General features: G+C 40.7%; 2 protein-coding genes across 6 annotated transcripts in view; both read right to left on the bottom strand.

Moving 5' to 3' along the window:
- Positions 1 to 25,319, bottom strand: part of KIF21B (kinesin family member 21B) — a 93,972-nt gene extending 68,653 nt beyond the window's left edge. For all 5 annotated transcript variants that reach the window (XR_006103500.1, XM_042463026.1, XM_042463029.1 and 2 more), the window contains exon 1: positions 24,987 to 25,319. Coding sequence is in view for 4 of the 5 variants with exons in the window: in XM_042463026.1 (XP_042318960.1) it covers positions 24,987 to 25,030 (44 nt within the window). In the remaining variant the exon portion in view is untranslated. The remainder of the gene's footprint in view (positions 1 to 24,986) is intronic.
- A 16,820-nt stretch (positions 25,320 to 42,139) lies between these two features.
- On the bottom strand, positions 42,140 to 138,094 carry CACNA1S (calcium voltage-gated channel subunit alpha1 S). The gene is made up of 44 exons (XM_042464027.1): positions 137,765 to 138,094; positions 125,675 to 125,780; positions 115,190 to 115,329; positions 111,913 to 112,043; positions 110,002 to 110,154; positions 109,349 to 109,554; positions 108,765 to 108,868; positions 107,606 to 107,754; positions 104,992 to 105,073; positions 101,297 to 101,457; positions 98,900 to 99,125; positions 96,517 to 96,724; positions 95,111 to 95,231; positions 92,300 to 92,414; positions 91,833 to 91,926; positions 90,576 to 90,645; positions 88,738 to 88,870; positions 86,295 to 86,424; positions 84,892 to 84,951; positions 83,843 to 83,949; positions 82,904 to 82,991; positions 82,604 to 82,711; positions 80,955 to 81,007; positions 78,990 to 79,136; positions 77,379 to 77,580; positions 76,402 to 76,560; positions 74,191 to 74,301; positions 73,696 to 73,779; positions 66,353 to 66,406; positions 65,475 to 65,615; positions 65,250 to 65,315; positions 63,788 to 63,879; positions 61,625 to 61,784; positions 60,589 to 60,716; positions 59,360 to 59,456; positions 58,631 to 58,733; positions 55,697 to 55,798; positions 55,391 to 55,515; positions 53,379 to 53,507; positions 49,433 to 49,641; positions 48,027 to 48,094; positions 47,584 to 47,687; positions 45,418 to 45,552; positions 42,140 to 42,823 (listed from the first exon to the last, which is right to left on the bottom strand). The coding sequence occupies exons 1-44, from the start codon at positions 137,926 to 137,928 to the stop codon at positions 42,662 to 42,664; spliced, it is 5,487 nt and encodes a 1,828-aa protein (XP_042319961.1). The 5' UTR covers positions 137,929 to 138,094; the 3' UTR covers positions 42,140 to 42,661.
- Positions 138,095 to 144,179: the final 6,085 nt, after the last annotated feature.

Below are 144,179 nucleotides of genomic sequence, written 5' to 3'. Positions count from 1 at the left end.
GAAATGTGTGCCCCTCCAGAACTGTTGGACTACAAATCCTATGAGCCCTAGTCAGTTGTGAGGAATTATATAAATTCCAGTCCAATAACATCTGGAGTGCCACTCATTCCCAGGCCCTCCCCTTCAGGTTCCTTTCTTTCCCATCACCACCACCAACCATATGCCAGGCAAGCATATTTTCAATCTGGTTTGTTTTGTGGGTATAACCAGCAGTATAGTTGTAGTTAGTTCATCCAACTGGCCTTTTCTCTTAAGAGTTCACAATAGGGTTTTCATCAATTTGGGTGTGTTCTGATGCAACAGCTGAATTTTATTACTTGTAATATTACACAAATAAAGAACAGTTGTAAATACTTTACTAATATTTACTATTCACATAATTAATTCTGCTTCCAGAAATCACTTAAAAGGAAAGAGCAAAGATGAATAAATACCGCAGCCCCTTTCCCTGACTAGTAGAAATCTTACAAAACTCATGCACAATGGATCCAAGGAGTTCACTACACAGTTACCAGTATGTTCAAGTTTCTTGCATCGCTGGATGCATTTATAATAAATAGACAGGGATTCTTAGGTTAGGAGAATTCTGTGTTGAGTGCTCATTTTGTAAGTAGCACAACTCTGAATCTTTGATTTTTCTTTCCTGTTGCTAAAGGGGGAACAGTATAAGAGATAAGACATAACTATTTCCAATTTTAAAAGTATATGTGATGTAAGGTACCCTTAAGACACAGCCCTATACTCAGCTGCAGTGTGTGTGTGTTTTGTGTGTGTGTATATACACACACACACCTGAAAAGCCTGTTCCCATTTTCTCCAATTTTGAGCCATGTTACCTTCCATAATTAAAGGAGGGGGAGACCAAAGTGAATCCATATCTTAATGCACTCTTCCTGTGAAATATACAAAGTCCAAGTTGCAATACAGGAAGGATTTACTTCTGACACCATGTGGTGTCTGCTGTTGGAATCCAACCTTGTAAGAATCCAAACAGAGTCCAATCTTCATGTAAAAGTAGTAAGCTTATTCATCCATGATGTATTGAGCACAGCCAGTCCCAGGAAAAGTGAGATGAGGAAGAAAGAGCTACCAATTCCTCTCCAACCCTCTTAATAGTATATATATACTACAGCTGATATCACTAAGGGCTGTGTCGTAAAGGTACCTTACATCTCAAAACAATCTTATTTGCAATTGTCTCAGAACAAAAAGAAACATAGCCAAATTTTCTAAAAGTAACATACATGGCCTTTCGCTTTCTTTTCTAGGGTACATCCATCAAACCGATTGCTTGTCTAAGTGACAGTCCTACCACAAGGCACAGTTAAGCAGAACCATCAAGGAACCAGTGCTGGAGAGATGGTGGTTGTGGCAAAGTCCCGTCTCCCCCCCCCCAGGGATTTTTCCTGCGCACAACCCATCAACATGGATAAGATCAGCATGTATAAATACACAAAATACATGGCACTTTATAGCAAATATCCAATATCTGTTATTAGCTTTAGGGAAGGGTAACATCCTGAAAGCTAATATGGTGTATGTTCAGAAGTATTATATAATTTTACTGAGAATGGACACTTACGTCTCCACTTCAGCCTACAAAATGACTTCAGCTGGCTCTCCTTGTTTCTATCTGCACAAAGCATATGTAGAATCAAAGAAGTACTCAAAAAAAGTCTAATAAGAGCTCCTTTAGCCCAAAGGCAGGATTTATGCAGTCCTTCAGAAGTTGTCCAACTGCAGGTCCCAACAACTCTAAGTAATGATGAGAAACATTAGACAATGCAGCCAAACAGTAGGACTCCTATCTCTGCTTAAATCTAGGTTTCTCAACTGATATTCTGGATTTCCACGAGAGATCACTAGGGGTTCTGCAAGAGATCATGAGTTTTAAAAAAAGCACAGTGGACTCTCCCTATTGGCAGGCTGGTGATCTGTGGCTTCAACTGCTCATACACCACCACGATTCATATTATTTAATGGCAGCACATGTATGCACTGATGCATCTGCATGCACATTACTGCCACTGAAGAATATGGGACAACCATCCATGTTTTTTGCCATCCATGATGGTGGTGCAGGAATCGAACCCTTGCGGATGGGAAGGGTCCACTGTAAAGATTTTTTGAACTATAGGATAAAATAATTTTATCTTATGTAAGGGTTCCCTGAGACCTACAAATTATTGCAAGGTTTCCTCCAAGGTAAAAAGTTGATAAACACTGGTGCTAGTCTTAGATTACATATACTTAATTGCACATGTGTGTGGGTGACTGTGAAGGAAAGGTAGATAGATTTTAACAACAGGAGTTGCCCAAGTTCACAGTTAGCAATGGAAAAGACTTCCACTTCATTATGTTTTTGAGGAGAATTCACCAAAATGCCCAAAACTTCTTCGTATCTGGGATAGAAGGAACATAGGTTTAAAATACTCAAAAGCAGGAGACGGATGGGGAAAAAATCAAATGTGGGAGATTTCTCTGCCCCTACTCACAGCATTGTCTCAGGAGAGGGCATCTGGTTTAAATTTGCATGTAAGCTCCTCTTTGCACACACCATGTCCCAAGCCTGTCTTCCATTTCATGTAACAAAGCAGCATATTTTGACAGTGCCTCATACAAGATACTCCCTCAGAGCCCAGAAGGTCAGTTCAGCCAGGCATAGTTAGGCAATAAATATCCACATTCATTTGCTCTCTAGAACTCCTCATACTTCGGGTAGGAAAGCTTCTTCTTTTTTTGCAGATTATTACAAGAATATGCAATTTTAAAAAATCTTGTCTTCTCTTATTAGTTTTCATCTGTCAAAAATTCAGCTACTGTTCTTCTTGGGCAAAAACCCTGTTCCTGCAACCATTTCTATACCCTATTAAAATAATAAGAATGTTGGAACATTATTCTATTATATCCCTGTAATCTTTATTACATATATTATTAGATAATACAAAAATTATGAGTTAAAGTGCTTGTAAGTCTTAAACACTTTTGATGTGTCATTTGTTGTTGTGTGCCCCCAAGGGATTGCCATTGCCATCCTCTGAGATTGAGAGTGTGACTTGCCCAAGGTTACTCAGTGGGGAATTGTACCCTGAACCTCAGAATCATAGTTCAACACTCAAACCATTACACCATTTGGCTCTCCTAATGGGACCAAACAAAGATCACACAAAGGTTCTGGATCCAATCAATAAAATACTTTGGGCAACTCCTCAACAAATAGTTCAGATTTCTGTGTGTTTTCCTCTAAAATACTCATTTATATACTGATTTTAACCACACTTTCTATTTACACTCTAGGTTGACATTACAAACATTTTTACATGTTCATCACCTAATCAGCGAACTTTAGATTTTTTCAGGAAACTGCTAGTTCTGCTCCATTTTATACACAACTTGGTATGACTATTTCAATGGACCATAGATGTTCCCTTCAGATCATAAAATCCCAATCTGGCATAGTGGCATACTGCTTGGTCATAAAACCTCTGAACAAATCTTCCCAAGAAAACCTCATGATAGGTTTCCCTTTGGGTCACCATAATTCAGAAACAACTTGAAGGCTTAGAACAGTAACAACCATGTTTCTGGTACTGTGTGTATTATTTGGTGAAGTTTAATTGCTGAAATTGCCTTGTTAGGATATCTTCACAATATATTTCTATATTTTACAAACATTAAGCAAAGAGTGGCTTACACCAACAACAGCATCTTTGTCTAAATAAGAATATCCAAACTGCATTATCCTACTGGCAAATATGTTTTTATTTAGAAAGATCTTGGGCATTTAAGCAGGGTTTCTGCTGGAGAAGCTTCAACTGGTTGAATATTGTTGTTTATGTTTCTTGATGAATTTTTAATTTGTCTTAATCTGCTTCAGCAGTCTTTCTATTCTAACTATATTATTATTATTATTATTATTATTATTATTATTATTATTGTATTGTAAAAGCAGGATACCAATTAAACAAACATTACTAAATAACTACTGTCAGATGATCATAAATAATCCACTTGCTTTAATTTCTCCATAACAACCCACTTTATAAAAAAATAAAACCAGACGGATATGTTAAAATTTATTTTATTCCACCCTCAACTCCTACTCCCTCACAGTTTGTCATGATAATCTACAAGGTTTTCTAGTTTAATCCCTTTCAAAGTCTAATTGCTTTTCATTTGGTCAAAAAAGCTGCTCTGAAGACATGCAGGGGTAGCTGTGTTGGCCATTTAACAAATACGAACAAAAATCCATCTGTGTGATATCTTTACTGACCAACCGAAATACACAATATACTTGTTGCATGGATTTTAGCTCCATGGGCTTCTTCATCAGCTGCTCTGATGGTCTCGGCTTGCAGAATATAATGGGAGGTTTATACCCCACACACACAACAAATGGTTAAGCAGCTCTCTAACTTTGAGTTAATAGCACACTAATGGATGAACAGTACGCCAAATAGTGTGCCTCTTTGAAAGTGTGGCTGCTTCCAGAATGATCATCCAGTGGTAACAAGCTTCTAACTCAGTCATCTCAATGAGATTTGCTACCATTTCTCTGTAGCGTACTAGAATCATCAGCAAAAGCTTCGTACTGGAAGGATTCTGCAACAGAAGCCTCCATCATGCACCTAGTCAAAGTTCCACAACCTTCCTGGGATTTCATCCCACATTGGTGATACTGTTTCTTAAACCTCAAGATGACTTTGCCTAGTCCTTCAAATGTTTTGGATGTCAGAAACCCTTACCAGAAGTTGGAGCTTCTAGGAACTGAAATGCAAAGTATCTGAAGGACCAGAGATTGAAAACCATTGATACAGATGTTAAGTAGTACCTTATTACAGCTGTCCATAGAGTTACTTTTACCATCCTAAAGAGACATTCAGGAAGGAAGCAGCACCCCTGGCTTCAGTGTATCCACTACATCACCAGTAAAAACCCTTCAGCATCCTGGGAATTCAACATCCCTTATTATAAAGCAGGAGTGGGCAACTTCATTGAATCTAGAGGCCAATTTTTTCACCATGGAACCCTGCAGGAGGCGCAGAGAGTGCCCAACATGCTAAGGAGAGAGAGGAGGAATAAAAGAAATAACCAGAAGTCCACTTCTGATTTTGAATCATAGAATCATAGAAAAAGTATTATTTTTGATAATGAATGGGAAAGCATGGTTACAACCTATTTAAAAGAATAGGCCACTTCTGGAGATTTCTAAGAAAAGTAATTTGCCCTTTTTTTAACCAGAAAAAGAAAGGCCTGGGAGAGTCAGGAATTGCAAGAACCACCTGGGAGCCATAGGAATCCCCAGGGCCATGCAGTGTCCACTTACTTTAAAGAGAAAGGCACTGTTTTAGAATGCTATGACCCATACTGAGAGCCAGCATGGACTAGTGGTTTCAATGTTGGACTATGAAGTTTATTGCACGGGCCCTCAAACGGGCCCGTTGCGTTCCAAAACGAGGGCATGCACGGGTGTGCATGGAACGGGATGGGGCTAGGAACGCATCTTACTGCACAAGGGAACGCTGCTGCTGCTGCCGGGCGTTCCAATCGGGTCCTACATCCATTCCAGAGGGCATGAGCTTGTCCATGAAACCCACTGGGTGACCTTGAGCAAGTCACATGCTGTCAGTCTCATGGGAAGGCAATGGTAAACTTTCTCTGAGCAAATCTTGCCAAGAAAACCACATGGGTAGGTTCACCTTAGAGCCGCCATACATCAGAAACAACTTGAAGGTGCATATAAACCATAACCCATACAGAACAGCAATTCTTTTATATTTTGGTATATAGCAGTAGATCACCATTCTAAGATTGCATGTTATATGCAGGTAACTATACTTGAAAAGCTTCCAAATCAATACTCAAATCTTTGTGCTCTCGAAAGCACAGAGAAATGCTGTCAGATTTTTGGCTAGTTCAAAGTCTGAGATATTTTCCCAGTTAAAAACAAAACACCTTGACAAAATATTCTGCAACTCACAATCTGAAAGCTTAGCAATGTTTCCCCATTCATTTCACCACTGCTGCAACAGAGTACAGAAGATTATTTTTACATCTGGAATTTTTATTTCTTCATTTCAGAAAGAGCCTTCATTATTTTCCTCTATTTTCACACTGACTCAAAAATCACAAGTAGATTTACAGTTTAGGAGCTATACAGGCACCAATCATAACAAAATGTGATGTGTTTTAGTTTTTGTTGTTCGTTTACTATACTACTACACTGCGATGTACATACTATCCATTATTCAAAATATCCATGACTGGGTCATCAAATTCATCAAGTAAGATGTGAAAAAGGTATTGCTAAACTATTTGTTCATTTCAAAACAGCCTATCTGATTTCCTTAGATTTCACTTCAGTAAAAGAAGAAAATAGTGAGAGCTGCCCCCTTCAGGGTTACTGCAATCTGCATAAAATCTTCTGCAGAAAACAACTATCTCTTCCTTTCCTGACACAAAACATGCAGACACAACAAGCTCAGAATGACAGATTGATCAAAAATTACACAACCAACCCATCTGATGTTTCTAATTTTTAAAAGTCCCTACAAAAGTCCCTACAACAAGGCCATAGCTATGGCAGCATAGCTATGTAATCTGCACAAATATTGTTTGCACATATGCAAAAAAACTCTCAAGACCAACTAAAATATCTCACCATCTTCTAAGCAAGACATTTTTCTGTAGTTTCTTCTTCACAAGGCAAGATAAGATCTCCATACTTCTTGTTGTGTGTCTTCAAGTCATTTTCCAACTCATAGCAACTCTAATGTCACAGGGTTTTCTTGGCAAGTTTCTTCAAAGGGGGTTTGCCATTGCTGCCTACCATATGCAATTTTTTTTATTTGAAATGCAGCTGAAGGAAACTGTTACTTTTATTTCCCCTTTTCCTTCCTTTTAAAGGAGTAGCTGAGAAACAGGCTTATCTATGGGGAAAGCTGAAGCTTGTGTGTTGGGACTCTGCATGGTAAAAAAAAAGTTGTCCTTCTCTTTCTCTCTGTTGATCCAGAAAAACTGCCACATCTCCACATGGCTGAAGAACAGTTAAAAAGGGGAATATATGGTGTTGGCCATATAGCAAAGTACAATAACATCTGAAATCCACAAAACAGTGATGCCTTTATAAGACCAACTAAAATGCACAGATTACATGATGCAAGCTTTCGTAGCTCCATTGGCTTCTTCATCAGGCAAAGGTATTAAAAATCATACAGGAGAAAAATAAAAATATGATGTTAGCAATAGGCCTGCATTTTGTCAAGATGTTGTTTGTGTGCTGTTCTGTGCTGAGATGGTTTGGAGGGATACCTATGATGGCAGACTCCTCTTCTGGTCCTGGGAACAAAGCATTCCAGAGTCCAGAAGATAAAATTTTAATTCCATTAGCAATACAAAAAGGTATTTCCTCTGAGATCCAAGATGTCTCTGTTCCTTGTGAGGTCTGCCTTGTTAGGCAGAGGACACTGAATCTTTCAAGAGAAGCCTCCATGCTTTTGCATTAGGAAAATTGTAGGTGCTGTTTTGGTAAAGCATGCCAAATGTAGTCCCAATTTGTTTAAAAAAATGTTTTACCTTTGTTCAAGGTAGAAACCTCAAATAGCAAAGTCCAAATCCACTGGCTCCCTCATTAGGATTAGGCTAAAATGTGGTATGTTCACATCCAGGAAACATATCCAGAGGTAGCTCTGTTGGCCATATATAGGGTTGCCATATCCTGGGGAGCGGGACATTCCTGCTTTTGGACCGTTCTGCACGGTCCCGGCCCAGTTTTGCTTCTGTCCTGGGTGCTCCTCTGGGTTTTGTTAGTGCGCCGCCATGGTGGCGCCTTTGGCCGCTCTTACTTGTGGTGGCTCTTACTTGCCGCTGCCGCTGCCACCAATATGGCTGTTCTTCTGGCTGCTGCCACCACCAACACAACCTTTGCCGCAATCCCCCAGAGTTCTGTGCGGGTGCGCGCAGGGCTCAGTAGGAGCCTGGGGCTCCTCTGGTTGGCTAGCAGGCTGGGCTGGCCAATAGCGGAACAGCCCACCCCCTGCTTCAGGAGTCTGTGACTCCTGGCAGGGGGCGGGGCTGTTCCAGCTCTCTGACCCCATTGGCCACCCAGCTTAAAGAGGAGGAGCTCTCCTCTGTTTACTCCCCGTGGGCCGGTGAGGGACTACTGAGGCGGTCCGAGGGCAGTGGCAGGCAAATGGGGGGCGAGCAGGGGGCAAGCAGGGGCAATATTATTGTTACTAGCACCCAAAGATCTAGCTGTGTGAGTCAGTTTGCAAAGGGACCTTCCATGGTTATCAATATTATTGTTATTAACACCCAAAGACCTAGCTGTGTGAGTCAGTTTTTGTGTATTTATTTATCTCCCTTGTATTTTTATTTAGTGGATTTTTGGCCCCATCTGTGTGTATTTATTTACCCCTTTCTGTATTGTTATTAAGTGGATTTCCCCCCAGAATATGTGCATTTATTTTCCCCTTTCTGTATTTTTATTAACCGAGGGCAAATCTACTTCTTGTTAAACCACCTTGACATGTTCAATATGCATAGCCATGTTAACTCATGTTAAGTATTAAACCCAAAATGTTTGGTTATGCAATAAGCCTCTCTGTCGTGGATGCTTTGATTGAGAGTTCCTGCATGGCAGGGGGTTGGACTGGATGGACCTTGCGTCTCTTCCAACTCTACGATTCTATGAAATTTGCAAGAAACCATGTTAAATAAAGCCATGTCAAATGCCCAAATGTGCTGTTGTGTGTGTTTTGGAATGGGTGGGTGTTTGGCCCGAAAGGGAAGTACATTTCTGCCACCTGTCAGGGATGATGGGAGTTGTGGCTCTTCACCTGGCCTGGAACTCACCACCTGGTTGTGCACCACGCTGACCAGTTTTGGCCAGTTGTTGTATCTTTGCAAGAGTTGCAGAGAACAGGCTGAAGACCCCGACAAACTCTCCAAGCCTTCTCACTCTTGCTACCACAGAAGTCTTCACCCTTCTTCAACAGGGTCCTGCTGGTTCTTGTAGCTTCACCCAAGACACCAGACAACTCAGTAGTCTTATATAAAAGATCTACTTTATTCTACTATATACAGCTCCAAACAATACTCAACTCCTCACTCTCCAATCCACTCTACAACCACTACTACAACCCACTACTACCCACAAAATGCATTGGGATGTATAGTCATTATTATAGCCAAATCATGGCACCACCTACTGTGGTCTGTTTCCACCCAGTAGGCGTGTACATCATTCCCATTGGTTCTCCTTGTTCATCCCACAATTAATGATTTCATCATCTCAGCCTTGACCACTTGACAATTGTCAGGTGTGTCCAATTATTCACTTTGCAACTCTTGTCCTTGGCATTCAGGACCAGTTAATTGTATTATCATTCACACCTGTGTGGTTCTCAGTTGGCTTCTGCTGAGTCACTCTGACCCTCACATACAAGTTTTATTTCTCTACTGTATAACCCATGTGGCTTTTTCCTTAACATGTCTATGAATAATGCCAAAATGTCCTCCATTTTGATCGTGCCTAAGAAACATGCATTTATATTAACATTTTTTTTAAAAAAAAGCATCAATTTTTCACGTGTCCTCCATTTTAAAAATATGTCCTACATTTGAAAATTTTGCCCTACAGTTGTCCTACAGTTGTCCCAGTTTGGAGGTCTTGACTTATGGCAACCTTAGCCATATAGCAAAGTACAATAAAATCCAATATTCACAATACAGTGATTGATACCAGTGAAAACAGTGATAAAAGGGGAGAACGGATCACATTTTGTCCCCACTTAGTCCTAATTATTAAAAATCTTTATAGCAGTTCTGTCTGACAGATTCTTAACAAATAAAAAGATAAAAGTAAGGTTTATTGGTTAAGCACCAACCACATACTGTATTAGAATTTAGCTAGGCCAAACCCAAAGCCACTGTAGTACTAAAAAGTCAAGAATATATTCCCTGGCATGGTGCCACAATACCAGAAAGAGAAGGGCATTCAGTGAGAAGGAACTCTACCATATAAGCTAAAATTAACATTCCCTTTAATGGGGCCATATTGCTCATGAAAAGTGCTTTTAAGTTCCACACAGTTCTAGAACATTTCCTCTCTGAAGATAAAGCAAATGAGGAATAAACCAGAACTGTTAACACTCCACGCCCTTTATTTGCTTCACGTGTTTAGAGCCCTTAAGGCAAGACGTAGCACAAAGAAAGGCAAGACTGTCTAAAGCTCAACGCAGGCAAGGATTGACCTCCTAATACTCATTACGGGAGCTGAAGCTCCATTTATGCCAGATATACAAGAAGGAAAGATGAGGGAGAGTCTCCTTGAGTAGCTACATACTGTAGCGTTACAAACAGCTGAAGCAGACTTGGGGCCAGACCTATTATTAGGCAGTAACAACAAACCACAGATAGCAGATATATGTTGTAACAGCAATCCTTTAATTGTTGGAGGGCAGAATTGGAAAAGTTATAGCCTTTCCTATTCCCTATTCCCTTGTATGCTCAGGATGCTATGCCATTATCAGTATTTCAGTGGGAGTTCTGTCCACTTTTGACTATAAAAGGCAGGGGTAGGCAACCTTTTTGAGCCGGGGGCCGGGTTGCTGTCCCTCAGACAACTGGGGGGCTGAAGCCAAAAAATAAATAATTAAAAAATTAAAAAAATTTAAAAAAATAAATAAACTGAGAAAAATGTAGGACAACATTTTCAAATGGTGGACACTTTTTTAAAAAAAGTGGAGGACACACAAAAAATTTTGCTTTTGTTTTTTAAAAATGTTAATATAAATGCATGTTTCTGAGGCTTCTATAGACAATTGCCCCCCAAAGGCCCCGGTGGCAATCGGTGGCAGGACCGGGCTGGGGCCGGTCCCAAGGCCTTGCTGGGCCGCATCCGGCCCGGGGGCCGCAGGTTGCCTACCCCTGATAAAAGGGGGAAGAGGTGATGGTTTGTACTTTTGACAGCAAAATGGCTGAGGTTGTCCCTGTGGAGACTCAGCAGGACAGTAACACACATGAGAATGATTTATAGAGAAACATTCCTATCCCATCCTAAGCTTACTCTTTTGCTTGTTGCTGTGTGCCTTCAAGTCATTTCCAACTTATGGCAACCCTAAGATGAACCTATCAAGGGGTTTTCTTGGTAAGTTTCTTCAGAGGGCATTTGCCATTGCCATTCTCTGGGGCTGAGAAGTATGACTTGCCCAGGGTCACCCAGTGTGTTTACGTGGCTGGGCTGAGATTTGAACCCTGGTCTCCATTCAACCCACACTGGCTCTAAAGATTACTCTACTGCTCATGAAACAAAATTCTTATTTCAGGAAGCCTTTGGCAGAACTGGTTAATACAGCCTCAATTTTTGTGAATGATACATTTCATTGATTTTTTGACTCTAGCGATTACTGCTATTTTTGTATTTTATTGGGCTTTAACCGTATTTGGAATTGTTTTTATGTGAGTCCCTGGAAGAAGTTTATTTTCACCACTCCCATTCATTAATCACTGCTATCATGAGAAGGTACCTTCCTCCAGTAACAGCGATCTTATTACGATAGGCCCTCGGTATCTACTGGGATTTGGTTCCAGGACCCCACACAGATACTAAATTTGAGGATGCTCACGTTGCATTATATACAGTGGCACAGTAAAATAAAGTGGCAAATCAAGGTTTGCTTTTTGGAATTAATTAATTATATATATATATATATATATATATATATATATAATCTTCAAGCCATGGATGGTTGAATCTGTGCATGCAGAATAGATACTTAAGGACAACTGTATAGAAAAAATGGCTTGCATTTTGTTTCTCTAAGATGCCTTACTCAGAGCATTATTCCAAGGTACTAAGCGTATGGGAAAATGGCAAGTGTTAAACAAAATATGTGGCCAACTGTGGATGGATATGTCATTATTTTACTACATGTCCTGGAACAAATGTAATTTTTTGATATCAGTACTGTACTTTAGACTCCATTGTAAAATATGGGAAAGAACACAATTTGAAATACAACTGAACACCAAGACAAGTATTAGTCCAGCAAGTAAGTGCAAATTATTTATTTCATTTCGTTTCTAGGCTGCCTTTCTCCCAGAAAGGGACCTAAAGCAGATCACAGATAAATTGTTTTAAAGATTTTACATTATTTTTTTAAAAAAATAATAAAATCAGCTAGTAAAAAACAGTTTAAAATGACACAAAAACCTACAAAAGTTAAAAAACTAAAGGACACACCTTGTATAAGACCCTCCCTGACACAACTATATATTAAAAGCCTGCTTTAATAAAAATGTCTTTGTCTGCTGGCAAAAGAAAGCAGGGAGAGAATCAGCCTAGCCTCCTGAAACTGAATGCATATTTATGCATTGTGTATTTTATTTATATCTCACCATTAGATTGGTTCACTTAAAATAAAGAACAATTGAATTTCTCTCCAATTCTATCAGTGGAAGTACTTCCCACTGAAATCAGTAATGCTTTCTAAATTAGCTGGCGAGTAGTTTGGGCATGCGTTTTCTCCATCTGAGGAAAAGAGGGTGTGTGATGCCCCTGTAACTGTAACCAAATCCCTGTTATATATACTCGCTCCCTCTGTTATGATCTTTCTCTCAGTGGCAACCCAAATGCCAACACAATTCAGTTTGGGTTAGAAAGATATAACTGTATGAAAAATATGAAAGTCCTAGAGCAGAGCACATAAGCAGGCTGTCTTTTTTTGCTAGCTCCTACTGTACCTTCCTTACACTGACAGATTCAGTGTTGTCAGATGAGATCTTATTGACTTGACATCAGACCTTTCAAGAACCTAGCAAGAAAGGCCCCATTTCTGCCAATCATCAGCCAATAGCAGCATTTATATTTTTTCCTGAGGGATAAGTTTTAGACACTAGGATCTCACTGGCAGTGCGTTATTGTAATTTGGAGCTTGCTGTCTACAACTTTACAGCCAAGGGAATTAATAAGCCCTACAAGGGAGAGAAAGAATAGCTCATCCCAGAAAAAGATCACAGCACAACAGTCATCCACTGAGGAATACCATCCTTTGCAGATTTGGCACACACACAAGTCCATATTTATAAGTACTTTTATATTGTCAAGACACAAGCAACATGAGAGAATTTTAGCAGCACAACCATTTTTAAAAAATCTAAAAATTGTGGGGAACATTGGGGACATGCAGGAAAAGTGCTTGGAAGATACACATAGCCTGAAGGCTACATTTTGTCCATACTTGTATGCATGCATGGGGAATTTGCATGGGTTCTTCCCATGTAGTCATAGCTTCTGAATCAAATATGTCATGAAACATACCTGCATGTCTGGGTCTGTTTATGGGATTCCGGCTTTTTAAATTCTGCAGCTGCCTCATGAGAGAATGCCATGGAAAAAAGCAGCTCTCACACCATTGCTTAATGAGTAAATGGGTGCTTTCATTTCTCATGTCTTCTTCAGAGCGCTACACTGCAGTAGTGATGCAATGATGCTGTAGTACCACAGTGGTAGCTCTGACAATACAGATGCTCAGTCTCATATCACACCGGCATACATACAGAATCCTTATTCATACTGTGCAAATGTACTGGCAGAGTCCACCTATTACTTGAGGATATCATGTTCGGAGCCATAGCTGTTAACTCCTTTACAACATATCTGACTCCATTGTGGCCCCAGGCCCCAAAATGACTTTTAGCAGGTGTGTGTGGGGGGGCATTTTCACCAAGTTGGGATGCTCTCCTGAAGTCATCAGGACTCAAAACGAATTTTTGAGGGAGGAAAACCCTCAAAATCTTTTTTTTTTTTTTGCCTCAAATGACCCAGAATGCATCCTGAGGCTTCATACGCCTCAAAACATGGTAGGAATGACTCCATGACCCCGGAGGACATTTAGAGGTGGATTATTTTTATAGGAGGGGTACTCTGAGTGGTGCTGACCTCCAAATTCTCCTAGTCATCCACAGTTGCCCACCCCTACTTTGATATAACAGGCCAAAATAAAGCTGCTTCGGGTCACTTTGGAGGTATGCTGTTTAAATGACACACACATCTTAAGAGTCCAGAAGTTGCGCCAAAGCTGTGCTCCAGTCCTTAAGACTGGAACATGACTTTGGCACAGCTTCCGGTCTCTTAGGACACATGCATCATTAAAATAGCATACCTCCAAAGTGACCTGAAGCAGCTTTATTTTGGCCTGTCTGTTCAGGCCCTTACTCTCCATGCTAGCAAGGTTTGAAGGCATGTTTGAGCCTCTTGTGCAGTATAGAATACAGAGTGTGTTTGTGTGTGCCTTCAAGCCATTTCTGACTTATGACGACCCTAAGACAAACCTATCATGGTGTTTTCTTGGCAAGATTTATTCAGAGGAGGTTTGGCATTACCATCGTGAAGCTGAGAGCATGTGACTTGCCCAAGACCATAAAAAAGTAATTAATGTACACTATAAAAGCTGCATGGAGTACAGTTTAAGATGCCATTTTAAACAGGGGTGGCTGAAGCTTCACATGTGGAACGTGCCAAGCACTTCCTGCTTTCTGATCCACCTTTTACGTTCCAAGTTTCAAACAATTCCATATACAATATCCTTGACAGCAGCAGCTCCTCTCACAACACCCTGTGCAACCCCCCCCAGCCCCCCAAACCCTATTACATAGAGGATACTGGTATTTAGAAATCAGCATTTTTAACTTCCTTCTCCCCCTTCAAGTATACCCGCCAATTATATCCTGCACAGTCTTCCTTCTGCTTAGATGACATCAGAGTAAATACTGAGCGCAAGAGGGCAGGGAGCAATGGGGCAGGGAGATATTCTTGTTCTTTTATATGCATCATAACCCATCAAGTAGTCAACCTAGCTAGAAAGTTACAATTGGCAGGTCAAAACGTAAGACCCATTCCTCTGGAATAAACATGCTTTTGTCAAAAGTTTCAAGTGCTGAAACAAGATGCCATTCCATCCTCACAAAGCGGGAATGGCACTTGGCATATGCCAGAGCATGAGAGGGGGATTAACAGCAACAGAACCCCCACTCCCATCTCTTTGAGAGATCAAGAGCATGGCATGTTTCAACAAGAATGTTTATAAGACTGGCTGAGGTCTGGAGGTTGCAAGGGTTTAAATAAACTTGAAATCTACTTCCTTTCCCGGTTTCACAAGCTCCATTTCCTGACCCTTCTCAGCTCTGACAAGAGCTCACAGACACTACAGGAAACTCTCAGTAGAAGCTAATTTAAGTTTAAAATTTCCCAAAACACTCCTCTGGTTCTTTGTTGTAAGATCCCACTTAACTTTCTTTCCAATTACTATTTCCATTTGGCAGTTCTAAACTAGACCTATCCATAAGGCTCCTTTTCCAAACAAATGCAAAACTCAGTCCCTGCAAAGCAATCCTAGCATCACTTCATTTTCTTTTATTGACTGACTTGATTGACTGTTATCATAGGCTTGCATTCTCTGTGTCCCTGCAGATGCAACATATCATGGGTGTCTAGAGCATGAGCTTCCATACTTGTGGTTTCTATATGAAACACTTGGAGTTAAAACCTTGGTAGAACTAGCACGCAAGCACATGAACACACTGAAGTGGGTGTGGATCATCTCTGAAGCAAGGCGGGGAAGAGTGCTAGATCATAGCACAAGCAGGGAGGAAACCCACAAAGTACTACAGTATAATCTGTTTATCTGCTACAAAACCACCGACAGCAGCCTGAGTTCTTCTACTGAGAAATTATTTCCACCTTCAGAACTAGAGTGAGTTAACTCTATGCCAGATTCAAAACAGGCTTCATTAATTTGGATCCTAAATGAGATCCAGACATCTACAAATTTCACTGTAGTGAATCAGGAGTGACTTGGAGTGCCCATTAGGCCTTCTTCAAACTGAATGAAGTATATATGTAAACGAATTTAAGCTAATCAGCTTTCAAGACAACCAAAAGACTAAATAAGTATCATTTCTGAGTGGATATTGAAGGTCTTGTGATCCTTCCTCCTCCTCCAGACTTTTAGTGTAAATGTCAGTGGGGAAATTTAATCAAGCAAACAGTTAACACAGGCAGCCTTACTAACAAGTGTACCCTAGGGCTACTTTGCACATGTCTACAAAACAGGCACATATGGCATCAGTTGTTAAAAATGCATTTTGGGAGAAATGAGCTTTTTTTTCCTATTTAAAATGCATACAGTACAAGTGGGGGAGGGGATCCTTGGCCAAGCACTGACTACAAGTGTTTAAAAAGAAAGAAAGACATCACATATGTATTCCTCACAATTATTTGTGTTTTATACATTGTGAGAAAAGCTGCCCTTAAGATGTTGAACTAAAATTCTTTATCAAAATTCTAGTGCCTGGTCTACATGACAATTTGGATGATCGGAGCAATCTGCTTAGCAACTGACGCTGCTATACAGTCAGACGTCAGTATCCATGGATTCTTTCTCCATGGATTTGACTATCCACGGCTTTAAAATGTTTTAAATATATATACATTCCAAAAAGCAAAACCTAATTTTGCCATTTTATATAAGGCACACTTTTCTATTATGCTATTCTCTATAATGGGACTTGAGCCTCCACAGATTCTGGTATCCATGAGGGAACCCCAGTGGATACCGAGTGCCAACTATACATGCATGATAGCTTTTCAAGGATAACTGAAGGAATCGGCAGTTGTCAAGGGAGGTCCAAACATATGGTCTGCCACCCCCACGCCCAGTCTTGTGTGTGACTTGACTGAAGTTTAAAAGACAAGAACAAAACATACTACACACTCCCCATCCACTGTCAATATGTCCTTTGTATTCTCCCCTGCTCAACTCCAAATTGTACTTTTCCCTCCCACTAATTTCAGTCACATACTCTTTGCTTCCAGCTCTTCTAAGCATTTTATGACTAAGGCACTATTTCTTATCTGATCTTGGAAGCTAAGCAGGGTCAGCTCAAATTAGTAATTGGATGGGAGACTGCCCATGAATACCAGGTGCTGTAGGCTATACTGCAGTTCAGAGGAAGGAACTGGCACATCCATCTCTGAGTATTCCTTGACTAAGAATACCCTATGAAATGAATGGGGTCACCATATATTGACAGGCAACTTGAAGGCACAAACACACAGAAGTTTATCGCACGGGCCCTGAAACGGGCCTGTTGTGTTGCAAAACAGGGGCGCGCACGGAACGGGATGATCCTAGGAACGCATCTTACTGCACAAGGGAACGCCGCTGCTGCCGCTGGGCATTCCAATCGCATCCTACATCTGTTCCAGAGGGCGTGATTTCTGAGAACTATTCCAAAGCGTTCTCAGAAATTGCACCCTCTGGAACGGATGTAGGATGCGACTGGAACGCCCGGGGGCAGCAGCGGCGTTCCCTTGTGCAGTAAGATGCATTCCTAGCCCCATCCTGTTCCGTGCATGCCTGTGCGCACTCCCGTTTTGGAACGCAACGGGCCCGTTTCAGGCCCCGTGCAATAAACTTTAAACACACACATATACCCAGAGCTCAAAAACAGTTAGTTCGAAAAATTAATTTGTTATTCCTAATTTTTTTTTAGAAAAAAATTAACTACATTTTGAAAACTTGCATGATGCATTTCCTGCATTTTGGTTGGCCAATAAAGATATTGCTCTTTTCGTGGAATGTGGATTTTGCTGTATTTTGCTGCATGGCCAACACCGCTATCACTGAATGTATTTTTGAAGTGTGTTATATTAGATATTAAGTACCAATAATGTTATTGTTTTTGTAATGATTAACATTTCTTGTTAATGATAATTCATGATAATTTTTGATAATTTCTGATAATTTTCTATTATTTTAAAGTAGGTGCTTTAACCAATTAAACAATCTTTATCTTCATTTTAACATAAATAAATTAGCTTTTCTTTAAGGAGAAATGTTAATTGCTACTCAAAAATAATACAGTGGACCCTTGTTATATGCTAGGGTTTGGTTCCAAGATCCCCCGTGTATAACAAAATCCATGTATGCTCAAGTCCCATTAAATATAATGACACAGCAAAATGGTGTCCCTTATAAAACATGAGAAATCAGATATTTGAAATTTATACTTTTTTTTCAATATTTTCAAACCATGGATGCTTGAATCCGTGTATAAAAAATCCATGTCTAAGAAGGGCCAACTGTATTGTTGATACCCACTATTTCTAAACTAGAAAGGCCCTCAAGTGTAAAGTCCTATCATTAAATACCAAAATCAGAATCATCTAGGTCAGTGGTCCCCCAAATCTCTTTAAGAGCTTTTGGACTTCAGCTCCTAGAATCCCAGACTATTGGCCAACAATAGTTGGTTTTACTTATGGTACTTTTTTAAAAAAAAGAAAACAAAACAGCTGAATGTTACAAGCCACTGGTCTGTGGTGAGAAACACATTCTCCACCCATACATCTTTGTGTTGCAACACTAACAATAATATATGAAACAACATGTGATATTCCTCTTCAATCTTTTAGTGAGGTACAGTTCTGCTTTTCATTCTAAGTTACAAATAGACATATGGAAGGGTGGTTTGGGGGATAGTTTGTGATAGAACAGTAGAATGAGTCCAAAGGAATACTTTTTGGGTATTTCCTACCTACCTCTGCTTTGCACCCACAATATTAATAATGTTCAGGTGCCTCAGTTTCCCATGCAGGCATACAGGCTGCTGAGAACTTAAATGATTTCTTTGCTTTTGATTATACCTTGCCTCTGTCCCTACTGGGTACTAGCCACTGCTATACCCTATTGCACTGAACTCTATTCAAAGGAGGAAATCATCACCTCCCACTACAAAGATTAAAAAAATGAAAGAAAGAAAAAGTAGAATGATACTAAAGCCACCCTCAAAAAATATTTTATTAATTAAAGAAGAAACAAAACCACATAAAAGCCCTACTTTACTTTTAAAGTATCTCTCAGCCTTCTGCCCAGATCTCTCTGGGTGTCTAAAAGGGCAGCATTATAGACTCAAATCAAGTTTGGCTTTTAAAAAATATCATGTGAAAAAGGATTAAAGTTAAAGAGACATCTGGATAAACAGATCAGCTGGTAGGGCCAGCATTTCTGTTTCAATGCAGGCTGGCAGAGAAAGAACGCTGACCACACATTTTTTAAACAAGAAAAATGCAGTTTAAACACACCTGCATAGAGATAGTACTGTGGTTTCACCAACTATTTGTTTTAACAGCCTTGAGTTTTGCATCCATAACACATTCTGTTTATAGTAAGCATAAATTCAGTGACAGATAAAGGGAGCATAAGGATAATTACTGGAGTGGGAAAAGAATACATGAGATACAAGGCAGTAAGGATTCATGAAAGGTAAACTGTGCCAGATGATGATGGTGCAGCATCCCCTTTCCAAGCTACAAGAGAGAGGGTATTAATCAATCACATGGCATGTCACAACAAATGAATGAAGTGATGCCTTGAGCTCAAAGAAGCATGTGTGCAAGTTGTGCTGGCCTACGCCAGACTAATCTGATATCCCTTTAAGGAAGATAATTGGTTTTCTGGACAAGGGAAATACAGTAATGCATTCAATGCAGTATGGTATAGGCAATTATTAATGAAACTGGGGGAGATAAACATACAGATGAAAAAAGAACAGGCTAGCTACAAGGAAAGTGAGAAAGGGATTTGGTAAAAAGCAATTCTTCAGACTGAAGAAAACTAATGGGTGGGAAATCCTTGGGGATCAATCAAGAGGCTTGCTTTTATCCAATATTTTCCTTAGTGACCTTAAGATAAGAAGTAGAAATATGTTGATGACAAGTTAGACAATAATGCCAACACAGTGGAGAATGAACATAAAGTAGGATGCCCTTTTGACCAGGGTTAGACCAACAACATGGGAGCCTGTTAGGCAACAACTAACTGCACAACCTGGAGTCATATAGCTGGAGTTACCTACATGATGGCAGTCCTTTAAATGTTAAGGCAGTACTGTTTGGTCCCTAACTGGCCCCTTCCCCTTTCCATTTTAAATCCCAAATCTTAAGGTCAACACCACTAATTACAGCAAAAGCTTCCCCTTTGCTGTAATTAGTGAATTTTACCACCGTTATGTAGTTAGTGGTAAAATTCACTAATTACAGCCTAAGAGCAGATTAAAATAACCATGAGAAAGCAAGTAAAAATGATGTGCCTGTGCAGTATGCTGGGTACTGCAAAAATAACATCTATCTATATGATCACACAGAATATTAATAGAAGCACCTGAAAGTGGTGAGGAAGCTCTTCATTTGATGATCTATTCCAGGCATAACATCACCAAATTAACCCTGGGAAGGTAGCTTTCAAAAGCCTATGTATCAGACTTTCCTCTACATGTTGAGCCCTGTTTAATGTGCTGCGATCCTTGGGAGGCAAAGCACAACTCCCTTCTTTCTGTTCTACAATGAAGGGGCTGAGTCTCATTATCAGGACAGTCAAACCTGATTGACTGATACTGATAGAATGGAGAGGACAGGCAACTAACCATCCCAGGCAACATGACCATTTAGATAACCATCTTCTCTTTCTCATCTCCCACTTATCACTGGTGTTCAGCACCCAGTTCAAATGATTGTGTCTTCTGATTAGCAAGAGTTCCAGTGAAATTAGCTCATCACTCACTCAGAGATGTGCAACCTTGTGGTTGCCCTATAACAATATTTTTGCTCTCTGGACATGTCTCTCCAAACAAAGCAGCATAGATTCAGTCCAGGATACTACTGAAATGTTTGAATACTGTCATACATTAAGTTAAAAATCTATCCATTCATATACACTGTTAGAAGACTGAGAATCTTAGACATTCCTGTGATGAATTTCAATGGGAGAAAAGGAGGGGGAGAAAGAGGTAGAAATGGCTACGTTTTCTCTGCTGTTTTAGGAAGATGCAGGCCTGGATCACAGTCTTCTGTTGCCCTTAAAATTAACCCCTTCCCCTTCCTCTGCCCTTCCCTTTAGCTTCAAACATGGAAAGCAGTGAAAAAGGAAAAGCAGGTTCCATTGATTGATAGCATGTTAGACTACTATCATGACAGAGAAATGCTTATAAATAGTGAAGGCACACAATAACAACAACAACAACATATAAGGAGAGAAAGGTGGGGTGTCAGTTAAAGAGACAGGTACAAATCTCTCTCAATGCTTTTTGTTGGCAGGTTAAATCTCTTCTCTTTAATTAGCCAGCAGACCTTACTACAGTCCCTCTCTTTGTTGCAGTTTGCATAAAGCTTTTTAATGAACTTTTAGCACCCTTCTCCACCCAAGTAGCATCCACAGACAGTTCTAAGTACATGATGAATGAAATAACACACATTTTCTCCTCCTCCTTATTCTTTCTCTTGTCTCCCCTATGACAAATTATATACTGTGTCAAATTTCAGCCTAAATTATGAATATCAAAGCAGGCTTGCATACATTTGCTTAATTGATTGTACTTTGGGAAGAACTTACAACCTATGCAGAACCTGAAACTCAGGGAATACTGCTCTGTCCCACTTGACCAGATAATACCCTATATGAAGACTTTTAAAGAGTTTTTTTTTCTGAACCAAAACACCTTTCTACTCCCAACAATTAAAAGTTGAGTTTCTTAGGAAGTGAATTATTTGCACTAAAAATCAGATCCTGTGCTTGTGTGATGCAAATGTAGACAGCACAAACAGGTACAGTCTGTTCTCCAAAGAAGAGTACTTATCTAAAGCAATAACTCCAGGATCAAATCCAAGTCCATTCTCTAGCAGCACTTCACTTATGGTAGGGTGGGAAAACCTTTGGTTTGATTTCAAAAGCCCTCTACAAGCAAACAGGCCTCTCTCAAGGGTGAGGGGATAAGAGAGAGTAAAAGAGTGAAAACGGGTGGTCCACCTAAGGTTGGCTATAGCTGCACCAACCTCCTCTTTTGTCCCAGTAGATTTCCCCTGAAGGAATGCAGCCCTTGAATAGAAAAAAAAAATAGATTTCCTAGCCCCTAAATGAGACTGAGAATTATTTCTGGGAGTACAATTCCCAAATACCCCAAACATCATGGCAGAGTCTGAGAATGCTGGGAGCTACAGTCCAATAACCTTTGTGAGCTCTACCTATGCCTGCCCTACAGTGTGCGAAGGAAAAGGAAGGATCCCATTTCACCACTGGGACTAGTGGATTAGAAGTACATTCAGTTTTTCCACACATATCCAGACGCTTATCTGGTCAGCTATAGAACAGTCTCCTGTATTCCTCACTAGCATGCAATCTATTACAAAACACTACACACTAAGAATAAAGTGGGTTGCTCTGTAAACCAGCATTGTCTCCTCTTGTCTTCCCTTTTCCCTTTAACTTCTGTCTTTTGAGGTCTTTCAGCTGTACAACACAAAATGGTCTAAAGATGGAGAGCACACAAGCCAGGAAAGTGAGGCAGGAAAACCATCTTTTTCTCAAAGCTGCTCACACCAACTGATTAATTCATTTTGGTCAAGCCAGGCTAGGTGGGAAGCACTGGTGATGAACAAAGGTTTAGCCTTGCAAGAAAGCTTTTGTATGACTATAGCACCCTGCCACATGATGGGCAAGCAATACAAAGATGCATATCTCAGGCTGAAAGGGGGGGGGAACAACCTCCCTTCCACCATACTGGGCACAAAATGATCAGTGACAGAAAGAAAGTCATATGATGTTCAACTGTGGATTTAGCTGTGGCAGGCACTGCCCTCACCTGGCCTCAGCATGTCCACTTTTGTTCAATGTTTTGTACAGCGAATACCTCCCAGCCTTGCAAAAGCGTTGAAACCTCACCAAAATGGCAGCCCCTTCTGTGCTCAGTATACACCAGTCTAACATTTGGGGGACAAAGCCTCCCCACCTCCTCCCTCCTCAGCTCCAATTCAACAAAGACCTACTTGACCTCATAAGATGACAGGACATATCGACATTTCTGACTAATATCTTAGGAAGGCAAGGTTAAACCTCTTTGATGAAAAACACAGTCGTAGCTCATGGCTACTACTAGATGTGGTCTCCAGATTCTTATTAAAGATCATTAAAACATACAGACATACAATAGGACCTGCATCCTTGGTGGCTAGAGTCAATGCAAAAGAAAGCAACCTTGGATAGTGTCATCAATGCATGAGCATCATCCTTCCTTTCTACAAGGGTGAAAACAATTGCCTGGTTTCAGGTGAACAGAGAAAGGCAGGCTGTACCTGCAACACATTTCCACCTTGGCATTTCTTGCACACAGAAAATGGTTGGAGAGCTGCAGCATTTGGCAAAGGAAAAAGAGAAATGGGTGTGAAGCAGGCACCGCAGTAGGCAGATTTGCCCCCAAACTCCACCCAAAATGAAGGGAGGATGTTCAAAGGAGGATGCCATGCACCTGCTTATGACAGATTATAGCACAAACACAGTTATGAGGAAAATTTAAGTACCAGCCAAAGAAAACAGATTTTCTGTTGGAGAGAGATATGAGGCTAACAAGGGGAAGGAACCGGCTAGCCCCTACGGAAACCTGACAGCAACGGATTTATCAGAAATATCAATAATGGAGAGAAAGGCAGCTCCCATCCATGCAGTCACACAGCCCAGACAGAGAAGAGAGGCAGCAAAACACAGGGCATATGTGTGAAATACAGGATTTCCTTGTTTCTCTGGCTTCTGCTGGCTGGGCTGAAAAAGAGAAGGAGGGGCAGCCCTGGGTTTTTTCTTCCAAAGACAGAACAACCCCCATCCCCCTTTCTGGGTAGCTATGGCAGTGGCAGAAAATTGGCTTTTATGGGAAAGGGTTTTTCAAAAAGGTCTCCTAAGAAGAAACTGGCTTTTTTTTTTTAATCACAGAGGGATCGCTTATGAAGGAGTGGGGGAAGAAGGGAAGGGAGAGAGAAAGGCACTAGTGTGGCCAGTGATGTCCAAAATATTGATGCGGCTAATCACATGCAAGCAAAGAGAGAGACAGAGAGAGAGAGAGAAAGGAGACAGGGTCCAGCCATTGGACTCCCGTTGTGTGGACCTCTGCAGAGGAAACAAAGAGGTGTGTGGCTGCTGGCAGTGTGCCTGTGTGTGTGTGTGGGTTTGCGTGCGCATAGACACAGCCACAGAGAGGTCTGGATCTAATTACTCCCCCCCCCAGCCAGGAAGGCTTCCACACCACACACCCCAGGCCTGTGCCCCCCAAAAAGCCACAGGTGCCTCTTTCCCTGGACACCCAATCCTTTGTTCTTGTTGTTGTTCCTGTGTGCCTTCAAGTCCTTTCCGACTTATGGCCACCCCATCATGGGGGCTTCTTGCAAGGTTTCTTCGGGGGGGGGGTGCCCTTGCCTTCCCCTGAGGCTGAGAGAGTGTGACTCACCAAGGTCACCCAATGAGTTTCATGCTGAGAATTGAACCCTGGTCATAGTCCAGCACTCAAACATCGACACCACGTTGGCTCTTCTACCTGATCCTATCCCCCTGCATAAAACCCAAATAGGAGCCTATGGCAGACCCTTTGTCTCTGCTCAGGGTAACCAGGCACGTCCTCCTTTCCCAGGACACGTCCTCCATTCTCACCTTCTGTCCAGGAGGCATTCCAAAATGTCCCCCCATTTGGAGCAAGGCTAAAAAGCATGCATTGACACGGACTGCTTTCTTTTTAAAAGCCTTTCTTGGGTCATGCCCTCCATTTTCCCTCGAAGTTCTTACCCTTTGCAATGAACTGTCCTCCTTTGTGGTGAGAAGGACATCTGCCCCCCCTGACCGAGAGGAGGGCAGGAGGGTGGACGAAGCCCCCCCCCCCACACACACATACACCCCCCCGGCCACAGAGGGACCAGGCACCCCCCTTCCCCAGGACACCGCCTCCATTTCCACCTTCAGTTCAAGAGGAATGCCCCCAAGGTCCTCCATTGGGAGCAGGCTGAGAAGCATGGCTTTTACACTGCTATGCTAGACAGCTGCTCCATTTGAGGAGCCTGGGGGGGGGGGGTCCTCGCTTTGCCTTCCTGAGCCCCAGGGCCCCTCCCTGCTCACCTCACGGCCACCTTGACGCTGCAGCTGTCCCCCTGGGCAGCCATGCCCTCCTCCTCCTCCTCTCCTTCTTCTTCTTCTTCTCCTCCTTCTCCTCCCTCTCTTCCTCCTTCTTGCTCCCCGCGAAGCCTCCTCCGCCTCAACCACCATGGAGCCCGGGGGGCCAAGACCAGGCTAGCAAGAGCCCCAGGCTGGGAGCCCGCCCGACGCAGAGCAGGAGGAGGACATGGCGGGCGGGCGCCCTTCCTTCTGTTCCTCCTCCTCCGCAGCAGCACCACTCAGCCAGAGCCAGGGCTCCCCTCCTGCCTCCCCGGCAGCGCCACCGGGACTGGCGGCCAGGAGCCCTGGCTGCGCAAGGCAGCCTCTGGAGGAGGAGGAGGAGGAGCACCTAGCAGCCAGCCCAGCCCCCAGCCAGCCTTGGGCAGGTCACACTCTCTTAGCCTCACAGCATGGCCAGGGCACCAACCTCCTCTGGGGACACTTCCCCCCCCCCAAAAAAACAACAACCCTGTGATAAAACTCAAAGGTATCAACCCCTGTGATAAGGTTCAAAGATGTAGCCAAGTTAGCCACTGTGTCTACACTGCAGAAGGAGTCCTGTCACTGAGAAGGTCACATTCTCTCAGCCTCAGAGGATGACCATGCTACAAACCTCCTCAGAAGAAACTTGGCACAAAAAAAAGAACCTTGTGATAAAATTCAACGATGTAGCTGAGTTAGCCCCTGGCTCCACACTGCAGAGGGACTCCCCTCCTTGGACAGGTCACACTCTCTCAGCCTCAAAGGATAGCCATGACATAAACCTCCTCTGAAGAAACTTGCCACAAGAAAAACCTGTGATAAAATTCAAAGATATAGCCATGCTAGATCTAAAATACACTGCAGGAATAATCCAGTTTGAGACCACTTTAACTGTCCTGGCTCAGTGCTAGGGAATCCTGGGGATTATAGTTTATTGTGGCGCCAGAGCTCTCTGACAGAGAAGGCTAAATGTCTCACAAAACTACAGTTGCCAGAATAGCATTGAGACAGGACACTTAAAGCGGTCTTAAACTGAATTATTTCTGCAGTGTGTTTTGGACCTTAAAATCAGCAGGTAGAGAGATCTTGCAGCACCTTTGAGACTAACTGATGAAAGGAAGAAGTTGGTTCCTCAGATGCTGTCAATTTCTTTCTTTCAGTTAGGTCCAAAACACACTGCAGAAATAACCCAGTTTGAGACCACGCTAACTGCCCTGGTTCAATATTAGGGAATTCTGGGAACTGTAGTTTTATGAGACATTTAGCCTTCTCTATCAGAGAGCTCTGGTGCCACAATAAACTACAATTCCCAGGATTCCCTAGCATTGAGCCAAGACAGTTAAAATGACCTCAAACAGGATTATTTCTGCAGTGTGTTTTGGAAACTAAACTGCTTTCTGTTGTTCAGCCATGAAACCATGAAACAGTAATAAAGAAAACAGTTGGCCTAAGCATGTGCAGAGTGCCTCTCAGCTGGTTGAAATAACTCACCATTCATCTTGAATAAAAGACCAGGAAGAGGGTAAGGTCAGGAGGTGCCACAAATGGTATGTGTGTGCAAAAGGGATCTTGTAGCAGCTTTGAGAACTGAAAGAAAGAAGTTGGTAGCATGAGCGACTTGAGCCTAATTCCTCAGATGCACTTGGCCTGTGCAGAAATGCCCTCCGAATCTGCTTTCTATTGTTCAACCCTACACCATGTGACGTTAATAAAGAAAACAGCTTGCCCAAGCATGTGCAGAGTGCATGTCACTGGTTGCAATCAGTCACCATGCAGCTATGCCTTTGAGGAATTAGGCACAAGTCTACAAAAGCTCATGCTACTAGCTTCTTTCTTTCAGTTAGTCTCAAAGGCGCTAAGTTCCGTTTGCATACTGATTTTCCAGACTAACACAGCTACATCTTTAAATTGTATGTGTGGGACCATTAGGTGTCATACCTCCCACACAAATGAGATATATGAGCAGGATGTGGTGAGGAGTGCAAGTAGGCTGCAAGAAATACTGGATTTGGGGCCCTTTTTTGTTTGCAATGTACAATGATAATGGTGATTCTTAAACACTATTATCCTTAAGCTTTAAGCTAAGGCTGCAGTCCTACATAAACCTTATCTGGGGAATGAGCAGTGACTCACTACCATTTTCTTTTTCAGAGTCCATGTAGAACCACAGAATCATAGAGTTTGTAGAGACCACAAGGGCCTTCCAGTCCAACCCTTTGCTATGCAGGAACTCACAGTCAAATCACAATCCTAGGTATAAAAATGCACAATTAAAAATACATAAGGAGCCCCTCTCTCTCACTGACTGGCCAGAACTATTACATTTTAGTAACTAAATAGAAGTTGAGACCTAGTAGTGATTTGAGTGTTGGACTAAGACACTGAGGGATCCAGATTTCGAATGCCTGCTCAAACATGGAAACCCACTGGGTGACCTTGGGCAAATCATACTCTCTCAGCCTCAGAGGAAAGGGCAAACCCCCTCTGAACAAATTCTGCCAAGCAAATCCTGTGATAGGTTTGCCCTAGGGTTGCCATAAGTCCAGGGTGACTAAATGTCCTAACCGCATAGGACAACAAGGCACCGCAAAGTGTAGGACATTCAAGAAAAATGTAAGACATGACCAAATAAAAGCTAAAAAAACCCCTCTAATATAAATATTAAATTCATGCTTCTTAGTCATGCTCAAAATGGAGATCATTTTGGAATTTATCCTGGACAGAAGGATCAAATGTAGGACATGTCCTGGAAAAGGAGGACCTCTGGTCACCCTGGGTAAGTCAGAAATGACTTGAAGGCATACATCAAAGAGAAGTGAGTTAACTAGAGATAAATTCCCTTTTGCCCCCTACTGGACATATAGGGTTCATTTTAGGAGTGTTGTATTCAAAGCTAGGCCAAAATACCCAAAAGGCATCAGATCCCCCAGAGCTAAACAGATCAGCCCTGCTTAGTATTTGGATGGGAGGCCACCAACAAATACTAGGTGCTGTAGACTGTATTTGACTGGCAAAACTACCTCTGCATATTCTAGGAAAACTCTGTGATATTCATGGGTCACCATAAGTTGACAGGCCACTCGAAGACACAAACACACATGTGCCTTCAAAGTCAGCTGTCAATTTATCACAACCTCATGGATTTCATAGGGTTTTCTTAGGCAAGGAATAGTCAGGGGTAGCATTGCCAGTTCCTTCTCCTGAAATATAGCCTACTGCACCTAGTATTTGTTGGTGGTTTCCCAGCTAAGTATTAACCAGGATTGATCTCACTTAGCTTTCAAGACCATACAGGATCTTGTGCCTTGGTCAAATAAACCATTAAAAAAAAAACTAAAAGAGATCCTACACAGAGATTTTTAATGAAGGGGACAGCCTTTTATGAGAACATGTATCTGAGGATAGCATGGGGAGGTGTTTCCGTCAATGCATTTAGAATCACCATACAGCAATGATACATAGCGGCAAAAATGGTTAAGCTTTGGGGTAAGTAGTAACAGGATGACACAAGAGTAACAGGTACTCTGATGCTTACGGACGTTTCAGGTGCTATGTCTTCTTATGTGGAGAATCTGTTTCCATTTCTGTGACCATTGGACAGATGCTTGCCTCCTTGTGGAAATGGGAGACATGCACAGCAGCAAATTATTTGCCTACTGTCCTCCTTCAAAGAGAATGACCTGCCCATTCAGAAATTTAATCCAATTTGTTGCATCAAATTATGGTTCCTCACAGACCACAACTGAGTGTTACGTGCTCCAAGGTAACATGAGAATTACCTTGGAGTTCCAGAGTGTACCCTAGTCTGCTTAATGTGCAAGATGTATTTTGGTTAAAATAACAATGTAAAATATACATAAATTGAATTAGGAAAACATTTTGATTGTTTTCTTTTAATCTGACACAAGTAACATCTTAAATACCAAGTAAAAAAATTAACATACTGAAACTCTGTGATAATAACAACTAGTAGGCTGGAAGTACTGTACTCTGAATTCTGAACTTGTATTTTGAAGCCGAGGCAGACAATCACTGCCTCTGGGTGCTTGTTGGTATATCTGTCTCCACACTTTTCTACATATATTCACAAACTAAAGCTAATCCCACTGCCTCTTCTCTTCCATTGTTCATGTGTTTCCAAGGCCAGTTGTTTAAGGATTAGGGTCAGCCCAAGATATTTTGCCACCTGAAGGAGAGCATTAAAAGACATCCAAGCATTAAGACATCCAACCAATTTAGGGTGCATAGTACTCCCAGTCAGGCAGATTATTTTGATGTATAACATAGAAAACCACACAAACACCCCTCTTTCCCTTCATCCAGTAAAAAGTCACCAATAGCAAATTAGATAACTTTAATTTTCCTGCCTTTTCATACACTCTCCAACTTTGTATAGATGAAAACCAGGACACACATAGCTGGGCAACATCAGGGTGAATCCAAAAGCAATTCCCAGCAGTTCTAGCCAACACAGAGCCTGGTAAATAATTTTGGGAGTTGTAGTTCAATAACTTCTGGAGAGCCACACAATTCCCACCCCAGACTTGATAGTAGAGCCAGCTCTGCATTTGCTTGCATCAAGGGATGAGATAGCTATGGCATCGTCCTGCCCATTCTTTCCTGTCATCACCCTCCCACACTTAACTACAGAACGTGTGAGGAGTAGGCAGACAACAGGAATAGGAAGCAATCCAGGAGAGAAGAGCAGACTGCTACATATCTGCTACCTCAGAGAAAGAGAGGTATATGTTCTCTGGCTGAGCCCTGGCAAATCTGTTATACTATATATGTCATATATCTTCTTCATTACACTAATGAAAGAATATGATTGAAGAGTCAGATGATTAAAAGTTAAGGGTTCTCTAGGTGGAATACTTCTGTGTATGCTGTTATAAATAATTTGTTTCACAAAGCTGTACTGGCTAACATTATCTTATGGTCTTATAAGCAAGTGTTGTGCTAGGTTTGGAAATCCCAGTTTATGATGCCATTAGCCAGCTGGCCAAACTGGCGATGTTCTTTCCTGAAATGAATTATAGGTTTCCTTTCAAATTTAAATATTGAGGTTTTGTGCCAGCAAAAAGCCCTACTGAGTTGTATTAATGAGGGCCAGTGTCCTTGGGGAGTTGTGTTAATCAGGGCCAGCATCCACATTTGGGCCTACTACTGATGCTCACTCTGGACAGCCTGTTTTGCATATGGGTGAGTAATTTCTAGTTACAATGTTGTGAGATTGTAATTTTCATTATCACTCTCCATTTGCTGACTAGAGCTTATGAGAACCACAGTGTCATGATAGCCTTCTAGGAGCTGCTCCAGAAGGCTATAGGCTTCACAAGCACACTAGTCTGTAACACAGAATGCAAATTCTCCACCCTTCCCCACCTGTACTCCTGGTCAGCCCATCAAAAGACCAATTGCTAAGGCTTCTCAAAGCTGGAATAGGAACTGATAAGAGCCTAGCCTCCTTTAGAAATGGAAAGGAAGTATGTCATCCTTCAAGTCATCTCTGATTTATGGTGACCCTAAGAGGAACCTATCACAGGGTTTTCTTGGAAAAAATTCTTCAGAAGGATTTTTGCCATTGCCATCCTCTGAGACTGAAAGAGTGTGACATTGCTAAGGCCACCCAGTAGGCTTCTATGGCTGAACTGGAAGTCAAACCCTGGTCTCCAGAGTCCTAGTCCAATGCTCAAACCACTACACCACACTGGTTCTCTAGAAAGGAGGACCACACTTATTTTAACGGATCAGTAAATATTGCTAAATGTTTACTTTGGTGGGTTACAGACCGCCCATTTGGGGCAGGCTGTACCTGCCGCTTCCCCGCAGCCTGAAAAGGGGTATCCCTGGGGCTTCAAGCCCCAAGGACACCCCGCGGCGGCGGGGAGGAGGAGAAAGGGGCCGCTTGGCCCCTTTCTCCTTTGGTCTGCTGGGTGCAGCCGTGTGAAGGCTGCGCCCAGCGGACCAAACAGGAAGGAGCTCCGAGACAGAGCTCCTTCCTGCTCCGCGCTAAGGGCGCACCATGCGCCCTGGCACGGAGCGAGGACGTCACATCCGCGCTGCCCCATATAGAGGCAGCGCGGCCATGACATCCTCATGGCGGCAGCTGTGTGGAATGGCCGCCGCCATTTTGTGCACGCAGAGCACGCACTAGGGTTAGGGGGTGCAGAAGCACCACCCCTTTCTAACCCTAGTAAGTGCTCCGCGCGTACTAAAGTGCCCGTATGTAACGGGCCTTTGTTTCTTTAGCTAAACATTTTTACTTTTCTTCCTCCAGTTGTGGTGGAAATTCCTTTTTGAAATAAAAAGCCATAGAAACATGGAGTCGCTTTGGTTAAAGAAAAATAGGTTTTTTAAAATAGAGGCTTGGAGTTTAGAAAAAAAAATAGAGCAAAGGAGTAAAAAGAGCATCATGACCCGTAAGAAGCTGGTACCAACAGAATTAGACATAATATACACAATTTAAGATAAGGATACATTGTTGATGTTCAGAAGCAAGGTTAGAAGGAAAGCTACTAAATTCCTAAAGGAGGGGGTAAGGAGTGATGATGCAGTTTTAATGTATGCATCTATTTCTGTTCTGATTGTATGAATTCTGTATGTTTAAATTGTAATTAGCCAATCAGGTGTATTGAAGAAGCTTCTTTGTCTTCAATAATATAAAAAGAGCCATTTTGTCTTGTTCGGGATCTCAGCTTTTTGGAACTTGAATTCCACTGAGTTCAATGTTTTCATTTGTCGACAATTGGAAATAAACTTATGGATTTAAAATTTACTAGGTCCTCTTGTCATTGCTATGCCAGGCCTAGATCTTTAAGTTTCCTGAAATTTCTGTTACACAGTAAATAAGCTAAAGCATAATGATTCTGTCCTTCAGTTGTCACATCCTCTGATTAGTCCAGAACAAGAGTGAGGAGCATATATAACCCTTCAAATGTTGGACTGCAACTTCCATCATCCTGCAACATAATTAAAGTGAGAGATAGTGTACATTACAGTACAGCAACAACCATGAAACACATATTCCCTATTCCTGATCTTGATCCCTATCCCTATCTTATTCTCCCTCAGTTGTCACTCAATGGCAATCATTCCACCAGGCTAGCTTAACTGTTTCCACCTCAGTAAGTTGTTATATGAAGTAACTTTAAGAACTGGTGCCAGAGCTTGCTTTCACTTTCTTCCTTTCTCTCTATTCATTATGGGAATACTTTTTGCACTTTTTTCCATTCATTATGGGAATGCCTTTTCCAGTTTCTTCCCCTCTCCCTATGCATTATGGGAACACCTTTTCAATTGTAAGCCTGAAGGCAGGGACTTTCTTACTGCTGATATTCTTCCATATAGGAGCAGGTCACGGAGCCCGTTAAGAGTGTGAGAAAAATGCTTTCACCACCGAGACAGCTTGGAAGTAACTCGTTACAATTTAAAAATTACTTGTATCTAATGGCATTCTTCAAATAATGTAAGTATAGCTATATTAGATTTTGATTTGTAATTTAATGAAGGATAATTTTACACCTTTGGTGGTGTTAATTATAACTTTTGAATTACTTTTGTAGTTATGACAGTGTGGCCTCAATGACAGAGAAGGACTATCACATGGTTTAAGTGCTGGCTAATGGTGTATCTCAAGCTGCTTTTTCAACTATATGGACGGTACTATGTCTGTAATGAATTATTTTATAAAAGTAACATTCCAATCCTTAAAATACAGAAAGAAATGTGTTTCCAGGGTAAAAATAATAAGGGAAAAGATTTATGGCCTTCTAGTCAAGGAACAAATGAGATGCAGGTTTGTCTGAGCAGGCGCATTGCCCTAATTCTGTCTTTCATGATGAGTGCTGGTAGCATAGGTAAATGGGGCGAGGAGTAACTCAGCCTCCACTCCCCAATTTCTGATCTAATGTGTATAGTAATCTTTCACTTCAGGATCTGATTCTGAGCACTTTTCAGATCAAATTGTGTCACAGGCAGGCCTAATGGCATCTGTTGTTGGTTGGACTGTTGGTGTAACCAGGCTTTCTCACAGTCAATCCAGGGACATCAGACTGGCTGCAAATAGGCAAACAAATCTCTTGTTACACCATTGCCATCTATTCCTAGCAGTGCTTGTCTGATACTCTGCATATACTGTACAGTCCAAACTTGTTTAAAAATGAGTTTATAATGGGTATTCAAATAAGTATCACTTAGTCCTATCTGCTCTTAGCTATAGTGGCTACAATTATTAGACATCTTTTCCCTGGTTTTCAAAATCTCACTGTGGCACTGATTGTAATGCTGCAAGTCATTTAAGTTGCCCCCTTGAGATGAGATTCCATTCTGATAGAGACATAAAATAAGGCTTAATGCAAAGAAGATTTGCATAAATGTCAGGTTAATTGGCCTTAGCTGGTCATACCATTCTGCTCATAGAACAATCAAGAAATGATAGCAGAGGTACTTTGCCTAGGAATTTAACTCTTAATTACAGATTCAGTGCTTCAGGATTATTAACCTTAGTCAACATCCATCATAAACATTTTATTATTATAGCACATTATATGATGAGTGAATCAGTTCTTTGTGAATTACAAACTGTGTGATGGATGGTACAGTATCTGATAGATCCATCATATTTATTGCAGCGGATGAGTGTAATCTCTTTTTGGTTGTTGAACAGTGCTTTTTCTTGGGATGCTGGATTTTGAATGCTAAATAACAGCAGGCAAAAAATGTTAAAAGATGGCACAGTGAATCATTTTCATTTCTCTGGATAGTAATTTGTTGTCAACATGCATCTTCTCATCAAGGACTCTAAGTGGACTGTGTATTGGCTTGCCTTTCAGTTTCTGTCATAATGTTGGCTCTACACAGCTACACGTGAAGTCTGCTTTCTAAAGTGCTTGACCTTAAGAATCAGTTGAGAGGAAAACAACTTGGCAGCCTTTGGGGAAAGAATGACTTTGACAAGCGATAAGAGGAAATCTGATCATCATTTGCCCTGCCATAAAAAGCATGATGAATTGATTAATCAATGGACTCACTGACAGGTCAATTTTCAACCTTACCTTTACCCTCCAAATGTTAACATATATTTATTTTATAATAGTTCTTGAAAGCTTTCTTGTGCAAATGATTGGTGCATTGATTCTTATGTCTTATTTAATATCCACCTCAACTGTATAAGTTTTTGTAGCTGCTTTTCCCTATGTAACCAAAGCAGCTCCACCCATTTTGAAACGGGAGAATCAGAACCCTTGGGAGATTGCCTAAGGGAGCATCTACACTGTAGAAATAGTGGAGTTTGACACCACTTTAACTGCCATGGTTCTGTTTTACAGAATGTGGGGATTTGAGGTTTTGTAAAATTATAAAACTACAAATCCCAGGATTCCATAGGATGGAGCCACACCATTTAAAATGGTGTCAAACTCCATTATTTCTACAGTATAAATGCACCCTAGGTTTTTAGAAGTGCAAAAACTCTAAGCAGAACAATCAGAATTGAGCAAGCTCAATGAGGATGGCTTGCAGACTGAATGGAATGGAAAACTGGGCAGAAAGAAAGGAAGGGAATGCAGTGGCTAGAATCCTGCACAGTAGTACTCCAACATTTTGTTGCATTTTCCACTTATAATGTTAAACCTGTACAGGATGATTCAGTGCAAAGAAAGGAACATTTTTAAGTATGAGGAAGATGTACAATTTAAGGCAATTTAAGCAGATTTAAGGAGTAGTGATGATGTTGAGCAGTAAGATTTTGAATAGTACTGGTCTGTCAGAAAATGTGAATGAGATGCATTGCTTCGCTGTTTGCAAATGGATTATTTTCATATGAAGTCGAACACGGCCAGCATCCATAGTTTTTTGTGGATTTTTCGGGCTATGAGGCCGTGTTCTAGAAGATTGTTTTTACATTGTTCCAATGGCGGGATACAGACCGCCGCTTTGCGACGCTCCCCCACCGCCGCCATTTGCTCCGCGCGGGAGCCGCAGCAGCCAAACCGTGCGACTCCCGCGCGGAGCAAAAAAGAAGCTCCATTTCGGAGCTTCTTCTTGCGGCGCCTCTATGATGTCGCGAGGCGCCTGGCGCGGACTCGCGACGTCATAGGCGCCGCGACACGTCTGGACGCTGTGCATCCAGTACGTAAAGATGGCGGCCCCCATGTAGAAGGTGCGCCGCCATCTTGTACGTATAGGATACGTACTAGGGTTAGGGGGGTGCGGAAGCACCGCCCCTTCCTAACCCTAGTACGTATCCTATACGTACTAAATGGCGGTGTGTATCCCGCCAATATTTTCTCAAGACTTGAAATTATTCTGATTGCTTCATTATCAGGATCCTTATCAGTCTGGATTTACATCTGGTTTGGAGACAGCTTTCATTGCCTCTATAGATTACACCAGGTGCCAAATGTTTGGCACCTGATATAATCTATAGAGGCAATGAAAGCTGTCTCCAAACCAGATGTAAATCCAGACTGGTAAGGATTCTGATAATGAAGCAATCAGAATAATTTCAAGACTTTGGTATCCATGGGGGGGGGGGTTCCTGGAAACAAACCGCAGTGGATACCAAGGACCCACTTTAAGGCACTTAGAGACACTGTGTTGTAGTGGTTCTAGTCTTGTTTGGCTCAGCATTCCCAGAAAATGTTATAGAAGGATGCCCCCTTTGTTAATTGTCAAAAGGCTTCCTTCAAACTTTATCCTCCCCTAATTTTAGACACTCCATCTTCCTTTAGATGACACCAAGGAGGCTATGAAAGTCCTGAACTGGTTTCCAGGTGCAATGAAGGAGTGAATGTGGAGAAGCAAAGTTAGACCCTTGTCTAGATAAGACAGGCCATGTTGGTCAACAGCAACCTAAACAGGGATTCAGAATTCAACCTGCTTTGAATGGACAGACCTACATCATTTTACTACTGAGATAGAGCAACAAAGGATTTCTGCTCCCATTTAGGTCTAAGTGCATATTAGCCAAACCCAACTACATTATTTTGGCAATGGAAGCATCAAATCCTTGCAACACCTCTCTTTGTCTCCAGGAGTAACAAAACAATAACAAAAGTTGAAATAACCAACAATTTGTCATTCTTTCATGCCACCAGCAAACTGCTACCAGAAGAGTCTTCCTAATGGTAGAGCCCGTGTTAGGTGGTGCTACACCATTCCTGAAGGTGCATAATTTGGGGTTTGTTCTTGGATCCCGTTCTGCACACCACCACCACCACCCCCGCCTAAGGGAAAAATGCTTATGCTCGAGCCCCATAGCAAACAATGGGGCATGTGCATGTGGCATGGTGTTTTTCCCGCTGTGCAGCTTCAGCGTAGCTGAAAGCCATGTATGATGTGCCCACTTGGCATGGGCACACTATAAGAGATTTTGAAGAAGTAGAGTTGATCACCTTTTCCCCACAAAAGACTTTGTCTTTTAACTGCAGGGTAACAGGTAAAATTCTACATATAATTGTGTTTCCTCTTAAATGTCTGTGGCTGCATTTGCACTGCAGAAATAATCGTTTGATACCACTTTAACTGCCCTGGCCTGCCCTTTTGTGAGATATTAGCCTTCTCTGTCAGAGAGCCCTGGTACCACAACAATGTACAAATCCCAAAATTCCATAAAATTTAGGCATGAATTATTTCTGCACTGCAGGTGCAGCCTATGAGAGTGAAGTACAGGAGCCCTGCCAGAAGCAAATGTAGCAACCCTAAGCAATTGGTTCAAAATAGCCATATCAACTAGTTATGAGTTATGTTTATACATTTAATCCAAAACTAGAGCAGTGTATACAGCTCACATGGGATAGTTAACTGCTTTAAAGAAGTGTTTCCGCTTGTTTTGTTGTGTATTTATCCAATTTCCCTGGCATGGTAACTCTTTTCATCATGTATTAGATGAAAAGAGTTTGCTCCTTACTGCCAAAGACAGCATGAGCCAGTGACAGGAGACTGAAAGGGGAGGCAGGCATTAATTTTGTGACTGCAAGCCTTCTAGTTTGTCCCCATCTGTCCCATGATTATAATGAGGGCTGATTAATTTTTTTTGTTCAAACCTTGCTTTTTGAAAGAGCAAGCTGGAGAGTGTTTGCATATAAAAGATTCTCCTTCTGAGCAAGTACCCTCTGCTCTTTTTCCTCATTATACCTTCTGTTCCTAAATTATTCCCAGTCTGTTTGTTATATACTGTATCTCTACTATAGAAAGGAGAAAAGCCATATAAGAGAGAATACAAGGGAAAGCGGGAAGCAAAATAAAAAAGATTCTGAGATGACAATGGGCAGTAATTGTGCAGGTACAGCAGAAGACCCTGAATTTCAGGGCTTAGCTATAAAAGACAACAAGAAGAGTATCTCCTCTTACCACTTTCCTTCTGCAACCCTTTGCTTCTCTTCCTAATACTAATTTATAATTAAATGCTTTGACATGGAAACAATTCCTTGGACAGCTGGGCATGTAGCTACTCATTGCTCCTGGGCTTTCCATAGCTGAGCCTGGCTTTAATAAGAATTTGGCCTACAGAGAGATGAAGATTTCCTTTAACCACCAGAGAGAGAGAGAGAGAGAGAGAGAGAGAGAGAGAGAGAGAGAGAGCCTTCTCCTGGTGCTTTTTCACAGTGGCATGACTGTGTGCATTGCTTCCCAGCAGCCCCTCACCCATTCTCCCTTTTTCAGCTTAACAAATAGAAGCCCTGAACGCAGCCAGGCTCTGTTGATTCAGCACCTCCCAGGGGATGCATAATTCCTCAGTATTTTAATATCTATTAATGTTGAGGTGAAAGCAGTTTTAGAAGGAGCTGGCTGCTGTGATTCTTGGAAGCACATTATATTGAGAGAGGTGGTATGCTATTATAGGAGAAATATACTGGACAGAAGCTGTGGAGATTCTGTTACCTGCAAAGTAGCAGCAGGGAATATGTGTGCGTATTAGCTGCTTTTGTCACAGAATAGCTAAGAGAGGAAGAAACAGCTCAGACTACTCTTCTGCCTATAGCAAAAATTTCATTTGCTTTGCAATGAATAAGTAAAGCTTTCCATGACACTGAGAGGAGTGTTACTATCTGCTAATGTTTGTAGATCAAGATGTTGTTAAAGGCACAGAAGCAAAAGGTGACAATCATGTAACACAAAGGGCTCATTCCCACTTACAGTATAGTCCAATTCCCGATTTGGCTCCACTGCGTATCGGTAATTGATTTCAAAAGGTCTCCCGTTCCCATTATAGAACAGATCTTTTCCTTATTGGAAGCAAGATCGCTTTATTTTGACATGAATAAGTAAGAGACACTAAATCACATATCCTTCCTCAAAACTGCTATTTTCCACCTGTACTGAAGACCTGCTAGTCAAAATGGGTGGAAATCCCTTGATCCTCCAGATGTTGCTGAATTGCAATTCTTCACCAATAATTATACTGACTAAGGCTGTTGGGTGCCCAACAACATCTGGACAAATATAGGATTTCTACTCCTAAGTCAAAAGGGCAGGCTGAAGAAAACCAGAATGATGTAGTGGACAGAGCATCGGACTAGCAATAGCAATAGCACTTACATTTCTATACTGCTTTATAGTGCTGATTACTCTCTAAGCAGTTTACAATGTGTTAACCCATTGCCTGCAACAAGCTGGATACTAATTTTTTATGAGTAGTGGCACACAAAAGGATGGAAGGCTGAATCAACCTGCAGTCCTGCAAGATCAAACTCACATTTTGGCTGCAGTGCCAGCATTTAACCACTGTGTCACCAGGACTTCATAGCAGTGGCACTTACATTTCTATAGAATTGTGTATGATCATAAAACCATAGAGTTCGTAGAGACCACAAGGGCCAGCCTGCCTAACCCCCTACCATACAATGCACAATCAAAGCACCCTGACAGATCGCCATCTTTGGAAATATTTAAACAGGGGCTGGATGGCCATCCAGCCTCTGTTTAAAACCTCCAAAGGTGGAGACTCCACCACACTCCAAGGCAACGTATTCCACTGTCAAACATCTCTTACCCTCAGGAAGTTCCTCCAAAATTTTAGTTGGAACCTCTTTTACTGTAGCTTGAATCCATTGCTCCTTCTTCCATATGAAATCCTTTAAAATCGTTAAACACATATGTTGTGTCCCCTCTTAACCTTCTCTTCTAAAGGCTAAAAATATCCAGCTCCCTAAGCCACTCTTCACAGGGCATGGTTTCCAGACCTTTCATCATTTTGGTCACTCTCCTCTGGATAAGCTCCAGTTTGTCCACATCCTTGTTGAATTGTGGTGCCCAGAACTAGGTGCAATATTCCAGGTGAGGTCTGAACAAAGCAGAATAAATTGGTACTTTCTTCAATCTGGACACTCTATTCTTATTGATGCTGCCTACAATTGTGTTGGCCTTTCTAACTGCCACATCATACTGCTGACTCATGTTCAGCTTGTGGTCCACTAAGACTCCTGGGGCCTTATCACACCGTGTCACTGTAGTGTCATAGCAATACATCGGTACCACCAGCAATTACGCCTTACTGCATGTCATCCTGTTGTAACGCTCTGGAATGGAAATAATCCATTAATGACTCCCTTTTTTGCTACCAAACAATAACCTTTTGTGCTGTGCAACCCCCATTGTGTTTCCTTCCACAAAAACTCTATTAGTTGGTGAGATGTGGGCAGCATGTGAGTGTGGCCAGCTTATTCCTCTCTCAAAGATTCCCCAGGAGATCTGTGTAGAGAACCCACAGACCACTCCCAGTACTTAGGTGATGAAAACAACCTTTCTGGCATTTTAATTTTAAAACACTTGTGCCATCATAACTTCTGTTGTGCCATCATAACATCCTAATATTTTAGCATCGCAGTTTAACAGTTTCATGGAACGTTCCACCAGGACATTGCATGACTACTCTACGAGTTTGTTTTCCAAGCATGCATGCCAGGGCAGTGGCAGTGGTATGTTGGAGGATGCAAGAGGATTCCATTACACAAAAGGCAAACCACAGTAATGCATTTAACAGAGGTGCATCTACAATCAGCAACCCTACCACAAATGACTGGAGCAGAGTAACATGGTATAAAATAGCAGTGAAGTAAGGCCCCTAGATACCTTTGACATGCACTGCTGTCAAGCCAGTGTCACCCATCCTATATCTGTGCATTTCATTTTTATTGCTCAAGTGTAATCTCTTACATTTATCCCTGATGAAGTTCATTTTGTTAGTTTTGGTCCAGCTTTCTAATCTGTTAGTCAGTCACTCAGCTGTGTTGCTATGAACTGGGAATGTGGATTTGTATTCACTCTCAGCCTCAGGGGAAGGCAATTGCAAACCTCCTCTGAACAGATCTTGCCAAGAAAACCCCATGTTAGGATCACCTTAGAGTCACCATAAGTAAAAAACGACTGGAATGTACACAGCACACGCACTTGGTAGTTTCAATGAGTATGAATCGACTGCTGAAGTGTTGGCCTCTTGGGGAGATCCAAACAGAGGTCTTCCGGTACTATCCATTGATCATTATGCCTGTTCCAGATGGAAGCATGGTTTTGGTTTACATTTTTCATTGTGGCACCTACATTTCATACACCTGGGGGGAGGATGTCTGGAAGTTTCCTTGCTTGGCAGCATGAAACAGTCATCTCAGGCAGAAAATTTTAGGTATCATGAAAGGATAGCCAACTGTTATGAATGTATTATGACTACATACAGACTACCAAAAAGGTAGAGGGGAATTTCTGAGTTTTTCTATTTCAAATGCCAAAATAACTTGACTAGTTTTAGGTGTTCTGCACCTTGACTTGGATAAGTTGATGTTGCTGGCTATTCTCCCTTAGGCAGCAAAATGTTTTGAGCCGATCCTTACCTTCCACTTCTACCCCTCCTCTTTTCCAAATCTGAAAGGGTCCTTTGCTTTTTGAATGAATAGCCTTTGCCCATACTAAAAAATACTGCATTTTCCTGTCTTGAATTCCAGAGGGCAGTTCCCTGGTAGTCCTAGGTATGCCTACTCAGAAGCAAATCCTACTGAGCTTAGGGAGCTTCACTTCCAGATAAGCACAAGTAGGAGTTGCAGCCTGTGTTTTCAAATAGCATTTTATGCCTAGGTTGGTTTATTACATGTTCTGCTACTGGTGATTTTTCTGGCTAGCCCAGTCTGCAGTATCTCTCATATTCCTTGATTCGTGTTTGAACGCTGCATTTGGTGGTCCCTATGCAAACTTGTCCACAGCTGCACGGTATGTGGTAGACCCCTGTGGCCATGAGAGGGTCTGTTCTGTCTTTTGCTGAGCACAACATTTGCGTATTTTCTTGGTCAGTCTGTAGATCATTTGGAGTATGTTTAATGAGAGAATCTGTTAGATCTCTTACTCTACTCTATTAGCCTTAGCCTGAATGTCTTTCCAAAGTTTTTGAGTCTGAGTTGGGAAAACATTTTAAAGGTGTGAGATGTTACTGCATATTTTACTGGTTTTTCCAGCACAAACTATAATAAAACAATTCAGCAACACAAAAACACCTTAATCACTTTTAGTTATGTGAGTAATGTATGCATCAGTACTGATTAGTGTTTAGGTTTTATTGGTTTTGAATGTATTGCTGTATAGGTTTTATGTTTATAGAGTGCCCCCTCCAAATTTTTTGAAGAACAGATTAGATATATCATTGAATGTAATATATCATTGAATACCAAAGTCAGAATATTCTGGGCCTAGTATTTCTAATTTCTATATATGATTGTGAAAGCTAGGCAATGACAGGAAGAGGATCGACTCATTTGAAATGTGCTGCTGGAAGAGAGGTCAACAGATACAATAGACCACCAAAAAGACAAATAAATTGGTCAATCCAGAGCAAATCAAGACTGAACTCTCACTAGAAGCTAAAATAACAAAACCAAGGGTATTGTACTTTGAACATATAATGAAATGACATGACTCATTAGAGAAAATTATAATGCTTGGTAAAGTTGAAGGTGGTAGGAAAAGAGGAATATAGCTTTACAGATTCAGACTTTGCAAAACCTGAGCAGGGCTGTTGCTGACAGGGTCACTTGGAGGTCTCTCATTCATAGGGTCGCCATAAATTGAAGCTGACTTGACACCAGTTAACAAAAGCAACATGTTATATATAACAGTATGTAATGCACATTTAAATAAATAAATTATCATTCTTGGGTTTTTCAGTTTATTAAAAGTGCTAGTTTTTAACCAATATTACTTTTTGTTCAGAACAATGCTATTAAAGGGTGCTTTTCAAAATGTTTGTGAAAATGCTTGAAGCAGAGTGGGAGGAACCTAGGACAAGCTTTGACATGATGTATGGGGAATATATGATAATATGGAGAATGTAATTATCCATCTCTCTTACATGGTACAGACCTCACAAAAATGTAGAGATTGTGGTAAAAGATTTCCCATTACCATCTATGTGAAATACCCTGGTTGTCCCATTCCTAAAATCACCTCTCTGGACATTCAAGGGGGGAAAAAGTATTCCCTCCCCACATCTCTTCAGCTTGCTCATCATGCTGCAGACAGAAACCAGTCTGGGGTCAGTAGTGATGTCGTTTCATGGTAAACACCCCAAAGCAGACAAACAGGTCATACTGTATAGTAGCAGTGCTGAAGAAAAATGGTCTGTGGATAACATCTTATAGTCTGGTATTTATAATGGCCATAGTCTGGAACTTTTACAGAGACGTAGTTGAGCTTTCTCTTCTCTTCAAGAATGTGGAAGCCACCTCCTCTATCTCAGCCACCTCCACCTGGAAGGCAGCAGCCATCTCCTCTCTTGCCACTTTCAGAAAAGAATAGTCTTTTGCAAGGGAACGGAGTCCCCCAGAGGTCAGCGCCTACAGAAAAGGGAATGAAACATGAGTTGCAGGCATGTGCCAAGCCCATAGAGAAAGAAACTTTCTCATAAATTTTTCATGCAGCTAGCTGCCCAGTTGCTCTACTGGAACCCTGGAGAGCAGTTAAATATCTAGTGCTCTGTTGCTGTGTTTGGATTTTTTCACATTAAAGGGATGAGGTTTCATCTTCCAGGATACTTTGGTGTATCTTCTTTGTCAAGAATGCCAGGGACATGTTGCTTTTAGCAAAATGGGTTCTCATAGACAGTCCTTCATGTAGTGGAACAGAATAGCCACTAGCTCTTTCCTGAACAAAGACATGGCAGCAAAAAATAAATAAAAGTTCTCAGGATCTCAAAGCATGATATAAGAAAGGAGAATAAAAAAGAGTTGTAGAGAGAGAAAAAGAAATAAAAAGTTGCCCCTTCAACCCCATAACAGAAGATTGTGTACATTTTCTATAATGTAAAAAATCAACTGAAGACATATCCCTGACATCATCATAGAGGGGGAAGTGTTGCCCATTTGGGTTGGTACCATTGTTCTCGGCCCGGGTCACTGCAAGCAGCTAATCAGATTAGGTTTGGGCCTTAATCTCACAATGGCATCACCACTGCAAGATTTACAGTGAGATCTGGCCTGATTGTTGGGCCAGATCTCTTGCAGGACCTCCTGTGGGAATCTCATAGGTCTATATATAAGCTTGCAAGTATAGTGGGCAGCCATTTTTGGCCAGGCCTTCAGCATAAGTAGGTCATGCTGTGGTTGGTCTGCCTTCTTTGTTGGGGAGAGAGTGTCAAGATGGGCTGCTCTCCTCCTGTGGCAGATAGGGAAGGAAAGAGGGAACATTAGGCATGGGTTCGGTGGGGGATCCCTGGGGTGGTTAGACGGATGAGATGGAACCTGCAGTTTGGACAGATGCAGGTGGCCTCATCTCTAGTGGACTGTTTGGGCACACCCCTCAGATTCACTGATATGGCAAGTCTTGCCAGGTGCATACCAGACAACCACGACTTAAGGCCCTGCTTGAGCTTTTGCTGATCTGGAAACTATCAGGCCTGGTGCCTCCCCCCATCTTAGTTTACCTACCCATTGCCTACTAGAGGGAAAATATATATGAATATATCTGACTGGTAATTGTTGTGTTTATATTAAAATTATGGCCATCCCATTTAACTCATAACATGGTGTCCAGTCTCTATGGTCCAAAAGATACTGCAGAAGTAATCCAGTTTGAGACTGCTTTAACTGCCTGGCTCAGTGCTAGGGAGTCCTGGGAATTGTAGTTTCTTTTTGGCACCAGAGCTCTCTGACAGAGAAGGCTAAACGTCTCACAAATCTACAGTTTTCAGAATTCCCTAGCATGGAGCGGTTTCAAACTGGATTATTTCTGCACTCTGTTTTGGACCTCTGTCTCAGTGCAATAAGCAAGCTGTTTTTGCTTACCAAAGAAAATGGGAGCTTAATAGAGTGGAGAGAATAGGGGAAACCCTCCTCAGATACAGAATAACAGCATTCAAGAGCAAGGTCAGACTACAACCTTCCTCTCTCATATGACGGTTTTCTATATGGAGAGAAGGCCTTCTCCTGTTTTTCATTTGTCAGTCTCCTGCCCAAGTGGTAAAGTTCAGGAAAAACTTGATTGTGCTGCTTGTAAAAACTGGCATTTTCATGTTCAGGGAAGGAACAGCAAAGGGCTGAAGTTTCCCTTGACAACTCTCTGTAGCTCTTCCTAAGGAAACCTCTATTTGCAAGTTAAAACGTGTTATGACAGCATATTACATAGTTAAAAATTACAAGTTAAAACACGTTATGCCAGCACAAGTCAATATCCATAATTGACTTTTGTTCTCGCTCCTGCTGATGTAACATCCTTCACCTCAATTGACCTTCATCCTCTCATCCTGAACTTTTCAGGGTTGGTGAGAAACAGAGAAATTTTCAAAATTTGTAGAACTGACCCACTAATTTGAGCAGTTTGGTCAAACAAGCACCCACTCATTTTGTTTTGCTCAGTTATCTTACTTATTCTCCAGCACATTTACTTGGGAGTAATTCCCACAGCACTGCACTACAAATCTCTAGTTCTCTTCCTCCAAAATATAACATGGCATACCAGGGCTTTTTAAAGGTTGGTGCCTGCATGTAATAAAGCATCTTCGGATGTCTGCAAGAATTGTTTTGCTATCTCATTATAAAAAGAATAAATCAAAAAAATTGTGAGTGAAATTATTTTTTTGTGGGTTTTTTCGGGCTATGTGGCCATTTTCTAGCAGAGTTTCTTTCTGACATTTCACCAGCATCTGTGGCTGGCATCTTCAGAGAATGCCTTCTCTGAAGATGCCAGCCACAGATGCTGGCGAAATGTCAGAAAGAAACTCTGCTAGAAATGGCCACAGCCCGAAAAAACCCACAAAAAACTATGATGCGGCCATGAAAGCCTTCGACTTACATTGTGAGTGAGATTGTTTCAAAGTGACAATTATCATTTTGAGCCCATTGTGCAACCATTCCCTATCCCTAGTATTTGTCTTAATGCTATTCCAGATTCAATGCAGATCCAGGCAAGAAGCATATAGTACTCAAAAGGGTACCTCTTGGATGAGCTGGATAGTGGCTGGAGTAGAGTCTTCTGTATCTCTTGGTGTTCTTCCTTCAGTACCACTTGGAGACTGTGATCCTTTATCATTACCTGCCTCTTGTGACACAGTGGGATTCTTCTGGGGAAACTGCAAAGAACAAATATATCTCAGAGGGAGCTCCTAGCACTAGCTGCCCATCCCTATAGCTCTGAGTACCATAAGTACCCTAATAGATTGGTTACTTGTGAGGATCCATGAGAGAGGACGTGAGACTCAATTTTCTGTGGTAGAAAACTCAAGTATGGATATGGAGCAGCAAGATTTGAGAGACTGTTCATTACATTTGGACACTAACTTTTCAGTCTACTGAATAGGCTGGATAAATACGGTTATGCAGAGATCCAAAGTACAGTATATGCCATTACTAACAAAAGATGCTTCCACACTAGCTATCTTCTTTGGAATTGCCATCTTTTGTTCACTTACTTTTATGAACAATCCAGATGACATCACATTTTATGTTTTCTTGTTCTTTTGCCAATCCAAATTTCTGCTATTTTTCAAATTCAAAGCAATTGCAGAGTCAGCCCTTCTAATGTAAATAGGCCAAGACACATTTACTAGATCCTTGCCCTTCCTGGTTGAACAGGCTAGAGGTAGACTGGCTGGGTAGGTAAAACTTTTCTGGATTTTACTTACTATACTGGATAACTATAGGCCAGTCTCCAACATTCCATTTCTGGGCAAGGTATGGTAGCTTTTTAACTCCAGGGGTTCCTAGATGAGGCAGATAATCTAAATCCATTTCAGGCTGGTTTCATGCATGGTTATGGGATAGAGTCTGTTCTAGTCACAAGGAACTGGACAGGGTGTGTGTGTACATACTGGTTCTGATGGACCTCTCTGTGACCTTCAGTACTATTGACCATGGTATCATTCTGAATCACCTCTCTGGGATGTGAGGTACTGTTCTACAGTAGCTCCATTGTGTCCCGGAGAAGCGCTCTCAGAGGATCGGGTTGGGAGATTCCTGCTCAACTTCTTGGCCATTGGCTTGTGGAGTCCTGAAGGTTCACGTATTATCCCCTACACTATTTAATACCTACATAAAAGTGGGAGAGGTTGTCTAGAGTTTAGGGGTCAGGTGTCACCAGTATGCTGATGATACCCAGGTCTATCACTTCTTTCCACCCATTTCCAAGGAAGCTGTTCCTGTGCTAAACCAGTGTGTGGCAATTGTGATGGACTGGATGAGGGCAAACAAATTTTCCAGACAAGATAGAGGTACTCCTGGTCAGTTAAAAGATCTGGGAATAGGGATTCAGTTGGTGCTAGATGAGGTTACACTCCTGAAGGTGCAGGTTCACAGAGTTCTTAGATTTAGCTCTGGGTTTTGAAGCTTAAGTTTCAGCACTGTGCCAACTATGCTTGTTCCTGTAGAAGTCAAATCTGGCCATAGTGGTTACATCCCATTTGGATTACCATAATGACATTACTTCTGAAAAGTGAACTTCAGCTGGCCCAAAGAAATTTCAGTTAGCCCAAAGAGCTGCAACCAGGTTGTTAACTACAGGTAGCACACAACTCCCTTGTTATGACAGCTTCGCTGACTGCTGGTCCATTTCCAAGTGCAATTCAAAATGCTAATGTTGACATATAAAGCCCTACATGGCTTGAGTCCAGGTTTTGTGAAGGACTGTATCTTCCTTTTATGAACCCATTAGTCTCCTAGGATTGTCTGGAGAGGTCATTTTCTCTGTCCTACCACCTTCTCAGGCTTGTTTGGTGGGAATAAGGCAGAGGGCTATCTTGATGGCTGCTCCCAAACTTTGGAACTCCTTCCCTCAAGTGTCTTACTCTCCTTCTGTCAGCATGTTAAAATATTTTTATGCTTTCAAGTTTTTACAAACTGATTAGTTAGGCTTTTAATACTGTGTTTAGCTGCTTTTAAGGTTTTTATATAATCTTTTAATGAATTTTTAAATGTTTTAACTTTATAAATTGTTTTGTTATTTTTAAAATCGTGTATTTATACTTTTATTAATGCTTTTGTATAGTTTTTTTTTTAAAAAAATCTGTATTATTTTAACATTGTTAGCTCTTGAGACTCATTATTGGGAGAAAGATGGGATATGAATCAATACAATAAAAAATAACAATGGTCCTGAGTTCATCTACCTGCATGATGGAAAACTCTAGTTCTGAACAGCTGTGAACTCCATGTGCTGTCAGCTCACTCATTTTTCCTTGATGCTTTTCACGCTGGACATAGGATTTGTTAGCTAGAGGAGAAAAAAGAGACATGAGGAATCCTGGAGGTATTTACCGGTAAGTTTTGCAAGTATTGTAGGGCTATCACTGTAGAACCCTAGTTGAATTATAAAAAGGGAAATATGATGATTTTAGTGGACCAATGTCTCTTGCTGTATCAATATAGAAACATTTCAGTTATGCAGACCCCTTTATCAAGGCAATAGTTAATTCCTTCCCAAATATACCACCATGAATATAGACAATGAACTATAGTATTTTTCTTGTACTGGAAATCCCTTGGTTGTTGACTATATTGTGCCCTTTTCACAAAGATTAGGAGGAGAAGGTTTGGCAGGATTGGAACTCACCTAGGCCAGATGACTCACAAGATGGTGGCAGTATCTTCTCTTCTCCCATTTCATTCTCATACATCATCCTAAGGAGCAAAGCACTGATGGTAAATGTGTGTGTGCGCGCGCGCTTATGGAATCCTCATGGGTTTCATAAAGTTTTCCTAGGCAAGGAATAGTTAGAGGTGGTTTTGCCAGTTCTTTTGTCTGAAATATAGCCTACAGCATCTGGTATTTGTTGGTGGTCTCCCATCCATATACTGAGTTGCATCTGCTTCCAAGATCAGATGGGATCTGGTGCCTCTGGCATATTTAGGCAGGATTTGATGGTAAATCCTATTTGATATCCAAAACAACTATTTGTACACTTTAAGCTCAGACTATGGTTTTCAGAGAAGAATAACTCTGCCCATATTTCTTCATTTTTTCTCATGTGCTCTTATACATATGTAAATGCAGCATCAAAGAAGCATATGATGCACACTTTACTCAGGTTCACCCATGCTTGGCCTTCACATCTTTACTACATAATAACATCTTTCCTGTAGAAAATTCATGAAACCCTAAGGCTGCTAAAGTAATAGCATCCTGGGTTATTGTGGGATAATGATAAAAATTTTGGGTCATTATTTAATTATTTTTTATTTCTGTCCCACTTTTCTCCCAAATGGGACTCAAAGCTGCTTTGTTGCTGTTGCTGTTGTGTGCCTCCATGTCATTTTTTACTTATGGCACCCTAATTTCTTCAGAAGAGGTTTTACAATATAGTTTAAAACAGAACTAGTAAAACAATACAGTGTACAAAACTTATGGATGCAGTTTAGACCACGCTAATCATGTATGCAGTATAGACCATGCAACCTATCATGCTCTGGAGTGTTCTCCCTCTGCACCTGATCGTTCAGGTTGCAACAATAACTAGAAGTGGTATTTATCAGCTGCACCAGGAAACTAACTTCCAATTTCCTATTAGCCATAATTTATACTGCTGTATCTTCAAAGGTGGCCTACTGACATCTATTCCATTGGGCTTCTCTTTATAATAGTTTAGAAGTTTTAGCTGGTGCAGAATTTTACTTCTTGTCTAGGTGGACTGAGGTATTTGGAGCATGTCATACTAATGAGAGAGAGTCAGTGTAGTATAGTGGTTTGATTGTTGGACTATGCAGGGTTTGATTCCCATCTCAGCCATAAGAAGGCAGTGGCAAGCCTCCTCTGAACAAATCTTGCCAAGAAACCCCATGATAACTTCACCTTAGAAAAGAAAAGATCCAAAGAGAAGCTTTTAATTCTTAGCCTCAGGTTCAGAAACTGTGCTTGGTGCATTCTCTAGTCTAGAGTCAGTCCTCTAAAATTAATGATAACACTGAGTGTCATCCCCCCCCCCCCCCCCGCCACCTTCTATCTCTCACAATAGGTCTTACCGGGCTGTTGCATTGTTGTTGGCATTGCTGTTGCTGTTGTTCACATTGGTGCCTCCACCAGGTGGGAAATCATCAAGGAACACAGGGGAATCTAGCTCCTCACTTCCCATTTCGGTGAACTGCAGAGGTCTCTGGCTAGCCACATGGGGTGGTAGAGGGCTGCTGGGTTCCATAAACGTGTCAACTTGGCCGAACAAACCACCTGTCCTCTGAGTTCAAGAGGAGAGACAGAAGCTGTGTCACTTTGCTACTTCTTACATCTTTTACATCTCACATTGAGGGATGGAGAGAGGTCTAAACATTCAACCGTGCTTAAAGCCAGGGTGGACATTATGTTGAAAATAAATAAATAAATAATAAAATTTTTATTTGTACCCCGCCCTTCCAAACGATCAGGGCGGCTAACAAAATGCACCGAAGTGCAGACAATATACAAGATTAAAAACAACCATAATAAAACAACAATCCATAAAAACAATAAAAAGCCCCTTAGCCCGTCCTCACGGCCACGAGAGAGGAGGGAGGCCCACAGGATATTTAGTCGGGGAATGCCTGATTAAATAGGAAGGTTTTAAGACCCTTCCTAAATTGGGCCAGGGTGGAAGATGAGCGGAGCTCCGTGGGCAGCGTATTCCAAAGGGCTGTGGCAGCTGTGGAAAAAGATCTTCTGGCAGTGACAGCCAACCTAGCCCCAGGCACCTTCAGGAGTTGCTGCCCAGATGTTCTGAGGGTGCGAGGCAGAATGTACGGGGAGAGGCGGTCCTTCAGGAATCCTGGGCCCAAGCCATTTAGGGCTTTATAGGTAATAACCAACGCCTTATATTGAGCTCGAAAATGTGTCAGGCTATCATGCTTAGATATCTTAGAGCTCTCTCTCTCTCTCTCTCTCTCTCTCTCTCTCTCTTTTTTTTTTTTTTCTTTACAAAAAGAACTCACAGATAGTCCTGCATAGTTCAGGACTGTAACATGTGGGGAGTAGAGTTTATCCCTCCCACCCCATTTCATTTTCCCACCAATAAATAAATAAATCACTTTTCAGAGCTGCTATTTGCTCTGAAAACTATCCTTTGCAGCAAATAAAACATTCAGAAGTAAAAAGCATAGAAGGGGAAGCATTTTTGGAAGAAGAATAGGTGAAGAGAAAATCTAGGTAATTCCCACAGTTGTATATCAGAAAGAGATGTAGAGGCTGTGCAGACCACCCCTAAGAGGTGTCCTACAGCCGCCTACAGCTGTGGCCCCGATGTGGCTTTTCTAGGGCTCAAAAAGGAGTCACAAAAGGGGGTCCTTTTTGTGCCCTGGAAAGAATGTGATAGTTGTGCTGCCACGGCTTTAAGACATTCCTTTGGTGCTGCATTGTGTGGACGCAGTGCCAGAGGAGCGCCGTGAAACCGTGCACTGTGTGGACTGGTATGCAGCATCACAATGCCTTGGGGGCAGAGTCAGGGCATGCATCATGTGGGCACTACGCCCCGACTCTGCCCCCAGGGCCTTTATGCCCAGTGTGTACAGCTCTGTAGTGAATTCTAAGTGCATTAATTTAACGTTTTTTACATGGATAAACAGATAATGTAGTCTGGCCCTCAGACTCACTAATCCTTTGCAGCCAGGGTAGGTGAGGGAAAGCAGTCTCCACAGTACCTCTTTAGAATAAAGACAAGAAGGGCTGCAAAGGTCATCATGCTAACTCTCAAAACAAACAGTACAAGTATTGTAAGATCAGCAAAAATGGGAAACAGGTTCTACAATCTTAACAAAAGTTTTTTCTGAATCATTCAATTGTTATTGGTCTTTGTGAGAGCCATTGTGGTATAGTGACTAAAATTCTGACTTAGACCAGGGAGATCAGAGTTCAAATCCACTTGGCCATGAAGCTCACTTGCTCTCCCTCCCTCATCCTAACTTATCTCACAGGTCTGCTGTAAGAATAAGAAGATAAAAGATAGGGGAGACCATGCACTCTATCTTTTTCTCCTTGGAGGAAAGAAAGCATGCATGCATGCATGTATTAACTAATTATAGAATTGTAGAGTTGGACGAGACTCCAAGGACCACCCCCTGCTATGCAGGAATACGTAATTAAAGCAGCCCTGACAGATGGTCATCCAGCCTCTGCTTAAAAACCTCCAAAGGAGACTCCACTACACATACTAAATGCATCCATATGCATTTTAATTGATTGGTTATAATGGAACAGTGGGTATTAATAATAATGATCAGCTTCATGTCAAGGTCATTGGCAGTTGATCTTCCAGAAAGTGGGAATCTGTCTCCTAGCTCTGTCAATCAAAAGGCAATTCTGACTTTTCCTCCTTGACAGAATTTTTACAAAAAGGAAGAAGTGGTTATCTGGTCTCCTCTCCTCCTCTAATAAGATTATATGAATAAAACAAGACAGTTGCACGATAAAAATCTTCACTGGAACTACAGAATACCAGTATTGTCATCACATTCAAATTGGATCTGTGATTCTATGAATCATCTCCCAAAATGTAAATATTTAACAATAATGGTTGCTCCTTCAGATCCATATTAAAACAGTTTCTGTGTTTGTCTCTTTGAGCATCAGCTTTGTTACAAGTAGATCTCCTTGGTCTTTAGAGCAAACTGAAAAAGCTGCAAAGAAGATGTGTGCATGGGAGGTGTGTGTGTGTTTGAGAGAGAGAGAGAGATAAATGCCCTTGTTTTTCACTGATAGAAATGTATTTTAATGTTGTTTAAAGAGTATATGGCAGAGGGTTGGACTGGATGACCCTTGTGGTCTCTTCCAACTCTATGATTCTAATTCAGAACTATCCTTATAATGCACAAATCTCTTTGCTCTGCCTTCCAAAATGAGGAGTACTGGATATAAAAGATTACTAATGCTCATCTAGTAACAAACAGAAAAGGATAGGTTTTTGATCTTTAACATTCTGCTCATTACAATAAGGGCTTTACATGAGCCCCATTCTTGCTACAATCGCGCTTATCAATGAAAATGGAATTATACCTTTTATATTCACCACATCACTATACATCACAGTCATGGAACTGCCACCATCACATTTTCTTCCTGACTCCCCCTTAACCTCAACTTCCTTCTCTATACCCTACCCAGCATGCTTTCTGTTTATTTAATTTTATTTTCATTTTCACTTTTTCATGCTACTGTGATTTCTTTTTTAAAAAGAAAATAAATACAAAATAAAATAAAATAGAGGTAATTAGGCTGCTTGGGAATAGTAAGAGAGAGAAGAAAGGGGGGAGAGGAGGAGATATTGACACCATGCGACTGCCAATATTGCAACTGCTCTGGCAGTGATGTTTCACACCTGAGGACTAGCAATAGCATTTGCATTTCTATACTGCTTTATACTGAACTAAGTAGTCTCTAAGCAGTTTACAACATGTAAGCTAATTGCCCCAACAAGCTAGGTACTTATTTTAGAGACCTACGGAAGGAAGCAAGGCTGAGTCAACCTAGAGCGCTGGGATCAAACTCGCAACCCTGTGGCTGTAATATTGGCTGCAGCACTGGCATATAACCACTGCAGAATCAGGGCTCCTTCGATTGATTAGCATGATTGACACCTGGAGACTAGCATGACTGTGAGCTCATTTACAGGTTTCCCTGTCAATGAAAAGGGGTGCAGCAATAGGTTATCCTGTGTGGGATACAATAGCTACAGACTGGAGGCAATGTTGTGCGAAGCTGTTTTTTTCTGGCTTAAATTGCAGTTTAAAAGCCATGTGTAGTTATCTTCCAAGAAAATAATGGGTGTTCTTGGTGACAAGGAATATATGATGTTTCCATGTGAGAAAAGTTGATGAGAGGGGGAAGAGGCGATTGATTCTGTGAATAGGGACTATAAGTGGATCATAGGCACAATATGTCTACTAGTAGGGAACTAAGGAATACTTTAAATGCCCATTAAGGGAATCTTATTTCTCTGCTCACACTTACCCTATAGATGCCTTCCTCCATTGCTGCCTCCACCATTGCTCTTTCAAGCTCCTCCTCTGCTGTCAGATCCCCAGAGATTGCTCTTTTGATCTCAGGAGCAGCTTCTTCTTCAATGGTCCTCAGGCCAGCCTCATGAGAACAGGGTGGAAATGATTACCATGAGCATGTGCCATTCACACTACAATGTGAAAGTGATGGAGCAGAAGAGTGGGAGCAAGAGTGTGACCCATGTCACTTGCTCCTAAGGAATTCTTACTTTTTTTCTCCCCATAAAATAAACCTGGGGATTAGGCTCATGATCTATATTTCCTACCCAGCTGTCACCTAGATGATTTCCCACAACAGATAAATCAGTGCTGATGTTGACACCTGGGACAGAGGGTGCTTATAAACTGGTAGCTTCTAATGCTACCCAACTAGACACCTGGCCCCACCCCAAAATATGGCATGTTAATAGGTATTGCATGTCTTGTCTTATGCTTGCCAAAGTTACTTTTTGGACCACACTGGTCAGGAAATTATGGGAGCTGTAATCCAAAAAAGTACAGCTGTATGTGCAGATATCATGATGTTCTGACCACAGAAGACATTGTGCCATCACTATGTGGGCACAGAATAGGCAAATAAAAGTTTTGACTATAAATAAAAACATTTTAAAATATCATAAAATTTGTGCTGAAACATTTTTTAACTTTAGTACTTTTGTAGGATACTTTACAATATTTTCCAAAAACTGTAGATGAGGAAATGGTTTAGAAAAAACTGAAAGAGCAGAGGCGAAGGGAAAAATAAATAGCATGGGTAAAGTTTCTAATTTTACACATTCATAACTAAGCTAAATACCTACAAAAGCTTATACTGAAATCATGATAAAGGTTAATAGTCAACACACAGATTAATAGCAGATGAACGGCAAAAGACCCATTTGCCTGATACATTCAAGATCCATGTCAAAACCCATGGCTCTTCAAAATACAGAGGAATAGCCCTTAAGTGATCTACATCTGCAGAAACTAGGCTAATTTTGATTGTTTCTAAAACAGTGCAATTTTGAGGTCTCAAAAAAGGATGGGGAAAACACCAAAGAATGATGATTAGATAGGAATGGCCTTATTTACATGTTATGCTAAGTGACCAACAAAAGTTAGGATAAAAATTTTATTGTATCTCACTATATGAATATATAAAAATTTTGCACAGTTATAAAACATACAAAATAATCTACATACAAATAAATGTATCATTAAGAGTATAAACCACAGTCTCCAAGAGAGTCAACTAGGCCAGAATTCTTGGAAGGAGGAAAATAAAATGATAGTTACAATGGTATTTCAATCCTTCATTTGTTATAAAGCCATTCATCTGTTGTAAAATCAGACACCTTTTAATAAGCACTCTTCATTAGTAGCAGCTATATATCTTCAAGTTACCCAATGTCTCCTTCACCCATGAAACAATCTTAATAGAATAAACTGAAATGTATCTGGCTTGTGCATTTTTATCATGTAGATGCTCTCTGAAAGTGTGGGAATAAAGTCTGGAAACTCCAGAGAAGTGTTCATAAGCAATCTAAGTGAAAAGATAGGCTGTGGGATAATACCTCCATGAGTATATTCTCAAAAAGCAAAATACTAGCTACTTATGTCTATGGCTCTCAAACCTCCAGGTGTTTTCTACTTCATCATCCAGAAGCTCCAGTCTAGTTTGGCCAGTGGTTAGGGATTCTGGCAACTGAAATCTAAAACACATAGTTTGAGAACCAGTGATTTAAGGAACATTAAAAGAGAGCTGTGGAAATTGTAACTATTGGCATGCCAATATCATATCATGTATATAGTACTGACTAACTGGCTCTATATCACAATATAAAACTTGGAAGTGTGAAGCAGACCATAGATTTTTACTGTCTCTGTTTTCATCCTCTCATGCTCCACTGTGAATGGAAAATAATTTTCTGTTTCTTAGGGCTAAGTGGAAACATGCTGGATTCCTCTGCTCCATTTTCTACTTACCTGGATTTCAACAGCATTCTTCTTTGGTCGGTAGCCGTAATACTCTTCCTGACGCTTCATGAATTTTCTGAAGTGCTCCTGGATGAGGAAGGTAGCGTAGAACTTTCCCACAGTCACCTCATCATCTAGAGAAGCACATACCAGTGAAGTCATTATGTTTAGTCAGCAACAGTACTTGGGCCAGTCTGCACATTCCAGGCTGCATGGGAATATGCAAAGGAGATTTGGGATAGGTAGAATATGCAAGCACTGGGAAGAAGAATTAGGGTAACAAGTTCTTTCTTGGCTGCCAGATTGAGGACTCACCCCCAATTGGTGGAATGACTTGATCCAAAAGCTTCATGCTGGTTCTTTTCCAAATTTTTTTGATAATCATCCTCAGCTCTTCATTGGCTTGTTCAAAGTTACCTATAACATCATCAAACAATTATTTCAAACTGTCCTGTTCTGTGTTGGATCCATCTTATCCACTACTATCTGCTCCAACAGCAGTAGGTATTGTTTCTATTAGAGGCTTTTTATTTGAACATCTCAGGGATATTCTTTGTGTACAGAATCCAGACTCTGACACACTTTGCCAGCAAATCAACCACTCTGGCTTACCCTTGCCCTCATCTCGCATGTATTAACCAGTGGCCTTTTGATTTGTTAATTTATCTTACAATGTAATTTCATGATTTTTCCACTACAGAGTGTCATACTTGTGTGACATCACAGGGTGACTTTTAACAGGTGTTGCATTTTACCCAGCAATGGCTGCATCCGAGGACAAATGTAAGCATAAATAATAAAATAAAATAATAAAATTTTTATTTTTATACTGCCCTTCCATAGATCAGGGCGGTTAACAGCAAGGTAAAAAACAGTACAATACACAATACAACAGAACAAATACATCAGAATACAATTATAATAAAAGCAGAATAAAACCCTGTTAGCCAGTCTTCTTGCCAGTAAAGAGGGAGGTAGACCTATTGGGGCTTAATCGGGGAATGCTGCATGGAAAAGGAAGGTTTTCAGATCCCTTCTAAATTGGGCCAGGGAGGTGGCCGAGCGGAGCTCTGTGGGCAGCGTATTCCAAAGGGCCGGGGCGGCAATGGAATATGACTTCCTCGTAGTGGAGGTAAGCCTAGCCCCTGGAACCCTAAGTAGTTGCTGCCCAGAAGTTCTGAGGGTGCGGGGCGGAATGTATGGGGAGAGGCGGTCCTTCAGGTATCCTGGGCCCAGGCCATTTAGGGCTTTATAGGTCATCACCAACACCTTATATTGTGCCCGGAAGCGAATAGGCAGCCAATGCAGATCTTTTAGCACCGGTGTAATATGGCTGGCCCTGGATGTACCAGTGACCAGCCTGGCTGCCATATTCTGTACCATTTGTAGCTTCCGGGTTTGGTATAAGGATTGCCCCATGTAGAGTGCGTTGCAGAAGTCCAATCTTGAGGTTACCAGAGCGTGTACCACAGTTTCAAGGTCCCTCTGGGCCGGGTATGGGCGCAGCTGGCGAATAAGCCGAAGCTGATAACAGGTGTTCTTGACCGTCACATTCACCTGAGCAGTCAGGTGAAGCGACGAGTCAAGAAGCACCCCCAGACTGCGCATGGAGTCCTTCACAGGAAGGGTGACCCCGTTCAGGACAGGTGGAACCACTGCCATTCCTGGGCCAGAGGAACCTATCACAAGTACCTCCATAGCAACAATCATATTGAGTCCACTGGACAGTACCTCCCTAAGTACTGTATGTGGCTGATCCAGAAGCTGATGTCATATTTAAAGAATATTTTCATATCATTTGGGCATCATTCATTTGCATGAAAAGCTACTAGTACAAATGTCGTGTGTTCATGGACTAATACTTGGATATATAGAAGATATAGGCCCGTTATAGACGGGCCTTAAACTACGGACTCAGTCCGTACTAGGGTTAAAAAGGGGCGTCGCTTCCGGATGTCCCTAACTCTAGTACGGACTGAGTCCGTACAAGATGGCGGCGCCCCATCTACATGGGGGCCGCCATGATGGTGTCACGAACGTGCAGCCTCCAAACGAGGCAGCGCGGATGTGACGCCATCGCTCCGCGCGAGGGCGCTTAATGCACCCTTTTGGTGGAGCAGGAAGGAGCTCCGAAACAGAGCTCCTTCCTGGTTTGCGTCACTGGTGCAGCCGTGTGAAGGCTGCACCAGCGACGCAAATCAGAAAGGGGCCGAGTGGCCCCTTTCTGAGAGTCCCCGCTGCCGTTGGGGTGTCCTTGGGGCTTGAAGCCCCAAGGACACCCCTTTCCAGGCTGCGGGGAAGGGGCCTTTTGCCGCTTCCCCGCGGCCCGAAAAACGGTGGATCGGGGCCTCAGCGGCTGCCGTTCTAACCGCTGAGGCCCCGATCTGGTGGGGAAAGGCACGCCTACAAGACGCCCCAAAGAGGCGGTCTGTAACGCGCCATAGATCTTCGTTCGGAGTAGAATGTAGATATATTTGTGCTATGGCAGTACACCTGAAGTTACATGTTTTGTATTTTTGCCATATTTTGGTGCTGGCCATGTGCCGTAATAAATTCATTCATTCATTCATTCATTCATTCAATACTTTTGTTTTGAAAATATAATGCCAGTTTTATTGGTTGTGGGTGCGCTGTCTAGTCACATTACATTATTATTTTTTTATTTTTTTCTCCTGGGTTTTATTGCTTCAGCTAGTTGTATGTTTATTTACATTTAATTGTTTTGATCAGTTGTTTTTCATTTGTTTTTCTGTGTGTGTTTTAAATAGTATGCAGTGTTGACAACCTTGAGTTGTCTCTAAAAAAGGTGGGACCAGATATAATTACAATTATGATAGCTATGCCTACATTGATAAGGATTTTCTCCTTTATCAGCTCTCAGGTGGATTAAATTCTTTACATTTGTCTTTTGTAAAGCTTAAGCTCTTGAAACCTTTCCTGATGATCCAGCAACAGCATGTTGGCATGGGTCCATGCTGAAGGTACTTAAATTAATTTACAACAGATGAGGACGTGACACTTTGAGGTCTTATGATTAAATGTACTAGAAAGACATTAGTTACTCTTGATTTATAGCATCTTCCGTTGGGCTTGTGTAATCGTGCAGTAATGGCTTTTAAGGTCAGCAGAGCTTCTACTACCATATAAAGTGACTAATGTTCTTTTGCACTCACAAGATAAATGATAGCTGTTGTGAGAAAGCACAATGGAGCTATTCAGATTTAGCCATGGATAGGTTTCATCTCTTACCTTCTGTCTTGATCTTGAGGGCAGTTCTCACCAGAGCGAAGAGGGTAGCATTGAAAGTAACTGTACCATCGCTGTTCAAGGGCATATTCATGCCCACCAAGCGCTGCAAAAAGCAATCACACATACAAATAAATGTGTGTGAAGTCACAAATACAATGACATGTTATAGCCCTAGTCAGGTGCGGAGGAAATAGGGAGATGCCCTTGTCCTCTCTACTAGCAGCCTTCCTGTGAGAAAGTTCAAAGGGAAACTGTAATAGTGTTCACCTGAATATGGTCAAAAGGCTCTACATCAATGGGAACCATGTTTATCGGAGTTAGAGGAATCTCTACAACTGTGATTACCTGAACATGGTTACATTTTCACTTCAGAACTTTCTAGCAGATATAGGAAAGTTGCTAGTAGAGGGGTTGGAGCTGCCACATACATTCATATTCCTTCCACAGAGTAAGGGTTCTATTTATCTTTCTCTTCATACACATACACAGATAATTGTGGGTGCATATTCAAAACACATTCAGGTCCCTTAACTTTAACAACTATTACAGCATGTTGACTTTAACACCTGACTGCAGCATTAAATGCCAACCCTTCGTTCCTATGCCTGTTCAAGTATTTCTAAAGTCCATTGCATGCCGGTTTATGAAATCATTTGGTGCAGGAGACAGAAATAACATGGAAACTATAGCAAGAATTGACCCCAGTTAGAGTTTATAAGGAAAGATTACCTTGCAAGCTACACGATGTGGACAAAACTTCCCAAAGCCCAATGGAGGCTGGATTCGTCTCAGCAGAGTCACCACATCTAGATGTTTGATCCGGCCCCTGTGAAGAAGAATAAGAGAAAACTGTGATTTTATACTGTGAAATTATATAGGCAGAACTAGATGAGTCAGCCTCTCCTCTGCTTGTTATATTGCCCTGTTCATTCAACAAGACTTTATGGCCAGTCCTGGCTCTCTTGTGTGTGCTGTGCACCTACATGAAAATATATATCTTTGTTTTATGAGTTACATTGCACTGTGATGTGAGCCCAAACTGTGGGGTGGGTCTCAGTTTTCCCCCTAGAAGACAAGAAACAGCTGTATTTATTTTTTGAAAGATACTGAGCACTTATGATTTGACCATTGGGTGGCAATAGTGAGTTCAGGTAAACATGCTAGGTCTTAGGAAGATCCTTCCTACACATGATACAGCTATAGCTTCAGTATTGATCTAAGCAGCTCAGTCTTCAGAGTGTTAGTTATTCTAAATTTATCTTGCCATTACTTGGAAACAAAATACAATACATGCTACAAATCAGAATGTGAATCTATGTCCCTATTTAATGGGCAACTATAGCCAACAGTAATCACAGCAGGAAAAAGACTCAGGAAAATTAACCCTGTCATATCTCAGTTATAAATGTACTTTCAAATAAATTGATGGGATAAGGGTTCTATTGTTGTTGTGTGCTTTCAAGTTGTTTCTGACTTATGGAGACCCCAAGGTGAACCTATCATGGGGTTTTGGGGGACTCGGAGTATAATACTCCCAGGCTCACCCAGGCTCCATAGTTGAATGGGGAATCAGACCCTGATTTTCAAAGTCATAGCCCAATGCTCAAACCACTACATCATCAGGACTGGAATATCTGGTAACCAAAGAAGGTGGAGTAGGGGAGAGCTCAAACTGTTGTTGCCCATTTTGTAGACCAAGGATGGGAATTTTGAGGCCCGTGTTCCACAGAACCCCCAATTTATTTATGTTTTTTACAAAAAAATTCAGTGGAACCTCCTGCTTGTACTGTTGGCTGCCTGGCATTTTGCCTCCTAAATGCTATTTTAAGGAGCCTTCCATTATGAAACAGCAAAAAGTGCTGTTTTGGAGACTGGAAGTGACTTTTAGAAACACTAAGCTTTATTTTCATTGCCAAAGGAATAATTAATTAGAAGATTAATAACCGACTGATTCTCACTTGGCCTCAGGATCATATTCTGCCCAGATTCGTTTGAACTCATCCAGGTGATGTGGACCTAATATGGACCAATCTCGTGTGAGGTAGTCAAAGTTGTCCATGATGACAGCAACAAAGAGGTTGATAATCTAAGGAGAGATGAATTGATAAAACGGGAGAAAGATGGCAGAGGGTAATGCTGCTGCTGAGCTGAAGTTAGTCAATGGCTTGTAGAGTAATCGTTATACAGCTGAAGGAGAATACTCAAGGTGACTCATTGGCATTAGAATTTCATTACAGCAAATTGTCCTCTGTGCTTTAAAAAGCAGCTGACTGCTGATACTTGGTAGAAGCTGGAAAAATTACGTTTTTGGAGCACAACTAGCAGAACTCTCCAATCAGCATGGCTAATGAATGGATCAGAGGTTTCAGAAGACTAATGTCTGTTTTTCCTTCAGTGAAAAAAGTGGGTGAAATTTGGGAGGTAAAGCTGGTTAAAAGCTCTTTCACACTAGTAGGACAAGCAGAACCTTAAGCCTGTTTCAATGGAGACAATTCCACCCCTACTTTGCTTTCCACTTTCTGCTTCAGAACAGGTTCTGATTGTATTTGGTTTTGAAGGGCAATCTGTTAATCCTGACACCTGTTGCCTAAACCATCCATGGCTGAGTGGTCTGAGAGAATGGCAGTCTCTTGAGCCACAGAGAAAAACAATTGCTGGATAGACTTGAGGGTCACAGGCAATTCAACTGGTTGAAATGTGAAAGATTTAAAATAAGCAGTTGCTAACAACAATTTACAATTTACAGTCAGGAAGAAATGAAATCAACTATATCTAGCAGCAATACTAGGTATAGGAAAAGTGGGAGAGGAAACAATTGAACAGTCGTCTTCTGTGCCTTCAATTATACAGTACAGTAAATGGAGTGAACAACTAGACTTACCCATTACTACTAGCTTAGCAGATGATGATGATGATGAAAGCATGTTTACCCATATGACACAATTATATGTTAAAAGTCAATAAACACAAGATAGGCCAGCAAAAAGAACATACCAGGAATGCACATAGCATGTAGAAGCTGATGAAGTAGAAATAAGCAAAACCTGTGCCACAAGTATATTCTTCCCCAGGGGCATAATCCGATTCAGGGTCACACAGCTTCCCATAGCTGGCAGCTAGTAAGATTTCCTGCCAGGCCTCACCTGTTGCACACCTGATAAAAGAAATGAGGTGAGACATTTCCAGAATGCATTAACTGGGCAAGATGGCATATAATGATTTTGAAAGGGGATAGAGGTTAGCATTCTTGAAGTCAAATTCCACATATTGTAAAATTACAACCATTCCTTTCTATAAATTTTCCAAGCTTCTGGGGTTAAAACCATGTACAAGGACTTAATTTGTCACATAGGGGCCGTTCAGACTACCTTTTACCCGGGATCAGAACCTGGATTAACCACGGGAAGTTCATATTGGCCCCGATTCTTCCACAAGTGAATTGGAGGCTTTCACACCCGTTCAGGGGCAAATGCCCCTTGGTGCAGGTCTTTTGAAAGTGGAGTAAAAGCTGTATCTTTTCAAAAACATTGGGTCTGGCAAATATGAACTTGTCCCCAATCATGATCGGGTCAAGTTCAGAGGGAGGGCGGAACATACCTCCCCTTCATTGGAAGGAGCCAGAGAAAGGGTGCCAAGGGCAATTGGGGTAACGGAGCAGGAGGAGGAGAAGGAAGGAGCCGGAGAAAGGGTGCCAAGGGCAATCGGAGTGATGGAAGAGGAGGAGGAGAAGGAAGTTGCTGGGGGAAAGAAGGGGGCCCTGAAGGGCAGAATGGGAAGGAGGAGGAAGAAGGAGCAGGGTAAAGGGTCAAGTTCAGGTGAGGGAATTAGGTCAGAGGGAGAGCAGGAAATGGAACATGTCTTTGCTCTCGCAGGCAGCTCTCTCTCTCTCTCTCTCTTTTGTATTTTTATTTTGACAGACTATGTGAATACTTTTTCTACAGGTAGATACATATATAGATAGCATGTGTCTGCTTGTGCTACATTTCCCTTTCATTGGCTTGCTCCCAGCACGGCACCTCACTTTGCAAGAGGCTTTTTTTCTAAATTATTTTTTATATGCGAATGCTACAGTGCGAATGTTACAAATGTTACAAATGTTTCTCTTTCAATTTGGCAAATTGATACAGAATGCTTTTGATACTGTATATGTCTATAAGGAATTCTGGGGTGGCTGAGGGAAAGCAAAGGATGCAGAGATGGCATTCCGAGGTGAGGGATTAATTAATTAATTAATTAATTATTCTTGTATGTGTATGAGGCATTCTGGGGTCACAAGGAGGGAGGATGCAGAGATGGCATTAGATTGCATTTTGGGGTTGAAAATGGAGGCAAAGGAAGATCCATAATCTGTAGTGACCCAAATACATACAACACACACACACACACACCTGGAGGTTTTTAAATTTGACAAAATATGCGTACACTGCCACCAGTTTTTTTTAAAAATGGGGGTGGAAGCACCCATCCGATTAAGGTAAATGATAGTGGGCACTTGGCTCCGGAGAGATTCGGGAGGGGGGACCCGATTCTGCCCAGTTCCATCCAGGGTAAATGTCCCAGTGGGAATGGGGCCATAGTAGGGTGCATAAAACCTTAAGTGCCACTGTTCACTATTAACTGCTCCAAAGCACAATTCTTTTTGATCCAGATTGTGTGTTGGCAGATATTCTGATTTGCCCTGTAAGTTATAAACCTCCAGGGCAGAGCCAGTTAACATAGATGTTTAGCAATAATCAATAAGTCAAAAGTTCCAAGACTGGAAACTAGTTCAGAATGGCCAGAATGGGCCATTGCCCCTGAAGGTCTTTCACAGGACAGTCTTATATTAGAAGGTGTCCTCTGTCTGAAAAGTTGTTCAAATCCAAGCAGAAAGAAAGAAAGAAAGAAAGGTAGAAGATGTTGCCCTACATTCAAGCAGAAAGAAAGAAACAAGAGTAGAAGATGTTGCCCTACAACAATTAGCTCCTGAATAGTAGACTAAGCAGACACATAGGTCATCAGATCATAGTCTTTGCCATTATGTTGAGATTTACTGTCTTACAGTAATTATTTCTAAATGTATGTCTATACATGCATATTAGCATATGAAAATTTTATGTAAATCAGTACCATTTGCATGATGCATTTCCTCTTTTTTTGCAATCAGGTGAGGCTTACCTGAACAACAGCAACACTGCTTGTGGAAAGGTCTGAAAGTTGTTGTTCCTATTTATTTGGGTTCCATCAACCAGAGCAACTTTCCCAAACATCTGTAAACCAAAAGTTCTGTTCATCATTGCCAAGAATTTACTGTTTTACTAGACATCTATTCCTGTTGTGGGTTTCTTTGATAAACTTGCATCTTTGTACTAGTTACCTTGCTGACACACTTGGTTTCTACTTCAGATGTTTAGCTGGGTGCCTAGACAGACTGCTCCTATAGGTACCATTCAAAAATCATTGTGCAACTATTACTTCCTTCCTTCCTTAAAAGGCAGAAGCAGTAGGAAAACAATGGATGATTGGGTTCTGTATATAATTCTGTTTGAATAGGGTGACCTCTGGGGGGGGGTTAGAATAGAAGAGACCCTCATGCAACCCATAGGTTCTGTGCCCCTGAAGCCTGCCTGAAAGCCCTCCACACCCAATTTTCTTTAAAAATAAATACAAATATAATCACAAACAAACACTCAAACTGCCCCAAAACCATGGTGAGTTGAATCCCTCCCCAAGCCTGCTTCAGTTGTGGAAACTGAGCATATTTCCATCAATTCTTGAAGCTGGAAGGGATATGACATCACTTCCACTTGCACAAGAAGCAGCCATGTGGCCAACGGGTGGCACCCTACCCCACTGTTGTCAATGTCACTTTAAGATAAATAATAATAATAATAATGATAATGATAATGATAATAATTGCACCCTTTCCACAAAACTGGGACTCAGGACAGCTTACAATATTAAAAAACAGTAATTAAAAACATGCAGAAAAGGTACACTAAAACAGAATTAAATTATTACAATATTAAAACAAATTACATGTTAAAAGAATAAAATAGTTAAAAGGATAAAAATGTTTTGTTTTTTAAATTTACCATGTAACACCCTGGCCCATTTTTTAAAAACTTTGTTTTAAATGCTGGTCTGAACAGAAAGGTCTTAGCTTGCCGGAGGAAGAACAACAAGGAAGGGGCCATTCTGACCTCCCTGGGCAGGGAGTTCCACAGTCTAGGGGCATCCATTGAGAAAGCCCTCTCTCACATCCCCACCAACCGTGGTTGTGATGGTGGTGGGACTGAGAGAAGGGCCTCTTCTGATGATCCCAGAGCCCAACTGGCTCATACAGGGAGATACGGTTTGCCAAATAGCCTGGACTTGAACCATACAGGGCTGTATAGGTCATAACCAACACTTTGAATTGTTGAGGAAGAGGAAGAAAAATATGTTACAGCCACTGACTGTGCCTTTAAAGTAACATGCACTGTTTGACTGTGAGAAAGACAGGGAATCTGAGACAAAACAAGTCTTCCAAAGAAGGAAATGAAAATATGATTTCTGATCCTGTCTCCAGGGATGATTTATAACTGGGATCTTGGCCTCACTGCTGCAGGGAAATGCAAGCACTTTCTCACATCCTTACCTGCATCCCAATTACAGCATAGATAAAGAACAACATCACAATCAGCAGGGCCACATGAGGCAGTGCCTGTGGGGCAAAGCACAGAATAATAATCCAAGGATCATATACAACTGCTACACAAAGTAATGGGATAGAAACTGCAGAATTGTAATGCCTGCCTCTGCTTTGACCAACAACCCCTTTCCACTTCCAGTACCCCTCTTTCACCTAGAACTAAGTTCTTACCTGGAAGGACTTGATAAAGGTCCAGAGTAAATTTCGAATGCCTTCACTTCGGTTTAGCAATTTTACCAAGCGCAGAACTCGGAAAAGCCGGAAGAAAGTGATGGAGATCCGGCCAGTTTCATCAGGATCTATGGGAGGAGTCTATGGAAAGAACAGATCCATGTGGCAGTGAGAGAAAATAAGCAGACACAGAAGAAAACTTATGGTTATTCACCAACAGATCTGTGGTGTTCATCTAGTATGACCATTGCAATACAGCTGTTATCAATGATTTAATTGTGGATGATGATGAAGACTGACATGGTATGCAGTCTTTAAACCTGTTGAGAAGCTAGAAAGTGCTGACTTGTCTCAGTGATTTTTCACTACTGAACCAACAAAAAGCAGGAGTACTCTGTGCACGATAAAAGATTTAACCTCCTTCTCCAAAATTTCAGTTTACCACTGCACCACTGTAGAGTTTTGATGGCAGCTAGTATATTTGCAACCCCTGTTTAACAGTCTCCTTTCCTGAATTGCTGGAGATGGCCTCACATGTGGTAATAAGGCCTCCAGATAGTTCTGGGCAACCTCAACATCCACACCAAGACTAATTTGACAGGGTTGATGCAAGGCCTCATGGGTGCCATGGCACTGTTTAAATTTGTACTTGATCCAATACATTTGGCAGATCAGACTTCAACTTGATCTCTCCTTCTGAGAAGTAAGATGGTAATCTGGGATCTTTTTGGTATCAAGCAAAGGTTTTTATTCTCCTAGGCTTTTGAACTAATTTTAAAATTTTCTTTTTAAAACCGTATTATACTTTAATTTGGTATGATGTCCATGATGGGCAGTGTATGAACATTATTAATAAATAAAGAAGAAAACAAATTTACCTGTGATGTGGCTTCTCCAGCATTGGTGGCCTCCTGGATCATCAGTGGTTGGGTCTGTGAACACATCCCATCGTAATAAGCACAGCAATGGTTGCAACACAGGTAGCACTAGGGCCTCAGGGCCAACAACATGCTAAACTATGGGATGGGATAAAACTACATGATCGACTGCATGCTGATAAAAAACACTGGATATAGGAAGAGTCATGCCATCACCATTACACTGGTTCCCAATGGTAATTCCTTCCTGGACTCACACAGTCATCTCTAGAACTCTTGGATTGTTGGCTTTACTGAAATAAGGATGAGTCTGAACCATCAGAACTTATAGGAGCAGCATGGCAGGATAGGAGTGAAAGGAAAGGTCATGGGGCAAATAGAGGTTGTGAAGAAAGGGTAGCACTGGATGATCTGGTAGCCTCCCAAGTGATATCTGTGCTATAAGTGTGAACTGGAGAAATGCTATAAATGGAAATACATTTCCCAGCTGCAGGAACTGTAGCTTTGTGTACATATAAAGTACAACTCAAACAAATCTACAGTTAATAGCATCTATTTCATTGTAGTGAAACCATGGCAGTTGAACTGGTTTAGACTTGTAGCGGAAATATGTCATGACATTGCAGGGACAAGCACATCAGTGGCTATTCAATACACAGTCAATCTCATATCATTTTGGCAGGCTAGTTCACATGGGTCAGTTGTGCAACAGAACACATTCAATGCAAAACTGATCCACAGATTTCTGTTTCTGCAGAGTATCAAAACCATCATTTACAGTTTAGTTTTATATCCAGTGCATAAGCTATAGGACATTCTGCACTGATTGTATGTTCATCAGTAATAAAGATACTGTACACAGTACAGTTTTCAGGGTGGATCAGGAATGGAAATTGTATTTTCCATATCCTAGAGACAAACTTGCTGGCTTTTGCTGTACACCAGAAAGCAAAATTGACAACTGCACTGCCAGGGCTGTCCCTGCCATCTGCTTTGTAGGGCTGTTCATTCAGTGATATCATAAAAGTATAATCAAAACAGTGTTACAAGGTTAACATAAAAAGCCAAATGCTAGAAGCTGTTAGCTTTATGCAACAGTACATTTTACAGGCCCTAAAGAATGTAAAAATAATATTATAGGTTCTTAATAGCCATCTATGCATAATATGCCAATGTTTTATTGCCCAGCAAGCAATGACAAGCAATTTTCTTATCTAGACATCAGTCTTTGCTGGATGTGTGAACAAGAAGCAAACAAAGAAACAGCAATTGGTTGTCTTCAGATGTATTTTAAAAATGTGATAAGTTCTCATGAAGAATTCATACTTCATACATACATCAAGAATTCATTATCTTACAAAATTCTCATATTTGTGGTGTTTATCAAGAGAATTAATAAAACTTATAAAATTTATAAAATATACATCCAGATTGAAGAAAGCAAGAGAAGAGTAAGTTGATGGACAATATATGACAAAAAATTGACTGTGACAAGAAAACTCAAGGAAGATTTTAAGAAACTCAACAAAAGTTTTAGTTACTTTGGCAGCAGTTTTGATTGTTTATGGTCCAAGAAATGAATGTCAAACTATCATATCTGAAGCAAAAGAATTTTGAATTTGCAAATAAACCTGAGAATTGGCTTTTTTATGAGACAGGAAAGGATAAAGAAATTTGTCACTAAGATCAAGAAAGGAGATCAGTATGTAATAGACAATTTGAAAAATTTTAAAAGCCTTTGAGGGATACTACAGAGGACTATATGGGAGCGGCAATGAGAAAATTTTAGATATAGAAGACTATTTGGATAAATTTCAATTGGATAAGCTAGGGTTGAAACAAAACCAGTCTGAATGGACTGCAGACAACTATGGAACTTATTGAAGCAAAAGGGGACCAACATCGTTGTCCCCTCTCATCCTTACTGTTTATTTTGTCATTGGAGATCCTACTGAGAGATGTTAGACAAGGTGACAGAATCTGTGGAGTGAGGATAAAAAAAAGGATAGTATAAACTGAGGGCTTATGTGGATGATATTGTGATAATGAAACAAAAACCACTGAAATCAATGAAAGCTTTTCTGGGGGGGAAAATAAGCATTTTGGGACATGTTGCAGGCTTAAAGTGAACAGCAATAAAACAAAGTTGCTGACTAATATATGACTTCAGAAGAGGAAAATGAACTATTTGCACTTTCAAGTTTTAAAATGGAAAAGGGGGGATTAAATATCTGGGAATTACAACCATGAAGAATAATAGTTTATTATTTCAAAACAACTATGAAAAAGTCTGGAAAGAAAAGAAACCTAGAAAAATAGGGAAGCTTAAGTTTACCCCTTTTGGGAAGGATTGCAGCCATAATAGCAAATGTTTTGCAATCACTTTTATTTTGCTTCCATACTGTCCCTATTTTCAGAAATGGAATGCATTTTATGAAATGGCAGAAAAAGATTTTCATATTTATCTGACAGGCAAAGAGACCCAGAATAAAATGTAAAGCACTATACAATCCTAAGGAAAGGGTTGGCTTGGGAGATCCTAATATTCAACTGTATTATGAGGCCTGTTACTTTGTATGGTTCAAAGAAGCAATATTGCTTAGAGATGAGAGATTCTTGGACCTTGATTATCTTTGATATAATAAAGTAAAGAAGTATGCTGAATTTAAAAACCATTGTATTAGAAAGTCTCATTTATGAGTTTGGTATAAGCATAAACAGAATTTTTTCCTAAGATAACATTCACCACTTCACTGCTGGAAAGCTTTTAAAGGAAAGAATGGCTTAAAAATTGGAGATAGTTGCTTTATAATGATTCTTTGTATTTTGAACAGGGCAGCTGGATGTTTAAATTGAGAGTGATCATTCTTATGAAAGACAAAGTTCTTAACTGGTGTGCTTATATGCAACTTAAGAACAAATTTAATCAAGTCAAGAGGAATGCAGCCATAGTGATTTGAGAAAATAAATTTTATTTAGAGTTGTGTAAAGATAATGACCATGTAATTTAAAAAGTATATAAATGACTTCTGAAACTAGAGACAGAAGAGAGCCTATAAAATAGTACATGATAAGGTGGGCCCAAAATTTTGGGCATAATGTTCAAATGCATGTATGGAAAAAAGTGTGGTCCAAAGATATAAATAAATCTTGTATAAGATGATATAAAGATCGTATGCAACCTCAAATAAGTTGCTGAAAACATCCAAGAATGTTTTGAATCAATGTTGGGAATGTCAAGAAAAGGAGAGCTCCTTTTTTTCATATACAGTGGACTTGTAAGAAGCAAAACGTCTAAGTGATCTAAGATTTATATGCTAGATTTTGTAATGTCACCAGAAATGTTTCTGTTAGAAATGGATTACTTCTTTGTTACATGATAGCAGCAGCAAACACATTGGAGCTTATCACTTGGCATTTTAAATCAGCTCCAGCCCCCTGGGCTGCAATTGGGACGTGGGATGGAGGTGGGGGTTATCACACACTAAATCGCTGCCAAATCACTGGCCACCATCAGCCCGGGTCCCAGCTGGGTCCCAGCTGCGCTCTGCCAGCACTTTTTAGAAGTTGGAAAGCTTTTCAACTTCTAAAAAGTGCTGGCGGAGTGTGGCTTGGACCCGGGCTGATGGCAGCCGGTGATTCGGTGGCGATTTAGTCTGCAATAATCCCTGCCTCCATCCCACGTTCCAGCTGCAGCCAAGTAATAAGATCCATTGTTTGCCCAAACTTGGAAACACATTGAAACACCAACAATGGAAGAATGAATTGTTAAGGTAGTTAGCTGAAATGGCCAAACTAACATAGGTTCCAAAGGATAAGCCAACTGATTTTTTTTAATGATTAGAAACTGTTTATGGACTTTTTAAACAATAATAAACCTAATGAAGTAATAATCTGTGGTTATGGTTACTAGTAACTCTAGTAGGAGCATTTAATTGCAACTGCAATGGTAGAAAAACATATTTCTTTTTTTATTTATATTTTCACTACATTTAGGATTGGAGGGGTCAAAGCCTAATTATGTTTAATATGTTTCATTCTTTCTTTCTTTCTTTCCCCCTTCCCCTGTTTTTTTTTAAAATATCCCTTTTTTCTTTTTGAATGCATTCTTTCAGTGTATATTATCTTGGTTTTGATTAAAAAGTGTTAAATGAATAAATAAATAAATAAATTACAAAAAATTACAATGAATTCATGGCCATTTGCTTTTGGGTGAGTGCTAAGTTGATAGTTCGAGAAGTTGGTTGTGTGACAGACATGCCTTTAGGCTTGATCCCTGCTAGGATCAATAGAATCTCCAGACTGACAACTTTCTCTCCCTCCTCTGTAACAGTACTATTTCTGAAAACTAACTTGTGTCATCAGTCTCATGCAATCCACATTAACACAACAGGAGATGGCAATAAGGAAGTGGTCTAGGAAGGGAAAAAAAGGATATATGAACAAAAAGGGTAGCCCACAACAAGCTCATGCAGCTGATATTTACAATGCCATTACAGCCACCGCTTAGGCAGTACAATCCACCACTGGAAGCAAGAATTGTCTGTCAAGAGAATAAAAGAGTCAGGAATCTGATAACTACAATACAAAGATAGAGGAATGGGAGTCAGAATGAGTTTGAAAGAAAGAACAGAAAGAGGAAGGAAGGAAGGAAGGAAGGAAGGAAGGAAGGAAGGAAGGACTGGAGGAGTTGGAGGGGTCATGTTTCACAGAAGGAGATAATGGAAGATGCCAACTGTGACAGTTACAATGAGGAAGACAGGTAGAAAGGAGGAAGGGAAAAAGGAAGGGATAAAATGTTGAACAAAGGCAATTAGATAAAATAAGGACATGGGTCTTGAGCACTGACTTGAAATAAAGAGCACTAAACTGTTAAAACTCCCCAGAGTTTTCCCATTAGTACCACAATTTCTAACTGAAGCACAGAAAAGTCAAGAGATCCAGCTTAGATGAACCTGGAATAAGCCCTGGACACAGGGGCATCCTTGGCCACTTTTAGAAAATCCGTATGTTCTTAGATTGGATGCCTACCCTACCCTCTGCTGCATATCTAGCTACAGGTGGATAGTGAAGAAATCACTGGTGAGTGAAATTTCAAATAGATCTTCAGAAGAGACTGGCTCTCAGGATGCCTCCCATTTTGCTGCATCATTTGATGGAGGAATAGCCTTTCCTTTATTGATGGAAATAATTCCAAAATTGGATAGAATGACCTAAAAGAAGATAGCCCACAGAGTTTAATAAGTTGGCTTGTCTCCTCATCCTGTATTTATATTTATGTTTATCTTTATGTCACTTTTTATGATTGTTGCATATGATTACAGTAGAAAAGAAATGAATGTATGTGTTTGCTGGATCAGAGCTCTAATATGTTCTTTTTTTCTTGGCTATCTTTTCTATCAAGACAACGTATTTCTCATGAATAAATATATGATCTCTAGGGAAGTTTCATAAGTAATGCCACCGGTACTTTAACATACTTGATATTATTTATTTTTGAACTACCATAAAGAATATCTATGTGCTCATCTGAGGGAATTTATGAACATTAATATACAAACAAATTCAACAAATGGACTAGAAGAGAAGAGAGAGGTAGAAAACACACGAAGCATAGAAAGGAACAGAATGGCTATGTTTGCAAACTAAAAATATAATATATTGAGGTTAAAGAAAGAGCTGCATCAGCAATGCCTTTCTGTCTTATGGAATCAAAACAGGGTTATGTATTTTTGCCAGCAACATGGTATGGGAAAAGGTTCTTTGATAATCCTGGGCCAAATATTAGCCTTCTTAGATTTTCATAGCCAGTATCTGCTCAAGAGGAAGCACCATTCTAGTGTGATATGTAAAAAGCTACATGAAAGATGAAATTAGGGCAAAAAACAGTCCTGCTACTGATGATAAAGGAAATAAAGAGGCAAGCAGGAGAGAAAAATCACCAGGACGTCTGCATGCTCCCAGGCTCCATTCCTCAACTCCACTGAAATTAATCTTTTTTTGCCTTAATCACTTAGCAACTACAGCTTCCCTTTGAGACTTTTGGCCATCTAATGGGTAGATTACACTCCGACACTGAAGTATACAGGTTAGTATTTCTGTAAATCTAGTGGATAGAATCCTGAAGGTCCCTAAGTAAGTAAAAAGGATAACTTTCCTCCTTTTAAAGCCCCATTGTCTATTGATGGCTAAGCCTTGAAATAACTCTCTACACTTTGGAGCTTGAAAACAACTCCTCATACAGATGGATCTTTTTGCTGTTGATTTCTACAACTTCAGCACTGGCTAATAAGGTAAGTTTGGTTTTTAAAGAAGGGGAGAAATTTGGATACTGGAGTCTATAAGGAAGACATTGCTCAGTGTTTCATGTAGGAATATGATGACCTTGGTAAGACTTCTTAGTAGTAAGGAAGGAGTCATGAACACTACTGATGAATATTATTGGTCTAAAGCTATTTCTACAGCTAAAGCTAACTTCAAATACAAGCTGCAAATACAAGCAATAGCAGTGCACTGAGCATAAAAAAGCATATGAGGTCTGTGTATTATGTACTCAGTATATACAGACATACAGATTGTGGTACACATGTGATATTCCACATATGGTTATGTTATATACTCCAGGATACATCATAGCAATCACACACATGTATACAAAAAGGCCATCTGTATATGACAGTATAGTGATAAAAGACAGACACACTATAGACAAATATAATAAGCAGATATTTGAAACATGGTTGCCACGGACAGCAAAGCAGAAATTATCAGTGGTTACCATGAGGCAAGCCATTTCAAGCTTCATTTCACACTAAATTTTCCAGCTGCATATTATTTGCCAAGGGCATATAAGAAGATACAGAGATTGCAGGACAGGTGAAGTCTCCTAGGTATATATTTGTTAACTAGGATCAAGAACAGGTCTACTGATAGTGCTTCTTGGAAGAAATGAGTAGGGACCACAGTATATACTAAGCAAATCCAGTTCTGTGTGTGAGATGGCTATGACTCCCTCAGTTCAGGGATGACTACTTTGAATGAAAAGTTCTATTTGGGCATGCAGAAATTCGTACAACAGCTTCTCCCAGTTTGGCATTCTCCAGAAGTATTGGACTATAACTCCCATTATTAACAATTAGCATGGCAAATGGAGTTGCAGACCAGGATGCCTGAAAAGCACAGAGGAAAGTTGTCACATATTTAGTGGGATGTTGGGAGCTGATAGTGCCATGGAGTGAGAACCACGGTTATCCTGCAACCTCTTTTTCAGCTTTACAGTTGTTCTTCTGAAACATTCCCAATCCCTAAATCCCTGCAATGTTGGTTGCCCTCATTACACTTACGTCAATCTGACTCAGGATGACATCAATGATGCTACCGATTACTATGAGGAAATCAAAGACATTCCAAGGGTCCCCAAAGTAGCCCTGGAAAAATATAAAAAAGAGAATTGACTCTAAAAAAGTGGAATTAAACTGAAGCATAACAAAAGATAGGGCTTTTCAGTCTGTGTAGTTTTATTAGGACTATAAACTGTTATGCAACCACACACTTACTCCACTCGCTAGCAGTCCTGTATAACTAGTCCCACCAAATGTTTCTTTGTTTATATTCAATTATTTCTTAGATGGTTTCAGAATCTTCCCCAGCTACTTTATAATATAAAACACATTTTTAATTTAAACAGCTTTAAAAATATATCAATTAAAATAACATACAATTTAATATATCGAACTATAGTTAATAGTGCAAAATCTTATTCCCTTGAAAAAGGAATGTGTTACCCTAAGCAAAGTGTCAGACACACTTTATGCTTGGAGCCTTATACATCCACTTACCTTAGCCTTGAAGGCTATAAGTTTCAGGATCATCTCCACAGTAAAGAGAAGTGTGAAGACCACATTGAGAACATCTGAAATGTGGTTCATTGTCTCTGATTGATTGTAATGCTGTAGAGATGTTTGAAAAATAGTAAATGTAAAGGTTTGAAAGCATTTAATAAAGGGAGAAATAAGTACATTTCATAAAACTAGATCAGGGAAAGAATACTGATATGGTCATGAAAGACACAGACTCATGATAATGAGCATCCTGATTTGTGCCTTGGCACACAAGGAGCCCTGGTGATGCAGTAGTTAAATGCTGGTACTGCAGCCACAACGTTGTAAGTTTTATCCTAGAGGAAGGCTCCAAGGTCTGTTCAGCCTTTCAAATGAGTACCCAGTTTGTTGGGGGCAATTGGCTTACACACTGTAAACCACTTAGGAAGTGCTAGTTCACTGATAAGCGGTATAAATAAATAATAAATATAATAAATAAAATATTTATTTATATCCCATCTCTTCCTTTTGGGGATTGAGGTGGGCAACAACAGAGTTTATGATACAATATAAAAACAATAAAACTGACAAAACCCTGACCTAACCCTCCCTCCCAAACTATAAAATTAACATAAAACATGATTAAAATATATAACATTGCAATACAATATCACAAGATTATTTTACAACTCGTGAATGATGAGGAGATATAGTAGGAAGGACAGATAGAATCAGTTCTGTGAGGTTATCAGAAAAGGCCTGCCGGAAGATAAGGGTTTTTGTCTCTTTTTTAAAAGCCTCCAATGAGGATAACTGGCGAATCTCTTCCGGCAGGTCATTCCAAGCTTTTGGAGCCACAGCGGAGAAAGACCTCCAGGAGGTCACCACCAATCTGGTCTTTTTTGGATGTAAAAGATTTTTCCCGGAGGAACGGAGTGTACGGGAAGGATTATATGGGAGGAGGCGTTCCTTCAAGTAGACTGGACCCAGGCCATGTAGGACTTTGTAGGTGATAATCAACACCTTGTACTGAGCCCAGAAGCTAATAGGCAGCCACTGTAATGACTTTAGAATAGGTGTAATTCGGTCAAACCTAGATTTTCCGGTGACCAGCCTGGCTGCCATGTTTTGTATCAGTTGAAGCTTCCGGACATGGCACAAGGGTTGCCCCATGTAGAGCGCATTACAGAAATCAAGACGAGAGGTTACCAGGGCATGTACAACCGTTTCTAGGTCCCGCCGCTCCAGGTAGGGGCGCAACTGGTGTATCAACCAAAGCTGATAACAGGCACTCCTGGCTGCCGGATCAATCTGAGAGGACAGATGAAGCGATGAATCCAGGAGCACCTCTAAGCTGCGGACGCAGTCCTTCAGGGGAAGTGTGACCCCATCTAGGACTGGCGAACATATCTCCACACCTGGGTTGGGGTTGCCTTTGACGAGTACCTCTGTTTTGTTTGGATTCAGCTTAAGTCTATTTTCCCTCATCCAGTCCATTACCGACCTCAGGCAGTCATTCAGAGGAGAGATGCCCTCCTTGGTCACTGAAACAGTCCGAGACATAGAGAAATAGATTTGGGTGTCATCAGCGTACTGATAACACCTCGCCCCATGTCTCCGGATGATCTCACCCAGCGGCTTCATGTAAATGTTGAATAGCATTGGTGACAGTATCGCCCCTTGAGGGACACCCGAACTGAGCTCCCTTTTGGCCGATCAACTGTCGCCAAGCGACACCATCTGAGAGATAGGACTGGAACCACTGCAAAACAGTGCCTCCAATTCCTAGTTCCCTCAAGCGCTCCAGAAGGATACCATGGTCTATGGTATCGAAAGCCACTGAGAGGTCCAAAAGCACCAACAAGGCCACACTTCCCCTGTCGATGCATAGACGGAGATCATCGACCAAGGCGACCAGGGCAGTCTCAACTCCATATCCCGACCTGAAGCCAGTTTGAAATGGATCGAGATAATCGGTGTCATCCAAGGCTACTTGGAGCTGGTTTGCAACCGCCCTCTCGATCACCTTACCCAGAAAGGGGAGTAGAGATACTGGTCGGTAATTGTTTTTTTTCCAGGGGATCTACCAGGGGATGGTATAGAAATGTACTTGCTATTGCTACTGGGATCCCCAGAGCCACCAGGCAAGTTCAGTATATGAAGTTATTGCTCTCCCACAGGAAGGCATGCTTCAGGATCCCACTGGGAAGGAATTCTACTCATCCATACCTGCATGCCCAAACAGACGGTATTCAGTGTGATCAGAAAGAACATGAGGTATTCAAAGTAAGAAGAGGTCACCAAATACCATATCTGGTACTGATAGGGGTTCTTGGGAATGTAGCATCGCAGTGGGCGTGCTTTTAATGCATACTGGACACATTGGCGCTGGAACAAAAGGAAAAGTAAGATGTGAGTGGAACTATAAAGGATAGGCAATACCATCCATGTTCAGGATACTTCGTCTATAGCGATCATCCTTAGAACTTCGATTTAATGAGATATTACTGTTCACCAGTCTCCTGGAGTTCAGCAGCAATGGTGATTTATTTTATTTTATATTTTTAAAAATCACCTGGTTTTTTAAAAAATAAGTAGACTCCTTAAATGAATTATTTTCCAAGCAACAGTCTCATGGGTTTGTTAGGAACCACTGTCTTTGCAACAGAGTTCTCTCTGTAGTAACAAGTTGCTTAAAGTGGCTAAAACAAGCAGGACTAGCACAGAAAGAGCTATTAGTCCTCTGGCTGTAACTAAACTATACCCAAGCTATGTATGTACTTTGACTGTGCATTTTAGCACTACCTTGATCACAATCAACCAATAAGAAAAGACAGAAGGAGTGGTGTCATTCAGTCTTCCTATCTACACTAGTAGAAAAATTACTATACGATGTAGTGCTGCTATATTCAGATGCCGAAAATATGACTCTCATTACCTCAAATGTCATGGAGCTTTCCAAAGCTACTGTGTATAGTTTAAAACTTCCAGAGCCAGATTTGTTACCCCTCCTAGCTGAATAGTATAGCTCCACCACACTTAGCATTCACAAAAGAACTTGTTTTTGATCCATGCTAATCTTGGCCTAGAATCCAAAAATGATCTTTTGTTCCTCTGATACAGCCCAGACCTCTCATGCTTAAAATCTCTGCTTGCAAATACCTATAAGAGGTTCCACTTACATCCATCCATCAGATGTGCTATACCTGGTTCTTGTCTAGTTCACAGTCTTTGTACTCTGTTTCACCTTGCTCCTGGAAGGTTACAATAACAAAACCAACGAAGATATTCATCATGAAAAAGGCTATGAGGATGAGATAGATGATGAAGAAAATGGCAATTCCCATACGATAGTTATATATGGGACCCATGTCTTCAGTGTGGGTATCAATTGCTCTGTACAGCAGACTAGAAAGAATAGCATAGCAGTCAATATTAATTAGCATGGCTAAAAAACATTTGAAAAAGTGGGTTGTGGAAGTATTTTGTAGTCATGGATGGATTGTCAGGTGGTCAGTGTCCATCTCTCACACAACAGACTTCCCACTCTCAAAAGCATTTTCCAAATGATAATAACTGAATCAGTGCAGTTAACTCATTTGCTGTATGAGTTCCCAATTCATTTATTTGTTTATTTATGCTCAAAATCATACAATGGAACTGTTTTTTTTTTCTGTTGTCAAATGACAATATTTTGGTGCCAGACCAAAAGATGTTTAGCTCAACGACTTTGTCTTGACATAAAGTGTTATGCTTATACACATTTATGCAAACTTTGTGTACCATGATTAGAGATGTACCCAAAAGCTGCCCTGTCAATGCCATTTCACTTGTACAGCATAGCTAATGTAATGTATAGGGATTAAATTTGCTAATTTTGTTCTCAAAGTAAGCAATGAGTAATTTTAGTCATTTTCTTCAGGACTTAGTCTGTGCAAAATATGCATGTGAGAGAGTTGCACAGAAAGCAGAAAATGCAAAAAATATTATCTGCACAGAAAATACTGTTTCCTGCACAGATAATAATGTAGTTGGGGACCTATTCTGGACAATTTTCACACATAGTTTCTTGCGTAGGAAATAATATCTTCCGCATAGAAAATGTTTCCTGGGCAAAAACATGTGTGGATTTTGTGCAGAATAAGTCCCCAGTAGTGAAGATTCTTGATGACTCAATCCTTGTCAGGGTTTCCCAACATTCAAGAAACATATTTTCTTGCCATTTTTTAAAAAATAATTTTTAATATTAATAAATAAATAATAAAACTTTAATTTATATCCCACTTTTTGTTACCACAATCAAAGCAGCGTACAACCTTTAAAAAATACAAACTTTACAATTACCTCCCCCCCCCCCTTAAAAAAGGATTAAACGTTCTATCCATTAAAATTACAGGCGATAAAATCTAAAGACAATAATAAAATAATAAAATAACAGTGGGCACAATCTTCACATATATATGTGGGGGGGGGGGAGCGTTACATGGCCGGGTTCTGTTTCAGGAAGACCTGCTGGAAGAGATCCGTCTTGACAGCTTTCTAGGTTGGCAATTTGACGGATCTCCTCCGTCAGGCCATTCCATAAAGTGGGAGCGATTGCAGAAAAAGTCCTCTGGGAGGTCGCCGTCAATCTGGTCTTTGTGGACTGCAACAAACTCCTCCCAGAGGATCTGAGAGTACGGGGCGGATTATACGGAAGGAGGCGATCCCTTAAGTAGGTTGACCTATTCTTTCCATCCCTACTAATACACAACAGCTAATTCTTCTGAAAACTCATAACAATTTTCACCCTTTCCTGTACTGGATTATGTACTCACTTAGGCCATCCTTCAAAGGTGGATACAGTGAAGAGAGACATCATAGCTGAAAAAACATTGTCGAAGTGAAATTCATTGTGGAACCACATCCGCTTCTCTACCACAACCTGTGTTGGATCAGCATCAATGTACATGGTGAAGTATCCTCTGGAATGAGAAAACTCATGTAAGTAAAAGACAAGTAGCCTGCTCTGACTTACTTCATTAGAAAGCAATCCTATGGGAAGTAAGCATGTAAAGAGATCTTGTAGCACCTTTGAGACTGAAAGATCAGAAGTTGGCAGTATGTGCTTGTGAAGACTTGAGTCTACAAAAGCTCATGTTGCCAACTTTTTTCTTTCAGTTAGTCTCAAAGGTGCTACAAGACCTCTCTACATACTGATTCTACAGACTAACACAGCTATATCTTTGAATTCTACTACAGGGAAGTAAGTTTCATTGAGTTCAATGGACACTTATTCCAGTATGGAGTTCAGTATAAGACTGCAGCCTTAATTTCACTTGCAGTTCACTAAAATAAAAAGGGACTTGCTCTTATTGAGTTACTTAAGACAGACCAATATATAAACTAGTGTTTTGTTACTGGAGAATAGAAGCAGCAGCATAAATATAGATATTGTTAGGGGAAAATTTAGGAAACATTTCAAAAATATCCCACTGGATTATGGGAAACATTGCTGGATAATACTGAACACCCCCTACAGGCCTCTAGTGACAGGCAACTTAGAATCAAGGAACAACTCCAAACTATGCAATATATCCATCAGAAAAAACACCACACCAACTTGAGCAGGGCACCTCCCTTACGCCTGAAAAGTATGCTCACATTTTGTGAACCACAGATTCACAGTTCTTCATCAGATTCAGATTATTGGCCCTGATTCAGCCCATCACTTCCTCCATTCAGTAATCTAGCACCTGCACAACTTCTTCTGATTCAGGTAGAATGAATATTGTATCCATGTTACTTGTATGCATGATACCACACCAGAAAATATTATATGACACACACCAAACAGTTTCATATACTGTGTATACTTGACTAAGTCAACCTTATGCATAAAGCGAGGGCAGGTTTTGGGGCCAAAATTGTGGATTTTGATATGACCCGTTGGTAAGTCGAGGGTAAAACTTAGGGACATGTAATGAAGCATCTAAATCAAAGGAAAACAATGTCAAAGAACATACAAAATTCCAGCAGGCATAACTGTATGTGCTCACACTAAAGACTGAATGGATGAGAGAGCAGAGGGAGGTCAGAGCTTCCAGGACAGATTACACTCTTGTCTTTCACCAGAGGATGGTTCCTTTTTCATAAGAGTTAAAATACAGTATTTACATTGACCTGTGGATACGTCGACTCAGGTTTTTGGGGTCAATTTTTTGACTAAAATTGCTAGACATACATGAGTATATACAGTAGGTATTAAACAGCATGGCAGAGAGAATGGAACCCTACAGGAATTGCTGTTCTTTTTCTTTTTTTAAAGGAATCATTCTCTACATCTGACAGAACATACTCTGAGAATGAGGGGCACCATAACACAGTCCCTCCTCTCACTTTCAGAGTTATGTTCTATTAGACGTTTTAGATGGGATGGGGGAACTAAATGTGTGACCACCATTTTCAGTAGCGACCACACATTCAGGCTTAATCTGCGCTGCAGAAATAATCCAGATTGACACCACTTTAATTGCCATGGCTCTGTACTATAGAACCCTGGGAATCCTATGGAATCCTGTAGTTCGTTATGGCACCAGAGCTCTCTGACAGAAAAGGCCGAATGTCTCACAAAACTACCATTCCCAGAATTCCATTGCACTAAGTCATAGCAGCTAAAGAGGTGTCAAACTGGATTATAATTGCAGTGCAGATGCAGCTTTAGTTTTGTTTTACACTCTGTTGTGATATACTGTTCTGAGTTGTAGAAGAGAACTATGTTCAATAACCAGGGAGTGGCCTACCTGCATTCAGATTCAGTCATTTTGGTTGGATCTGTACAGCTGAAAAACTTCCCCTACAATTAAACAAAGTTCAAAAGAATTATTGATTTTACTGTTTAGGTGTGATATGGGAGGGGTTGGTCATTTTTGTACTTAATTACAGTTTCAACTGTCTGACAAATCAGTGAAGATTGAGAAGCGAGTGTCTTTTTAGCGATATAAATGCCAAGTACAAGTCCTTGCTATTGAAGAGAAAGAGACAGCATCTTTGCTCAATCAGACTGGAGCATCTTTGTCCTTGTGGCTAAAGTGATCAAGCATTATAGGAGCAGCAGGAGGAGCTAAGATCTTGCCAGTTTGATTCACACATTGACTGAGGGAAAATACCCACTGCAATGACACTATTGTGTCACCTCCCTGGAAGTATACATTTCACTGGCTGTCATCAACTGTCCTTTTTTGTATTTATTACAAATACATATTTTTGTTTGTATTTGTTAAATGGCCAACACATCTACCCCTGCATGTCCTTGATTGTGTTCAAGTTAATCCTTCCTATATATACAGTGTACATGATTCTTTGTATAGACCAGAGAATAAATTGCCTGGGGATGCTGTCTCACCCTACCTCATGTTAAGGGTAGGGTTTGTGCCTGGGATTATTTTTATTCATTGAACAGAGAGCGTTGTTTAAATTGGAAAGCACTGCTTTAGACCATCATCTGCTCAACATTTTATGATTCTCTTAACTCTTCAACTAGCAGATCTAGTATCTGGGAAGGATTCTGACTGTAGCCTTCTCCTTGACGGCTACAGAACTGTCTCTTGAAAAATGCTGATGCTCTGTTTTGTCCTCCTTAACCAGTTTCATCATTAAGAGTTGTTTACATTATGAAAGCACCAATCCAGATAGTTGATGTTATTTGAAAGTGAGAAGATAATTAAGGATGAATTATTTGTGTTTCACATAGTATATGTAATGTGGCATATTGTTATTTTCAGGCCAAAGGTGTGGTCACAAGGCAAGCCAGATGTTATTACACCTGAGAGCGCCAACTCAGCACCTTGTTCTGGCAAGAACTTTCACTGAAGCCTTTTATTCCTTTCAGGTAGACTACCCTTTCCAGGCTCCACTTTTTCTCATAAAGGTGTAAATTTAAAAGGATGCAGGCAATTGGCTTGAAGCCTGATGCTCCTGCATTTATCCAAGAGTACATGGCATGCAGACTTCTGGTCTTGGCACATTGGATGTAAGTGCTCAGTGCTAAGCCTAGAGGTCACCAATGCTTATTTTCATTCACTGGTCTTGGGAGCTCTGACTCAGGAGTCTCTTGTATCTTGGGCTTGGGCGGCATGCTCCTTGTTCTTTGAGATTCATTTTTGGTACCAATGGTTCATCAGCCTCTAGGCCCATGTCCATACTAATGCATGATTAGGGTCATATTAATTTAGTCACTACTTTGCACATGCAGAATTCTGTGAAGGCCACACTTGATTATGCAATGACCTGAGACTAACCAAAGATATTTGGCTAATCCAGCTTTGGATTCCAAACTCTGGTAAAAAGAATAAATATTTAGAATAACAACCCTTAATCAGTGATCTCTGAAAACAATAATAACTATTCTGATTTATGCAGAAAATATAATGTTGCAAGGAAAGATTTTCACCTTGAAGAGCTGCACTCCAATGCAAGCAAATATGAACTGGAGCAAGAACATGACAAGCACAATGTTGCCAATGGTCTTGATAGCTACAAAAACACACTGGACTACATGCTAGAGAGAGAGAGAGAGAGAAATTTGTAAACAATCTCAGTTACCTGCAAAATATAAGATTACAAAATATAACTTTGCATAATTTGTTGAAGTCTGCTCCTAGCTGAGAGATAGGAAGACATCACACCTCCCTTGCCATTCCTTATTCCCATGTTGTTCAGTAAATGAAATCATTTCCATGACTATACTTACCTTCAGACCCTTTGCTCTGTTAATGGCTCTAAGTGGTCGTAGAACTCTGAGCACCCTTAGGATTTTCACCACTGAGATGGCACTAGACCTGTTACAGGAAAATGGGGAGACACCTTAGCATGACCTTACACTTTTGTGCTTATGATATACAGTTTAAATCCTGCCCATAAAGGCATTATGTGGCTTTATAATATAGTCTATATATGATAATGGTCTTTGGATTATTTCTAGAGATGGAACAGGTCACATCATAGCTGGAAATGTAGGTCAGAGGATTCTGCTGTGATGCCTAACCACCAGGGCACCTTGAAATAACTGTTCAAAAGACTGCCATTTTTTTTTTCTGCCCTGACACTTTCAGTCTAAAATGAATCAGTTTCTAATCCTCAAATTCAAAAAGGAACTTTAATTTCAGAGCACATAATTTTTATCAAATGCATGTAGTAATATGGGAATCAGAACCTGTACAGCCCAAATGTCACAGTCTGTGCACACTCTGTGCTATCGACCTAAACGCTAGCTGTATATATTATCTATAGCTGCTTCATATTTCTTCAGAAACAAATATATCCTTTATATATTTCAAAGTATGCCTATTGCCTTACTCTAAAGCAGTGATTCCCAAATCTTTGTCCTTTAGGTGTTTTGGATTTCAAGTCCCAGAAACCCCAGCCAATTTGGCCAATGGTCAGGACTATTGGGAGCTGAAGTCCAAAACAATTGGAGAACCAAAGTTTAGGAACCACTGCTCAAAAGAAGGCAAATACATTCACCATCCTATCCTACTCCACAGATCCTCAGCTGCTGCCAAAGAGACACAGTTAATGATTGGTGCCATCCTGTTCTTGAGAGAAATGGCACTATTGCAGATTGACTCATACTGGGCAAGGAATCCACGAATGACCCATTGGAATTCCTATCCCTCTGTTGCATACTTACTCAATGCCCATGGAGATGAGGGAAACAGCAACCACAAGCAAGTCCAGGATGTTGAAATAGTTGCGGCAGAAAGAACCTTTGTGAAGGAAAGCACCGTAAGTAGTCATCTGTTGAGAAAAAGAAGCCTTGGTTAGTTTGTGGTAGATCCATTTTGTGAGACTCCTAGAAGCTGGGGAATGTGCCATAACTACAATTAACAAACCTTAATTCGGGGTCTATTGGCTCTCTATACTGGTGACAACTATTCAGGCTACCAATTCATCATCACAAATAAAAAGGGCACTTTGAGCACAATGCCCATCCGACCTTCCAAAACAGCTCCCTTCCTCTGTAGTGAGGTTGTCTATATAATGCCCTTTAATTAATTCCTAAAATTTCTTTCTTGTTCTGTATCTCTGTGCTATGTGTTTTTCTGCCTTTAATTCATGAATTGGTAATGTGTAATCTGTGTCCTAGTCCATGAGTATTTCTCATTCCCAGTTACATATGTGATTTTTAAAATATATACATGAAAAATAAATGAAGTGAAGCGTCTTTTAAAAACATACTTACTTAAATTATGGGCAAACAAAAGGGCATCTTACAACTTAAAAAAAACATGTTAAGAATTCAATGACAAGTTATTATTACAATACTAGAGGTTATCATGGACTTCCATGATGCTGATTATGTGTGAGTGTTAATACATTCTTCTAACTTTGCTAACTTTGTGGGGGAAACCCTTGCCAGAAGGGTCCAATAAAGTTGGAACTTCTCGGTCAGTGATTTAACACCACACTTCATCAGTCAAAGGTTGCCTGAACAAAGTGGTTAAAAAAAAAAAAAGCTCTAGGACAGCATCAGACACTGTGGTTGTTGTTCAGTAGGGGCAAGTCACATTTGTCTCTATTTTCATTTTTACATGCTGTGAAGGTTCAGCTCTGGAGGCTCATGAGATATGGGCAATTAGGGTGCTCAATCCCTTAACCCAGTCCTTGAAAATGTTTTATAAATGAGCATTATCCAATGCTTGCAATCTGTGAGAATATATGCAGTTTTATGTAACTCACCTTTAGAACAATTTCCACTGTGAACACAGAAGTGAAGCCAATGTCAAAATATCCTAGAATCTGGAAACACCCCACCAAAGAAATAAATTGTTATTTTTTGACAATAAAATTCAGTTGCAAGTACTCCCAAGCACTCGTATAAAACTGAAGAAAGGAATGTGTGCATTGTTTATACAATAGGCTCATGGTATCTGCTTGGGGTTTGGTTCCAGGGCCCCTATGGATGATCAAGTCCCATTATATACAATGCAGTAGTAAAATGATGGCCCCTTATATAAAATAGCAAAATCAAGAATTGCTTGCATGGGTGCAGAATCTGTGGCTAGAAAGAGCCAACTGTATATGTATGTATGTATGTATGTACACACACCTCTTCAAAACTATTTTTGGGTTCCACAATGAGAAATATCTGAAAGTTATAAACCGAAATTCCTTGCTATTCATACACATTGCAGTGTCTTTACAAACCCCAATGAAATTGCCATAGTTACTAAAGTTATTTTAAAAATGTATTAAATTACTAAATTTACTGAATTACTAATTACTAAAAAAGCTACAGATTACAATTGGTTTTGGTTATCATTAGAACATTAAGAAACCAATGGTTGTATTGCACAAGAATGATCAAACTATGTTTGTAAATAAAAAAAAGTCTACCCATGATTTTCATTTCTAATCACATTGAAATATATACATTTAATATTACACACATTTCTGCCAGGAATTTCACTGCTGTGGGTTTCTTCCCTGGAAGAAGCAGAAAATCAAGCACTACTTTGGCTGGGCTTTTTACTGGTGGCACTGATCTTGCTTGGTTGGCCTTCCACAAGAAGCCTGCCAGACAACCCCTTTGTTGAGCGTTAGGCCTGCTCTTTAAATCTTTTCATTACTGAAGTATTTAAAATCATATTTTATTCATGCTGGTGAATATATTTAACTTTTTATCATTTTGGTAGTTATCTCTTGCTTTTTAAATTACTGTTGCTTATTGGTTGTGGTATTGTACACTACTGTATCTTTTTAGGTAGCAAGATATTTAATACCTAAATTAAATCTGGGGGAAAAAAACAACGTATGCTGATTGCTATTTATCAAACGAATGGGAGACATGTATAATTTTTAAATGAACACACTGGAAACTGTCTATTTATATTTGAATCTAGCATACATTTATATTTGAATCAGGCTATATTTGACTCTGGTGTACAGTTTAAGAAGTTGCCCTAGCACTATGGAGCAAAATATGGTTCAGATCCGCAGAACACTTATTTCCTTCTATTGTCCTTGGTCATTACTTTTGGGCTGTTCTTTCACCTCATACTAAGTCGCCTTTACCAAAACATGGGTGGCTATAATGTGGGTCATTCTTCTATTACTCCACACAACCACTGCTTTCTAGTCACCTTATTCCTGAAGGACTCTGCCCGTATGGGATCCTCAGCTGCCAGTGAGATACTGCTAAGCAGGATGAAAAGGAGGATGAAATTGGTGAACCAAGTGGCATTTACAATTCGATGGCACAGTACACGGATCCTAAAAAGAAGAGTGACAAAGAGAATCAAATTCATACTAGAGCCAGGGTGCTTATGCTATTTATTTATTACAATTATACTTACTCTTTCTCTAAGGAGCATGGAGTGGTGGACACAGAGTTATCAGCTAGTCCCCAATTCATACACTGGCTGGGCTCAAGCCAGAGAAAATCACAACAGATGCCATTCTGGTCTCTAGGTTTATCCAGACTTAGGAAATAAAGCAGTGCTATGGAAATTAAACTGTTTAACCCTCATAAACAGTAGTAGTAAGTTTATGATTGTTGGCATTACAATTTCCATACTTCTCAAACACACACTTTTGCCACTTTGAGAAATGGTCTATTAAATTTGTGGTTAACTATTATATTGTGGATCAGGGCCAGATCAGGCTCACCGCACACCAAATCAGATTTGGGGTAATAAAGTGAGACAAAGCCATTGGTACAAATGGGATTTACTGGTGTTAAATGGAGGTAGCAGGTGTTTCACAGTGGATGAAAGAGTTTAGCTGATAGCGCCCAAGGATTTCCTCATGCAGATGCTGGATCCCTAAGCAATTTAGCCCAAGATATTACTCCAGGGGCAACAGAGATTTCCTATGTTGTGTCATATTTCCTCCCTGAAGCCAGGACAGAGAGGGGTCATAAAGAGAAACCCTTACATAATTAAGCTTTGAATGAAGAAAATCTATTCTCCCTTCCACCACAGCAGAAGAGTGGAAAACAGACATCTTCAAAGAGCTAAAGTAAAAATATCCCTATGCAGTTTTCCCAGTGAGGCTGAATATTCTCACAAAAGCCAAATGCTTACTTCTGAGTTGCAATGTCCACCAGGATAAACATGAGGCCTAACTTGAACAAGTGCATAATAATCCTTGCCATGGGTAGATCCTGTACCTGATCACGACTTCTGCGACACTTAGCAATGAATGGAAAGGGTGTTTTTTGTTTTGGTTTTTTTTGCTAAGTATGGCAGAAGTCCTGATCAGGTATCGGATGACTCTGATCTGGGCATGGAATTGTGTGATAACATCTGTTTATACATGGTCTCAGCCTGTGCCCAGATCAGGAGAAAACATCCATTGTGATAATCTCTTTAAACTGGTGACATGAGGGCTATTAGGTAAGGATTCATTTACTATGTCACCATCTAGATTTGATTGATGAGAAGGACTGCAAATGAATTATCTGTAGAAGCAAGGTCATCTCTTTATACCAGTAGGTCAGAGCTGGTCACATAGTAATACATGATCCCTGAAACAAACAAATCTATCAGTTTCCGGGCACAGTACAAGGTGTTGGTTATCACCTTTAAAGCCCTACATGGCTTGGGCCCAACCTATCTAAGGGATCGCCTGCTTCCATATAATCCGCTCCGTACACTCAGGTCCTCTGGGAGGAATTTATTACAGCCCTTAAAGACCAGGTTGACGGCAACCTCCCAGAGGACATTCTCTGCAGCCGCTCCCAACTTATGGAATGGCCTGCCGGACGAGATCTGTCAAATTACCAATCTAGAGAGCTTTAAAAAGGCCATTAAGACGGATCTCTTCTGGAAAGCCTTCCCGGAATAAACTGCTCGGCCACAAATAAGACTTCCCATCCAGTGAACTCTGCCCGTGATGATTTTTATTTAGCTTAGTCAGTTTTAATATGTAGTTTTTAATCTTACATTGTTTAATCTTGTTTTAAGGGGGGCATTATGTATATATGGATGTATTTTAACCTGTTGTACGCCGCTTTGATTGCCTGGCAAAAAGCGGGATAGAAATAAAAAAAATTATTTATTATAATTTTATTATCTATCTGACATTACTAAGGTATCATATTCTTCTATAAAGTCAGGAAAGTGTCCCATCAAGACAGAGATGAGAATGAAATCCAACTCTCTATCAATTCTCACACTGAGTTGATTATCTAGGGCTGATGCAGTACAACAATATCTGAAGGTCCATAGGTATCTTACCCCTGCTTTAAGAACTCCAAACAGGTCAGCACTGGTACAGTTCTTTCCATCAGTGTAACAATGTGATGAGCAAATATAGGAATTGCTCTCTGTTGGCACTTCAGCCACTATGTTTGCCACAGCTCTAATTTGATAACCATTCAGAGGTTTGAAGTCCAAGAGTTGATATGGAGCATCTCAGTGGACTTCATCTCTGAGGTTAAGCAGCCTTGGTCAGATAGAAATGTGTATCAGTTGGCAACCAGGGAATCATTTGGTTCTGTGGGCTTATACTCACTTCAAAAGGTATTTCTGTCATATGTCTGGATGTGAGGGGGAGGGGAGGAGGGGGAAATGCAGTGCCTACTTGTTGGTCGGGCTGAAGATGAAAAATGCACTAGCTTCAGGCATGGGCACAGCTTTTTCCTTCAACTGCAACTCTGCAAGCGGCCGTGGTCTAGGACTTAGTGGAATTTCAGGCTCATCTTCTTCATCATCACCTGCAGGGAGCACAGTCAGTCACTGCAAAACTTTATGACTGAATTTTACAAACTGAATGTCAGTTCACACTTGCTGCAGAAACTTTGTGAAGAAAGCCTTAAACTTTATTGGTAGGCCAGTGCTGCTGTGTTCAGTATGCCAACAACCATTTGTATTCTTAAGTTAGTCTTAGCAGAGCTCATGAACACTTACAGGTTGCAATGCTAACTTGTATGCCCAAATATTGATACAAACTCCTCCTTTTCCAGTATTATTTGTTTCAAACTTTCCCCTTTGTGTATCTTGCAGAAGTACAAACATTCCCTGAGACCTCAGCCAGCCCTCTTGAGACTTGGGCTGCTGCCACGCTGCAGAATTAATGCAGTTTGACATCGCTTCAATTATCATGGCTCCATTCTAGGGAATCCTGGGATTTATAGTTTGCTGTGGCTTCAAGATTCTCTGACAGAGAAGACTAAATATCTCCTAAAACTATAAATCCCAGAATTAAAGATTAGCATTGATCCATGATACTTAAAGCAGTGTCAAACTGCATTAATTCTGCAGTGTGGCAGCAGCCTTGGTAATTCTAGCTATTCTCTCAATGCTTCCATTGTTTCTAAAACAAAAGCAAATACCAGAGACTTAAAAAACTTAGAACAAACTAAATTTTCAATAGATGCAACTATTCCTAACATGTAGAGGAGCATATTGAACCCACCTCCCATACAGGTGTTAAAGGCAAGGACCCACTTGCAAAAAAAAAGAAAGAAAGAAAGAAAGAAAAAAAAAGGAAAAAAAGAAAAGAAAAAGAAAAAGAAAAAGAAAAAGAAAAGAAAAGAAAGAAAGAAAGAAAGAGGATGCTTCTTATCCAAATTCAGACACTCAAAATCTGGGGCCTGGATAGACAAATGTGTTAGCCTGGAATTCTACCAAATACAATTTATTAAATCTTAGATTCTTTCCAAGATGAATATGAAGACATTTTAAATACTAGTAAACTCTTATAACATTGCTGCAAATTCTCACACACACTGCTTAATCCAAGTTTTACATGCATCCACGTGGGTAAGAAGAATAGCTCCTAATAGCAGTATACACATCTATTTCTTCATTCTTTAGCAAAAGGCAGTAAAGTCCAATAGTTTTGCTACCTACCTAAGTCACAGTCTCTTTTTCTCCTCTCTGTGAACTCTCGTCTGCTCTAAAGAAACCATTGATTGCCATTACTGATCTATACACAGGGGACAGATATTCGGGTTCTGAGCCTTCACACCATTTAGGTTAAATGAATCCCAGAAGAAAGGGTTTATAGTTTTTAGCAGTTTGATGCCATAAAGCACTGGCCAAGCTAGCAAGGTATGCTGTGTGACTGAGATGCCACTGCATACACCTGGAGGGCACGAGGCAATGCTTGGAAAAGATACTTTCATGGAGTTTTGGCTGAATTATTCTGTTAAGTTGTGGACCAAAAAATTAAAGTAGAAGTAGACCATCTGTATTTTCTACATAGTCACTGTTGTTGTTGTTGTTGTTGTTGTTGTTGTTGTTGTTGTTGTGTCTGGGACCATGACATCAGTTGAACATACAGAGATATTCACCTGGTCAGAAAATAACCCACAGAATTATGATGACTGACAAAGTGTAATCACTTCGGCCCAGATCTCTCTCCCTTTAATTTTTTGGTAGGAACGGAAGAGACAAGCTAAGCTGAAACATCCTTACCTGGGAAGTCAGCAGAGGGATACGGGTCCTTGATCTCATTGACATTTGATTCAAACTCATCCACTTTCAACTGAACAAAAGAGGAAAAAATAACATAAAAGAAAGCTTACTGTTATGGCTTGGCCCTCACACGCTTGTATTACTGCTGAATTATGCTCTGAAACAAGGAATAAAAGGGAATGGGCAAGGAACTGAAAATTTAAAAACATGTGATAAAAGTGGCACACAGGGCCATTTTTGGTAGAGAAAGCCCTTATAGGTACATGCATGGAACAGCATTTACTTTGCAACATACAACCACTATTTATGTCTGTATTCTGCTGTATACACATCTCCAAGGAAGCCATGGCCAGTTTTGAAACAATAACATATATTTCTATGTATGCACCTGTAAAATAGGAATGCATCTCATGTGTGTGTGTTTTGTGCACATGTGTATTTCATGTGCTGTTTTATAGACTACAATTATTTTAGAATGAATTTTGAGTTTTCAGTAGGTTTCAATCTACCTTGGGAGGGTTAAACATGAATAGCAGTATACAAATGCTGAAAGAAATACAAAATTAAATATATAGGAAAACTTCCAGAGGAGAAACTGTACACTATGTGAAGTGGTTTTCAAATGGCTCTGAAACAAGTTGCTGTTTTTTCTGTTTTTTAGGTGTAAACAAAAAATGGGATTCTGAGGAGCCTGAAGAGCTTTCGGGTGTTTCATGGCTAGTGTTCCTGTTCAAGTACAAGTTGTTCCTAAGCATCAGTCCACAGGAGTCAGAACTCAACTCCCTGGTTTATCTGTGAGCTAAGAACAGGTAGCATGGACACAGGTGGTATAAAAGTCAATAGAAATGTAACCAAGCAAGTGTTTTTTCTGGGGTTCAAAATGCAAAAGTAGAGGGAGAGGACAGGAAAGGGTGGGATATGACCTTCTTGATAATCTCAGGCAAAAGTAAACTGCTGCAGCCTTTCCTAGCTTATGCACATTTCCTCATCATTAACTTTTGCCATCTTGGCCACACTCAGATGTTGCTTGGCCACATACATTCCAGTTTTCATTTGTGAAATGCTGGCAGGTATGGTACTGTATGCAGCCTAAGGGCCACACTTTGCCCACACTTGTTTTCAAATGTTTGATTTTACTGTAGCAATTGTACTGAAAACCATATTGTGAAGGGCATTGCCTTGAAAAGCTGGGTATAAACGACCTACACAAATGCAATAAATAAAGTATGACATTGGCAGCTGTCACTCTTGGCTGACCTTGGCTGTGGTGGGCATGCCTTCTCCCCTGGCTTTCAGCTCAAGCTTCTTCGCCAACAATGTTTTTTCCTCATCAGATTTCTCAGGATAACCTCTAAAATGAAAGAGAAGGAGAAAGTGAAGAGTACAATGTAGAGAAGCAGGGAGGACATCTTACAGTTAAGCTAGTCATCTTGTTTCCATGTTCCACGGGGGAGCAGAGCCCTAAGGGAATTAGTTTTGTTGAGTCTTTTCACACTACAGAACTATACCACTATGATTCCGCTTTGACTGTCATGGCTGCACCGTGTGGAATCCTGGGGCTTGTAGTCTGGTGAGGAACTAGAGGTCTCTGACAGAGAATTCTACATGCCCTTCCTGCAGGTCCCAAGATCCCATAGGATGCAACAATGGCAGGTAAAATGGAATCATAGTACTGGGTTTTTATAGTGTGAAAGAGCCCATACACTACAAAAGATAGAACAGACCTGGCCATTTTCTTTCTCTTTCTCTCCTCAGCTTTGTCTTTCTGAGCAGAAGTCAATGTTTCAGCCTCTGCAAGATTGTCAACAGCGATAGCCAGGAAGACATTGAGCAAGATATCTGTAGAGTGAGGAGGAGAGCTAAGGAATTTTATAGCACAAGTTTAGTTAACACAGAACTGGTGAATCAAGAGCAGGGGTAGGCAACCTGCGGCCCGCGGGCCGGATGTGGCCCGGCAAGGCCTTGGGACCGGCCCCAGCCCGGTCCAGCCGCCGATTGCTGCCGGAGCCTTTGGCCTCTTGCGTGAGGGCATGGGGCCTTTGACCTATCAGGAGAAGGCGGGCAAGGGGAGGCAAGCAGCAGGCAAGGGGCGCAAGCGGTGGGCAAGGGGGGCAATTGTCTATAGAAGCCTCCAAAACATGCATTTATATTAACATTTAAAAAAAAAATCAGCAATTTTTGTGTGTCCTCCATTTTTAAAAAAAGTGTCCTCCATTTGAAAATTTTGTCCCACATTTGTCCCAGTTTATTTATTTATTTATTTATTTATTTATTTTTTAAAAATGGTTTAATTATTTATTTTTGGGCTTCGGCCCCCCAGTTGTCTGAGGGACAGCAACCCGGCCCCCGGCTCAAAAAGGTTGCCTACCCCTGATCAAGAGTTTTGGCTCTCCACTTTGATGGCTCCATCTTATTTATGAGGTAAATCCTAAAACCGCAGACCATTCAGTTTGTCAGATGAGAATAAAATCAGAGGTGGGGAAAACAGAGAGAACAACAGTAACCTGGGAAAAACTGGGCAGAAATGTGAAATCTTATGTGCAGATATTAAAGACAGCCCTAGTCCTCACAAACACACACACATTTTGACAGATGTGTGTTGACTGAGCTGCTGGCAGCTAAACATTTGAGACTACGGAGTGGGAGAAAGCACTAGATGCTCATCTGATGCTAAAAGATGGCATGCAGAATGAATAGGAATTCTGTTCAACAACTGAGAGCAAGCTAACTGTATCATTTATAAATGCAACACCATAGAGGCAGAAAGGCCTATAAGATCAGAACAGCCCAGCTGCATAACCAGCACAGGATGTTTCAGCCTAGTGACAGCCATTACATACACTTTAGAACTATTAGAGCCAAACTCTTTTAATTTTCTGCCATGACAACACTATCTTGGCACAACAGAGCAGATCTGATGATACAGTGAGATAAACAAATCCAGCCTTTTTTTTTTTTTTTAGGAACAAAGCCACTGGCTATACAATCCTGTTTTTATTACTTATTTCATTTTGCTTGGCTCTGAATGAAACCAAAGACAATAATTTTATCTCAATAACTTTGTGAGAGTGTGTATTTGAACATGAGTTTGTGTGTATTAATACACATTGGTGAGGGGAGAAAAAGAAATATTCAGCAGTCAGAATGAAGCCCCAGATTGGGCCAATAACACTGATACTGACAAAATGTAATCATGTAACGGAGATATTCCTTCCCCTATCTTGTCTAAATGTCACCTTTATCTGAAAGGAGTAAACATACTGTACTATTTTCAGTCCTGTCATATCAAATTTATATGCTGTGCACCTAATCCTGTCACCAGACTGGATCATTAACTTGTATAATGCACCACTCTATTTTCATTTGCACTATTGATTACTGTAGCATTATCATCACAAAGCTGCCTTTGAAAAATGTTCAGAAACTTTAGCTGGTTCAGAATACTCAGCTGAGCATTCCTTTGTTACTATGACTTAAAAGCCTACTAGTCTGCTTTCAACATAACATTCAAGGTGTTGGTTGTATTCCATAATACACTATACAGTCTGGGACCAGGATATCTGAAAGACTATATTCTTCATGCACCAGCATGCCCAAGTGATAAGATCTTCAAGGAAAGCCCTTTTCTTTGTCTTATCAGCATTGGATGCATCTTTGGAGATTGTCAGAAAGGGGAAAATCAGGGATGAAAAAGGCCCAGCAAAGTTGCACAATCAAGCTGAAGATTTTCAGATTACATTGGGCTTATCCACAATTTAACCCATGAAGATCCAGGAATGTTCCAGCAACAAACCATTCCTGGAACTTCCCTGTGAATGATTTGTTGCTGGTGCATTCTTGGATCTTCATGGGCTAAATTCTGGATAGGTGTGATGTGTGTGAAAATCTTCAGCATGATCACCTGACTTTGCCAGGAGCATGCCTTTTACTCCCAGCTCCCCCGCCCCCCGCATCTCCATTGCTTAGGCCACGAGGGAAGGCTTTCCTGGTGACTGCTCCCAGGCTCTAGAACTCTTGCACTGATAGACAAATAACTTTTTATTCAGACAGGCCTTTGGCATTTAAGCTGGATTGCTGTTGGGGGAGTTTTAACTGGTTCAATGATGCTATTTTTTATTGATGTTTTAAAATTTGTTTTCATGTTTTAACTGTATTGTTTAATGGAATTGTATTACCATTGTATACCATTTTTCAGTAGAAAGATAGGATACAATATAAATAAATAAATAAATAAATAGAAAAAGAAAGCCAAACATTTTTTCTATAAACATCTGTCTATTACTGTACTGTCTAAAACACTGGTAAACTCAGATTTTGAAGTCTGAGAATCCACATTTTGCTAGTTCAGCAATAAGAGAGATTGGGGAATTAGTACTGAGGGAATAAGAGAGATTTTACTTGAATTGCCTCTCACAGTAATGTTGCAAAATGAACACAAACAGGATCCAGTGAAGAAGAGTTTTGCTTGACTCTCTTAACTGAATATGAGATCTAATGGACCAACAATACTCCAGCGACAGTTAAGGGAAGGATACAGTTCCCACAGACAAAGAGAACAATGAAGTAAATGCAGACTAAAATCCCAGGGTAGCTTGGTCCTCCATAAGCCATAATCCCATTGTACATAACAGAAGTCCAATCTTCTCCAGTCAGGACCTAGGAATAGAGAATACATTTTGCAAGCACTGAGCACAACCACTGTATTAAGTCTTCAAACCAAGAAGAGAATGTATTAGTCACAATTCCTTTCCTAAGATAACAAAAATACCTGTGCACAGAGTTCAGAAAATATCCCAGGAGTCATGATTCCTATTACCTATTAGGAACTCATTAATCAAAGAACTGAGTATAGCAGGGGCAGGGAAAGGTCCAAAAGTGACTATAAGGCCAGGCAAATTAGAGACACACTGAAGAAAAAGGCTTAATCATGGAACATTTTAGAAGCTCTTAGGAATTTCAAATTAAACTTTTACAAGCATTCTGACTGATGTCCTCAGACATCTTGAGACATTCTGCAGATAAAGAGAATGCCAGTTAGAACAGTGTGAGCTGCAAGGAGCAAGTGTGACATGTATAGTTTCAGAGTAGTGCTTACTCATTATTAGTTTATATTACTGTCATTGCCTTGGTAGGTTAAATACTGTTGCTGTGTAGTTTTGCAAGAATGATACACAGGTTGAGCATCCCTAATTCAGAAATACAAATTCTGAAAACTTCTAAAAACCAAAACTTTTGCTGCCAGCCACTTGCTTCTGCCTTTGAGGCAACAGATGCAGCACTCCTGCTTATCCGTTTTTTCAAATCCTCAGTCTCTTTCCAGTCTCATATACAACACAAATAGTGTGTTGTAGAATAAGGTGTGAGGTTAGAGACAGATGTGAGGCTTAAAGAGATGCAAGGCAGGAGAGAGATGTGAAGATCTGTGAAATGCCAGGAGGCATGGATTCATGCTGAGAACTATCATATGATTCCTGACATTTCACAAATCCTCAGTCTCTCTCCAGCCTCACAAATTCAGTTTGTCCTATGTTGCTTCTGTTGTGTATTGCCTGGTGTATATTATGTATATGCAAATACAGGTATCCTAAAACAAACAAACAAGCCATAATCAAAATCTGAAATACATTCGTCTGAAGCATTTCGGATAAAAGGTATCAACTTGTATAAGCTTGATTTGCTGGTTACTTTATATTACTGTCTTTGCCTTGATTAGTTAAATACTGTCACTGTGTAATTTTGCAAGAATAATAAATAGGCTTGATTTATCTGCCTGTTTGCTAGGAAGAACATTTTGCACTCCTCCTGACTTTCTAAATGAACAGGTGCTTCAGCCTGCTAAGCCTTCACTATTTGGATCCTAAAGGGATATTTTCCTCAAAAAAGCCATCAGTTATTACCTCCACAGTCCTGCACTTAACTTAACAAATACCATGAATTGTACCTGGAAGACAGTGATGAAAGACTGGGGGAAGTTATCAAAGGTGCTGCGCCGTATCTCTACATCATCGAAATCAAACTTTCCTCCAAAAAGTTGCATCCCTAATAGGGCAAAGATGACAATGAAGAGGAAGAGGAGGGTGAGGAGTGAGGCAATGGAGCGCACTGAGTTCAGAAGCGATGCTACCAAGTTGTTCAGAGATGTCCAGTACCTAGAGAAAAACAATCAGATCATAAGATACATGCTTTGTAAAGATGTTGGGAGACATACATATCCTGGAGATATTCTTTAAAATATTTATGGATTTATTTATCTATTTATTTCCCTATGTCATGTGATCTCAGAATGGTGTAGAAATAAAATCAATATAGGTAGTTTAAAAAATTTAAAATGGAAAACAATAAAAGTTATTTAAATTGACTAAAGTCTATTGAAGACTAGACAATTAAAGGATTAAAACAAATTTAAGTGGTTTTGAAACAGTTTAAAACCAGGTATGCATGTCTTTGGGATTAGATCAACTAGGGCTCACAGGCTTTAACAAAAACATGCTTTTACTTGGCACCAGAATGAAGTCAACATTGGTGCCAAATGGGCCTCCAGGAAGGAGGTATTTCACAGCCAGATGCCACAGCTGATAAAGCCCTTTTCCCATGTCCTCATGTCTGTATAATTCCTTTTGACAGAACACAAGGAAGGGCTCTGTAGCAGACCTCTGTCACTAGGCAAGCCTATACAAGGGGAGATGTTCCTTCAAGATGATCCCAAGCCATTTAGGACTTTGAATGTCATCAGAAGCATCTTGAATTCAGGCCAGGACTATATTGGCAATCAGTTCAGTTCCTTTAAGACTGGTGTCATTTATTTGTTTTGGTTTTTTGTTTGTTAAAATATCTCTACTCTGCCCTCTATTGTGCATGTAACACTCTCTCAACCTCTATCAGAAGATGGCAATGGCAAACTTCCTGTAAAGAAACTTGCCAAGAAAACCCTATGATAGGTTCACCAGAGAGTCATCATAAATCAGAAATGACTTGAAGCCACACAACAGTAACAAATCCTGCCCTCTATCTAGAACTCTCAGGGCAGCATACAATAAAACCAGTGTAACAAATCAGTGTTCCAGTAGTACTCTAGTCAGAAATCTAGCTGCTGCATTTGTACCAGGTGCAACTTCTGGGTCATCTCCAAGGATCCAAACATCCAGAAGAGACTGAATAACACCAATCTTAAGATCGCTCCACTGGCTGCGCATCAGTTTCCGGGCCCAGTACAAGGTGTTGGCGATCACCTTTAAAGCCCTAAATGGCTTGGGTCCAACCTATCTTCGGGACTGTCTCCTTCCATATAATCCTCCCCGCACACTTTCCCCGATCCTTGAGGGAAAAATTGTTATAGCCTTGTAAGACAAGGCTATCTACGACCTCCCAGAGGACCTTCTCAGCTCTTGTGCCCAGATTGTGGAATGGCCTGCCAGACAAGATCTGTCATATTTACACTCTAAACAGCTTTAAAAGAGTTATAAAGACAGATCTCTTCTGGCAGGCCTTTCCTGAATAGTTCTCTGGCTATCAGAAGGAAAATCTAATTGCTGACCTCTGACTTCACCACAGTTATTGGTATTGTTTGAAGTATGTTTTATGTTTTAAATTCTACATGGTTTAATTGTATTTTAAGGGGTGGGTGGGTTGAGGGTTCGGGCTGTATATTTTAATCTTGTAAGCCATCCCAATTGCATTTTGTTAGAGAGGCGGGATATAAATAAATTTTATTATTATTATTATTAAAGCCACATCCAAGGTAAGCATCTTTATTTATTTATTTATTTCCTGTTTCTATATCAACTTCTATCAACAGTCACAAAGACAGTGTGCAACAAAACAACCACAAGATATACATTTAAAACAAAAATAAAATAATTTTAATATATCAAAAAGGCAACACTAGAAACAGATTAAAAGGTCAGCTTAAGGAAAGATGTTCGCTATCTTTCTAACAGATTCCAGAATATGAAGCCAATTATAACTCTAAAAGGAAGGCATTCCAAAAAATAAGGGTTGGCTAAAGTCCAGGATGACTGAGGTGGCAGAAAACAAAAATGGATGAGAATAGAATAAAGAAGCAACTGTAAGCATACTTACCCAGAACTAAGACTCAATAAGCAACGTGTATTACTACTAAATAGACTGTAAGACTCAAATCCTGGGGGGGAAAGTTAGTTTTCCTTACATTCCTTACATTTGTCCCAGCAAATGTATATACAGTTATGAATTTTGATGAAATGAGGATTGCAAAATAGGCTACGTGCTTCAAACACCCTTTGAAAGATACTGATACTGGAGACACATTTTCAAAAACAATTCTTTTACTATAATGGGACACTCACTTGGTTATTTTGAAGAGTCTCAGCAGGCGAATGCACCGCAAAACAGAGATGCCCAGGGGTGTCATCGAGGTAATCTCCACTAGGATGAGCTCTAGGATGCCCGTGCATACCACAAGGCAGTCAAAACGATTGAAGATGGACATGAAGTACTGATGAAAACCTAGTGCATACATCTTCAAAATCATCTCAACTGTAAAAAGTGCCAGAAGAACCCTATTGGCAACATCTGCAGGTGGAAAAGACAGCTGGTGATGATGGGTTGACAATAAAAGCCTGCCCAAGAGCTCAATTGTTCCCCAAACTGAGGACATTATTGCATTATCCCCATTCTTGCCGCAATCACGCTTGTTAAGAAAACAGAATGATACCTATTTATGATCAGCCATTATAGCACGTCTTCTCAATCGTGTGATTGAGGAGACTTCTGCCATTGTACTTTCCTCCCAACTCATCTTTAACCTCACCTTCCTGCCCTATGATCTATCCAACATGCCTTTTAGGGGGGTTGTTTTATTTTAATTAATTTTTAACATAACTTTTCATGCAATTCCAGAGCACTGCTACTGCGATTTAACTTTAAAAAAAGAAAAAGAAAAGAAAAAGAGAAATAGATTTTTTTTAAAGACAATCATCCTACTTGGGAATAAGAAGGGAAAAGGTGGACGGGTTAGGAAGAGACACTGATATCATGAGACTGGCAATAATGCAATTGCGTTGGCATTTTGTACCTGGGGACTAACACAGTTATGAGCTCATTGATGGTTCCCCCTGTCAATGAAAAGAATGCCCTAGCAATGCTTCAAGGATAGAACACTATGGGATGGAGGCATTGTCATGCAATATGTATCACCAAAGCCACTTTCTTCCAGCTCTAATAATGGTTTAAAAGCCATATGTGATAAAGTCCTAGGAAAAGGGAATAGAGTCCTGCACTACGAGTACTTACATTGCTCTGCTCAGTCAATTCTTTCTGCCTGGGCAGTAGCACTTTCTGTCTGGACAGCAGCTCAGCAGCACTGAGCACTTCTACCCCTCGGCTACAAATTGTAGGGCGCATTCCCACTCGCTTATACACCGGTTTACAAATCAAATCTAAGGTGTATCGTTCCCACTCAATCCTGAATTAACTCTAGAACAGTTCTAGAGTAACCCGCTATCATTCCCACTGCGATTCGAATCTGATTCGAATCCAAACATTTAAACCGGATCAGAAGCCTATAAACCGGCGCAAAAAAATAGTAGGTTTTACCCCGGGTTATCCCTTGATCTGAGATACAAATCATGGTATTTAAATGGGAACGTTAAGTATGTTTGCCAGGGACAAGCAACCTTATACATAGAAGTTGCACATTTCCTTCCCCTGACCTTTTCATTTAATTGAAAAGCAGCCTATAGTTTGACACTGATTTCACTATCAAGGCTCAATGCTATAGAATTCTGGGACTGGCTGTTTTGTGAAACATTTAGCCTTCTCTGTCAGAGAGTTCTAGTGCCACAAAAAGCTAAAGATCTCAGGATTCCATAGCATTCAGCCATGTCAGTTAAGATGGTGCAAACTGCATTATTTCTGCAGAGCAGATGTAGCCTACTGGTGGGCTTTATTGCTCCTATTTATCTCTTCAGAATTACCCCGCCTAGCTTTCCAGGAAAATATCACCATAACTTGCAGTGGATAAATGACAATTATAGGCCCTGCACTGCCATTCTCATGGCACACTGCAAAGCTGTTTTTCTATTTGGGGCAAAACAAGCAAACAAGAAAGTTAAGAAATCCTAGATAAGAAGCAAGCAGCTGTGTGTAAAATAGTTTGGCCTGAAGCTGAATAGACTGAAAATAAGGCATGACATGGGGTTTACAGGGACGGCTTCTAGCCGCCCGTCTGTACTGCCCCATTGAAACCACACTAAAACCATGGTATCCACCCTAAATAACAAACACCCAAGCCACCCCATTCTTATACATCAAATGCCTGCCTGAATAGAGCTGTTTTTGCTTGCAGTCAAAAAGCAAGCAAAAAGGGGGCCAGTTTTGTTTCTCACGGAAGGATATTCCAGAGGGCAGGAGCAGCCACGGAGAAGGTATATATAAGTGCATTTTTGTTTATAAGAAATGTTATCTACATTTGTCTTATAGGAAATAAGGCAACACACAAATGTAAGTAAGTTATAATAAAAATATTTTTTAAAAACACAGAAGTCAAGGGGAAATGTCACTTTCTACAGTGGGAGATATGATATGAAATAAATAGACATGGGATATTGTTAAAATGGGGCTAGGAAACTGAAAAGCAAAGAGAGGTCATAACACAAGGAAGTTTACAACTGACAGCATCACAGCCCACTATATTTTGTTAATCAGAATCTGGGGAAATCCCAGAAATACTAAGCCCCACTCACCCTGGCCATCAGTCAGCCAGTTAGGTTGATTGTGATGCTCAGTGGCTATTGAGATGGTGTTCAAGGCAACAATCAAGATCACAAGCCAATAGAAAAACTTGGACTTAACCACTTCACGACATTTTCTGCGGAATAGCCGGTTCCATCGTCTCCAGTGTCGACTAAACAGCAGACAAGGGACAAAGAGAGTTAAAGCCATAGGTCAGCGTGTAGTACTGAGGTCCTGCAAAGCCTTCAGAATCTCTGCTCTTCCCAGGCTTCACATTCTCTAGCATTTCTACTGCAACCCAGAATTTCATACTATTTCTGAAATTATTCTCACCAAAACAGTTTGGGTAATACATGGAGGCAGGCCTGCAAAATATAATGTCATTAGAGCAACTGCACCCTCTTCCATGACTACAGAACCCAGAAAGGTATTAAATACTAATTATTTGTTTCTGTTTGTGGTGAATCAGGGATGTAGCTAGGATTTTAGGAAGGGGGGGTCCAGACTAAGTGCCACCATTATAATGGGGCTTGGGTGCGGCAGTGCAACAGCACACACCATTCAGTTTTCTAATGGAAGGAGGGGGGTCTGGACCCCAAGAACCGCCCCACCCCCTTCCATAAGGATGGAGTCTCCAATGACTGAGGCCCCTCACATTCTTGATGCCTACTAGGTCTCTTCTGATAGTTTTTTTTTTATTCCATTTGTTTTTAATTTTTTAAAAAAAAAAATATGTGAGACCTGGCAGGCTGCCTAGTAAAGGTTTTAGGTGCAGTCTTCATTGTCAAAGAATCCTGTAGGCCCTACCTAAGACCAAAGATATTGACAGAATATAAAAGGCCTGTATGTGAGACTGAAGCCCATTGCTTTGTTTTAAAACTTGATCTTCCACCCTGAAAAATGTAAACTGGGATGTCCTGGGGCTAGAGGTGAGAGCTGTCCCTGTAGATGGTGGGTTTCAAGAGAGGGGTTTTTCTTTATAGGGTGTAGTAGAGTTTGCTTTTTTCAAGGAAGTTCAACTATGGAGATTATTGCACTGGCTGTTTTGTCCAATCTGGGCATAGGCTGAGACCATGAAGAATACCGCACTGCGTTCTCAGAACGTTCTGGGAACCCGATGTGTTCCCATCGAGTTCCCATCATGTTCCCAATGTGTTCCACATGTGTTCCAGGGAGGGGACGGATTAAATGTGTTCCCAGCGAGCTGTAACGTTCTCAGAACATTTCAAAAGAGGTCTGTGCAGTATTCTTATCCGTTCTCAAATCCGTTCTCTCATTCCTCCATCTCCTGATTGGCTGAAAGAATGACAAGCAGGGAGGCAGGCAGGCGAGTGACTGCAGTGAAGGAAGTTGTGTGTGTGTGTGAGAGAGAGAGAGAGGGGGGGGAAAGAAGGAGGGAGGGAAGGAAGGGAAAAGGGAGGAAAGGTGGGACAAGGGAGAGAAGAGGAAAGGAGGGAAAGAGAGAGAAAGAGAGAGGGAAGGAGAAAATGGAAAGAGGGAGAGAGAAGGAAGGAAGGATAAGCAGCGAGAAAGGGAGTGAAGGAGGAGGGCAAAACAGAGGGAAAAGACAGAAGGAAGGGAAGGAGGGGACCAGGGCAGAGAGCAAGAGGGAGAGAGTCTGGCTGCTTCTGCGGGGGCCTCTGGTGTCATGTCCAGCAGGGCTCCTGTGCTGTCAGCATGCAGGAGGCAGGGATGCCAGGGATGCATCCTCCTTCCCTCCAGGAGGGAACCCACAAAAGCTCTTTTGTTTGGAGCACCACACAAAAGCAAGCAAACAACTCCCAGTATTCCATAGCAAAGAGCCAGACAAGAGTTAAAGCGGGGAGGGAAGCTCACAACCTGAAGGCACACATTACATCCACACACACAGGAGGCAAAAGGGTAACAAGCTGCCAAAAAGGGGAATTGGGATGACAGCAGAGGACTCTTCCTTTCTAACCAGTTTAAAGAGCTGCAATGGCTGCCGGGGCTCTGCCCTTGGCCCAGTCCCCTCCCCGGCAGCTTGCTTTCCCTCCGCTTCAAGGGACCTCCGTGGAGCTCCCTTAAAGTGGAGGGAAGCCAGGCTGCTGAGAAGGGGACTCTGCCCTTGGCCCAGTCCCCTCCCTGGCAGCTTGCTTTCCCTCTGCTTTAAGGGACCTCTGTGGAAAATGTTCTGGGAACGTTCTCAAGAAAAAGGGATGCGCTGTGCGGTAAAATGTGTTCCCATCACGTTCTCATCACGTTCCACTTTCCTCAATGCAGTAATATCCGTTCTAGGAACGTTCCCAGAACGTTACGACTCGGAACGTTCTGAGAACGATATGTGATAATCTTCCATGTCTTATCGCACAGCTTCGTGCCCAAATTGGAGGCATCCCGTACCAGATTGGGACTTCTCCCATACTTTGGTAAAACTGGACTTTTCTGTTCTTAGCAAAGTGATGGGAGAAGTCCTGATTGAGTACGTGATGCTTCACATCTGGGCACAGAGCTGTGCGATAACACATCTTCCCAGCCCGGTCTTCACCTGCCCAGATCGGGAGGGGGGGGAGCAGTGTGATTATCTCCTATGTATTTCTCTGAGCATAACCATTAATCTGTTTATACTTTTTGTGCTTTGTGCAGGGCTTAGCCATATCTCTGGTTTGTATATAGCTTTTTGGTGAGATGTCTCTCTGAGTGTTCTTCTGCATAATGTGTCTTCTACATTTTTGGTTGGCTCAATAAAGGTATTGGTGTTTTGTGGGTTTTGAATGTTAATGTATTTTGCTGGATGGCCAACATGGCTATCCCTGGATATGTGTGTCATCAGTTTGCCTTTAGCAAAATGGGTGCTGGGGAAGAAAACTGCAGAGTCAAAGGAGTGGTTTTGTGTTCTAGAGCTCAGACCCAGCTTCCATCTTGTTCTTAGATTCTTGGGCAGTTTACTATATTTTTAGCCTCGTTAGTTTGATTTTTAGCATTTTGCGTCTGGCCTCACTCACCACAGTAGCCATTTTGTGAGAGTGCTTGTGACACTAAAAATTCCAGATGAGCCCAAGTGATCCCCAAATTGTTGAGAAACCATTATTTAAGCCCAACCAAGCCATCAAAAGTGGAGATAGGGACAAAAGAATTCCTATGTATCTATGTTCATGTTGCTACTCCACCCTTTGTGGATTTAGAGTCAAGTGTGCTGTGCCAGCCAACCACGCTGCTTATCTGACCTGTTTCTGCAATTCCCTCAGAGTGTCATATTGTTGGGAGGCTACAAATCATGGATACTATTGACAGAGATGAAACATAGAGATTTTTCTATGGGGTATAGTACATACAAAGGGGGAAAATACAAGATACAGAGAGACCATTCAGGAATTGGAATTTAAGAAAGTAAAGGAATTCAAAGATACAAGTGTTGCATCTTACCAGTATTTGGGGTAAAAATAGGGGAAAGGGTATGCTGTAGATCAGTGTGAAATGGAGGTTTCTCAGAGAAGGAGAGAGAGAAAGAGATTCAGAAAGACTAATGGTGCCGGAAGTTCAGGAAGGTGGTGGTGTAGAAAGACTGAAAAGAACAGGCTATCAGATTGGTAGAAGGGTATAGATTTCACGAAATATTTTTAATTGAAAATTTCCTGCAGATAAAAACTTTTTTAAAATGTAGCAATTATATTCAAGGGTGATTTGATTTGTGCATTCCTGCACAACAGAACCTGAGAATTTTGGGAGTGGCATGGAGGCAACTTACAAGAAAAGAATCCATTTATTCATGCCCTCAATTTCATACAGGCTCTCTGTCTCTGAGCCGCCTTCATCTGATGGCATCATTCCTGTGGGAAATAAGGAAGGTTTATGAGAGAAACCTGTTGTATTATGTAATTTGAGGCATAGATTAATTTCTAACAAGGATTATTTATAAAAGTACCAATATAAGCACTTGATATCACATTCTGCAACTCTGCCTAGTCTAAACCCAGATAGTTGTCCTTCCTACTAATTTACTGTCAGATTAAATCTCTGAAAAAGCAGTACTCTTAGCCTGTTGGTTCCTGCAACATTATACTTGCAAACACCACAGAACTCTAAAAATAATGAAAACCAGCACTTTTGGTCTGGAGACCATTAACAGTTGTTCCATGATCAAAAGGTACCTGTTCAGAGCTATATTTTCCAAACAGATTAATGCTTGCAGAAACAAGGAACCCTGTGACTCCCTATACTAAGAGGGCATAAACTAAATCTGTGGCATAAGCTTGCATGGACTACACTCCATTTCATCAGCTGTTCCAGGAAACCAAATGTTAAGCAACACAAAACTACAGATATAGGGAAAAGGAAGGCACCACAGCATTAACTAATCAACTGTTGAAATTGGCTGAAACCATGAGATACTCTTAACTACTTTTGGATTGGAATATAGAAGTGTATCAATTTGCCCTCAATTTTGTAAGGTACTTTGTCTCAAAAGGAGCATCTACACTGTACAAATCATGCACCACTTTAAGTGCCTTTTACTTCATCCTATGGAATCCTGGGACTTATAGTTTTACAAGGTCTTTAGCTTTCTCTGCCAAAGAGTGCTGGTGCCTCACAAAACTACAGATACCAGGATTTTGTAGGATGGAACCATGGCAGCTAAAGTGGTGCTAAATTGCATTTTTTCTACAGTGTAGACATACCCTATGGCCCGGTACAGACTGCCGGTTTGCAGTGGCCTGGGGCCAATTCTAGGATTCTGGAGTGCACAGCATCCGCATGCTCTGGAACCCTATAACATATGGATTTTGCCATCTTTATGTGGTGCCATCCATACGGGGTGCATGTGCATGACACAAGCGCGGCACTGCATCTGCACCTCTGGGCGCCGCGCTTGCATCATAAACACATCACAGCGCACTAATGGCACACTGATGACAGCATCCCCATGTGCCAAGAAGAATCCAGTTTTTCTGGGTTCTTTTTGGTCCAGAGGAACGCTGAGCAGTTTGAGTGCTGTGGCGTCCCTCTGGAGGAAAACTGGGTGCCCTTTGAGGCGGTCTGGAGAACCCCTATATCACCTTTTTTAAATAGCATCATCCCTCAGGAAGATGAAGAATCTGCCCAGGAACTAATTGATCTATGAGTGTATTGGTTGCATCTGTACAAAATTCTAATTGCTGCCAGCCATACCACAGGACAAAGAGCAGTGCTAAGGGCTCCTTCCTCTTATGACCCTTACACTCAAGCACAAATACAAGGTATCTGAACAGTGGGCAGCCATAGTTTACTGAGCAAATCTTCACCAGGCAAGTATCATTGTAGCCATTTGAAAGTGCAGTCAAAAGTGAGAGAAGACATGATGGCAGTGTTCATGCAATTAACAGATGCACAAATGGAATTTTCAAAGTAAAATGCAGGTGTAGGCATCTAATGTGGACTGGTTTTTATTTACTTACTGATTTCTTTAAATAAATTTATTTTATGTGTTCATTTGTTTAAATACATGTACCTTGCCCTATATCCAAGAATTTAAAGACAGTAGACGTGGAAATCATATTTTTTTAAAGGTAAGAATAATTTGGAAAGACCAAAGGCATAGTAAACCATTTAAAAATGAAAAAGGGACAATTTAAATCATGTGCCAGTTGGGGGGAAAAATCAATCAGACCCTAAAGGTTTTAATAAAAAGGCCACGTTTTGACATAGTGCTTGAATGACACCAGTATTAGCATCAAATTGGCTTTTGAGGAGAGGATATTCCATATCCTCCCACAGCTAAGGTCCTCACTCTGTGTATTGCTATGACCAGTCAGACGAAGGCAAGGGCCCCTCCAAGAGACCTCAGTTCTCAGATAGGCATATGTAAGAGAGCTCCTGAAAATATCCAGGTCCTAATCCATTCAGGGCTTTAAAGGTCATCATGAGCACGTTAAATTCAGACCAGAGGTGTACTGGGAGCTGTACTGCTTGCTTAAATTGTGAATCGACAAGTTCAGCAACAGCTGAGCCTGCAACGGTTTCCCTCAAGAAATCCATTCTTCTTGTTCCATAGATCCTGTTATAGTCTGAATGGTGGCTCATTCCTGTTCTTTCCTTTCCAGTGCATTGTTCCAATAGAAAGAACCTAATCCAAAGCGCTAAACCACCCCACACCCACAGACTGGACCCAGATGAGCACTTGGCAGCTGCAGTTAATCTTTTAAAAGCCAATCACACAATGGTTAGTTTCATGGTTAGCCAGTCATCTTATTTGACCCTTAACCAAAAAGCATATTCTGGCAAACTTCTATCAGAATTTTCAGGAAATTCTGTCCTGTAGCACTTTTCCTGGAAAGCTATTTCCTTCAGTTAGTCAGTCAACACTGCTTGGCAAGCTTTAGCACCTTCTCCGCGTGTCCGGTCACTGTCCATGACTTCTGCATGTACAATCCAGTCCATGTAGCCTTTCATGTCCTCCTCTAGTTGCTGTTTTTCCCTCAGTTTCTGGAAAGTACCTCGTGATTTTGCTTTCTCACGCTCTTTGGAGAACTCCCTGAAGTAAATTCAGATAAGAATTGGCATTACATAGTGGTTAAAGCTCATGAATGATTGTTCTTAGTTTGACTGCTCAGCAATGGCTGGACAGCCTCATGCAAGCAATGAGCTCTCAGTTTTGAATGTTCCTTTTGTAAATTATCTTGTGTTATAGGCTTGTTGAAAGGGGTACTGAAATAATGTGTACTTGAAAATGCTTTGAAACCCAAATTGGAATTGACAAAAGTGATTTTATTTACAAAGTATTCCTTAAAATTATTATTCTAAGAGAGTAATAGACAGACTGACCTAACCTTACCACCCACAAAAGTTTGATGAGACTAGGTGAGTACACATGTTACATCCATTTCCATAGTTGTTGGCATTATCACCATTATGTTAGCAAATCTCAATTTTCATGTTTTCTTCCCTGATGACAGTGGGTGTCCTATTTTCCAAATAAAACTTGTGTATATTTGTATGGGAGAGGAGGGGAATTTTGTACCCCACCCTTCAGACTGACCCTGAATTTTGTTGCCTTCTCCCACAATCAGTTACTGCCAGATAGATGAAGATGCAAAGGAGACTAATGATCCCAGCCGGAAGAATGCACTGGCATATTGTTGTGTAGGTTCAAGACCTTGAGTATACAATTAGTTGTGAAGACCTCAAGGCATTGTGTAAGGTCTGCAATGCCAGTGAAAGAAAATATGTGCAACTTTGTGTTCTCAGACAATCACTTGAATGTAATTAACAGAGGCATTTGTTTGCACTGCATGTTTGTTTGTTTTATATCTTGCCTTCTTCTTGGCATGAGAGACTGACTTGTATTAAGAAGAGGCAGGAGCATAAGAATAAGTGTGCAGGGAAAGAAGTTTTTCTTATTTATTTCAGCAACATAAAGAAGCACCCCAAACTATTCTTTGTCTTAAAGTGCTGGAAAGTGTTATGTCACATTTAGGACATACTTCCATCTCAGTAATAACATACAGAGGGTGGAAAACAAACCACATGCTCAGATGCACTTACCCACTGAGCACACCCAGGATCAGGTTAAGGATAAAAAATGACCCAAGCAAGATGAGGCTAACAAAGTAGATCCAGGGCCACTCATTGCCAATGGCATCATTTACCTAAGGCAGAACAGAAATGAGAAAATAAGGATTATGAAATCATTAGTATACATGACACACTGTAAAGTTTCCAATTCTGAAAGAAATCGGGTTCATGGAGCCACCCAAGACAAAATTGAAGGTAGATTATTATTCATCCATCACATGAATTCTATAACACTAGGTATCTTGGTGGGTAACTGACTGCTAATCCAGTCTAGATTTCCATCAATATCTATCTGATGGACTGGTGTGAACTAGTGGTTTCTAGTTTGAATCACTGCTGACTTCAAGAGGGGCATGTTGCTGATATAGACTGAATGTCATAGATGTGAAGTCACATGCCTTTTAGGGCTCTTGGAAATGGCACCCATATCATAAATATCCTTGGGGATGTGTACCCTATACAGACTGTGGTATGTTGGCTTTATAGAATGGAACAATAAAATTATACTGTAGTGAATGACACTGTCCTACAATGACACTTCATGTGCAGCCTACCCAGTAGAGGACTTGAGTCCATCCTTCCATAGAGATACATTGGTAGACAGTCAACATAGCAAACCCAAAGTTATCAAAGTGTGTAATGCCATTGTTGGGTCCTGGCCACTTCCCCCTGCACTCAGAACCAGGAATAGTACATTGGCGTCCGTGGCCTGCACTTGTACATGGAGCTGGTTTTTCATTTTCCACAGTAGCCACGATGTCTGAGGGAAGAAAGAAAAGTCCACATGTGAGAACTTGCAAAATGCTTAGTGTATACTTTTATCTAGGTATCTTAGCATGAGGCCCAGTTGTCATTTCTAAGTAAAGCAGAGTTTCAGAAAGTGCAATACACAAGAGTGCCAGAAACAGATACTCTGCTTCATGGAGATTCCTCAAATATATGAGGCATCTATAGCAGTGATGGCGAACCTATGGCACGTGTGCCAGAGGTGACACTCAGAGCCCTCTCTGTGGGCACATGTGCCATCACCCCAGCACAGAGTTTGCCAGAGTTTGTTACTAGAAAGCCAGAGGGACATGGCACTTTGCAATAAATAAGTGGGTTTTGGGTTGCAGTTTGGGCACTCAGCCTCAAAAAGGTTCACCATCACTGATCTATAGTCTCAAATATCTTTTATTGTTCTGACCAGCTCGGCCATAATCCCTACCTGTCCCATTGAAATAGCAGGTCTTGTGCATCTTCCCCTTGAAGAGCTCTTGTCCCATAATGCCATAGATGACGAGCATGAAGACAACAAGCACAGCAATATGAAATAAGGGCAGCATGGCCTTGACTAGGGAGTTCAGTACCACCTGCAGACCTGCAAGAGGAAGGAAGAGAACAAATTGTTCACATCAGCATTATACTTTACACTTACATTTCAAACAACATCACACACAATCATATGATCCCATCTTCAATTTAACCTTTAAACGTCTTTGCTCTACATCTCATAAAGAAGATGTGGTAACTAGTGAAAGCTCACACAATAAACCAAATAGTAGTACTATGGTCACAGCAATAGACAAAAATCATTGTCTTGGGGGGTGGGGGGAGAGCAATTCTTACTATTTTACCCTTTCTAAAGCATAACAGTTTTGCCCCCATGTGGTTGGACATCAAAATCCCTAACCCCACCAGCACAGAACACCATTTGGTGTGCTGGTTACTTCAGTCTAGCACCCACAGAGGGCCCAAGGATGGTCTGCATCTCATTTGTCCTGAGACTACTGTACTTGATGTCAAGGAAAGAGAGAACAGAATGCTTCAACATCCTTAGCCTTAGGAGATGTGGGGTATGTGGACTGCACCAGCTGACACCATCAGGGGGTAACACCCAGTGGGGATGCCCACTCACTGTCTGTCTCAAGATTCCCCATCTGCCTGTCTGCCAACCACATTGTCTCAGCAATCTGCTACTGCCACTGGTGGTGCTAGGATCCTTCTGCTGCCTGGCAGGTCCTTTTGGGACTGGGCTGGGAAAGGGAGGTATCAGCAGCAATGGTAACAGTGGTGGCCATGGACTCCTCCCCTTCGCCAGAAGGAAAGGAGCCTGTGGCCACCATTCCTGCCTCCTTTTCCCAGCCCAGCTAGAAACCCTGCCAAATCTGCCAGAAGCTGTTGGATAGCAGCAGCACCTTTCCCAGATAATTGGCACACTGCTGCCCGTCCTGCCTTCCATTCCCTCCCACTGTCCTGGCCTGTGCTCTTTGTCCTAGAAGCAGGGTCTGAGCCTGCTCTTGTTTTTGCTCCATGTGAGTGGGAGACAACCAAGACTGGTTCTCTCCCTCCACCAGCAGCTCCCAGTCACTGTAGCTGTGGGGGGACTGGGGGGACCACACTGAGTTATGGGGAGTACCACACTGAGTCCATGAGTTACCACACTGGAGAGACACCATCCCTAGTGACACCACTGCCTTCCATTTGTGCCATTCTTTATGAAGGCCAGTTGTAGTCATTACTTGGACCTCCACTAGGGCTTTCCCAAAGGTGTTTTTTGTTTTTGTTTTTTAAATGTGGTTTTGCTGAAATAGTCCTATTGTTAGAAGAACAAATGATCTCCTCACTGAATTTTTAAAAAGATTTACAAAATTACCATTTCACTGATGTACTGGTGCACTACGGTTTATTTATTTATTTAAATCAAAGGGAATAGAAGTGAACAAATTACTCTGATAAATTTTAGGATTGCAAAGAAACCTACTTGAGGGCTGGAATAAAATGTTGCAACTTCTGTCAGGAGTTGCCAGAAAACAGTCTGGGACAATGGAAACATTGTTTGGAGATGGATGGATAGATAGACAGACATTGTACAAAAAATAAATGAAAACTACAACAACAAATACCATAACCATTTGCCATGCCTGGAGGAGCTCCTTATCTACTATAATTATCCAGTTACTCTCCCCATCCCACCCGAAACACCTAGGTACAACTTGACATAAGAACTTAACCTATTTTTATTTCTTATTTCTCTTACAATCGCTGCATGGGAAAGTTTATGGGAATTATGTCCAAACATCCCAGTTTAGCCTTCCATGTGGATCCAGTCATCAAACCCTAAGAAGGTTTCACTCACTTGGTATTCCTGACACCAGGCGTAGGGGCCGCAGCACTCGAAAGGCTCTCAGAGCTTTGACATCAAAGCCTTGCCCACTAAGCAGTGCACTCTCCATTACACTGATTCTCTCCAGGATGACTGTGAAGACTCTACAAGGAGATAATGAGTTAAAAGGGACAGGTGACGACATAGACATGGCAAGACGCAACTGGAGAACGAAAGCAAAGATGGGTGGGTGTCTTAAGGAAGAAATGAAACTTGGCTCCCTGGTTCGGTTGGGACCAGTGTCATGTTGTGGCTGCTGCATGGTGTGTGTGCATGCCTTCAAGTGGCCTGTTGATTTATGGTGAGCCCATCAATTTCACAAGGGTTTGCTTAGGCAAGGAATACTCCATAGGAGGCTTTGCCAATTCCTTCCTCTGAAATACAGCCTACAATATCTGGTATTCATTGGCAGACTTCCATCCAAGTATTAATCAGGGCAGATCACGTTTAGCTTCCAAAATCAGACAAGGTCTGGTGCCTTTAGGGTATTTATGGTAATGATTTTAAATCACTTTGGCAGGGCTGATTTGATTCAGATCAAACTGATCTAGATTATGATTTAATCTGCTTCTCTGAAGGACTCAATTTGAATGATTCAAATTACAATTTAAATCACTAATGAGGAAGGTTATATATAATCTCCCTCTTTTTTAGTACACCTACATTATTGTTTAATATAACTACCAATTTGTATTCAAAGATGTGGGTTCATAAGGTAAGCACACACTAAGCAATTCTGAATTGCTTTCAGATTAATTTTTGATATGATCAAAAACTGCATCCTTTATATCTAGATTTCTCTCCTTGTTCAAATCTGCCCCATCTCCTTTTTTCTTTTCTATCTTTTCACTCAGAGAAAGAGGGGGAGAGAGCAAGAGAGAGCTCATGCTCTTCATGTACATCAGCAGAATAGAGCCAATTTGGTTATCTCCCATCTCCATAAACTGCTAGCATTTACACAGAATTTAATAATAAGCTATATTTAGTTTTGATGATGATAACTTTAACCTAGATTTTTCTATTTTGAGAAAATTTGGAAATCTGAGTTAAATTTTCAAATCCCTATGTAAAAATGTGAAACTTTTTTATCTTAAAAACTAAACATAGGCCTGTTACAGACTGCCAAAATAAAGCTGCTTCGAGTCTCTTTGGAGGTATGCTGTTTAAATGATGCATGCATCCTAAGAATCCGGAAGCTGCGCCAAAGCTGCACTCCAGTGCTTAGGAATGGAGTGTGGCTTTGGCGTGACTTCCGGACTCTTAGGATGCATGCATCATTTAAACAGCATACCTCCAAAGAGACCTGAAGCAGCTTTATTTTGGCAGTCTGTAACAGGCCATAATCAGTTTTATCAAACCTGCTCTCTACCCAGATTAAGGCACTTTATTACATCTTGACCAACAAGAAAAGGTTGTGTTACAATGGCAAAAATAGCAAGATTTGCACAGCAAGGATGCTTTAGATTTTACAGTGTAAAACAACAGTTCATGGCATGGCAACTGCCTCCATGTTGAGTGATTTAACATGTCCTCCATTTCTGACAATGAAAAAGGCATCCATCTGTCATGATTGATATTGCCACTAGCTGTTCTGTATCAGTTCATGTGGACAATTACAACTTCTTGCCATCTACTCTGCAGTACAGTTATTTGGAATATGACAGGCAATATACATGATATAGTCATTTGAGTGTCAGATTAGGACTCTGGAAACCAGCGTTCAAATCCTCAACCATGGAAACCCACCGAGTAGCCTTGGGCAAGTCACACTCTCCCAGCCTCAGAAGAAGGCAAAGGCAAGCCCCCTCTCAACAAATCTTGTCAAGAAAACTTTATGATAGGGTTGCCTCAAGGATGCCATAAGTTGGAAATGACTTGAAGGCATACAACAACAATATACATTGGGAAATATGGAACATATATGTAAAATGGCCATCCTGGGACATCAGCTGCACTTCTTTTTCCAGCTGTTGTAATCACAAACATAGCTATCTCTATACAGGTCTACACAAGTGTTTCTCCAGGATAAGTCACATTTCTAACCTCTTGGAGAAATACACCCCATTGAAGTTTATGTGTCAAATTTGTACTAACAGTTGTCATAAAACAGAATATTTAAAGTGAAGAAATGTCTCTGCAGCAATCAGGAATACAACAGGCTTTGAGGTAATATGTTTATGAGTATCTCTTTTCTTCCCATTTATATTCATTAGAGTTAACAGAGACAGTGTACATGCAGGAGACACAATGGCTGTGTGTCATATTCATAGGGCTTCCATGGGGCTCAAATGTCTAAACTGGCACCATGTTAGGGTTAAGGTTATCCCATTTCCCAACACAAGAGAATTTTAAAAGTCTGCTATATCTATTTGCATATGAGTGTTTTGCTTTAAAGAACTTGATATTAATACAGCTTTGAAAAACAGCAACAGCAATGACACACAAATGCTGAAAACAGCCAAATTGATTGAAATATAAAATAATTTGGAGAGAGAGAGAGCCAGCATGGTGCAGTGGTTTGAGCATTGAACTAGGACTCTGAAGAATAGGGTTTGGATCACCACTCAACCATGGAAACCCATTGAGTGGCCTTGGGCAAGTTACACTCTTGCAAAGGCTCTGAGCAAATTTTGCCAAGAAATCAATGTAATATGTTTAGGGTCAAAAATGGCTTGAAGACACACAACAACAATAATAACAACAATGAAAAGAGAGCAGAGAAACTGCATGGAAGAGGTATATGGGGAACTGCTGATTCTTCCTGTGATAAGTTAAATGATTGTACAGTGTCTCTCTCTTTCATTGTGTGAGCTTAACGTCACTTTTAAAAATCTTTTAAATGTATTTTTAAATTGAATGACTGGTTTTAATACTGCAAATAGTTTAATTCTACTTTAATGCTCTCTTTTTGTATTCTTTTAATTATATTGTTCTTTCAAACTATGGGATACTTTGAGTCCCAATTTTGATGAAAAAGTGGGATTTAAATACATTAATATAAACACAGAGAAATAAAATGAAACAATGGAAAACTCCTTACAATTCAAAATAAAGAACACCAGAATTAAAATATGGAAACAATCACACAAGATAGAGTTACAACAACAAAATATTTAAAGTGTAGCCCTCGGTGTGTCTATTCAAGAGAAAGTTGAATATGAGAAGATTGCTGCTTTAATGTACATGAACACTATTTCTCCAAGGAAATTCAGATTTGCACACAAAGCTAAATAAAATGGAGTGACTTTACCCCAGAAAGACTATTGTAAAATCCAACACGTTCCAGCCATTCCGGAGGTAGGCATCTGCATGGAATAGAAATCCATAAGCTATGATCTTCATTACTGCCTCGATGGCAAATACTATAAGAAAGAAGTATTCTAGCTTTTCCTAGAAAACACCAAAAGGAGAGAGTAAAAGTATGAAAATGTTAATAATATAGATTAAAATCTCAGTTGTGAATATATATGCACACACATTATGTATTGGTTTTTATCCTGTCTGATATCACAAGATATTGGACAGCAGACAAGTAAAATCAATTTAAAACAATTAAAATATTAAAAAGCAAGAAAGCATTTAAACACCCTAAAATTATATTAAAAATGTGAGGAGGGGACAAATTAAAAACAGTTTTAAACCATGTACTGGTACAGATTTGGACAAAATCCCCATTTGTCTCCAATGTTTGTGGTTTTTTTAAAAATGTTTTAACTTTGTGCTAGGATGAAGGCAGTGTCAATGCCAATCAGGCCTCCAAGGGGAGGATATTCTACAGCAGTAGTGTTAAAGCAGAGAAGCCTCCCTCTCATACACACAGCTTCCACTGATGAATACAGAGCAGAGATCCTCCAGCAAACCTCTGTTCATAGTCATATCTGCAGAAAGGTATTCTTTCAAATGTTGAAGTTCCAAGCCATTAGGGCTTCAAACGTTATTATTGGTGCCTTGCATTCAAACTGAAAATATACTGATAGGTAGTACAATTCCTTTATAACTATGTCATGTGGTTTCCAAAAGAAGTTCAACAATCTAGCTACTAGCTGTAGCTTTTGAAATATCCAAGGGCACCATGTAAAACACATTTCAGTAATCAAAGGCCTGAAACACATGGGCCAAAAGAAGTGGCTTCCAGCCACTTTGGGGTATAGTGTTTCAATGACGCATGCCCCCAACGTGGCCCAAAGCCATTCTGACACCACGCTCCGGTCCTTGGGATCGGAGCAAAAAGAGGTCAGTTTGAAACCTACTCCTGGCAGTATGGCTTGGGTCTGGTCTGTTTTCAGAGCAGGTCACTGTTTTTTTAAGATGACAACTCTTAGAATCCCCCAGCCAGCATGAGCAGTGGCTGGAATAGTGTGAGTGATGTTGTTGGGTAAAGTATTTTTTAATAAACTCTGTTCAGACCATTCTAGTAGCTTCCATGGCAGTGGGATAGTGAGTTTATTAAGAGCTGTCCAAGGTACTGAACCTGTTTGAGGGCTAGGGTTTACTACTTTAGGTATCTCACTTAAAGTTCAAAGTAAAGCAGTAAAGATTTATCTTCTCTTACTGTATATGAAAGCTATGAACCACCATTGCCCATTCACTTCCACTAGTGTGACCATTTGGAGATGGATTTCTGAGCTGAAGCTTTGCTCAACCACAACTATTTATGACTGATTGAACTGTGACTAATGCTCCCTATGATTTGTTTGAAACAGGTCAAATTCAAACCATGTTTTTTGAATCTGGGACTTTAATATAAACCACAGTGAAGATTAAACACTATTTTAGGTTCAGAAGAACCTAAGCCAATGAGGCAAACATTTCCAAATCCTTCCCTGTAGCCATGCTGAATTAAGAGACAGGAGAATGAAGCAAGCAAGCCCAAATTGTGGTTGGATTTATTCATGCCAATCTAAATTATAGTCAAGTGTGATGTCTGCATGCAACCAGAGAATCTTGTTTAGTTAATGCAGATCATACAAAATGATTCCAGTTATATAATCAACCATATGATAATAGTTTTAGACACACACAGAGAGAGTAACAAATTAATATACAACTACACGTTCATAGCATGCTGGTAGAATGTATAAATCTCATCAGCAATAACACTATGATTATGTAACTACCTTGAATTACAGCTGAATAGGAGAAACTATCCATAGTTAATCTACCAGGACAAGGGGTCTTGTTATGAGTAGTGAATATTACAGATGAAATTCAACTAATTATCCAGGGTATTGGGTTTAGACTTTTAGCTAACCTACCTAGATACATACTCTAAAGCAGAGGTTCTCAAACTATGGTCTGTGAGCAATATTCAAGGGATCTGCAGAATTTTTTAAAAAAAATATTAGACATTCAATTCTCAGTGGTACCAGAATTGTGCCTTTTGAACATGACAAACATACTTGATGATACAACACAAAGGAAATGTTGGAGAATGAATGAATGAATGAATGAATGAATGAATGAATGAATACAGTTCTGGGGGAAAAGATGGGGTTCATTTTCTGTTTGCTGTTTTGATAATTAGGCTTGTATCAGAGAAATATGTTTAATCTACTTTTGCTCTCTGAAAGTTAATATTATGGCATATTGTTTTATAGATTTGTTCATGGGTGTGATTATCTTCTCTCCCACAAATAAATAGTTACTTAAAAGATGTTCTCTGACTATTAAAAAGAAAAAATGAAAAATCAAATGAATATGCATAGATAAAATAATACATATAGACAAAATCATAGATAAAATATTTATTGAAATACATTTATTCAAATAATGATTGACACATTGATATATAGAACTTTATCGCACCACGGGCTCCAGGCAGAGATGAGAATAGAACAGAAGGGGCCATGAATGAGTGTGGAACGGGTGGGAGATGCGTTTTACTGCACGCAAAGTCCCTCACTTGTTCCGTTCTCCACCTGTTCCAATTCTCAACACCTGTTCAAAACAGTTCTCAAAAATCTCCTCCTCTGGGGACAGATTGGGAACAGAAGGGAAGGGAAGGGAACAAGTGAGGGACTTCATTGTGTGCAGTAAAATGCACCCCCCACTTGTTCCGTTCCCTTCCAGGCTCTTTTTGTCCCATTCTCATCCCTGACTGTGCGATAAAGTTCATAGTTCAAATGGATACATCTTTGTGAAACTCAGTTGCTACATGTATTAATCACAAGAAATACTATATAAGAATGCTTGTTACAAATAGTGACAAAAGGTAAATGGGAAGGAGAAGGAAAATTCACTAATATCTGACAATGAATTGGAAGGAAGTCAACAAAGATTTACTTTAATACAGAACACAGTTAACAAACAAATCAGCTGCTGTATAGTGTAAATATTAAATACTTATTAATATTATTATTTCTGATATTTTATTTTGTGCCTAGATTTGTGATGTAAACTGTGTTGCTATTACTTGGTGTCACTCCTTTTTTAAATATTTCTTTATTGGATTTTAATCTATTATATTAATTAAAAAAAATTTTTTTAAATCCAGACCAGTCAGAAATAGCTGTTCTAGGTCAGGCACTTTACTATCTATTTTGCCCCTCACAATGACTGGAGAAACTGTTGTGATCTGAGCTGCATCTTGAGAAAGGAATTTCAAAAAACATAATCACAAATAATCGGATGGAAGATGAAAAATGGGAAAATCTGAAAAAGCCAATGTGGCTGCACAGCATATTCAAGGAGAAAGTGAAAAGATAAAAAGATATGTATATAGAATGGAGAGAGCCAGTGTGGCATAGTGGTTTGAGTACAGGATTGGGACTCTGGAAAATGGGATTCAATGCCCCCACTTGGCTAGGGAAACCCACCGGGTGCCTTGGGCAAGGCACACCCTCTCAGTATCAGGAAACCCATGGTAGGCCTACATTAAGGTTGCCATAAGTTGGAAATGGCTTAAAGACACACAACAACAACAAATATAAAATGGACGACCCAGTGTGGTGTATTGGTTTTAATATTGCTGCGGACTCTGGAGACCAGGGTTCAAATCCTTGCTCAGCCTTAGAAATCTATTGAGTGACCTTGGCCAAGTCACACTCTTTCAGCCTCAGGGCAAGGCAATGGTAAACCTCCTCTGAACAAATCTTGCCAAGAAAATCCTATGATTTTCGGTTTGCAGTAAGTCAGAAACAACTTGAAGACACACAGCAGCAGCAACGACAACAACAACGACAACAACAACATACACAATGGAAGGAAGGGCAAATCATCAAGGAAGAGTACATATGTGTAACCCAGGCTTGCAGGGATAGTATAAGGAAAGCTAAAACCCAGAATGCACTGAGGCTGGCTCGACAAGCAAGGGCACAGTGGGCACACTGTTCAATAAGGATGATAAAATGCTAACAGACCAAAATGAAAAGGCAGAACTGTTCAATATCTAGTTTGCTTCAGTTCCCCCCCCCAAAAAAACCCCAAAAAACCCAGAATGGTATGCTTCCATGAAGTAGCAGAGACCTTCACAAGGGACCTGGATTGCAAATCAAGATTGATAGAATTAGGAATCACCTAGCCAATCTAAATGAGTTCAGATCTGCAGGGCCAGATGAACTGCAAACCAAAGTACTGAAGGAACGTGCAAATATACTCTCTGAACCACTTGTCATCTTTTTTGAGAAATCATGGGGAACAGGTGAGGGGCCAAAGGATTGGAGAAGAGCAAACATTGTCCCTTTTCTTCAAAAAAAAAAAAAAAAGACAAAAGACAAAAGAAGAGGGGGAAAACAGATCCAGGAAACTATGGCCCAATCAGCCTGACCTCAATACCGGAAAAAAAACATTAGCATGGGTTTATCAAGAACAAATTCTGTCAAACTAATTGTGTATCTTTTTTTAAAATCTGCCAGTTTAGTAGATTATGGGAATGCTATGGATGTTACATTTACTTGAATTTCAGCAAAGCATTTGATAAAGTCTCCCATAATTTATTGATTAGCAAACGGATGAAATGTGGAATAGATGGGGAACACTGTCAGATGACTCCATCATTGGTTGGAAAACTGTGCTCAAAGAGTTACAATCAATGATTGCACTTCAAACTGGTATGAGGTCTTGGGTGGTCTGCCTCAGGGTTTTATCCTATGGCCATTACTCTTCAACATTTTTATCAATTACTTAGATGATAAGGTAGAGGGAATCCTTTTTGAGTTTGCAGATAACACAAAACTGGGAGAGGTGGCTAGCACATTGCAGGATAGGCATAGAATTCAGAAGGACCTAAGACTATATCACACCAGGCTCATAACGTGCCACAATCCTGTTAGTCTAGCAAATGCAAATATATTGGGTTGGAGACAATCACATCACACAGCTCTTCAAAAGTGCAGGAGTGCTGCTTCTGTCCCAGCTTCTGCCTTCTTCATGTCAGAGTCCATAGTCCCACTTCCATGCTCTTCCCAGCATGCCTTTCAGTCTGCATTTGTTTTTGTTTTTGGTTTTTTTAGCACAATTGTGCAAGCATGGCAATCCATTAGATTTAAAAAAGAAAGAAAAGAGAAACGAGACAAAATCAATAGAGACTAACACAAAAGTCTACATTTGGGTCATGGGAACCAAATGGACAGGTATGGCACAGGGCATGGCTCAGCAGTGTTACATGTGAAGAAGACCTTGGGATTGTTGTTGAACATGAACCAGCAGTGTGATGCTACAAGAAAGAAGGTGAATGCTATCCCATCCTTACCCCATCCTTATTGCGTCCACACTTATCACGTCCTTCTTTCAGTGGCACCCATCATTGGGTGCCACTGTTTCTGTTAATACAAAGTGACGGGGCCATGTCATTTCAGTGATGGGAGAAGGATAGGATAAGTGTGGTGTAATCTGATAATGTTATCACAATCACACAATAGGAACAACTGAAGGATGGGATAAGGGCAAATGTCATCTGAAAATCTTCCACAATCAAACCAAAAAGACAGGATAAGAATGGGAGCATTCCATCCTTTACCCTGTGTGATAATCTCCTAAATCACAACACTTCTCAGTTTTGTATTGACACGTAGAGCAACTTTCTGCAGCCTGGTGCCCTCCAGCTGTTATAGGGGTCTCTACTGCCTTTTGAGTGAAGTGTCCCTACATCACCACCATACAGTTGGCCCTCCACGTTTGTGGATTTGACTTTTGTGGATTTTATTATTTGCAGATTTAATCAATATGTTCTCTCTAGAAATCTCTAGGTCCTCCTGCACAACTAAGCCAAGCGCATGTGGAGGGACCACTGTAGTGAATTTGAGGTATGGGAAATGTCATCTAGCAAGAGGAAAGAGAGAAGAAAACTTGTTTTTCTTTTCTTTTAAGACACTGACTAGACTTAAGACTAGTCTATTCTCAGTCGCTTAGTGCCACAGCTGACTGTCAGCACGGCTGGCTAACATTGGCAGTCATAGCTTAGAATAGTTACTATGGTTGTACTTTTCTCATCAGAGGTCGCTATTGCCTGCTTCTCATTCACAGCTGCAACTGTCCATCACTGTTAATTCCCTGTAGAAGTTCCAGTGCCCCTTCTCTGCCAGGCTTTACATGTTTCAGTATGAAGCTGATTAAGGTTAGCACTGTTTATCTTTATTTCAGTTACATGGGACAGAGAAGCCAGTTCCTGTTTGGGGGGAATCCATTAGTTAACTGTTTTTTAAAAGCTATGGGGCATGACAGCAAGATTTGGCTACAACTGGGGGGGCAAGTCTCAAACTTGTGAGTTTTCTTAAAGGCTTCTTCCCATCCTCTGGTGGTTTGTTCTATTGACATTCCATTCTCCTGATTGGGATGGCTATCTAATAACTAGAACTGCCAAATGTCATCTGCTGCAAGGGTTTTATTTCTATAGACAAGAACCTCAGTAACTCAGTAGGTCTTAATTTGGCTATCCTCATTGAGTTACTGTGATGATAGTCAACATGCATTCTGGGCTGAATCCACACCTGCAAAATAATTTGTCCTCTGTGTATCCAGCCCTGCTTTGATCCTATTATCATCACACTTTCTTGTTTTAATCCAAACTCAACTTGTTTTATTCTTCCACTCTGCTTCTCTTTCTCTTCTTCATGTTTGCATGTTTTCCATGATAATTGTCTCCATCATTGAAGTCAAAAGGGCAGAAGAGTTAAGCTAGGTGTGTAACAGGTAGACATTGCTCTGTATCACATTTCTCTTTTGGGACTATTTTTCACCTTATGAAGAATTCAGCATTTACACAATCCATAACTACAAAGAAATTCTCAGAATTTCTTGCTATACTTGGCTGAGTTGCCCTATTTACATTTACATTTCTCCTTGTTGAAATTCATTTTGTTAGTTTTGGCCCAACTCTCTAAACTGTTAAGTCATTTTGAATTCTGATCTTGTCCTCTTGGGATAATGACCATAGAGGACCTAAATTCAATCTAGACAATGAAGAAATTGAAGCAGTAAAAGAGTTTGCATACCAGAATGGGAACTGCAGTCAAGAAATCAGAAGACTAGGATCGGGGAGGGCAGATATGAATAAACTAGAAAAGATCCTATAGAGTAAAGATATACAATTGAGAATGAAAGTTTGAATTGTACAAGCCATTGTATTCCCTATAACCATGTACAGGTGTGAGAGCTTGACAGTGAAGAAAGCAGATAAGAAGAACCTCAGTTCTTTGTGGGTTTTTCCGGCTATGTGGCCATGTGGCCCAAAAAACCCACAAAAAACTATGGATGCCGGCCATGAAAGCCTTCAACTTCACAGAACATCAGTTCATTTGAGATTTGGTGCTGGAGAAGTGCTGAGAATACTGTGGACAGCCAAAAAGACAAACAAATGGATCCCAGAACAGATCAAGCCTAAAATCTTTCTTGAAGCTAAAATTATTCAGTTGTGACTGTCTACTCCGGCCACATCATGAGAAGGTACAAGTCATTGGAAAAGACAATAATGCTAGGAAAGGTGGAGGGAGGTAGAAAGAGAGGAAGATTGCATGCTAGATGGATGGACTCTATTAAGAAAATGACTTGTATAAATTTGCAGGACTTAAGCAGAGAGTGGAGGATATGGGGGTCTTGGAGGTGTCTCATCCACAGGATTGCCATGAGTCAGGATCGACTCAAGGACAGTTAATAGCAACAACCTCTTGGGTATTTGCTACCCCTCCTAATTTGGTGTCTTCTGCAAATTAACAAATTTGTATGTGTTCCTGGACATTACTTCTCAAACAGAAAATTTGGTTCCAAACATGGAGAGAATAGGGATAGGTTCCTAAACTACAAAAAAGAATAGCCATTCAACATGTTTCAGCAGACCTTTTATTCAAAGCTAACAATATGCACATGTGAAATTAGATACGCTTTGCTTAAGTAAACAAAAACATTTTGAACTTAGACCACTTGAAATCTTCTTCCAAAATGTATCCAGAGATGATTTTCTTTCTTACACCAACTTCCATTTTTCTTATGATTTCTATTTTAGTGGCCAAACTTAAAGTATATACTCATCTATAAGTCAACCTCATATATCAGTTGAGGACAGGTTTTGGGGGCAAAGTTATGGATTTTGCCATGACCTGTGGATAGGTCCAGGGTAAAACTTGGAGGCTCCTTCATTGTGTGTGTGTGTGCGCGCGCGTGTACACACATGCAGCAAAAGAGACTCTAATTGAGGCATTTTGTTTCATTCTTCACTCCCCAGACAGACAGCTTTTGGGTGGTGGTGTGGCTCAGTTCCAGCTCTCTTCCGAAGTGATTGCACTTCCAATGATGTGGTTTCATGTCATAAACTGACTGTTTTATCAGACATCACTGATTTCTATGGGAGCCCCTTGTGAATTGCTTCAGCAGTGCTTCTGAAGTCACCCTTCATTTTGGTAAAAACAGGAAAAAAGTGACTCCAGAGAATTCGCTTCAATTGCACTACGATTTGGTCTGGTATGGAAAAGCACTCCAATGCCACCCCCCTTGGCCCCTGCATCCTGCTCCGTCATTCCCTTCCTCCTCCTCCATGCCATCTCCTCCTCTCTGCCAACCAGCCGATCCCATCATCTCCCGCGTCCCCTGCATCCTCCTAGACTGTGATCTGCTCCCCTCCTTCAGCCTGCCACCAATCTCATCATCCCCTGCCTTCTCCTAGACCGTGATCTGCTCCCCTCCTTCAGCCTTCCACCAATCCCATCATCCGCTGACTGCTCCTGCATTCCGATCCTGGCCCCAGGGACCCCCAGCGAGCTAACCCATCATCCCCTGACTGCTCCTGCATCCAGATCCTGGCCCCAGGGACCCCCAGCGACCTATCCCATCCATCCCCTGACTGCTCCTGCATCCTAATCCTGGCCCCAGGGACCCCCAGCGAGCTAACCCATCATCCCCTGCCTTCTCCTGCATCCTGATCCTGGCCCCAGGGACCCCCGTGACCTATCCCATCATCCCCTGACTGCTCCTGCATCCCGATCCTAGCCCCAGGGACCCCAGCGACCTATCCCATCATCCCCTGACTGTTCCTAGACCCCGATCTGCTCCTCTCCTTCAACCTGCCACCGATCCCATCATCCTCTGGCTCCTCCTTCACCTCGATGAAAGATGACAGCTAAGGAGGGAGCAGGGAAGGAGGACAGTGTCCAGAGCCCCACTGAGCATGTGCAAGGGGGTCAGTTCGAATCATTGACCCCTCAAAGTATGCTCTGGTGTGGTAATACAATGTGCACTCACTCCCCTTTGCTTGAGTCTGCATCACGTGTCTTGCTTGGAATCAAACTGACTTCGCTTGCCCCTCACTTCAGAAGGACAACAGAAAGGCAACCAGGTGTGGAAAAACATGACGTTTTAACCTCAATCCAAATTGCTAAAGAGGAGTGACTCTGGATCTGGTGTTTAAAAAAAATCACGCTTTGCATTGCTAGAACAGGAGTGACTGCGGATCTGAGCTGTAACCCCCCCCCCAAATGTGTGATAAGGTCCAGACTCTTTCTGCTTGGAGCAAGAGAGAAATCAACTGCTCTCCTGACTGCATGGGAAAATCTGAAAGAGCTGCTATCACATAACCATACTGAGCTATAAATAAATCGACGTAGGATTTTGGGGGGTCAATTTTTGTGCATACATTTTTCAACTTATAGAAGAGTATATATGATATAGATTTATGCTTCTTTCATATGTTGGATGTTTGAAAGTTGCTATTTTCCTTGCTTCTTGTAGGCAAACACACACAGCTACAGCAGGATCACCTAAAGTAGAATCCTGCTCTTTTCCAGCTCAAGCTTTATTGCATTGTTTACTGCAGACACACTGCTGAAACCCAGTACTAAAAGTCTAGGCTTTTACACCAATCCTCCAACATCCTCCCAATGGCAATGCTGATACAAACAAACAAACAAACAAACAAACCACCAGCTAAAGAAGGGATTGCATGAGCCAGAAAATGCTTTGTAAAAAGGTCTTCTTTGTCAGAGGCACTACTAACAGGTGTTCTTATAAGGTTTATCTGTGCACAATAAGTAATTCAGGTTATGCTAGCTTGATGTTAGAGGTTTTGCATGCCTCAGTCAGCATAGCCAATGGCCTAGGTGTAATCCAGTAATTTCTGAAGGGCCAGAGGTTCCAAACTTCTGCATTAGGGACTGGGTCCAGTCTTTGTACTGTTGTTGTTGTTGTTGTTGTTGATTAGAGTCTTCCAACAATTATTATAAAATTAGGTTACAGCATTAGTCCTTGTAAGTGTTGAAAATGAGGAAGATAATTTGGCAAGCATGCGATTGGGAAGAGAAAAATTTCTTACCAGTCTAGTATTCATTTTGTTGTTATCATCTTCGGGCATGGGCAGGTAGATAGCCAGTGCCACACAATTGGCAAAGATAGTTAGCAGGATAATAGTTTCAAAAGGTCTGAGAGTGTTTATTAAAGAAAAGCTTATTGAATCATAATATTTGTGTCATCAGCCTGAGAATAGGTAGAAACCATTAAAAGGACATGTTAGTAACAAATATTACTTAATGAGGACTGTGTAACAACCAGTCTTACACTAGAAGATAATGAGGGAAGACATTAAAATATGCCCACATTTAGAAAAGTGTTTTAACATCTTAGAGTTCTTTTATGCTTTTAATGCATATTATAAGCATGAACATCTATCAGTAAATTACTTGGCCTTGCAATTAATCTCTAAATGTTGACTGTAGGGTGTGGTTTTTTTAAACTTCTTCTTCAGCTTCTTGAAAACAAAATATATTACAGCTAGTGCTTTGACTAAATGTATGCAATTTTCTATATGAAATATTTGCATTGAATTGCAGTTTCAAGTTCTTTCAAATGCAATCCTAAATGGATGCTATAACAAAATGTCATTTTAAATACATTGTAGAATCATAGGACTTTAGTACGCTACCAAAAAAGATGGGAGCATAGCAGTATGCTTCCGTCAATATCAAGCAATAACGTCAAGATTTTCACACAATGCGTGATTATCCCATGAATAAAGCAGCATTATAGCAGTCCTGATTATTCACAGTAAAATTCTGTGTATAATAAGCAGCATTAGAATGCCTCTTTATTCATGCAATAATCGTACAATAATCACAATGTCATGCATGCAATGTTGTGTGGAAATCTTGGCATTATTGCATGATATTAGAATAATAGAATCAGAGTTGGAAGAGACCACAAGGGCCATCCAGTCCAGCCCCCTGCCATGCAGGAACTCTCAATCAAAGCATACCCGACAGATGCCATCCAGCCACTGCTTAAAGACCTCCAAGGAAGGAGACTCCACTACACTCAGAGGGAGTGTGTTCCACTGTCAAACAGCCCTTACTGTCAGATATTGACAGGAGCATATTGCTATGCTCCCATCTTTTTTAGTAGTGTAATAAAGTGCATAGAGTTGGAAGAGGCCCCAAGGGCTATCAAATACAACCCTATGCCATTCAGGAATACACAATCAAAGCACTCCTGACAGATGGTCAATTGGCCATTCACACTCTCAGGCAGCACATTCCACTGACAAACAGCTCTTACTGTCAGGAAGTTCATCTTAATGTTTAGGCAGAATTGCTTTTCCTGTAGCTTGAATCCATTGCTCCAGGTCCTAGTTTTTGGAGCAGCAGAAAACAAGCTTGCTCCATCCTCAATACGACATCCCTTCAAATATTTAAACATGGCTGTCATATAACCTCTTAACCTTCTCTTCTCCAGGCTAAACATACCTAGCTCCATAAGCTGCTGTTCATAGGGCATGGCTTCCAGACTTTTCATTGTTTTGGCTGCCCTCCTCTAGACATGTTCCAACTTGTCAGTATCCTTCCTGAACTATGGTGCCCAGAACTGGACACATTATTCCAGGTGAGGTCTGACCAAAGCAGAATAGAGTGGTACTATTACCTCCTTGAATTTAGACACTATACTCCTATTTATGCAGCCTAGAATTGCATTATGATGGGAATCCTCTTGGCAACATACACATATGTAGTCTGAGATTTCATAAGATCACGTACAGTTTAAGAGTTGCCCAGAGAAAATGCTGCTACGGTCTCTGAGTCACTTGACCCAGGACTTGCCATGTTGCTGCAATAGTCACCCACAACATCCATTTCATTACTGATAGAAAGCAGAAAAGATCAGAGAGGTGTCTGGCTATGTTCCCACAGCCAGTGCAACTGAAGACATCTTCCATCAAGATCCAGTGTATTTGTTCTGTACTTTGGGTGGCAGAAAAAACTCACTGAGGCTGCATCTACACAGCAGAAATAATCCAGTTTGATACCACTTTAAATGCCATAGCTCAATGCTATGGAATTCTGGGAACTGTAGTTTTATGAGACATTTAGCCTTCTCTGGTGCCACAACAAAGGTGCTCAACAGACTGCCCCTTTTCTTGCCAGATCGGGTCTGCGGCAACCGCACACCATGGTCCCAATCTGGTGCAAAAAGAAGCCACAAAAAGCTGCTCCTTTGCACCGTGGAAAGCACTCCCTAGCTGCCATGGCTGTGGCTTTTCAACATTCCTTTGGTGCCGCATGTTTAAACATTGCACCCATGGAGTGCCATGATGCCCCCACCATGTGGTTGGACACACGATATGACGCTAACATGTGGGGACATGGGGGCGGCTGGCATGCATATGTCACACCCCCAAGCCAACTCACGGAGTGTATAACGCTGGTCTGCACAGCCTCAGAGTTCCCAGAATTCCATAGCATTAGCATTGGCAGTTAAATTGGTATCAAACTTGATTATTTCTGTAGTGTGGTTATAGCCTGAATTGAAACTGAAAATAATTGGAAATATTTTGAATAAAAGAACTCTTATGGCTCTTTAATGTCTAAAATAATAATAATAATAATAATTTTTATTTCTATCTTCCCGCCTCTCCCAATGGATCAAGGCGGGATCACAGCAGAGTTAAAATTACACTTACAATATTGCAGCATTAGTTACTGCACAATTAAAACCACAGCTAAAAATATAAAAACATAACAACATAACAACATAAAAGCATAGAAACATAAAAACATAAAACATCAATTAATCATGGGGTCAGTTGCTCTCATTCCATACTAGTGGTCTTCATAGGAGGTCAGGACGGTATGCACGGCGAAAGAGCTCTGTCTTTACCGCCTTCTTGAAAGTTTCCAAGGATGTGACAAGGTGGGTCTCCTCTGGGAGTCCATTCCATAGTCTACGGGCAGCTATACTGAATGCCTTTTGGGAAGTAGAAACATGTTTGGATGCTGGTATCTGCAACAGCTTCTTCCCACTTGTTCTAAGAGTGCGGGGCGGATTGTATAGGAAGATGCGTTCCTGTAAGTAACCTGGACCCAAGCCATGTAGGGCTTTAAAGGTAATAACCAACACCTTGTATTGTGCCCGGAAGCTAATTGGGAGCCAGTGTAGACCTTTCAAGACAGGTGTTATATGGTCAGGTCTCGAAGAGCTAGTGACCAACCTGGCTGCTGCATTTTGCACTAGTTGAAGCTTCCAAACTTGATATAAGGGTAGCTCCTTGTAGAGCGCATTACAGAAATCGAAATGAGAGATTACCAGAGCATGTACTACAGCTTCAAGGTCCTTTCGGTTGAGGTAGGGTCACAGTTGGCATATTAACCGAAGTTGGTACCAAACACTTCTGGCCGTCGCATCCACTTGAGATGACAAATGTAGAGACGGGTCCAGAAGTACTCCCAAACTGTGAACTTCATCCTTCAGGGGAAGTGTGACCCCATCAAGGAGTGGTGGACAAATTTCCCTCCACGGACCTAAGGAACCTATGGTAAGTACCTCCCTTTTCTCTGGATTCAGCTTGAGTTTGTTTTTCCTCATCCAGTCCATTACTGACTCAAGGCAGGGATTCAGAGAGGAGAAGTCAGTCACTGTAGCAGTCGGGGACATAGAGAAACATATTTGGGTGTCATCAGCGTACTGATAACCCCGTGCCCTATGTCTCTGGATGATCTCTCCCAGCAGTTTCATGTAAATGTTAAATAGCATGGGGGACAGAATGGCACCTTGAGGGACGCAAGATGTAAGCTCTTTCCTAGAAGAGCAACTGTCCCCCAGCCTCACCATCTGGGACCTGCCCAAGAGGTAGGATCGGAGCCACTGGAGCGCAGTGTCCTCTATACCCAACTCCCTCAGGAGTTCCAGAAGGATACCATGGTCGATGGTATCGAAAGCTGCTGAGATGTCCAAAAGCACTAACGGGGTCACACTTCCCATGTCTGTGCCCAGACAGAGGTCATCGATTAAGGCAAACATGGCTGCCTCCACTCCATATCCTGCCCTGAAGCCACATCATTTATGCTAATCATGCTCAGTTAATTTCTCTTATCCTTGAATAGTTTGGATATACAATGCCCAGTAAGATACAGTAACAGTAAGATAAAAATCTGAAAACTTATTTTCTCAGTTCTGTCAAAAGCATAACTTATTTGTGTTACGCTATTTTCTGGCTGCAATGCAGTTTACAAAGTGCCCAGAGAACTGGGGGCATGCAAGGTTGTTTGAGAAGTATACAGTACTATGTAATTTGATGCAAGGATCTCTCTCTCTCTCTCTCTCTCACACACACACACACACACACACACACAAACATATGCATGCAGACACACTTCTCCCTGTTTGTAATAAGAGATTACTTGACCTTCACAATGATTAATGTAAATTTTCTCCACCTCACACACCTAAAAACATTAAGAACCTTTTCACTTTTTAACTTGTCCCAGCTTTAAGCACAATCCATGTAAGTAATATGAAAAGCATCAAAGGTGCTTCAGACCTGTTTATAAAATGTCACGTTGAACTGGAACAATAATAAGTTCTTGATCTAAGCTTTTAGGGGCACAATATTTATTTTGGTGGCTATGTGTCCGTGTTCTAGGAGAGTTTATTCTTGACGTTTCACCTGCATCGTGATAGCAGGTATTTGTTAGGCTCCTTCAAAAATGTTTCTTTTGACATTTTAAAATTGCATTCCTCATGCCATCCACTCGTCCTTTTATTTATATCCTGCTTCTCCCTCCAATCTGGGACTCAAAGTAACTTGCAAAATAGATAAAATAACAAGAAAAACAATCTGGTTAAACATTCAAAAAGCTAAGGTTAAAACATATTAAACTAAATTAAAACCATTTAAAGTATTACTTTAAAACACATAATTAAAAGCAGTACAATACCATAAAAACATTTTCTTATAAAATCTATCCATTCCCAAAAGCTTATTGGAATAAAATTCTTCAACTGCCACTAGAAAGAGAACAAAGAAGAAACAATCCTCACTTCCCTTGGAAGGGAGTTTCAGAGTCTGACAGCAGCCACCGAAAAGGCTTTTTACCACATTCCCACCAAACATGCCTATGAAGATCTCAGCGGCTGATTTGGGAAGATATTCAATTTGCCTGGATCTGAGCCACATAGGGTTTTATAGCTCATAATCATACTATAAGGCACACAACAACAGCAGCAACAGCAGCAGCGACACAACAACATTTATGGCAGAACATCAGACATATATAATAAAAATGGATGATAAAACACAACACTATAAAATGCTAAAATAGTAAAGGAATATACTAATATACCAAAAGCAAAATTTTTATCAGTCACTACCCATCTTGGCCAGTTTAGGCACACTCAGCAAATTAATCTGGTGAGTCAAAGAGGAAGGTCTTCAACCTTTTATGAAAGCTGGTAAGATTCTCCTCCAGCCAAAGATGCAAAGGAAGACTGTTCCTTTTCAAATCCTGAAAAGCTCACAGCCTTGATAGAGTCATACACTGTACATTGATGGAATCACCAATAATCCTTTGTCTGTAAGTCTTAAATTTCTCGGTGATACATGCCATGCCAGCCAAGGTGCCAGATACTGGAGAGGTTAAAGTACAGGACCTTAAATACCAGGACCAAAAGCTTGGACTGAACTGGTAGTCTGTGTAGGGATCTATGAGGGGAAGAAACATGTGAGTATTTGGGGATATTTAAGACAACCCAAACAGCACTGTTCTGGATTAAAATCAGAGGACTAAGAAAGCAGGAAGGCAAATCTGCCAGTAGGCTATTACAATAGTCCAGGCATGAAATAACCAAGGCTTGTACAAGCAAATGGGCAGTCCCAATGGTCAAAAACCCATGGATTGTATGTATGTTCAAAAGAAAGTTACATACTTTGAATTGTTCCCAGAAACAGACTGGTGGAGACCAACATGACCTTGCTCTCAGCCACAGAGGAAGGCAATGGCAAACCTCCTCTGAACAAATCCAGCATGTTTGGGAACTGTCAGGTTGAGGAAGGCTGTCCTGAAGAATGGATCTCATCTTACAATCTGTTCAATTAAGCTTTGTCACCGATATACACGTCTCTCTCTCTGTTTTTTTTTATCCACAATAACATTTCACCCACTCTTCAAATTCCTTGTTAGAAGTTAATAAGGAGTGCTGTATTTCAATTAGAGGAGGCTAACCGACTGCACATTCAGCAATAAGTCAATAACCTCAAAGATCAGTCAGTGAATCAGGGATGGAAAATCCTTAATCACAAATTTGAAAACCTCTGACCATTTTCTGTACAATTGAATTACTACATCTACTACATCTTTCCACTCTCAGTGAAGAAATGTGATCTGCTAAGATCAGAGTTTTGCATACAGGAGCCAGATTCCCAAAATATTATTCAGATATCTAACAAGCCCACTATTCTTTGCCTCAAGTTTATTTTAAGTGTATAATTAAAAGAAGTTAAGAATTATTCATTTTCATAAACTTTCCCCTTTAATTTTCTCCTTTGATGTAGGCTCCAGAAAGTTCTTTCTCTGTTCAAATGCCCCTCCTGTCTTTCAAAGAAAGCAAGAAGATTAGCCTGCTTGATAACAAAGGCATGCAATGCATTTCCACCAATCCTAATCTTTCAGTTTGTAAGGCAGGAAGCTTTTCTGTTTTACTGAATCTGACAGAAGGAAAGCACCCATCCTGATGATTTCCTACTACAGTCGTCTCTCCATACTGGTGGGCTATCTATCCATGGATTGGAGCGTATGCAGATGGCCCCAACCTATTATTGCCAATGGTGGCATGTGCATGCTGATGCAGCAATGCAGTCACACACAAACTGCATTTCCATTGACAATAATGGGACTTGAGGTCCCATGCTTTTTATTATTGGATGGGGGGGGGATCCAATACAGAGGACCAACTGTATGTAAACACCCTCAGTTCATCAAAACATGTACAGTATATAATTTCAGTATTAACTGGATAATCTTAACCTATGTTAAGACATATCTAAAAGAATTTTTAAAATCAGTAACGATGAATTCATTAACTAGTTATTTCCAAACTCTTTGGAACATTCTGTGTTGCTGCATTAGAAGTACCTCAGTCCAGTATTTGTTCTGACACTTGGTTTTCAGCAAATAAATGCCTTATTGATTAAACCAGTGTAAACTACAAGCCATGTTGGCATACAAATGTATGCAACAAAATCCTAACTTTCTCAAAATGAAAAGCAGTTTTCAGAGTGTGACAGAGTGAGGAGGACAAACAGCTTAATTCTTTATTCACTAGCTACGTTTTTAGCTGAAAACCCAATCCAAGCAAACACACATTTGAAAACATCACAGCAGGAAAGGTTGTATAGGGAAAAATTTGAATCTTAAACAAAAAAATTATCAGGAAAAAGTTAAGTGGACTCTTCCCCTTTGATGCTTTTCCATTTGAAATGTTTTTCTATATTTAAAATATGGTCATATTTGTACAAATGTTTTTCTAAATAGTGTGGTCCTTATCTCCATGAATGCCATTTGTATATTTGAGAAAGTGTAGAATCATATAAGACGCATGATGTTATGATGTAGCCACATTGTGTGGATAACGGTACCATACATTCAAGACTGAATAAGCAGATAAACATAAGCCTAATACAACTCAGCCTAATGGATCCTATAGAAACATCATGAGTAAGCTCTGAATGTGGTTAGGTGACCAATCTGTATAAGGATATAGGAAAGGGTTGTGTGATAACTCTTAAGCTAGGAAGGTATTATTATAGGATAAAGTAAAACAAAATAAGTTTTGCAACTTTGTGAGGTTTCCCATTGGCAGACCAGTCACTAATGACAGGCCTCCAAGCTGGGCTATACTGAATTTACCAACCTCCATGTTCCCTGAAGAAGATTCCTAGAATGGGGAAATGGGTACTCAGGCCATGATATTTCTCCAAAATGGACAGAAGCCAAGGCCTAAACCACCCCCACCAGCCCCGAAGGTTGTGACAAAACATCCACATATCAAAGACATAACTTGTCATGAGTAACCATATACCACATGTACAGCCACATCAAGTGAAAGAGGAGTGGGAAGCCTGCCAAAGGGAGACTGGCTGCAATCACAACCAGGAGCTCTAATATGCTTCCATGATAAGCTAGAATGAAGACTTCCTCTTCTATCCTCTGCACTGGAGAGCCCCACTTTCAATCAGCCAACCAGCCTCCAGATTGGATGACCATTCCTGGTATCTATAGGAACCTTGTGCTTGGTGCAAGGATTCCAGGGAAGAAAATTGCTGGATGCAGAAAACAACAGTCCTCATCATCCCTGTCCTCCTTCAATCAGAAAAGAATATCAAAGTTGGGAGCCCATGCTTTAGATAGGATATATAAAAAATTTCTCTACAACCAAAAATGGTGAATAGTTATTGGCTGCTTCCTATATTTCAGCCACTATTTGAATTCTGAAGAATCAATAGACCTTAGGCTAGCATATGCAGCAGAGTATAGGGCGAGTTATAAAGCATTACAGTGGAAGACATCAGGTTTTGAAACCTGTAAATTTTATATTCCATGAGGAACACTGGAATGAGGAGACAATGAATCATCCAAGGATGAGAGAATCACTGGTGTCCCAAAGATCCCTGAAAATCATTGATGACCACATGAAAGAGAAAATGATAACAAAGAACATACTTCATACTTCTGCTGCTACTACTAGGGGAAGGAAGAAGGAGGAGGTAAGCATTAGAAAGAAGGATCCACTGTATATGCCATTAATGGTCTTACAGATTACCTCATCTTATTAGGTTCAGTATAACAGAGTACAGGTTAACCTTATGTTCTTTAGTTTAACTGCTTCACAACTGTGATTCATAGGTTAAGTACCATATAACATGGAGTACTGTGAAAGGGGAAAACATACTGTATATTAGTGAAAAGGAAAAGGCGAAATAGCATCTGCCTTAGTTCATCACAGTGAAGTAACCTTTCGCTGGATTAATTGAATGAATAAATTGTTGGATGCAATGGGCCAAAAAAAGAAGCCATTTCTAATCCTTTTTAAGGCAGTGATGAAATACTGTACTAATATAAATATTTCCAGGCAATCCTGAATTTATAGTTTCCCATTTAGGAGTCATCAGGTTGTATATTTGAGTCCTGCTGGAAATGAGAGATGTACTCTGATGTTTTTGCAGAACAAAATGTTGTTAAGCCATGCTATTTTTTTTTAAAAAAAAGACTTTTATTTGTCCTGCTGATGTATTTAAAGAAAACCCTTCTTCATGAGCTGATTCTTCTGTTTCTCTTTTTCTCTTGAAGTCAATGCTAGAAACTCTGGCTACAGAAAAAGAGAAACAGAAGAATCAGCTCATGAAGAAAGGTTTTCCTGAAATGCTGGAGTACAGCTCCCATTTTCCAGCCTTTCATGGTGTTTTCTCCACTTCAACTCTCCCCTATATATTGAGGTCCAACATAATAAAGTATTTCCAGTTATAATAACCCAGCAGAAAAACTATGAGATGCATTTTAAAAAGTGATGCTGTACCCACCAGATAGATAAAGATAGCAAGTGAGCTCTAACATTAGGAACCAAATTCAGAATGAACCAGTTGCCACTGTGCATAACGAAAAACAGGCGCTATACCCATCAAGAGGGACACTCATTTAGGAAAGGCAATGAAGCAGTGACCAGTGTGGATCAGCAATTCAAATTTGAAAGCAAAGGGCAGCTGCACTAAGAGGAGAAAATAAAGTGGGGTGTATGTGTGTGCAAGTCACATGTATAATGTAACTTGTGAGTGGTTGTATCCAAATTTTTGAGACACATTCATTGATGTTATAGGCAATTCAGAGCATCTTCTATTTCCACACCTCCTAAAATTCCCATTCCTTTGTAAGAACCTCCAAACTAGTGTTTCATTATCTTGAACATACTTCATACTTCTGCTGCTACTACTAGAACTTTTAACCTATCATTTACTAATATATTATTTCAGCATAATTTTTCTTGACAAATCAATATTACTAACCCAGGGCTAGAGACTGTGTGTGAGTTTGTGACAGAGATGATATTTGATTCTTAAATTCCCCAGCTCAGACTGAAGTCTTTTCCAACTTTTTACTACTTGCATTCTAAGGGCACCTATTTAATTCCCTGTCAAATGGATCAAGGGCTACTGTCCTGTAACAGTTAGGAATCCCCACTGCTAGCTTTGGTGGGCTTAAGATCAGAGCTTGGAAATTTACCGTCAAAACTATTCCATCTCTGGGAGGACGTGTTGGAGGAAAAACAGGTTTGTTTGAACCTTGTAATCTGTTTACAGACTGTTCTTGGGTTGATCTTGACATTTGGTTTTAATCTTAATCCTTCTATGTATATTTTTAAATAAAAGATTATTTTTTTTTAAAAAAAACCTATTCCTTTCTGTTACTTATTACAATCTTTTAAAAGTGACCTGTTTCTGCTTCTTATGCTGATGATGGGACAAGTTAACTCATTACATTACTTGTTGCTGTCCGTTAATTTGTTGCTTTTGAGGGGGGAAAACATTTATGACTGGTAAAACAGTGGCATAAAACTTGAAAACTTCTTGTCAAAATGCCATTGAAAGTAATTTTTAATAATAGAAACTGTTACACCAACATGTATCTTTTTTTTCTTACTTGTTACAATGCTTATAACTACACACTTACTACCCCAAAAAGTAACTAGTTACAGACAATAATGCTGCTTTGCTTCCAAATTCTGCCTGAAACCAATGTATTCCTTCAAGGAGGAGTCTAAGAAATTCCTCAGTCTCCAACTGTGCCTCATGCCTGAGTGATGGCATCACCTGGAATTTGTTTCCTTGATGTTCAAGTTACAAGTGAGCCTAAAGACCAAAGCCTCCTTGCTACTGTACACAGCCCAAACACAATCATTTTACTGTATACTAAACTAGTTGGGAAAAGGGTAACATTTCATTTTCCTTCCTTCATCATTTAAGCAATATTAAACAAACTACTGTGTTCACATTACATTCTGTGGTTTATACAAGAATGATAGCTTCCCTGACTCCACTGATTTGTTTTACATCACCATTAGTACTGAATCATCAGGCTCAGAAAGACTTAAAGACGAAGATCTAGACCAAAGCTTTGACCTTCACCCATCATCAGCCCAGATGTAGTTAAGATTTCAAAGTAGCTCTTTAGGGCTATTAATTCATTTTATAGTATTTCACAAACAGCAAGCAGGAGAGAATAAGAAAACTGCATTAGGAGACAGGGCTGCACCAGTCCAGAAATAGCTTCTTTATTTGAAAAATCTGATTACTCTAGCAAGTAAGACAAGTTGCATGCTATCAGGGGAGCATCATTTTCTGTTGCTGTTCTTTAAAAAGAAAGAAATCCATACAAAACTGATAGCTGATTTGATTTGGAGAAAATTATATCCTGACCTCAAATACAGCAAGTTGTTGGATCTTGAGCCTGAAGCAAAACTAACCTGCACAACCACCACAGAGGAAAAAGTATTAGTCTTTTAGCATAGAGCCTTTGTTTTTAACATGATTTGACCACATTTGTCACAGCCTCAAAATACCTAATAGGGGGAAAGTTGTTTCTAAATTCAATGTATAGTACTTTAATTGAACAGCCAAACAAAATAACCCATACCCTTTCATTCTGTTCTCAGACTTTTTTCAATCCACACTCTTTTTGTATCCATTTGAACAGTAATGGATCCTAGAATTGTACATTTACAAATGTTTCTATGAATGACCACAAATGGATACAACTCCTAATACAGTCCAATTCACACTTACAGCAACCTGCCAATTCAGACTGCATCAACACAGTACTTTCCTCTTGAATTCTTTCATCCACCACTTCACTCCTTATGCTTTTCCTATCAGTGACAGAGATAAATGCCAACCTCAGTGGCTTTCTAGCATTTCTGGAGAACATCAAAATGTATCCAGAGCTTATCTTTCACAATATAGCTTCACTTTTAACAAATATTTCCCAGCCCTTCCTCTTTGCCGTTCATTCCAGCTGTATACATGTGATTGCTGGAGTCCATACCATGTACAAGTCAGCCTAGAGGTAAACCCCTGGTTTCCCCCAAAGGATACTTCCATTCCACAATAGCGATGCAGGCCTTGCGCACTGGATTCTCAAGGGTGAGGCAGAACAGAGATCGGGGAGGCCTGGGAGGCAGTTCCAGAGTTGCTTTCTTAGCCTTTTCCTTCTGTTGTTTTTTCTTCAGGCTGTCATCTTGGGCAGAAGTGGGCTCCATGGTCACTTTCCCTCAGTTACCTACTCCAGATAGACTTGTCTTACCCCTCTTCTGCTCTCCTTTGTCCTACAACCACCCCCTTCCCCCGTTCGAGGGTGGCTGAAGCCCCCTCTGGGTCTCTTTTCTGCTGAGCCAAACTTATCAATGCAGCGTTGGCTATGGGGCTGGAAATTACACTCCCACAGACACAAATACACCAAGCACCAAGTTTATAATTAGCCACTAGCCTGGCTCCCAGGGCTGTCAGATTTCCTGAGGCAGCAAAAGGAACAGCTGTTCCTTCTTCATACTCGATTCATGGCCATTTTTGAGCTACCAATCCAGGTCAGGGGAAAGGATGTGGGTGGGGAGGTGGGCTTCACATATCAGCACTAGAAAAGGAACATTTTAATTCTCTTTGATTCATGTTTGACAGATTTCTAAAGGAGCAGTGGCTGCCTATATCATCAAGATGGAAGGCTCTTCAGAGTTAGCTGTGTGTATATTACCTACCTTGGCGGGCTTGAAACAGGCAGGGTTCCCTCACCCTATTTACTTAACTGAGGAACTGAAGGTTATTTGCCCTATCTAGCCAGAGTTCTTTAGTTTACCGTTCTGGTCCTCTAAGCTCCCCAGATTGTAAACAACACTATAATCCAGCATGGTGATCAATATCAACATTCCCTTAGGCTCTCTTAAGCTTTGGACTTTCAAGAAATTTTTATAACAAGAGAATAATCATGTGTCTTTGTAACCTTTTGAATATTTATTAAATAAAATATAGTTTATGCAGTTACACACTCCCTGTGGAAGTTCATCATATTACACAGACATTTCCCATCTTGCTATAATAGCATTCATGACATTCAGTGTGTCCTCTATATCCACTGATTTTTTTTCATTCCATAGATTCAACCATCCACGGCTTGAAAATATTCCAGAGGGTATATATAAATTCCAAGTGCAAAACTTGATTTTGCCATTTTATATAAAGAACACCATTTTACTACCCCGTTGTATTTAATGGTACTTGAGCATCCATGGATTTCCGTATCCATGGGGGGGGGGTGTCCTGAAAACAAACCTCTCCAGATAGCAAGGCATGTTGTTTCTGTAGACATTTCATCTTGTAAGAAGCATTTCCCATAGTTATAAGGAACAGGGTACTTATAGGAGATTAACTTGGTAAGCAACATCTATTTACAGAATTTTTGTAATAAATGAACTCCACACATCTCATATATCATCTGTTGAGAAATTTGCACATCCCATACAGAGCATTTAAATACATTTCAGTATATACTAGATGATGAGAGAAGGTAGAAGGAGACATTTAGCTAGGGGTTGGGGATAGCAGGTGAAACTAGAGAATGAGAACAAGAGTCTAGTGTATGGATGGGCAATTGCATGGGGCAGAGGCCAGTTTTCTCTCCTCCATCACAGATCAAATTGGCATTTCACATCACACCAGAAATGATGTTGCACTTCCAGTTGCTCTTTGGGACTGACAGGTGGACATTTTTGGGTGATGAGAGAGGCCAAACTGCCTCATTTATGCATCGTTTCAGGTATTTTAACATATCACCCAAAAATGCCCTTTAAAAACTGGGGATGTTCAGAGAATGAGGGAGGATAGGGTGGGTTCAGAGCTCATAAAAGTTGGTTTCGCAGACAATCCTCACTTCTGCACTGGAGAATGAAAAGATAGAAGAGACCACAAGGGCCATCCAGTCCAGCCAGCTTCCTGTCTTTGCAAATCAGCCGGCTGAGCTCAGATTCTAGCCGGAATTTACCCAAGATGTACTTGCCCAGCAGTGGCAGTGGCAAAACGTCTACAATAGTATTTGGATGCAGCCCGAATTAGAATTCAATTTGGCAATGGTAAATCACTTTTTTAAGCGGTGCAATATGCTCCATAGTGAATAGGTCTATATGGCCTTTGACTAAAATGTTTTTGGCAAATAAATAAATATATCTAAACCAATAATACAATGATAAACAACTAAATCTATGCCGAATATTCATCTGTGGGTTTTTTGTTTTTTTTAAGGAAGACAACATTTAGTCCTAGCCTGCAGCATCACATTTACATCTTGTCAAAGGTTCTATTGTTTTCAGTGAAGTCCAGAGTGAGAACTGTGGAGTGCTTGGCAAAGCTCCTGATGCTTGTAATGGACCATGGGTTCCAGTTTATTTAAAAATAGCATCCACGTAATAAATAGCATCTGAGTAGTAATCATTTTGAGATGAACAGAACAGCTCTGATACACATTTAGCAAGTTATTATTCTAACACGAGCTTTACAGATTTATGGGAGCTGTAGTGCCAAAACGTAAATTTTCCAGGTTTGGAATATATGCTTAACTTTCATTGATTAAGAGGTCATGATTGTCTACAATATTAAGAGTTAGGCTGGTGGTTCTCAAATGGTGGGGCAGGACCCCCAGGGGGACCACGGGAATTGCTCAAAGGGAACATGAGACTTGGAGGCTCTGATCCCCTTTCTCCTCCTTCTCTTCCCAAATGTTTTTGTGTGTAAAATTTACACATGCATTAATAAATAATAATAAAATAAAACTTTTATTTATATCTCGCTTTTCTGTAACAAGACAATCAAAGCAGCTCACAGCATTGAGTTAAATACTGAATTTACTTAAATAAAACTTCTAATTTCAACAATGTTATTTCCTTATTAAATGTTAGAATATGAATACACATGAATGTGAGAATCAAAATATGAACTAATAAATAAACAAAATATTTTTATTCATAGACTACCTCAAAGGGTGTGTGCAACGTTCACATGTGGATGTAAAGGGGGATCCCAAAGGTAAAAAGTTTGAGAAACACTGAGCTAGGCCATTCCTTGTCTTCTGGTAACATTGTTTTACAGCTTGCACAGTGGTGACTAACATTTGGTATACCATATAAACTGGTCCCCTTCTTTCAGAGAAAATCTAGGTTTGCTTTCAGATGTGATGGTGATGGATGAGGAGGGAGTGCCACCATACCCTTTGCTCCATATAATGAGATACCTTGAGCTGGCCCTAGAATAAGGTTACTACTACTATGCCTCTGCTCAGGGGTGGGGGAATACTGGCTTGCCAATGATCAGCTTGTTCTGACTGAAGTAAGATTTGAGTGGGTGGGGAAAGATTTTCAAGCTCACAGCTGTTTGGCTACACAGTAACGTCATTGGGGAGTGTGGGGCATGTGAACCGCACCGGGTGATACCCTAGAAGGGGGGTGACACCACAAAAGGGGAAGTGACACCCAGTTGGATCCCTGTCCCCATGGGTGCTGCACAGGACTGCACAGGTACTCTTTGGGAGCTGCGCTGGTGCTTTTCAGGTCTGTGACCCAAGCAGGTGCCCCTCCAGCCTGCTGAGGTGCTGTTTTGACCCACTCAAGTGTGCCTCAGGCCTGTGCGGTCAGTTCCCCCCACACCTGGACATCCCACCGGAAGTCTCACCCCTGGAAGTCCCGCCCTCTGGAGGTTCCACCCCCACACACACACACACTGGGTGACACCTGGTGTGAGATCACCACTGGGGCTACACCAGCTCAGGTTACCATTCTCTGTGATATCAGTGATCATTTTATACATCAAACCTCTGCGGTTTCATTTGCTCTTGGGCAAGTTTGGTTTTTGCTGGTGACTTGCATATGTTGCTGTTATCACCTGTGTTTTCTCGTTTGCTCTCAAGCCCCTTCCTCTGGTGGTTGGCATTCCCTTTGGCAGGTTGAAGGGCAAGTTATAAGCATGACAGTAGAACATCAGGAACAGAACCAAGAAACTCTGCTTTCTCCCATATGAGTGCCTCTCTTAACTACACTGGACTGTGTTGCTGGGCGTATATGATCATTTCAACCTTACTAAATTGACCATGTGGGCAGTTTTCTAGTAAAAGAGCCAGCCACCCCCTGCCATCCAGTCCTGAGAAGTGGGGAAGGATTGCAGGCATTTTTGATTAACAGCCAGCTGCATGAAGATATGGGATGGTAGACTCTGCAGCTGTTACAATCCATCACTCTTTAATGTGATGGGAAGCCGAAGCTCTATTGTAAAGGAATAAAATTAATAGCAAAAACTCCAGGATTGCTTTACATGTGGTGCAAAGCAGAAATAATAATAATAATAATAATAATAATAATAATAATAATAATAATAATAATAATAATAATAATAGGATTTATTTATATGCAACCCAATCACTGGGAATCCGGGCGGTTTACAACAGAGGGGATAATAGATGGTTCCCTGCCCTCAGGCTTACAATCTAAAAAGACACGACACAAAAGGAGAAGGGAATGGTGAGGGGGGGAGGGGATCAGGTCCAGCATTCTTCTCTCCCTCTGAGGCCTGGACCAAGGCAGATGGACTGGAGGGAGGGCTCTTCTTCTTCAGGCTAGCCCTGGTGGAACTATATATATATATTATACTACCAGACAGGACTACCCGATGCAGAGCTTACAAAAGTTAATTTTTTGGACTATAGCTCTCAGAAGCCACCTGCCAACATGGCCACGGTAGTCCAAAACAGTAACTTGCCCAAGCTTTGGAATTGTATTTTAGCCTATCTTTTGAACAACTTGGATCCCTCCCACTCCCATCCCAGAAGCAGACATACAAAGATCTCACAGGAGCTCTGACAGTTGTTACTTTCTTTCTTTTCTTTTTTTAATTGTGACTTTTTAATTGTGTTTATTTGACATATGCATCATGGCACCTAAACTACATGCTAAAAATCTGTGAGCTTGTGATCTGAAAAAGAGCAACTTTCTTCACATTTGGTGACTATGTGTGCACATTATTTTAAGCCATTAATTATGGCTTAATCTATGGTAATTGAACATTGGGTGGAAGAACATCTAGTACAGATCTTCATCCTTTGTTTTTGTCTTCAAATAAGGTTTGTAGTTTTGTTGCTTTCCTCATTATTGAATGATTGAAATATTCTGTAGGTTCACTACTAGAGGATATTCCACTTTTATCCTGATGAAAAATAACACACAAAATGCAGAAAATGTTTACAGTATATAAATATATACAGTATATAAATGGGTGAAGACATAGTTCTCTTAAAGAGTTTACCAAAAGATATGAGGTGTATAGAAAGCATGTTTTAAAAGACCACATATTCTCAAAGAGAACCTAATTTATTTATGTCATAGAAGAACACAGGGATCACAAAGCAGTTAAAACTGCTATGGCTCTATTAAATGGTGGTGGTGGTGGAGAGATAATATTTAAATACCAGTCTCTGGAGACATCTAGTGGGATACTAGAACATAGCTATTTTCAGGGTAACAATAGGGGACATTTTTAAAAAATGTACTAAAGAATAATGTTGGGATTGTGCTATGTTCTTATTCTTACAAATGGTAATGTAGTGTTACTGAAACTAGTTCTAAAACAGTATTCTGGTGAACATATTTTCCAGCACCCAAGAAGATGTCAGAACAACATTACATTTCAGCTGGAGTAGCAAAAAAGCTGGAACTATCCCCGCAAGCACTCCATTTGCATGATGCAGCACTTGAGATAATTACATAACATAATCTTATGTTGTTGACATAAGATTAAAGCTTATCCTCCAACTGTCCCAATTTGACAGGGACCATCCCAGTCAATCCTCTGTTTTCTCACTATTTCAGCTGTTTTTACCTTCATCACTCTCTCCTTTCCCCTCTGCTTACCTCAAGTTCTGCAAACTAAGGCCCCATTCACACTATGATATAAACCAGTCTGGAAAACGGTTTAAATGGGGAGGTTGTTCATACTCGTGCCAACTGACTCTGAAGCGATATGCCGGGGGGGAGGGGTAGTGCAAAACCCACTTAAACTGATGTTTTTGAAACTGAGGCATTTATCGCTTTTTTTCAAAAGCACTCTTTTTTTTGAGGGAGACACCAATGGGAATGCACTGTCGATCCCATTTGGAGAATTCAGGAGGAAGGGGTTATGCACAGAGGAGCAGAAGTTATGGCAACCCTACAGCCACCCTAGCATGGGTGCAAAGATTCTGGGATGCTTCCTACAGCCCTTTAAAAATTAAAGATCCTGGAGAATACAACAGGGAAATGCAGTTTAATATTGAACAAAGTCAAGAAGGGGGTACTTTTTGGAACATAATGACACTTGGATTTTTTAAATAGTCTGCCACTTCTGTGCACTGTTGCTTTTGCATGGCTGCAACTGGGGGTTGTGTCAGAGTGATGAATGTGCATGTTGATTGACATTCAAAAAAAACATCCAGCAACAATCTAAC

Source organism: Sceloporus undulatus, chromosome 4 (genome assembly GCF_019175285.1).
Source record: "Sceloporus undulatus isolate JIND9_A2432 ecotype Alabama chromosome 4, SceUnd_v1.1, whole genome shotgun sequence".
Classification (NCBI taxonomy): domain Eukaryota; kingdom Metazoa; phylum Chordata; class Lepidosauria; order Squamata; family Phrynosomatidae; genus Sceloporus; species Sceloporus undulatus.
The sequence above is the reverse complement of the archived record's forward strand: the minus strand, read 5'-3'. Positions and strand labels throughout refer to the sequence as shown.

Excerpts from the sequence above, each read along its gene's own strand:
- CACNA1S (XM_042464027.1), bottom strand. The coding sequence starts at position 137,928 with ATGGAGCCCACTTCTGCCCAAGATGACAGCCTGAAGAAAAAACAACAG. Across the intron at positions 95,232-96,516 it reads CTTTCATCACTGTCTTCCAG|GTCCTGACTGGAGAAGATTG; the intron begins GTACAATTCATG and ends CTCTATTCCTAG. Across the intron at positions 58,734-59,359 it reads CACATCGTGTAGCTTGCAAG|CGCTTGGTGGGCATGAATAT; the intron begins GTAATCTTTCCT and ends TGCTTTTTGCAG.